The sequence below is a fragment of the Lissotriton helveticus genome, chromosome 8, assembly GCF_964261635.1.
Source record: "Lissotriton helveticus chromosome 8, aLisHel1.1, whole genome shotgun sequence".
Classification (NCBI taxonomy): domain Eukaryota; kingdom Metazoa; phylum Chordata; class Amphibia; order Caudata; family Salamandridae; genus Lissotriton; species Lissotriton helveticus.
In genome coordinates, this window is record NC_136069.1 from 838666436 (window position 1) to 838810614 (window position 144179).

Below are 144179 nucleotides of genomic sequence, written 5' to 3' on the forward strand. Positions count from 1 at the left end.
GTTTAAGCTATTGGCATTGTAAATGACAATGTGTTTTATTTATGTTTCAAAAACCAAAACATAAATAAAAAGCATTTTCATTTACAATACCAATTTCTCAAAATCGCGTAAATGCGAGACCTATTGCATTGCAAATGCTTGTTGTAAGGTGCCTGGCAACCTATTTCTGGTAGCTTGCACACGTCTTGTGTAACTTAATGGAGTCTCCCAAATTGGCACATTGTAATTAGACGTGCCTTTAAGCTTTCAAATATCCCAGAAATGTAGCGCTCCCAGAGCTTCTTGCAATGTACTCCGTCAACTGTGTGATATTTCTTGCTTTGTACAGCTCATGGCACCAAGATTATTAGTCATTTGTGTCCCCGAGATTAGGGCCATATTTTATGAGGTTTTAGGGTCATAAATGCATATTTCTGGGAGATTTTGGACATGTGCATTTCATTGAGATTTTGGAGAATGTATTCAGTTATTGATGTTTGCCATGGCTATGGTCTGTAGGTGTACAAGAGTGTAAAGAATGCAGGCTGGCACAAAATGAAATGCAATAGCTGAAGTGGTATGTTTCCAAATAATCTGGTAAAACCAAGGTTGTCAAACTCCCCTGTTGGGGAGGGGCAGGGCCTGTAGTGGTTAGCTTCCTGAGTCATAAGACGTGCCCACTGACTTACTATGACATCATGGGAAGAGACTTTATTGGAAACGTCACGGAGGTGGTGCTCCGAAAGTCACTGGACTGATGGAAGAGGCTGGGTTAAAGCTTTGGCCACAACTTCCAAAATCTGCTGGTATTTATCGAAGAAAGTATGAAGTACTGAGGCATGCAAGATACATGCACAATTCAATAGATATATGATAGAAATAAAACAACATTCAGACAAAGACTAAAATGATGCACAGTGAGGTAAACGTTTGCAAAGGGCCACACATTTGGCAAAATGAGAAAGCAGTGATTTACATTTAAACCTAGGTTTTTCACTCAGTCTGCAACGCAGCAAGAATGCTTATTCTGCTTCTAGTTTCACAGAAAAAAGTGAAACTTTGTTGGAGAACTAGGAGAACACGATCAATAGGATATAAGTCCTAAATTAAATGTGTGGGGTACTATTTAAAATGTGCAGTGACATCATCAAAAGTGATGTTTTAATAAGAAGCACCTCAGCCCTTTATAACCCACGTGGCTTTAATTGAAATGGGTCTGCTTTTTTGGTCTCCCCTGCGACAACTCATGTGCAGTGGCTTGCAAAGACAGTATGTTAACTTAAAATGGGGCTCAGAGCCTGCCCATTCCTCACTTCATTGTCACTCATTTCCTTTCTTCTCATTTCTAAGTGCTTGCCAGGTTTACTTAGTCTTTGTGCATGTGTCCATTCCGTTGAGCACTGACCAAGCACTGCTTCCTTTCAGCATCCTATTTCCTTCCTCTGCACATGCACGTTTGGAGGTACTTTTTTTTGCAGGCTGTCTCTTCCCAAACCACATCCCTATCACGTGCTATATTTGCCACATAATCCATCATCTGCAGATTTTAAAACAAAAATATATTTTTTTCAGCTCAAACATATCAAACGTTACAAAGAATGTGGCAACAACATGTTAGCACGAAGTGGAAGACCCTTTGCAAATGTTCACTGGTCATCTTTCAGTTGCTTATTTCTGTATTTGGTTGTTAAAAAAGCACTAATGAGATTAAATATCTGCCCAGACAGAATTACCTGTAATGAAGTGGAGATCTACGCAGGGTAAGTATTTAAGGAATCTTTATTGGAGCGCCGGGGCTGTGCTGTGACTCTGCGGTCGGCGCCAGCAACAATCATGGCCGCCTTCCGCTTCCTGCCTAACTGCTTCCTGTTCCTGTGTCGGAACAACTAGAACGCTACCACATATCTCCCCCCTTTATGCACCCAACAATATTTACAAAAAAAAAGTCTTAATTCTAGTCCATTATAAAGTCTTTGAATCTCTCCGGTACCTTGATTCTTCTTCCTACTCGAGTCTCCATTCTCTCGTCCCTTCTCTCTCCTTCCGTAGTCTTGTCTTCTGTTCGCTCTCTAGTACTCTCCACTTCTCTGACCTTCACTCTCCCTTCACTACATTCTTCGCTTCCATTTTTTCCTTCTGTTGACTTCCTCCTTTCTCTCTCTTCACCTTCTGTTCGCCTTTCTGCTCTCTCGACGTTCTCTCCATGTCTCTCTCCACTTCCACCAACGCTCTCTTCTTGCCTTTCTCTTCCTTCACCTTCTCCTTCCTCGATGACCTGCTCCACGCCTTCTTCTGCTTCCTCTTCCCACTTCACTATCTTGCTGCACCTTGCCATTCTGTCCATCGACCACACCTTTCCATCGCTCAGCAGAGCAGACCGGGCATAGGGCTCCACTACCTTGAGGGGTGGTGAAAACTTGCTTTCTCCCTTTCTCTTCCTGATGGCGAGCTTCACCCTCACCCAATCTCCTTTGTCTAATTCTGTACTGCGAGTGTTCCTTCTTTTGTTGTAATGAGCCGTGTAGACATCTTGTGCTCTCTCTAGATTCCTTCTGACCACCGCCGGTGACCATTTGCTCTGTACCACCAACTTCTTCCAGGCTGCGTTGTCCTTGGTGAATGCTTCCCTACCTCTCAAGATCTTGAAGGGGCTGTAGCCAGTGCTCCCTGGTGTGATGCGGTATGCCCAAATCATCTTTTCTAACTCTCTTTCCCAATCCAAGCCGTCCTCGATGGCTGCCTGTATGGTGCCCATTATTACTCGGTTGAAACGTTCCACCTGTCCATTGCCTGCAGGGTGGTAGATGGGGGTGTGCTTCACCTCAATGCCGTTCCTGTCGGTAAATGCGACCCACTTCTCAGACGTGAATTGGGGACCATTGTCGCAGATGATGATTTTTGGGATGCCTTCACTGACGAACGTGGTGCGCAAAAAACGTATTACTGCCTCCGTGTCCACCTGTTCCAAGACTTGTAGCTCCGGCCACTTGGAATACTTATCAATTGCCACCACCACATACTTCGCAGTGCCTTCTTTGTCCAGGACTGGCCCCATTATGTCCACCGACAACATTTCCCATGGACCATCCGGAACCGGGAATCTCCCCAATGGCGGCCTAAGCATGCTCTGGGACTTGTCTGACTTTGCACAGGACTCACATGTGCGCACGTGCCGTTCGACTTGCGCATCAATGGCTGGCCACCAGTAAGCTTGTCTGGCCAAAGCTTTCGTTTTCGTGATCCCTTGGTGCCCTTCATGGAGTAAGGACATCAGCCGCTCCAAGATGCTCTGGGGTGGAACTACCTTGTCTCCGCGGAGTAAGAACACTGGGTTGTCCGCTATTGACAGCTCCTCCCTGACTTCCCAGTACCTTTTCAACTCTTCCTTCAGATGCCTTTTTTCGGGCCAGCCATGGATGACGTATCCTTTCACGGCTTCCAGATCTGTGTCTTCCTTGTAGGCACTCTCCCAGTCTTGGGCACTTATCACTCCCTCGGTGTCCTGGATGGTGGCTACCACGTAGCCTTCCCAATCGTGCCTCTCTTCGTTCTTTGCCTCGTCCATGGCTGCTGCCCTGCTTAGAAAGTCAGCCACTTTGCTCTGTGGCCCCAGAATGTGCTCGACCTCATAGACAAAGTCCAATAGCCGAAGGGTCATCTTGGCAATACGGGGTGTGGCATGATCATGCACGCTCGACGTCAGGACCCGGACCAAGGGCTTGTGATCCGTTTTGACTAGGAACTTGGCTCCCCACAGATATTGCCTGAATTTCTCTACCGCCCAGACCACCGCCAGCATTTCTTTCTCCACCACACTGAACTTCTCTTCATTGGGGGCCAACGAACGAGAGGCAAAACTGACAGTAGACATCTCTCCTGACGCCGCTCTCTGCATCAGAACTGCCCCTAGGCCGCGGTCACTGGCGTCCGTGGTGAGAATGGACTCAGCCGTCGGGTCGAAACCTTTGAGGGGGATAGCCGTGCCCATTTCTTGCTTGAGCGCATCGAATTCTGTCTGTTCTTCCTTTCCCCACTGGAATCTATTTCTTTCCTTGAGCAGCTGCCTAATGAAGTGTGTCTTAGTAGCGAAGTGTGGAATGAATTTGCTGTAATACTCGGCCATTCCTAGGAATGACCGAACATCCTCCTTCTTTTCTGGGGTGGGTGCTTCCATGATGGCTCTCATGTTCGACTTCTTTGGCGTTATTCCCTGCCCACTTACTTCGTGGCCGAGGTATGTAACCGACTGGACTCCTAGGTTGCATTTTGTCCATTCAGCGGTTAGCCCATTGTCTTGCAGTCTTTGTAGCACCTTGTGGAGCTTCACGTTGTGATCTTGCCGTGACTTCCCCATCACCAGGATGTCATCCTGGAAGAAGAGGACGTCCTTCAGATCCTTCAATAGTTTGTGCATGATCTTCTGGAACACAGCCGCGGCCGAAGCAAGGCCGAATGGCATCCTCACAAACTCATAGCACCCGAATGGAGTGATAAACGACGTGAGGTGGGTGCATGAAGGGTGAAGTTTAACTTGATGGTAGGCCGATGATAGGTCCACCGTGGAAAACCACGTGACGTCTTTGGTTTTTGCCAACATTTCACTGATGCGCGGAAGGGGGAATTTATCTATGACAATGTTCTTGTTTAATTCCCTCAGGTCTACGCAGAGACGGACCTTACCGTTGGGCTTTTGAGCAACAACCAGGGGAGACAGCCACTCCGCGCTCTCTATCGCTCTGATGACTCCCTCCCTTTCTAGTCTGTCCAGTTCTATTTGTACCGCCTCTCTGCTGCGGAACGGGATGTTCCTTACTTTGTGCACCACTGGCACCGCTCCGTCTTTGAGCTTGATGAGGTGGGTGTATTTGCTCAATTCACCAATTTGCCCGTTGAAAACCCTAGGATACGTTGTCTGCCACAGCTGCACGTTTTCTTTGACCTCCATGTCCATGAGTAGAATTTTCTCGATGCCTCCTGGGTTGAGCTGAATCCCCAATGCTCCTTGGTCTCTCCAACTCAGTACGGACGGGCCTTTCTCTGCGACATACAGTTTGCACTGCGCGTGACGGCCTCTGAATTCAAACATGAGCGGGCAGTATCCTAACATGGGAATCTTTTGTCCGGTGTACGTTACCGGCCTCACGTCCATGGGGAGCAGAGTTTCTTTGATTCTAGTCGCGAAGTTGTCTTCCCACACTCTCCTCTGAACGATGGATATGGGCGCTCCACTGTCTGCAATCATCTCCAAGGGTACTCCACCTATGTGCATGTCTGACCTGGGTCTATCAGAGCTGGAGCTATCCATCTCCAATATTTGTACATCAATGTATAGGAATTCCTCCTCTCCCACCGTATCCTCCTGGTCGCTGGGGTCATCTCGTTGGTCTTGGTCCACCAACCGCACCATGGCATTTTTGGGCTTCCTGCGACATACCTTCTCATAGTGTCCAAAGATGTTGCAGTAGGAGCATTTGGCTCTGAAGGCGGGGCATGCCTTGTCGTTCCCTAGATGACTGCCGCTGCCACACCGGTAACATTGTGTTTTTCCCCCTTTGTGTGACTTGCTGTCCGTCAGGGGTCTGGCCGCGCACTCAGCTCTACCTCCACCTTGGTTCCTCCGCGATTCGTTCTGTTTCCATCGGTCATTTCTATTTGGCGTCATTACTTTGCATACTGTTTGCGATTCCTGGGCATCTCTCTTCGCTGCCTGAGCGCACCTCTTCGACAGCTTGGCCTTCTTGACCATCGCCCAGATCTCCTTGAGAGGAGCGTCGCCATTAACCCACAACTTCTCCTGTATGTGAGAGCTGGAGGTATGCATAATGATTTGGTCCCTGATGAGTTCATCGTGCAAACCCCCCAAACTTGCACGTGAGGGCCAACTTCTTCAAAGCAACCACGTACTCATCTACCGACTCGCCGTGTTTCTGTTTCCTCTGAAAGAAGTTGAACCTGTCAATGGCGACACACACCACCGGTCTGTAATGCGCGTCCAAATCTTCAATGGCATGATCAAACACTTCAGGGTCCCCCGCATTCCTCTCCCCCTTCACGATGGTGTCATATATCCTGAGCCCTTCTGGGCCTAAATTGTGGAGCAAAATTTTCTTTTTTCTTTTGCTTGTGAATGGGGTGTCACCCTCCTCTTCTAGAGCCTCCAAGTAATTAAGAAAGTACCTCTTCCAGTCTTCCCATTTTCTTTCTGGTTCTCCGCTCTTCGTCAGGAATGGTACCAGCTGGGTGAGAGACGTGCTCTGGCTTGCCATGGCCGGTGTTTTTCTCCTGACTGTAGCTGTGGTTGTTGTCTGTCTGGTCGGACTGCCCGGAGCGTCCTGTTCCTCTCCGCCGTCCTCCTTGTTCTCCTCTTCACTGTCCTCTACTAGGGTGCTCCTAGTGAGGATGGATGTCGCCTGCAGTGCTCCTCCTGTCCCTAGACGCGATGAGCCTGCCGTCTCCGCCAGCTTGTGCTTCTCCGCCCGGTTGCCTGGACACAGTGTGGGGTCCCTCTGGGTTGCACTGGGTGTTGTGCCTGATGTACCCCAGTGGTAGTTCCTCGCTGCCCCTCAATGTCCTCTGCGCAGTATGGGCTTGATTCCTGCTGGACAGGGTGGTTTGTAGGGCTCTGGTGGCTTATTTAGGCTTGGTTAGGCTGGGGGGCGCGATGGGTCTCTTTCGCGCCAAAACGCCGACAGTTTCAGCTCCACTGCCGCGCTCCGGAGATTCTTCTGTCCCTCACGCGTAATGCGGGTATTCGCGCATACGTCGCTTGTAAATCCGGGTCTTCATGTATCCCGACTCGTCGCCATTGTAATGAAGTGGAGATCTACGCAGGGTAAGTATTTAAGGAATCTTTATTGGAGCGCCGGGGCTGTGCTGTGACTCTGCGGTCGGCGCCAGCAACAATCATGGCCGCCTTCCGCTTCCTGCCTAACTGCTTCCTGTTCCTGTGTCGGAACAACTAGAACGCTACCACATTACCATGTGTAACAAGCTTCCTAGCGCTACGCACATAGCTCTGTACTATAGTGCAAAAGTGTATTCATGATGTCTAGCGTATGGTTGGTGCCCTTCCAGTACAACACACTATGCTGAGACCACCTTGAAAACCTTTCCCACATTGTTCGTGTGCTGTACAGTGCAGCACACATACAAAGTTTGAGAAGTTTGGGGAAAAAAAAGTTGTCTTACTTTGCACCTGCCTCCAGGAGGCATCATTTTTTGGCGCAGAGCCCTGTCTACATTTGCTCGTAGATAGGGAGTGTGTCAAAAACAAAGGGTGGCAGCTTGGGAATTCCCATATACCACCCATGGGATACCACCTTTATACGAAGTACTAGAAAGCGCTATTTGACACTTTTAGACACCTTTCCAGAGCTGGAAAGGAAATAGTTTATCAAGCCTTTGTGCTGGTTTGTGTTACTTTTAGAGACCTTGAATTGGTGCAAGGCTTTGATAAAGTCTAACCCAGAGCGTCCACAACACTCCTCAGAGTATGCCTGGTCCTTTAGTATCCCCATTATACAGACACCTTGCACCACCTCCCTATTTTACGACATGACACAGCACTATAAACCAACTTCGAGCTTTACGTTCCTCTCAACTTCTTTCTCGTGTTTGTTTAGGCTCGAGGCTATGTAACGCAGGCTTTGATTGTGCTCTAAACGGAAACACAATGAGTTATGGGAACGATGACCAGATGGGGCGCATTTTAGTAACAATACAATATTTTATGCTGAGCTTCTTACATCTCTTTTATAGTTTCTTAGTCCTACAAATCATAATTACTATTAAAAAATCTAAAAGCACTTATAGTTACTATTAACCATTTTACTTGCACTTATATTTACTATTAACCAATTTACTTGCACTTATAGTTACTATTAACCAATTTGATTCTAGATGAAGTCTTTCTTCTATTTCTATTGCATTGCTCTGTCATTACGTGCAAAAGTTGCGATGGCAGAGAAAGCGGCTGCGCGCGCGCTCTGACAAATTGCGTGACGTCAAAAAGCCGTGCGACAGCAGCGTCCTCCCTTTTGCTCGTGCGTGCCTGAAAGCGCCCTCTCACTGCCGAAGGATTACAACACCCGGCAAGAACAACACGACCACCAGTCGCTTCTTCATCCACCGATAACTATTCCTTCTGATCGTGTGACTGTAGTTGGAGAGCTCGAGAAAAACATCCCACTCTTGCCGACGCAATGCCCAAAAATAAAGGTGAGACGGGGTAGAGGAAAGGAGGCTTGGGTGTCCAGATGTCCGCTCTAGGCCTGTCACGGTTGCCAGTTTGGCAGGCACACGGGCCTTATTCATTCGTGGTCTGTTTATTTTTGTTATTTTAAATCGTGTATGGTTTGTGACTTGCCTGTTTCTTGTTAACCAGATTCAATCTTATCCATTGGCTATTAGCCGTTCCAAAATGCCTATTGAAGCCCTGAGACCCAAAGCCATGTCCGTGTGACGCTTTGCACTTTCATCTCTTATGTGAATTTTATGTCCCTCTGTGTCAAAAATACTTCTTTTCGCTTCAGAGCTCATGCCAATGTTGTCCAAGCAAGGCCAGTATTACTATACCTGCACATGAGCTCCTCGTCCATGATTTGTTTCGGAGTTGCTAGCTATTTCGCTGGCACTATAACATTTAGAAAGATGCCTCTAAGTATAGATGAATTTGTACCTTCACTGATGAAATGCACAAGAACTCTTCTCTGGTGAATTATACACGTTGAATTTTTATAGTCGGTTTTTAATTGAGCTATATATCTATTTTATCATTTATTTTAATATGGTTTTAGGGAAATGTGTATGCTTAAGTTGTATTCACTGTGCATTTATGGTGTTCCATTCGTTTGCTCTAATAATTGCTCCTGGTGTTTTCATCTTGTGTTTTTTTTATGGCTTTTATTAGCCGAATAAAGAATTTTTGACTGACTTGCCCGTAAAGGTTGACTTCGATTTTTGACGTTTCTCTATATTGCTCTATGGTGGCACTCTAGTCATGGCGCTATATAGTACCACCAGCACTTGAAACTGTTTGCCTAATACTGCCTCTATAGTTCATATTGTCAGGCGTGCACAGTTCTTAAATTAGCACTATTTTTGGTGCCTTGCATGCAAGTGCGATGGTGAACACCTGCAAAAAAGTCAATTAGAAACTTCAAGTTTAGGGTTGCTATTAAAAGAACAGAAAAACATTTATGTTCAGAATCAAACTTCAAAATTGCGTAAATATGAATGCTGAATCAAACCTCTCCTATTTGTCCTTAAAGGCTCTTGAGTAACCTCGCCCTCACATCACGCTTAAATGTTTTTTCAGTTTGTAAACCATCTTATTGTGGACTGTTTCTGTGGTGCCTAAAAATCTTGCCTAGACACTGCTCACTGGCTTTATTTTGTACTCTCCCTTGTAGAGAATTCTAAAATGGCTCAAGAGGTTGTGAGGTGGGGACATTTTGGAGCGATTGTCAAAGTCGACCCATGCATAACCTTACCTTAATATCCACGTCTGTATGATAAATTCAGGACCACTAGAATTGTGGCAGCGGAGGAGCAAACTTTGTGATGTGCTTGATAGTGTTCTATTGCAAATATGTGGAATTATGGGTGGCAGTGTTCTATAGTTGGTCATGTTGACACATTGCTGAAAATGCAATCCCAACGCTGTGCCAAACAGAAAGGTTTCTTAAATAAGAGCCTAGCCATACACAGCACACTTGACATTTTAGTCACCCAATAATAACTTTGTGTTTCATGTTAGCACAAGAAAACCTTTGGATGATAACATCCCTTCTAACTGCCAGAATAAAATTGTATAAAATAGAACATTGCATTCAGCAGATTACAACCTATTAAAATGACACATCTAACGATTGCCTCTTTAAATCCTACTTTTCCAGTTTTATAGTACTGGTTGTCCGTCCCGTTACTACTTAGTGTCCACAATCTGCCTTTACTGATCTTTATAGTAAGCACAAGCTTGCAGAAGTTTTTTTTACTTTGCATATGATAATGTGTCTCACTAGTAGTCTCTTTAAGATTGAAGACCGACCATACAAAGGTAAGTAACATGGGTGTTTTCTTTACTGAGTACTCTTGAATTGTCTGCTGTTAGTGTACGTGTTGTAACCTGAATTTAGATAAATAATGCAATCTATTATAAAGAAGCAGTTATTTACTCTAAATTACATTTACGAATGTCAGGGTTTTCATACCTCGTACAAAAATCCCCCCAATAATTGGGAGCATTAATACGGTCTCGAAAGGTTTCACCTCATTGAAACCAAAATGCCTCGGTTCAGCAATCAACATCTGCAAGGTGCCAGTTCATTCTTCGTAAATTATCTGCCCCAGTGATACTCCGCATGTGGTGCATTTTTAGTAACTTATGATCAAGGTGAGCTGGAAACCAATTCTATTTTGTTGAAATTTGCAAATCATGCAGCAGAGGGTGGGATGTGTGGCACATGCACTAGAATGCATGATATGCTGGGTAAAAATAACTAGCTATATGTTTGTAGTCAGATTTTTTTTTTTAACCCGTTCGCTGCTTCTGTCGGCCAGCGGCCATCGCGAGCACTACCTGGCTAGTGCTGCGCATGTCTGTTGGCAGACGAGGCCCCGCCTACTCTTTAAAACAACCAACGTGGCAGAATTTCCACCGCGGTAAAGGGGTTAAGCGTTCACAAGATCGGCACTCTGATCGTGTCAACATTTTAACGTCTGGCTAGAGACAGCTTTATGTTGTGTTTACGAGCTCAATAGAGGGCCACAGCATATCGCAGATTGTAACACTGCCATTGACTTTACATTGTGAGTGATGTGTAATTACGGCTCACAGTTTCATGGTGTTTTTTTTTTAACATTTCCATCCGATTCATATATTTTTATTTTATGTCAATACTATTGGTATTTATCATATTCATTTTGTGTTTTGAGGATTATTTGGAACTGTAAAATGGCATATTTTCACGTTTCTCTTCGACGTGCACCCAAAACATAAACGCCTGTCATGTTTCATTAAATTAAGCAGCCACGTATAACCAAACACTATACTTACAGGTAAATTTTAACGTTATCCTACAAATATGTTAACATGCTTGTGTTTAAAGAAATCTCATCCTATTTTTTAACTCTTCATGCTGTCTATCTGCTCGGCTGTTGCCTGGAATTCATTAAAGACAGCACGGAGAGTCTCACAAGAAGCACCATTTCAGTATTTTTCCGCTTTAAAAAATATATAGACAGGAAACCTTGTTTTCTGTCTTTCTTTAAAAAAAAATAAAAAAAATCATTAAACGTAAAACTGGAAGCAATATGTGTAATGTAGTTTCTGAAGTCATTTTTTATTTTCTTTCCATTGTATAAAGGGCAGGGGTGTGGAATTTAATAAAAAATCTACTTGTCTGCGGGACAGGTTTCTTCATAAATGTACTTGTCCTGTAACAAAATCCACTTGTCCCTTTGGTCCCATGTAGTGCGGCGGCAAATTATGGCAGCAATCTCATTATATAAGAGCTCTGAAATAGCCTCTCTGACAATGTCAGGGCTCATACCATAGTAGTGTTTGAATACTTGCAATCCCCTTATGTTGCCACGTATCCAAAGATCTACATGCTGGGGCTTAAAGTAGTGCTAAGCAATAGCTCCAGGGTTAGAATGCCCTTTCAAGTCGGTGCAAACCTACTATCTAGCATGTTTTCAGGGTTTTCAACAACTCTTCTCTAATCTTTTCCCATACTTAGAAATGTTGGAAATTTACTCCTGACAATGGCAGACGTAAACCTTCTTCTAGAGTTGGGGGAAAAAGTGGTTGGAGGGAAAGTGAACTTATAAACACTCTATTTTTGCATGAGCAAATCTACACATGCACATTTGCTCATGCTAAAACGCAGTTCATAAAGATTTGCATTTAATGCAAGGACATGTATCACGGGTGCACTGTTGAGACTTTCTTTAATAATTAGGCCCCTAATATGGTCTGGCATTGGCCGTGACCTTTTGTGTTTATTAAAATTCTGTCTCTCTGTATCGGCTGGCTTCCCTGTGAGTGACCGCATTCTGCTCTTGCACAAGGAGCATATCGGCACACAAAGTAGTTTTGTTAAGTGCCAGTAACTACTTTGGCAGTGTGTGCTTTTTGAGACCAAAAACAATTTTTGATTTTGCTAATGTTTGTTATAATGGTGAGGGCCCGGCAGCTCCCACACCAATAAGGTTTTGCAAAAAAAAATGCCAAATAAAGTAGCGCATTGACAAAACCAAAAAGCTGACCACAAATTTCAGATCTATTGGCTTTGCCAGTGCTTGTTTATTTTTGTTTCCCATCATCTTTTGAAACTAGTTACGCTGATTTTCCATCATGAAAATGTTTGGGAAATACTAGCATGCATCAACACGTTACTAAATGATGCTGTGAAGAAATGTTAACTGACATTTTCAGTAGTATAGTTTAAATGTTATTTTATTCCTGCTTTCATTTTTTCATAAACCTTTTATTTTGAAAGAAAAGTATAGTCAGTCTTGCTTTCAAGCCTCTGCAAATATTTGCATCAAATCAGAAAGCGTTCTGGGAGCATTATACATAACCTCATATTGCTAAACCTTGAAAACATGTGTATGCATTCTAATACTGGAAACGCAGTCAGAGCTTACAACATTTACTTGGAGTGCGCAGCCTAATAAAGGCTTTCAATTAACCCCTTCCGTGCGGTGCACGTTCAGCTGATGTCGCGTGCACTACCTCGGTAGTGCTGCGCACGTCTGCTGAACGTTCCGGTCCCGCTCGCGCAATAGAACGTTCCGCACCAGCGTGGAACGTTCGGTGCAGCGGAGGGGTTAATGAACCATGAATACAAGTTTGAACAGCATTAACATAAGGATCAACATATTACCTTAACTGCATACAGTGCCCTTCCATGATCCATAATGTGGTACTGAAATCTGGCCACAAAAGGGTTTTTGCTGTAGGGGTTTGGGCCTACTTGTCCGAAGGACAAAATGCACATGAAAACTTGTTGCCTTTTTTTTGGTAGAGTTTTATATAGCGCGAACTAGACCCGAACCGAACCAGGTATCCGAGCGCTTTACATAGCACAAGTTACGTTTTACATGAGAACACACACTTTCATTTTTAGGCACGGGGAGATTAAGTGATTTGCCCAGAGTCACACGAGGTTTTGGCGTCGTTACCGAGACTCGAACCCAGATCCCCAGGTTCGAGGTCGAGCGCCTTAGCCATTAGGCCAACTCCTGCTTTGACCCCAAGCAATATGTCCTGGGCGTTGGGTTATAGGAATTCCACATCCCAGAAAGGGTCACTGTTTACTCCACATTATGCAGGCATACATTGCAATCCAGAAGCATTTTGACATGTTCATTTCAAAATTTGCCCTATGATCCCGGTCTAGTTCCACCAGTACCTGAAATTGACTTGTCACTGAATAGCTTCTAAAAACTCGCTAGCAAAACTGCGATTAACCAGTATTAGCTGTGCCCAAACTTTAGTACTTGGCAATACCTGTAGGCTCACCCTCGAGGAACATTTTGGTTTGACACCCCAGATCCAAAAGGGTAAACTAGAGCATTATACTAGTGGTATCCTGAGAGCCTCTAAGGGGTCCAGCTTGTGCCTAATAACACCCTCATTGCAAATTTACAACTTGGAAGCTCTGGGGAGAGGAGTCTCTATATAGTGGTGAACTCTGGGGGCAAAACAATGTAAATTGTATGGAACTGAAGGAAAATAGTGTTCTCGGAATCCTTACCAATGTAAGTGCCACTCCGATAAGACCTTGGCATTTGACCTCTTGCTCTCGGAGTAAAACTCAGACCTCTGCTCTATTGGAAGAGAGTCTTATCCTCAGCAGACTTTTTGTCCTTTTGGCCGGACCTGGAAGAAATTTTAAAACTTCTTAGGGCTATCCGGATCCCATCGCAGGGGTGTATTAGGCACAGTATTGAAGAGATTGGGTGCAGAAATACGTGGGCCCATGGGTTCAGAAAGACGTGGGCCCATGTAGAAACATTGTGTGATGATACCAAGTCCATACTTAAGGAGCTGCATTACAAGCATGAATATGGTTGATTCCACAGGGCGGCAGGCGGCGAGGGGCAGGGGCGGCAGGCAGGTACCCTGACCTCTGCTTTTTGGGAATTTAAAGACTCGTATTGTCTGAAAGAGTGCTTGGATACAATCGAGCCTCTGGCTGCCAGATCTCTTTGTCAAGTTCTGTGTCCGGTCCTTGCAGCTTCGATCAGTTACTGTGAAGTGGCAACGTCCCCACAACAAGGCTGAACCTGACCAAAGCTGTCCTTTTTGCCATGAGGCTAAGGAAAATGTAGACCATATCCTGTATTTTTGTCCACAGTATCACCCACATGGAAGTAAATGGATCTTGCTGCTGTGCCGCAATGTGAGCATTAGGGACTACAAAATTGCAACTAGAATACTTAAGGCAGACCCCGCTCAACCAATTTTTTCTTGCTTTCTCGCATATATGTGGAGACACAGACAGAGAAGGGCAGCCCTGTTTCTGCTTAATGCCTTGTATCCAGAACCTGTGTGTTGTATTATGCAGTTTCCAGTGATTTTATAAATTGTATGCTGTTTTTTAACAGTATTACAGCATATTTATTTATTATAAGTTTTATATAGCGCTAGCTAGACCCAGGGGTATCAGAGCACTTTACATACACAGGGGAACATAAATTGCATTGCATAGCAGGACCTAGAGATGCATAACTAATATAAGCTAAACATTATAATTATGTATAAAGATATAAGCTAAACATTATAATTAGGGACACGGTGAAGGGTAAGGAGGAAGGTCAAGATGTTGAAACATTCCTATAACCATCTTTCCTAAATGGACAAGTGAGCAGGGGGACAACTAGGCTATTGAAGTCTAGGTTTGTTGACTTGGACGTTAAAGTATTTCTTGAGGAGAAGGAATTTCAGGTCCCTTTTGAAGCATGGGGAGGAGGGGTTGTATCTGAGGTCAATCTGGAGTGAGTTCCATATCCTGAGTACGTTACCAGAAAAGGATCTGGACTGGGTGGTTTTCTTTTTCAATTTCGGAGGGATGAGAAGGAGTGAGTTGGAGCTTCTCAGGGATCTGGATCTTCAATTTTAACCAATTTGCTGTTTAGGTAGTTGGGGGAATGTGAGTGAAGGGTTTTGTGTGTGATTCAACCCAATTTGTAGGTACATCTGCCTTCAAAAGGCAGCCATTTGAGGGAGCGGAGGGTTGGTGTGATGTGTTCAAACCTTTTTACCCCAGTTATGAGTTGAGCTGCCATGGTAAGGACTGAACTTAGTGGGCCTAGGTGAGCTTTCGGCGGCGTCTAGTTTGAAGAGGACTAGGGATTGAACAATAGTCTTGAAATCGTCCTGGGGAATGAAGGGTTTAATTTTCTTCAGGAGTTTTAGTGAGTAAAGTGCACTTTTTGATATCAATAAGCTCTTGTCTAGGATAATGCCTAGTGACTTAACCGAGATGGTTATTTTTTGTAGCGAACAGTATTCCGTTTTGTCCGGGTTCAGTTTTAAGTGGTTTGCGTTAAACCAGGATTGGATCTTGGTTAGTGTGACATGGAGGTGTCGGATGTCACTGAGTGATTTGATTTTGTAGTAGAGTTGGTTGTCGTCTGCATATAGGTGATATTTAACTCCTGCTTGTTTCAGAATGATTGTAAGGGGTTCCATGAAGCGATTGAAGAGGGCTGGGCAGAGGATCGAGCCTTGAGGGACCCCAAGTGTGACTCATGTTAGCTTAGAGCGTCTGGAGTTGATTTTAATAAGTTGCGAGCGGTGCTGAAGGTAGGAAGCAAACTATTTTAGTACTATGCCATTAATACCAGAATGGCCGTTTAAAGTCTCAAGTAAGACTGGATGACTTATTGTGTTGAAAGCAGCAGAAAGGTCAATAAGAATGAGAAGACAGGCTTCACCACCTAAGGCTCCGTGGATATCATCTGAGATATTGAGCATGGCTGTTTCGGTGCTACACCCTTTCCTGAATCCTGATTGAAAGGTGTCTATGAGGTTGAGATCATCAATATGTTGAAGTTGTTGGAGAATGCACTCCAGGGTGTTGGCAAGGAACGGAAGGTTGGAGATAGGTCTTAGGTTGTTGAGATCGCTAGGGTTGGTCCCTGGTTTTTAGGTCTCGCCTAGACGAAAGCAAAAGCGAAAGCTTTTGCTGTCTAGGGCGAGACAACTTATGTAATCACTTTTGGGGGAATGTGGACAGCAGACTGTCACGAGCTTCTCCTGCCGGAGATTTGACCTCGTGAGCGCGCACGCCCAGCCCGGCACCGTGCACGTCCCCTGCCACAGACACACACATGCACACGCAGGCAGGAAGGCCCACATACACACACAGACACGCGCGCCCCCCCCGCCGCACACACGCAGGAGCGCACCTACACGCACACACACACATACAGAGACCCCCCCCGCCGCATACATAGAAGCGCCCCCGGCCGCCGCATAAATGAGGCCTCACGCCCCTCCTCTCTATTCGGGACTCACCGGGTCGGCTGGCGCTCTTCTGCACGGGGCCCCCCGCCATGGCTGGCACGGCATCTCCGGTCTCCCTCACGACTCGGGAGACCGGAGGACAACCGGCAAAGCTTCCGCAAGGCAGTGGGAGCGGACACACCTCTTCCCGGTCCCGCCCACAACCAGGCGGCGGGCCGGACATCTGCTTCCGGTGTTTTCCTCCGGGCTGCGGCGGTGATTGTTCTCTCGTCTTATCTTAGTGGGCGTGTGCACGCACCAGTCCAGCTCTGTGGTTGGGCATGTATTAGAAATCACAATGCCTTCAGGCCGCATTCCCGGGCTTGTTATTGCTTCCTTCATTGACTCTGAACGGCAAGGACTCATGTTGCACAGGCACAAGTCTGACATTACGGCACAAATTGCTCTCTGTTACATAGACTCGGCTCGTTAACATGCGCGCTCATTAAGAGCCAGCGTGACAACTCTTCCACCCCAGCCATTACCGACAGCTGACAGGCTAAGGAATCATTACCGAGAGCGGGAGTCATGGATGGGTCGAGGCCTGTCTGTCTGAACTGGTGCCTCTCACGCACACCCGGCTCGGCCTAGGGTCTCAAGTTATTGCCATTAGCCTGCCCAGCAGTGTTTTTTTCAGTCAGAAATGAGTGCTCTCAGCAAGACGCACCGCGGGAAGCGCAGGCAGGATGGGCATTAATAATGCAGCCTGACTTCGGATCTTCCTCTGATTAGTGATTCACGAGCATGGCCCGCTCGTTGGATTTTGTCCTTCACTTGCCTTGGCCCCATCACGCGTTGTCTTTGTCTGCTAACATTACATTTTGAAACTCGGGACGACGGTAAGTGTTTTGTTTCATTTCACTCCCATCCGCAATGTTCTCTTCATATCTTTGTCCTACACCGCCCCTCTCGCACCCACCCTCTTGCAGCCTTCCCTGTTCTTCTGAGCACAACCAGCCTTGCTCACACCCCTGCCAGCCACCCCACCCCCACTCCTCCCTCAGGTTCCTCCACACCAGTCACAGGGCGGTCTGTGCTGCTCATTACCTTGTAGGGCCGGCACAGGAGCCACACACTCCACACATGCACTGGGGTATCACTGGTGATGGTGAAGTATTGAGAGGGGGGCCTCAAGATGGAGAGTGCGGCGGCAGAGAGGGCCCCCACCCTCTCATCCCTGCCCTTTCTCCTGCTGGATCAGGCCGCGTTGCTATGGCGCCTCTGAGAGGCCCTTCACTGCGCTCCCAGCCCCTCTGTGCATCTCTGGCAGCAGACTCGGGGAGGGGTGCACCTGGCATATTCCCCCCCCCCCTTTACCCCTCCTTCGGCACCACCACGCTTCTGAGAGCCCCCTCCCATCAACGCACATGTTGAGCAGATTAGTCTGGGTCTCTGGGCTCTATATGACTGTCCACCCTGCCCTCGTCTGTGTGTGTGCTTCCGTGAGTGGGGGAAGGGGGATCTGTGTGTGGGGTAGGCGGGGGGTGCGTACGTGTGTGTGCGGGTAGGTGCACGCTTGTGTGTGTTTTGAAGGCCCTAATCAAATGTGGGTATATATGTGAATGGGTGTGTGCTTGCCTGTGTGTGCATAAAGTAGAAGTGCATGTTTCCTTCTACATGTGTCAGTGTTTGCTTCTGTGTGCTTGCACGAGTGAGTGCACGCATGTGTGTGTTTGCTTGCTTGCATGAGTATGTGTGTGCTTGTCTGTGTGTGCGCATAGATATATAAGTGTTTGTTTCCTTCTGCATGTGTCAGTGTTGGCTTGTGGGTTTACTTGTTTTAAAATGTTAATAATAACCTAGCAACTTTACCAGCAAAACCGAGTACGTGTGAAATATGTGGCAGTACTGCGAGCCAACCACCCACTCTCCATGTCCAGCACTGTCTTGACCCCTCCCCTCCACCCCCCACCTCCCTGCACCAACGGTCCGCTGCACTCTGCATTCCCATAATCTCACCCCCCCCCCCCCACCCGATGAGTCAGAATGTGACTCCCATACTCGAGCCCGTGTTGCTCTGTTATCCTGTTAAGGCATGTTTGCCTTCATCACCTGATCTCATCCGTGCATTCCTGAATTTACTGCCTTTAAATAACTATTTTCGTCTGATCAGGGAGGCTAATGGATGAGTCTCCTTCGCATGGCTGGTCCTTTTGCAAGCAGTAAACAAGATCAGAGAACTCTTTTGAACGTATGGCAATCGTAACTGTGTGAGCAATTCAATCTCATTTGTGCAAAGTGTTGTAATGGGCTTATTGGAGAGTTAGAGAAACGTGCTCACAAGTTACATTTTGATGCAAATCATCCGAGTAAATAAATAATAGCATGTTGCCGTTTGCGTCCTTGACTTGATCTGGGTTTTTTATTTTTATTTTGCTATGCTTCTCACAAAGGCTAACGTCTGCCTACTTTAGTAATAAGTGCTATACGCTAACTGAATTGTACCTAGACAATATCCTGTATCTGCTTTGCCACACAATGCAAACTCTGTCATGTATATAATATGACTGAATGTTGTTTGCGTATGTGCAGCGCAAAGTGTTCCATCGGTATGAAGTCACATTCCGTTGACTAGGTGTGACTTTCCAAAACGCTCCGCGTTTTCCGCTGCTGATTGCAAACTGATTAGGCTAAATAAGGTGCTTCAAGTAGTATTTCCCATATTAGGCGAATGTGTCCACTTCTGTGGCAGTGAATGAATGGGTGAATGCAGGGCTTTGAGTGGGATGAAAAAACACCACATCCTCAACCCCATCCACCACCACCACATCCACCACCCCATCCACCACCACCACATCCACCAGATCCACTACCACCACATCCGTGTGTGTGTGGCTGTGTGTGTTTGGCTCTGTGTGTGTGGGTGCAAATGTAATAGGTCTCACATTTGCGAGAGATTAAGCTATTGGCATTGTAAATGACAATGCCATTTATTTATCTGTTCTCAAAACCAACACATAAATACAAAAATTGTCATTTACAATGCCAATAGCTCTAACTTATTCAAAGGCGAGACCGTTGCATTGTAAATGCTTGTTTGAGTTTGGTGTGAATTGTCCTAATTGAAGGGATTCTGGGACACAGCCTGTGTGAGAGAGGAGTTGATGATTTTAGTCCAGGCAGGGGTAATGATGTCGTTGAGTTTTCTACTATTGTGGCTGGGAGAGGGTCCATAGTGTGAAAGGTAGGCTTTAAGCTCGCAATTATATTGAAGACCTTATTTTCCGACACAAGATCAAAGGTCGACCAGTTTGCATAATTTTTCATTTGGTAGCGGACCTGGTTGTCCTTGGTATGAATAAGATTTGCTTGGTCGAGGCGGAGTATAGAGGGGCAGGTTAAGATTGGCGGTGTATTGGAGGTTTGGATGAAGGATTGATCCATTTTTGGGACTGTCTGTGAAGAAGCTAGCAATTTCTTCGCATCCATCCTTGGTCGCTTTTATTTTGTGAGGGGATGTGCCGTTCCTTTACCTTTTTTTTTTTTTTTTTTTTTTTTTTTTTTTTTTTCCAACATCTTTTTTTATTAAGTCTCAGGTTGAGACACACAAAAGAAAAGGGTCACATTGACACAGCGATAAGCCCACAACCCTCATGGGGCCGGCCGCGTAAAAGAACTCAGGGTACAATCGCTGCGTGAATCAATATCTTCAAGCACGTGCGCCGAACTGCACATTAAGATCAAACAAGGTCCCATTAAGTCGCTCCAGAAGGGGGCCCAGAAGCGCCGTCCAGTATACTCCAGTGATACCCCGCCTTGTATATCGTCCCGCAAAGCGGGCAGGTACAAACACATCAAACTGAAACAAATAACCGGCCCAAGGGGCCCAACATTCAACCAGAGGCCTAGTAGAAGGCAGTCAAAAGAGCAGAGCAGAAGTTAGAGGGAACAGAGAGGAAGAGCAAAGGGAGAACAGAGAAAGCTTGGGGGGGGACAGCCCCGGCCACAAGGGCGTTACAGGTTGCGAGGGGTAAAGGGGAGCACCGCATCTTTCACCAATTGCAATGCTCGCAGCGCCGGGGGCATATTCCTAGCATATTCGCTCTTGCAAAGATAAGCCACAAGTGGCTGCCAGACCTTTTCAAAGCGGGTCGTGCGGGACTGTAGCCTAGCCGAGAGCAGCTCCATAGTGATGACTTGCCACAGTCTGCCGAACCACACGGCTAGGGGGGGTGCCTCCACCTTCTTCCAATACAGAGCGATAAGCTGTCTGGCGGCACCCAACATTTGCATCGCTACGGTCCAGTCACTGTGGGTGAGGGCCAGCAAGTCAACAGGTTTGAGTCCCAACAGTATTGTGCTAGCAGCATCAGGCAGAGGAAATCCCAGCACCCCTCGTATGTGGCTCAGCACCTCCTTCCAAAAGATAGCGATCACAGGGCAGGTCCACCAAATGTGCATGAAGTCACCAGGCACATGATGGCATCTCCAGCATCCGGGCGGGACAGAGGGGAACATCCTGTGTAGGCGATGGGGCGTATAATACCACTGCGTCATTATTTTATACGCGTTTTCTTGTTGCGGCACACTGCGATACACCCTAGGAACATCCCTCCACAGGCGGGTCCACTGCGCCAGGTCAATATCAGCACCTAGAGTCTCCTGCCAATGTCGCTGATATGTGTGAGCAGGGGGGGCAAGAGGATGTTGCAGAATCTGATAAATTTTTGATATAAGGCCCTTCGTGCCCGTACCAGAGCGGGCCAGCCGCTCGAACGGGGTGAAGGCCCGAGTGGCCCCAGGGTATATCGCGTCAGACAGGGCCCAGTGACGCAACTGCAGGAACTGCAATTCAGCCTCTGGGGGAAGACGGAACTCCTCTCGACAGTGGGCAAAGGACTTCATGGAGCTTCCGTCAAAGAGATCCGTAAGGACTTTGCAATCCTCACGTGTCCACCTGCGAAAAGCGGGGGTGTGGTTAGCCGGCGGGAACCATGGATTATCCTCTATGGGGGTGTGCGGCGAGGGGAAAGTCGTCAAGCCTTTCCGCACCGCTATCCTGTCCCACACGTCCAGGACCGTTCTCGTGGGGATCGCCAAGTAAGCACTAGGGGACCGTCCCGCCCTATGGGTCCAAGCGAGGTTCCAGATCGTACGACCTGTGACCGCCCGGTCAAGGTGCAGCCACCCCTTCTCGCTCTCCCTAATACCCCACTCAATTACAAACCGCAAGTGAGCGGCCCAATAATAGTCCACAAGATTCGGGCATCCCAGCCCTCCACGATCCCGCGGGGCCATAAGGAGTGTCTGAGAGAAGCGGGGTCTCTTGCCCCCCCAGATGAATTTAGTACAGTCCCTTTGCAAGGCTCTGATCTTCGGCAGAGGGATGGGCGTAGGAAGGCATTGGAACAGGTAGAGTATTTTAGGCAATATAGACATTTTGACCGCGTTCAACCTGCCCAGCCAAGAGGGGATAAGAGGCTTCCACCGCTGTAGATCAGCGAGAACAGACTTGCGACACTCCGCCCAATTGAGCGCCGACCAGCCCTCCAAAGAGGGAGTCAGGGAGAGGCCGAGGTATCGGATATGTTGGTCTGTCCATCGGTAGGGGCACAGCACTTCCAGGGGAGGGACATCGGCCGGGGGGATCGTGAGGTTAAGCACCCACGACTTATCGTGGTTAATTTTCAAGCCAGAGGCGCTTTCGAAGGAGCAGAGCACCTCATGAAGCGCCGGCAGGGATTGTCGCGGTTCCGTTAGCGTGAGAATGAGGTCGTCCGCATACAACGCCACCTTATGATTTTGCCCTCCCATCTGTACGCCGCAAATGTCCGGGTTGCGCCTGATCAGGTCCGCCAACGGTTCAATCGCCAGGGCGAACAGCAATGGCGACAGAGGGCAGCCCTGCCTTGTCCCTCTGCCAATGGCGAATGGTTCCGTCAGCCTCCCATTCACCCTGACCCTTGCCCTCGGTGTCACGTAAGGCGCCATGATCCTGGCAATCATCCGCGGGCCGAGCCCCATCCGGCAAAGGACCGCTTGGAGAAACCCCCAATCCACGCGATCAAACGCTTTCTCAGCGTCTAGCGACAGGAGGCACGCCGGAATGTGCCAGTGGTGCACTTTCCCTACCAAATGTGCCAGTCTCCGCACATTGTCTGCCCCTTGACGGCCCCGAATGAAGCCCACCTGGTCAGGGTCAACTAGGTCCGGCATGTGGGAATCGAGTCTCTTAGCCAGCATCTTCGTGTAAATTTTGAAATCAGTATTAAGTAGCGCAATCGGGCGGTATGACGAGCAAAGCGCCGGATCCTTCCCAGGTTTAGGGACTAGAGCTATTTCCGCCATACCCATGTCCGGCGAGGGACCCTGACCGCCATCGAAGGAGGCGAAGAGTCTGAGGAGATATGGACCTAGCTGTTCCCCGAAAAGGCGGTAAAAGGAAAGCGGTAAGCCGTCCGGGCCTGGTGTCTTCCCCAAGTTCAGATCTTTAATGGCCTCAGACACCTCGGCAAGCGAAAGTGGCTCTTCTAACCTCTCCGCCGCGTCGGGGTGCAAACGCGTCCCGCCATAGTGCTCCAGAATCTCCTCCGGCAGGGTAGCGCCAGTCGGAGCCGCCGTGTATAAGGAGGCGTAATAGTCACGGAACGCCTTCATTTTAGCCTCCATCGCCGTTGCCCGAGACCCGTCCGGTAGTACAACATTCGCTATGTGGGATCTGGCCGCCTTAACCCTCAGTCGTCTCGCCAAGAGCTTCCCTATCTTGTCCCCGCCATCAAAATGCATACGCTTTAGCGCCAAAAGGGATTTCTCCGCCCGATTCGCCCGCAGCATGCGCAATTGCCCTCGCAGGTTCGCCAAACGCCTTCGCGTCTTCAGAGTGGAAGCCTCTAGATTCTGTGCCTCCGCCCCCCGCAAGTCCGCCACCAGTCCTTCCTCCACTACTCTCCGTTCACGCGCTCTCGCAATCTCAAGGGAAGTGATGTGACCCCGGATTGTAGCCTTGAAGGCGTCCCACACCACCGGGAACGGCGTTTCCGGTAGGTCATTGAACTCAAAGTAGGAGGTGATGGCCGTGCGGATGTCGTCAACCGACGCTGCATCTCTGAGTAGGTATGGGGGCAAATGCCATTTCCGTTCCCTAGGGGGACCACTCCGCAGATCTCGGAGGAGTAACTCCACATGCGCATGGTCCGAGATGGAGATGTCGGACATTTCCACATCCATCACATCACAAATCAAGTCGTGCGATATGAACAAATGATCGATGCGGGAATAGGAGCGGTGAGCACTAGAGTAAAAAGAGTAATCTCGTTTGTCGGGGGAGAAGTAGCGCCATGCGTCGAAGAGACCTAAGTCGCCTATCTGTCCGCGCAGTGCCGAGGACATCGCCCCTGCCCCATGAAAGGAGCCTGTACTCCGGTCCAAGGTAGGGCACCACACCAGATTAAAGTCACCCCCCAGAATAATCGAGGGCCCACCTCGAAGGACATGGGTGCGCAAAAGATCCCGAAGGAAGCGATCCTGTGCCAGGTTGGGCGCATACACGTTGCACAGCGTAAGACGGCGGGAGCCCACCTCGACCGAGACCTTAAGGAAGCGACCGTCACCACCCCGGTAGAGCTTGTCAGAACCCCGCCTGATGCCAGCTTTGCACAAAACTGCTACCCCAGCTGTTTTCGTATCTGCTGCAGCCCAGAATTGGAGGGGGTATCTAGGGTGCGCCATACGCTTTGTATCTGCCCGGAGAAGGTGGGTCTCCTGTATGAAAATGATGTCCGGGTCATGACGCAGGAAGTAATGCCAGAGCTGTTGGCGCTTGTTAGGTGAATTAAGGCCTTTAACATTGAGTGATAAAATCTTAAGGGGTCTGGCCATGTCACTCGCCATCTTGGGGGTCCCTAAGGTAAGTACGCAAAGCTTCGCACAGCAGAGCACCCATCAGTTCAGAGCCCCACCCAGAGGGCCCGCCCCCGCTCCCCGCAGTATCCCCCGTCCCCAGCCCCCCACAGCAGGCAGAGAAAGGAAGGAAAAACAGAAAGAAGAGGAAAAGGAAGGTCAGAGGAGAAAGCCAAACATTCAGCAGTCTGGAGGACGGACGGCCTAGGCCGGAAAAACAGGGCCAACTGGGCCAAAGTACACTATCTCCAGAGTAGGGCATCCTACACCCACAGGTTCGAATGTCCATCGGGATGTCACTCCCCAGGAGACAGTCTCGGTGGGACATGACCGGCCGGGAACACCAGAAGGCAAGGAGCCCCCACCAACCTAGGCCCAGCACAAGGAGATCAGGAGTCCAAGCACCTTTCCTCCCGCCCCACAACCATCCCCGCCCTCCGGAGGGGTAGAAGAGAACAGTACCTCGAGGCCAGTGACAGCCATGTGCCGTCCATCTCACGATGTGGAGGACCGTCCCGCAGGGGAGCGGGCAGCACGGTCGATCTCAGTCTCTTCCAGCGCTCTTATGTGGGCGATGACCTCCTGCCTGGCTTGGCTCGTCGTTGGCACGTCAACAGGCGTCGCACGTTGTCTCCTCGGCACCGTGGTCCAGTCTGGGGTGAGCGGCGTCCTCCTGCTCGGAGGGTGTCGTGAGGGGCTCCCCGGGGGAGAGCCTGCAATGTTGAGGAGACGCGCCGCCTCATCGTAGGACCGCAAGGATTTACGCTTACCCTCCCATTGAAAGATAAGTGCAAAGGGGTGTCCCCATTGGTACGAAATGTTCAGGGACCGCAATTTCTCCGTCACTGGGCGGAAAGCGCGTCGCCGCTTCAGGGTGCTGGGCGCCAAATCTTGGAAGATCTGGATCTTGTGGCCCTTATATTGCAGGTCCGGTTTGTCCCGGGCACGTTTCCAAATCTCCTCCTTTTCCACAAAGAAATGCACCCGCGTGATAATGTCCGGGAGAAGTCCCGATCTCCCCGCAGGCGCCGCCACCCGATGAGCACGGTCCAGTGTGGGAGGCGATACATCTTCGTCGCCCCGCACCTCGTGGAGGAGTTGCGCCACAAAGTCCATCACGTCCTCCCCTTCTTCTCCGAGCGGCACGCCCCGGAGGTTGTTCCGCCTGCCCCGATTCTCCAAGTCCTCCTGTTTGATTTGGAGTTCAATGTTCTGTTGTTCCAGGGCCGCTAAGCGCTGCCATAGATGTTCCTGGTCCTCGGTGCGCGTGTCCGCAGTCCTCTCCAGGCTGTCCACACGGTCCCCCAGTTCCGCGACGTCTTTCCGAAGCTCCGTGACACATGAGTGGACCTCCGACCTCAGGGATCCTATCTCCGTCTTAAGTTCGGTCATGAAGGCGGCCATGAACGCTTGTGTGACCGGGGGGGAATCCGCCATCTCCGCAGGTGGGCCACCACTGGCCGCCGGAGTTCCTCCTTTGCCCCACATGGCTGTTACAGGGTTCCCCTTGGGGGCCGGTGCCGGTTCGGCCTTGCTGTTCCTGTTGGTGCGCGTCATTCTCCGCGCGGACCACAGGGTGTCCCCTAGCCTGCGTCAGGGCCCGTGCCCGGCGTAGGGTGCCCGAGAAAAAGCACAAAGCACCAAGGGGGGCGGTGGGGGGCACTGGCGCAAAGTCACAACGCACCGGAAGGGTCCTGGCCTCGCAACGGCCCACCCCTCAGCAGCGAGCAGCCAGCACACACCCCACGTAGCAGATCAGGCAGTCTGGGGATCCCTAGGCCTCAGCGCCGCCACTCACCATGCGCTGCCAGTCCGGGAGATAAGCAGGTCCAACGGGGCCACTAGTCCCTCAGGGGTATCAGCATCAGGGAGTGCCCCACACCATCGCTCCAGGCCAGCACTCACCCCCAAGGAAGAGCCGTTACGAAAACTCGCAGCTTCGCCGTTTCTCCGTGGGCTGGCGCCGTCCGCTCTCGAAAGTGCCCCGGGGGCACCGTCCGTCTCAGCCCTCCGCTCTGGCCGTGCTCACCGCTGTTCACCGCGGCTCCGCAGGGCCGGCTTCTCGGAGCAACCCGCTGGTGGAGGGGGGTCAGCAGCGCCTCCGATCCTCGCTGAGGCCAGAGGTCGGGTCCCGCCGCCTCACAGCTCCACACTGCAGCGCGGGAAGCAGGATGCGCAGGATCAAGAAGCTGCACAGGGGCCCCCTACCAGGCACTTCGCCACACCGCTGCCCCAGGTAAGGGCGTCTCAAGGCTGTCTTGCGGGGAGGGCGGGGGTCGATCTGGCCAGCGGCCGCCGGCAGCTCCAGGGTCCGACAGGGTCCGCCGTACACCGTCTCCCCCGCGGCCGCAAGATGGCGGACGGACCGGGCGGCCCCTCACACTGCAAGCCGGCTGTGCGTTCTCGCCGGGGCTCAGACGGGGCACGGAGGTCCCGCACACAAAACACGCTACACAGGTGGGCAGCGGTCACAGGGAGGTGTGCGGCGGGTCCAGACTCCCGAATCACGCACAAATAGCCAATGATGGGCCCAACGGCGGTGGGAGCTCCGCAGCAACGCGTCTGCTCACATCGCTGGTCAAGCCACCTTCCTTTACCTTTTGACAATGTTGAAGAGTTCTCTAGATCTATTCTTGGCCTGGTCTAGTTGTCTGCGGAAGAATGAGCCTTTTCTCTAAAGATGTGCTTTTTGTATTCTGACCGTGCAGATCTAAGTAGCACTAGCACTTGTCGGTGGGTTTTGTCTCCAAGCCCTTTCCGCAAGTATGAGTTGTCGTCTTTCGGTATTGAGATCCACATTGAACCATGATTTAGATTTGATCGTTCTCATTTGTTTAAGTGGCGCTGCTTGATCTAATACCTCCGTGATAGTTGAGTTAAAGTGAGCTGTGAGGTCATCGGCCGACAAGGAGGTAGGCTGGGACTGTAGATGGGCTTGAATCTCTGATTCAAGTTTGAAAATAGGGACTTCGTTGATGTTCCTGATCCAGTGCTTGGGTTTGTCAGATCGTATTGGATGGTATCTGACATGTGAGTCGATATTAAACAATATGAGGTGGTGGTCAGACTAGTCAATGGGAGAGATCGGTCTCCGAGAAACTAGTTCGTTTTTGGTGAGGAGCGCATCCAGAGTTGCTCTTTGATGTGTGTTGGTTCATTGCAGAGTTGTTTGAGGTTGGTTATTTCTAGCAGGCTGGATAGGTTTTGGGTAGTGGTGTCTTCTGTTATTCCAGTGGATATTAATGTCACCCAGGAACACGTCTTGCATGTCTGTTAGGGCGAAACAAGTGATTAGGTCGGTTAGTTCTTTGGCGAAGAAATTTGATAGGCGTGGTGGCTTTGACTGCAAGTTCAACACTGAGGTACTCCAGAGTGCAGTATTCCGCAGATTTTAATGTGGTAATCTGTATACCTTCTTTGCAGACAATCGCTAGTCCGCCACCTGTTTAGAGCAGTCTGCCCTGTCTAATGATGTTGTATCCTGGCGGGATGAGAGGGGGTAGAATGGTTGTTGAGCCAGGATTCTGTGAGGAATGCTAAGTGTTTCTTCTCCAAGTATCACTTCAGCAAAGTCTGTGGTGTGTTGTACTGCTGATCTACAGTCGAGGAGCATGCAAGAAAGTGGGCAGGAAGTTTTAATGTCTGGGTGTACTGTATGGATATAAGTGTATTGCGCTGGGGGTCTGGGCGAGAGTACTGGCCTAGGGATTCTATTTGTGCCAACTATGACTTAGATTGAGGCGGGAGCTGTATTCTGTCTCGTTGCGAGGTGAGTCTATCTCATCCGCTTCCATTACTTAAATGGGGCGGAGAGCTCGGTTAGGTCGATGAGCCTGTCTCCCCAAAGGAATGGAGGGCCATGGGGGGTCAGGTGGGGCCATGGAAGAGACTGTGTGGGGAGAAGGGGTGTAGCTACCCGGAGGGTATGAGCCAGGTGGCTTAAACGGGTTGGGAGGGTCTAGTTGCAGGCGTAGGATGTCTGCAGCTATGGCGTCGATTTGCTGCTCCATTCTGTTCAGTTGGGTAATTGAGATGAAGGAGTTTTTAGTCCTCGGAGGAAGCAGCGTACGACTAGAGTCTGTAGAAGGAGAGATTACTGGGTTCTGGTATTCAACAGTATCATTGGGGTTAGGCATGGGGATGGATTGAGCGTGGTGAATTGGGTCAATGATGCTTCCAGTCTTGAGGTAAGGGGGAGGTGTTGCGGGTCTTGGGTCCAAGAGAGGGTAGTGAGCAAAGGTAAGGAGGGGGTCAGTGTCCAGGGGATTTGTGAGCTTGGTGGTGGAGACAGTTTGGGCATGTGGTCGTGGGTCAGGGTAAGAAGGGTGAGCAGTGTTTTGAGGAAGGTCGGTGTCCAAGGGATTACCAGTGACGTTGGACCTGGGGATGGTTTGTGCAGATGGAGTAGGGTCAGTTTTGGAGTTGGGGATAGGTTGCAAGAGTGGAGTCGGGTCGGAGGTTAAAGGGGGGTGGCTATGGCGAGTTCAGTAGCAGAGAGACTGCAGTTTGTGTCCGATGTGTCTGGCTCGGGGTCAGACTTGTTGTGTTTGTTAGCATATGTCATAATGCAATTATGTCTAGGCTTCCTGAAATTGACTTTGCCTAGAACAAATTGTTCTGATAAAGCTCTCATATGCTACTAGTTCTTATGTCCGTTTTTTTTTTATACTGTTTTTTCATGATTTTACAGTTTTTAACGATTTTATTGTTTTGCCTAGTTAAATCTGCTTTTATGGCAATTGTCAAAATAGTCTAATAAAGGTAAAAGGTATGGAGATGACTGTAGATTGGTCAGATACTCTGTAATATTTACGTTTAAAATGAATGTCTCAAAGCATTCTAAACCATGAATGCTTTGGGGCATAATGTTTGAGCTCTTCAGTGCTCATTACATGAGGCTCACCCGTATGCAACAAGCTTGACGCTACACAAGAACTTGTCTGACCCAAAAGGAATGGTCCTTTTTTTTTTTTTTTTTAAAGACTTCCCATTCTTACTGTGCGGGTGGGCTAGGTGCTTTATGGCCATCCTGAATCTCCCCAGCCCCAAACACTGGCTAGGCGATGAGTGTACCCATAACCTGCCCCCTTGTTCCCATTTTTTAGAATCAGTCGTTTTTATTGAGCAGGATACCAACACATAACACAGCTCGGCTGCCTACATCCACCAGCCGGCAGAGCACATTCCAGCAATATTAAACACAGCCTTAGGGTCTACACCCCGGGAGGCGACCCGGCATGGACACATGTAATGCCAGGAGGAACAGCCATAACCTTTAGCTTTCACTGCATTTACGAAGAAGAACAGAAACAGCAAAACAAAATAGAAGCCCCACACCCGCCACCACCACCCCATCCCCCTCCCACCTCCCTCCTCCGCATCAGTCTCGTCTACTCCCCTAATACACACCAAGTCCCACCCGCCTCCCAGCACATTCCAGACCCTCCCAACCTATTTGACTGCACCCTGGGGGACCACCGGGATAAGGTGTGGGATCTGCAGGTACTTGGGACATCTTACCTCGCGCAGGTCACAAGATAGAAGGTGGATAAATGGTTCCCATAGCTCAGCATACACCTCTCCCTTGCCTTCCATACACAGAGAGACTCTCTATTTCCAACGAATGCCACAGCCACCGAATCCAGTCCCTCGGGTCAGGGGAATCAGTGGATCGCCATTGTGTAAGGATAACTAAGCGCGCCGCTAGCAAGGCCAGAGCTCTCTGTTTGCCCCTCATAGAGCGCAAAGGGAACGCTTTTGGATGCGGAAGCCCTAACAGCACATTCTCAGGAGCCCTGGGAAATGTGATGTGAAAGGCCTCATCAATATCATCAAGGACCGCCTTCCAGTAATGCTCTAGCTTCGGGCAGTGCCAGAGCAGGTGCGTCAAGGTGCCCGGAGCACCACATCCCCGCCAGCATAGACCTGAGCATTTCGGATCCCAAGCTTTAATCCGCGCTGTGGTATGGTACCAGTATGACACCGCCTTGTAGGCCGATTCAGCGCCTGCAACATTGGCCGCGGTATGCTGCGCGCGATAGAACACCTTTTCCCACTCCTTATGCGACAGCGGGCGGCCCAGCTCCGTCTCCCAACGAACCTGCACCTTAGTACGCGGCGCTTTAGGGCGCGCAATGATCAGGGCGTATAGGTCAGATATAAGTTTGCGGTCATCTTTTTTGCATACCACCCAGCGTTCTAGAGCCGTCGGGGGGCGGGACATATCAGCGGTATTAGGAACTTGAGTGACCCACTTTGCTACCTGCGAATAGGAAAAGGCATCTGATTCGGAGAGGGAAAAGTGGTCCCGGCGGAGCGAGGAGAACGAGATTAAGACATCAAGGTCAAAGAGGTGGCCCACCCTCTTGCAGCCCTCCCCCCTCCAGCGCTGGAAGACCGGGGATGAACAGCCGGGCGTGAAGTCTGGGTTATCGACAATGGGTGTCATGGGTGAGGGGAAAGTGGTCCAGCCCTTACGCTGTGCCAATTGATCCCATGCCTTCATAGTCTGCGATGTCACTGGGGACGAATATTAGCCCCATGCTCTGTTTTCGAGGGAGCCATAACTCGCGCCAAATATTGCGGCCCGCCACCGCCTGATCCATAAATAACCAGTGCTTGCTGGAGTGTGACCTGTTCCATTAGATAATAAAGTGCAGACAAGCCGCCTGGTAATACGCATGCAGTGAGGGAAAGCCCAGCCCATCGTTGGCCCTAGGGGCCGTAATCAACGAGGAGGCAAGCAGTGGACGTTTGTGATTCCATAGAAATTTGGTAAGCAGCCCCTGGAGCTTCTGTATGGTACCTGGCGGGGGGCTTGGAGGCAACATTTGGAAAAGGTATAAAATGCGCAGAAGAATCTTCATTTTAACTGCCGCCAGCCGACCTAACCAGGTAAGTTGTAAACGGGACCAGTCAGACAGCGATTTGGTTGTTTGCTCAACTAAGATCTTGTAATTAAGAGAGACTGTCTGAGCTATAGTGGGGACAAGGCGGATCCCCAGATATGGGATGGTGGAGTGAACCCACTGGAAGGCAAAGTCCTTTTGAAGGTCTTGCACGCCAGTAGCTGGGATCGACACGTTGAGGACCTGGGACTTGGAAAAGTTAACCTTATAACAGGCAACGCCACCGAAGTCGCGCAATTCCATCGACAAGTGCCGCAAGGAGGTGTGGGGGCGCGCAAGTGAGAGGATCACGTCAACTGCGTAGAGGCTTATTTTGTGTTCGTCGGCGCCAAACCGAATCCCCTCAATGCCTCCATTGAACCGCACTCTCTGAGCGAAGGGCTCCATATAGAGTTATAACGTCGTGCAGCCCTCCCTCTTGCAACCACTGCTTCCCCCCCTGGGAGATGGCCCCCACCTGATGCGAACGCGCCGCTGATCTATCTAACACCAGGTCCATTACTACATTCAGATCTCCCCCCACCAACACACACGCATCTGGGGAAGCTAACATCTTCGCAAGCGCCGTCTTCAAAAAGGGTTCCTGGTGGACATTTGGAGCATACAGGGAGCCCACCGTGAAATGTGTTCCCCCCATTGGATCCTAACCGCCAGAAAGCGCCCCTTGATATCCACTACGTGGGACAGGACCTAACAGTGAGCTTTGGTGCTGACCAGGATAGCCACCCCTTGTTAGGTCTCGCCTGTCGATGCGCATGCGCATCGAGCTTGCGAGACTATGGGGGCTTATCCACTCTTTATCCAACTTGCAAGGAATCGTGGCGATTCCTTGCAGTGCACGAGAAATTGAAGCTCAATGCGCATGCGCAATGAGCTTCAAAGCGCGTGCACAAGCCCCCAGCCGCCTGCATTGCCTGCTCTCTCTGTCACAGCCTCCCCCAGCTCCGCCTCCTCACTTTTTGATTGCACGGCCGTTAGGCCGTGCCTCCCCTACTCTACTCCCCCCTCCTTCTCCACTCCCCCTCACGAGTGTCACGACGCACCTCCGGATCCGCCCCTTCCCCATTTTCTCTGCCTGCCAACGCAGTAATCTGAAAATGCTGTACTCCACTCCTTACCCTGTGCTAAAAATACCTGTCGCCAGACCTGTTATTCCGGCTAATATACCTTAACTGTATTAGCCTAAAAATCTACAAGAATACCATAATTATATCCCAAATTTAATTTGCGGTGATAATTGAAATTACGATATAACCGGATGACTCTAATTACTGGCTAGGTAATTTAATTCTAAATCGAACTCGAACGCCGTACTAAAGCGCCCTGGTAACCACGACAACGGGCGTAGGCTTTCTTCCATTGCCCTCGCGGTCACGTGGTGCGTAAGTACCTGTATTGCAATCCCTGCCTAACTTGGACGCCACTCTTTCAAATGTTATGGGAGTTGCAGGATGTCGGGAACGAAGCAGCCTGACCCGCTCCTTTAGGTAAGCGATGCCTGTTTGTCAGTCCAGTTGAGCCCACGAGTATGAGCCTCACCCGACGCGGTCTGATAAGTTCCTCCCTTTCTTTACAGCGACCGAGTCAGGAGGACTAGTACCCGTGCAATGATCGGTGCGCTAAATTTACAGCTATTGGCTTTAACTCCGTTTCCTGCAAATTGTTAACATCCAAGTGGTCAGATTTATAATTAAATATATCCTACTCCTCTTTAGATTGCCTACCCATGAGGAGCCCCGGTCATAGGATTAATGTCGCGTCGCATTTCTCCTCCCCCCTCCCCCCAGCCGCCTGCCTTGCCTACTCTCCCGCCCCCTCACTTCTTGATTGCACGGCCGCTAGGCCGTGCCTCCCCTACTCTCCTCCTCCTACTCTCCTCCCCCCTCCCCTTATCTGGCCTTCCCTCCGTCTGTTCCCTCTCCCCGCTCCGCCCCCTCCCCTGCCCGCAGTCTGTTCGAGACAAGACGAGAATTGAATTCCCTCTCAATAGGTAGGATATTTTACATTATACACCACTACCTGTAAACAAATGTGACAGAAAGGTAAAATAAAGTCACGTTCCAATTAGGAAAAACATTAGCTTAACATTAACATTTTTTTTTTGTAATTCTTTACCATTGGCTACAGGAAACAAAAATGCTAAAGATTTACAAAAAAAACCCATAAACAATTCTAAAAGCACTAACTCTAATGCTGCGAGACCTATTGCATTTCCAATGCTTGTTTTTTTGCTGGGCATGAGGATCACAACTGCACTGGAAAACGCCTGTCTCTCATCCTCTAAGTATCCCTGGAGAGGAGGTGAGTCTCCTGCAACACACACACCCCCTTCCGCACTTTAGCAGTGATAATATGGCTGCAAGCTTAACCGGGATGTTGAGACTCCGAACATTCAAGCTGACCATTTTCAAATTTTTACCCATACTCACTGGCGTCGGAGGTGATGGTTCGCAGAAAGTAATGACTAGTTCTTCTGTGTCCTGGTTCCGCAAGGAGTCCTGTATCAGGAATTGGATGGGTCTACTGGGAGAGCTGTCTGCCTCAGAAGGGGGGGCAGGTCGTTCCAGCCCCAAGATGTCACGAGCCGCTTCTAGGGACCGGACCTGGATGAGCTTGGCCTGCCACTTGAAGATGAGCCGGAATGGGTGCCCCCAGGAGTAGGGAACATTCTGCTCTCTAAGGTAGTTGGTGACAGGTTTGAATTCTCTCTGTTAGACGTGGCATCTGGGACTGGACCTGGGGAGGACGTCTCGGAGACACCCAACCACCCCGATCTACCCCTAAACCCCCCCCGAGAACTGATGTGGAGCCCCCAAAACAACCCCCCCAAAAACCATAGCACAACAGTTCAAGAGAAAGGAACATACGATAGTTCGTAATATAGGTCCAAATGGCAGGGGGACATGGCACCAAACAACCATCCGTCCAATTCCTGATACAGGACTCCTTGCGGAACCAGGACACAGAAGAACTAGTCATTACTTTCTGCGAACCATCACCTCTGACGCCAGCTACTGGCCCTGTTTAGAGCCTGGTATAGAGTCCATACCCTCGAGTGCCTGCTGAAGCCTCTGTTACCTGGGCCACATACTCGCTGTCAAGTCGGGCTTCGCCTTGGGCATAGGTTTACCCACTCTCTGCCATTCGGCGGACCGTCGCCGTTGTCTACTGGGAGAGCCGTCTGCCTCAGAAGGGGGGGCAGGTCGTTCCAGCCCCAAGATGTCACGAGCCGCTTCTAGGGACCGGACCTGGATGAGCTTGGCCTTCCACTTGAAGATGAGCCGGAATGGGTGCCCCCAGGAGTAGGGAACATTCTGCTCTCTAAGGTAGTTGGTGACAGGTTTGAATTCTCTCTGTTTTACCAGTGTAGAGGCCGCTAGGTCCTGAAAGAGCAAAGGACGATGGTCTCTGAACTGAAGGGGGGGCGAAGTCCCTGGCTTTTCTTAGGATCCGTTCTTTGAGTTGGAAGTCGTGCACACATACCAATATGTCAGGAGGAGGGGCCTTAGGTCCCCGCGGGAGACCAACACGATGCACTCGGTCCATTTGGATATCCTTCATGTCCTGCTCATTAAGAATGTGCAGGAAGAGGGGACCCCACATACTCTCGCTGATCCGCTCCCTCGCCCTACCAGGGCACCGCCCTAATCCGAATGTTATTGCGGCGGGACCTATTCTCTAATCTTCAGCGTGGGCTTGCAGGTCTAAGTTTTGTTCTGTGAGGCGGATCACGTCTTGCTGGAGGTGGTGGATGTCCTCCGCTGTCCCTAGATCATGCTCTTCTAGGGTCGCGACCCGCTCGCCCACACCATCGACATCTCGCTGCACCTCACGGAGATCAGACACAAGCTGGGAGCGCAGTTCCACGATGTCTTCCTTGATCGAAGAGAACAGCTCGATAATGAAAGCATTAGTTGCCGGGGCCTCCAAATCTTCTTTCCGCTGGGACTTGTCAGATGCCGGCGCGGCGGCCTGCACCGCCACCTTCGGGGATCCCTCATCGTCTTTTCCCTCCTGATCCTGGCCGTCGCCATGGCTGGGCCCGGTGGGGGGCCTACAAGCAAGCTGGGGGAGCGAAGGGGACCACAGCACTCAAGCTCCAATCGTGTACGTCTCCACAGCCCCCCAGGCAGCTCAACCCACTGAGTTAACGCCCATGTCCCGGGCGAGTCACCTCCAGGCCCTATGTGCTGCTGCGTCTCAGAGGTGTCCGCTGTCGGTTTCGGCGCGGTGCGTGTCTGTAGGGCGCCACGTCCCATTCTAGGCCCCTCTCTGCCTGCTCATGCCCACTCAAGCCTCGTGGGTCCACCACAGATCCCCGGAGGGGCCCCCTCCTGCTCCTCACCTCCAAGGGTCGCCAAGCCACCGCTGAACATCAGGCGTCTCCGGGACCACTCCAGCAAGCGCCTCGACGTCTTCGTCCCCTCCGAGCACACGCTGCCTGTATGGGGCTAGGCCGGGCCGTGTACACAGGCCCAACTCTTCACAGCACATCCAGCTGGCGGCCCTTCTCTAAAGGCGGGCCGGAACCTCCGCGAGTGCGGGTCTCGGTGGCGCAAAGCTGGGCCCAAGTCAGTCGCCCCAGGGCGCGCAATCTCCTTCAGGGCCGTGATGGGGCGGCCGACCGGTTCCAAGACCCCCGGTTCCTCCTCCGGGCACCGCAGCCCAAAGAGGGGCTCCCCACCAGCACCGGGCTGCATCTATCATAATCCCCAGGCCGCCACCGGGGAGTCGCGTAGTCCGTCCGGCCGTCCCCACACCTGACCCATGCGATGTCTTAGCCACCAGGCCCAGACCTGGCTCTCCACGCCCGTGCCGTCTGCTCCGCACCCAAGCAGTCGCCCCCCCCCCCGCTCCACAATCGCCGCCTGCTGCACTGATTTGGGGGCCTCAGTTCCCCTCACAGAGTCCCCCGCGGCTCACCACGGCACTGCAACAGTTCCAGGGCGGGGACCCCACCACCAGCACTGGGCCCTCACCACTCACTGCGCTCCTTGGGCTTGGCGTTATTTACGGCCTGCCACCAGCCGGTAGTGTAGCCGCCTCGGCCGATCTGCTCCCGCTGGGCCCTGGGCACACTCATCGTCTTGCTCCGGGCAGTCACCAGCCCCTCCAGACATCCGCCGGTCCCCGGACCAATTGGCAGGCGGCTCCAGCCGTCCGAGCTCCCGGGTCAGCGCAGCACCGCCGACTGGTGCCAAGGAGCTGCCCAGCCCCCTGCTCTGCTCCACCGGGACAGCCCACACGGCCTCTCACTGCTGGGATCCGGCTGGCCCCTCCCCCACACCAACTCAATGCTCGGGGCACCTCTGTACAATCATTCCAAAACAATAGAGGAAGTGCAGAGGTGTTGACAGAATCACCCTCCAAACTGATATACATAAACAAAGAGATTCTATCAATGTGTGGTGATATATTTTATTTGTTTGTTTTATAGTGATGAGAATGTAGTGAAAATACTCTTAGGGTGGTAAAGATGAGAGCGCAATGTGCTTTTTAAAATACCCCTCACACACTAAAAAAATCCAGTAGTGTCATGCTTCATCATTGGGGTCTTCCCGTCCCTCTACGGGGCGGGGCGTGCTACGACCTGACCGACTACGCGGGAGCACTTAAGTGGTGACAGGACTATGTGATGGTGCAAAGTGGATGGTGTCAGTGAAAGTGTAGGGACCTAACAATGTGTGGGAATACAAAAGTTAAAAATCCTCTGGCTAGTAGACAAAAACGATTTATTCACTTCTCTAGCTGGGGACGTTAAGAAGGGGGTTTTGGGGTTGAGCCGATTGCTACAACCTGGTCTACATGTTTCGTAGGCAGTCCCCTACTGCCTACTCATCAGGACCTTCTACTGGTCCCTACTAAATTAAGCTCAGTTGCTAAGTGTTGTCAGCCTGTCTTCCTAAAAACTAACAGTAAAAATCCACTATTAGTTTGTGCTTCAGGGCATGAGCTGGCCCCCGTGGAAGCAAAAAAATCTCAAAAATTGTGACCTAAATATGGTCTCTGTAAAGAAAAATAGGGAAAAAAAGGGAAAACACAGATATTTACATTTGTAGCTGTGGATTTTGCGCTTTCATAATTGTTTGCGCCACAATTTCACTCATCATGTCCATTCACCCATTGCACAAAGAATAAACTTTAGACTTTATGGACAGAGTGATGGTTCAATCTGCCATCCCCTGACTGTCCGTAAGTAATGCCGAACAGTGGAGGAAAAACACACAGATGTTCATAATGGTAACTGTGGTTTACCTCTGCGCTTTCATTGGTAACCGCGCCACAATTCGTCTTGTTATATTTCATTTGCCCATTGCCTAAAGCCCCTATGCAAGACTTTATGGACAGAGTGATGGTTCAATCTGCCATCCCCTGCCTGTTCGAGACAATCCCCGAACTTTTTCGTGCCCTTTGTAATTAGGGTTGTTTCAATCTCCACACACACACACTCTCATGACTCAATACATACAGCGACATCTCACACGGTTAAAAAAGGAGCCCGATCTCTCATACTAGTCTTAAAGTTGGTTATTGATTCAATAAAAGCCCCCACAAATCGGGACACACCCCTACTTATGAATGATTAACAATACATACTGCTGTGGCAAGCGTGTGATGCCCCATGAGCTGACAATCGGTAGGAATTCACCGCGGCGCTCTGAAAGAAAGAGAGCCACGCCCTTAGCGTTTTGAACCAACACACTGTGCGAGGAGTGAAAATCATATCTCAAAACCCACTTGTTTTGAGACCTTGGGTGAAAGTCTATAACTTACATTGTCCGCAAAGTCCCTAAGTCTTACTTCTACCCGTGTTGCCGCTCTGCTGAATGCTCGCGTGTGGGGAGCGGTGAATCATTTAAGCTACACTGCGCGCTGGTGACGGGTCATCCAAAACACTAGCGCGCTAACTCAAAATGGCCGCCCGTAATGGAACGCGGGAGGGGATATTGCGGAAGTCTTCCTTCTATTTTCATTGATACTCGAATTTTGCCTGCACTTTGCAAATCCTTGAGCAATATAGATTGCTTTTAGTAAATTATGAAAGTGAAGATTCTACACCAATTAATTTGTGTTAAGGCCATAATAGTATGAATAGGTCGATTATTGAGGACCTAAATTGGGATGTTGGTCCGCTTAGCCAAAATGCGGGAAACATATATAATAGGTAGATGGCCTGCAGCTCTGAATATTTATGCAGGTTTTCGCCCAGAGTTGGAGAAAAACACGGTCGGGTGTACAGGCTAAACAGCGGGATTCGCTGATGGCATATGCTCTGGAAGACATAGTTGTTCTGTGGTTTGAGACTAGACCCCTGTGCAGAGATTATGCACAGTAGTCATACCGCAGTTGCGCTGTGTTTCAAAGAGGTTGGTCTCCACATGTCAGTAGTACTCATAACTTGGTGGGACCTATGTTATTAAGTTGGCCACGGATAGGGGTGGTGCCTCAGGGAGTGGGGGGTACGGGGGTTCTATAACTGACCCCATGGAATTTCATCGTTCAACCCATGTTTGTTGGACTGGACACGAAAAACCCATCTCTGTTCCTTTTCAAGGAGATGTTTTTCGTTGTCGATCTGTTCAATTACAGTCCACAGTATGTCTTCAGGTTTGTGACCACTCTCTAGGAAATGGTTTGTTAATTTGGTGCTGGACTTTTTGCACTTGATTGTGCTTTTGTGTTCACCTATTCTCAACTTCACCGCCCTGCTCGTCATGCCAATGTATTCGAGTTTGCAGGGACAAGTGATGAGATACACAACATTGGAACTATTACAGTTACTGAATGTTCTTTGTTCCCATGTTGTCCCGTTGTTAAAGGTCAGTTTCTTGCTTTTCCTGGTCAGACAGCATACCTTGCATCCGCCACACGGGTAGTGCCCTTGTACAAAGTTTGGATTGCCAATGTTGTTCACCCTGTTGGCCTTGGGTCTGGTATGTACCAATATGTCCCTGACACTCTGTGCTCTTTTGTGCGAGAACATAGGTTTTGGAATTTCCAGCCCCCCACTATTAAGGATCTTCCAGTTCTTGTTAATAATTTTGCTCACCTGGTCAGAGTTGGTGTTGTACGTAGTCATACATATTGGTCTCTGCTCTTCCACTTTTTTTACTTTTGCTTCCAGGAGGCTTTCTCTACAATTGTTCCTTGCTCTCTTGTAGGCTTGATCAATGATCCTTGGGGGGTAATTCCTCATTTGCAACTTTTTCCGCAGGTCTTCTGACTGAGTTTTGAAATTGGCAACTTCCGTGCAGTTCCTACGGAGTCGCAAGAACTGGCCGTAGGGAAGGTTATCCCTCAAGTGTCTCGGGTGAAAGCTCTGATACATCAAGAGACAGTTTTTAGAGGTACTCTTAAAATGGGTTGTTGTCATCAATCTGCCATTTTTGGGGAAGATGTTCAGATCCAGGAATACCAGATTGGTTTTTGTTGTAACGCTGGTAAATTTGAGGAATTCATCCTGATAGTTGAGCCATGTCAGGAACTGTTGGGCGCTCCTATCATCACCATCCCAGATGATAAGGATGTCATCAATATACCTCTTCCAGGTCAAGATCTTTTGGCGGAATGGGTTACTGATGTTTAGTATCTTTGTTACCTCCAGGTGGTGAACATAGAGACCAGCTATGCTTGGAGCAAATGTGCTTCCCATGCTGGTCCCATGCTTTTGGAGGTACAGAGTGCCGTTGTACTCAAAGAAGTTCTCCTTGAGGGCCAGGGCACAGCATTCCATCACCACGTTTCGTGGGGTTTGGTACTCCCAATCATCTGCGAAGAGGACATCTTCAATTATTGCCAGTGTTTCGTTGTGAGGCAAGCTCGTATATAAGCTTTCCACATCACAGCTAATTAATAGCTGTGTATTGGGGTCAAATGACACCTCCTCGAGCAGATTAAGCACATCTTTCGTGTCTCTGAGATATGTTGATGTGCTTTGTACCATTGGTCGTAGGAATGCGTCCGCAAACCTAGAGACTGGTTCGAGGACCGACCCGATCCCCGATACAATCGGTCTTCCCGGTGGATTCTCAAGGTCCTTGTGGATCTTGGGTAAGATGTACAGGTAAGGGGTCCTTGGGTTTTTTTGGCACAAAAATTCCCCTTCTTTAGTGGTAATCCAGTCGTGCGACAGTGCCTCCTCTACCATTGTCTTGATCTTGATTGAAATTCTCTCTGTTGGATCGGATGAGAGTATTTCATAGTTTCTTTTGTCCTGTAACAGCCTGGTGCACTCCTTGTCATATTGTTCTATGTTCATTAGTACGGTTGCACCCCCCTTATCCGCTGGTTTTATGACCAATTGTTTGTTGTTGCTTAAGTCACGTAGTGCCCTTCGTTCTTCATTGGAAACATTTTGGAAGACGCGTTTCTGCGTTGGGTCGAGAACTTCCAGATCTTTCATGACAGCTTTTTCGAAGGTCAGGAGCTCTATGGGGAGGGTGTTGTTCATTGGAGTGAAGGTGGATCGAGGCTTGAGTCCGGTATCTCCTTTCTCTTGGGTATCCACTTTGTCTTTGAAAAAGACCTGTAGCTTGAGTCTCCTTATAAATTCCTGTACTTCCTTGCATAGGTGGAATTTATCCATGTTACTAGTGGGGACATATCCTAAGCCTTTCTCCAATATTCTTTTTTGTGGTTCAGATAGTTCGTTGCCCATTAGATTAACAACCAGGCTTATTTCTGGTTCTTTGATGCCCCTGTCATGCTCCTGGTTGATACTCTTGGAGTCCCTTCTTCTTCGTTGCTCCAATGGACCGAGTTGCCTCTCCGATTCCTTCCCTTGGTCTGTCCTCGGCGCGCCCCTAAAAAAGGACCAGAGTTGTCGAAATATCCGTAATCTTGTTGGAATCCCCACGGCGGAAAAGGGGCATTCGGATGTTGGAAGGGCGGTGGACCAAACTGTTGTGGGGGGTACATCATTGGCTGGGGGTAGCTGTTCCATCCCCTCATGCCCCAATTGTTGGGTCGTCGGAAATTCCTTCGTGCACCCTGGTATCTGGGGCTTCTATTGCTGCTCGAGTTGGAGCTGTTGGATCCGGCATCTGATGAACCATCATTAGAAGCATTATCGTTTGATGGTTTGTAGTTCTCCTTTATATAGGGATAGATCTTTTCTTTACTCCACCTGCTAGTATCTTTTTGGAGTTTTTCGTATTTACTGTCTTTGAGAGATATTTCAAAGTCATTCAATGTTTTATTTAGTTCATCAAGATATTTCTTTAAGTTGGCTGGAGACTCATAGCTCTTGAGGCGTACCTCTACTGCTTGTATTTCCACCTTTAGATCACTCGCTAATTTTTTAGGGGCGCGCCGAGGACAGACCAAGGGAAGGAATCGGAGAGGCAACTCGGTCCATTGGAGCAACGAAGACGAAGGGACTCCAAGAGTATCAACCAGGAGCATGACAGGGGCATCAAAGAACCAGAAATAAGCCTGGTTGTTAATCTAATGGGCAACGAACTATCTGAACCACAAAAAAGAATATTGGAGAAAGGCTTAGGATATGTCCCCACTAGTAACATGGATAAATTCCACCTATGCAAGGAAGTACAGGAATTTATAAGGAGACTCAAGCTACAGGTCTTTTTCAAAGACAAAGTGGATAACCAAAAGAAAGGAGATACCGGACTCAAGCCTCGATCCACCTTCACTCCAATGAACAACACCCTCCCCATAGAGCTCCTGACCTTCAAAAAAGCTGTCATGAAAGATCTGGAAGTTCTCGACCCAACGCAGAAACGCGTCTTCCAAAATGTTTCCAATGAAGAACGAAGGGCACTACGTGACTTAAGCAACAACAAACAATTGGTCATAAAACCAGCGGATAAGGGGGGTGCAACCGTACTAATGAACATAGAACAATATGACAAGGAGTGCACCAGGCTGTTACAGGACAAAAGAAACTATGAAATACTCTCATCCGATCCAACAGAGAGAATTTCAATCAAGATCAAGACAATGGTAGAGGAGGCACTGTCGCACGACTGGATTACCACTAAAGAAGGGGAATTTTTGTGCCAAAAACCCAAGGACCCCTTACCTGTACATCTTACCCAAGATCCACAAGGACCTTGAGAATCCACCGGGAAGACCGATTGTATCGGGGATCGGGTCGGTCCTCGAACCAGTCTCTAGGTTTGCGGACGCATTCCTACGACCAATGGTACAAAGCACATCAACATATCTCAGAGACACGTAAGATGTGCTTAATCTGCTCGAGGAGGTGTCATTTGACCCCAATACACAGCTATTAATTAGCTGTGATGTGGAAAGCTTATATACGAGCTTGCCTCACAACGAAACACTGGCAATAATTGAAGATGTCCTCTTCGCAGATGATTGGGAGTACCAAACCCCACGAAACGTGGTGATGGAATGCTGTGCCCTGGCCCTCAAGGAGAACTTCTTTGAGTACAACGGCACTCTGTACCTCCAAAAGCATGGGACCAGCATGGGAAGCACATTTGCTCCAAGCATAGCTGGTCTCTATGTTCACCACCTGGAGGTAACAAAGATACTAAACATCAGTAACCCATTCCGCCAAAAGATCTTGACCTGGAAGAGGTATATTGATGACATCCTTATCATCTGGGATGGTGATGATAGGAGCGCCCAACAGTTCCTGACATGGCTCAACTATCAGGATGAATTCCTCAAATTTACCAGCGTTACAACAAAAACCAATCTGGTATTCCTGGATCTGAACATCTTCCCCAAAAATGGCAGATTGATGACAACAACCCATTTTAAGAGTACCTCTAAAAACTGTCTCTTGATGTATCAGAGCTTTCACCCGAGACACTTGAGGGATAACCTTCCCTACGGCCAGTTCTTGCGACTCCGTAGGAACTGCACGGAAGTTGCCAATTTCAAAACTCAGTCAGAAGACCTGCGGAAAAAGTTGCAAATGAGGAATTACCCCCCAAGGATCATTGATCAAGCCTACAAGAGAGCAAGGAACAATTGTAGAGAAAGCCTCCTGGAAGCAAAAGTAAAAAAAGTGGAAGAGCAGAGACCAATATGTGTGACTACGTACAACACCAACTCTGACCAGGTGAGCAAAATTATTAACAAGAACTGGAAGATCCTTAATAGTGGGGGGCTGGAAATTCCAAAACCTATGTTCTCGCACAAAAGAGCACAGAGTGTCAGGGACATATTGGTACATACCAGACCCAAGGCCAACAGGGTGAACATTGGCAATCCAAACTTTGTACAAGGGCACTACCCGTGTGGCGGATGCAAGGTATGCTGTCTGACCAGGAAAAGCAAGAAACTGACCTTCAACAACGGGACAACATGGGAACAAAGAACATTCAGTAACTGTAATAGTTCCAATGTTGTGTATCTCATCACTTGTCCCTGCAAACTCGAATACATTGGCATGACGAGCAGGGCGGTGAAGTTGAGAATAGGTGAACACAAAAGCACAATCAAGTGCAAAAAGTCCAGCACCAAATTAACAAACCATTTCCTAGAGAGTGGTCACAAACCTGAAGACATACTGTGGACTGTAATTGAACAGATCGACAACGAAAAACATCTCCTTGAAAAGGAACAGAGATGGGTTTTTCGTGTCCAGTCCAACAAACATGGGTTGAACGATGAAATTCCATGGGGTCAGTTATAGAACCCCCGTACCCCCAGGTAACCCCCACTCCCTGAGGCACCACCCCTATCCGTGGCCAACTTAATAACATAGGTCCCACCAAGTTATGAGTACTACTGACATGTGGAGACCAACCTCTTTGAAACACAGCGCAACTGCGGTATGACTACTGTGCATAATCTCTGCACAGGGGTCTAGTCTCAAACCACAGAACAACTATGTCTTCCAGAGCATATGCCATCAGCGAATCCCGCTGTTTAGCCTGTACACCCGACCGTGTTTTTCTCCAACTCTGGGCGAAAACCTGCATAAATATTCAGAGCTGCAGGCCATCTACCTATTATACATGTTCCCCGCATTTTGGCTAAGCGGACCAACATCCCAATTTAGGTCCTCAATAATCGACCTATTCATACTATTATGGCCTTAACACAAATTAATTGGTGTAGAATCTTCACTTTCATAATTTACTAAAAGCAATCTATATTGCTCAAGGATTTGCAAAGTGCAGGCAAAATTCGAGTATCAATGAAAATAGAAGGAAGACTTCCGCAATATCCCCTCCCGCGTTCCATTACGGGCGGCCATTTTGAGTTAGCGCGCTAGTGTTTTGGATGACCCGTCACCAGCGCGCAGTGTAGCTTAAATGATTCACCGCTCCCCACACGCGAGCATTCAGCAGAGCGGCAACACGGGTAGAAGTAAGACTTAGGGACTTTGCGGACAATGTAAGTTATAGACTTTCACCCAAGGTCTCAAAACAAGTGGGTTTTGAGATATGATTTTCACTCCTCGCACAGTGTGTTGGTTCAAAACGCTAAGGGCGTGGCTCTCTTTCTTTCAGAGCGCCGCGGTGAATTCCTACCGATTGTCAGCTCATGGGGCATCACACGCTTGCCACAGCAGTATGTATTGTTAATCATTCATAAGTAGGGGTGTGTCCCGATTTGTGGGGGCTTTTATTGAATCAATAACCAACTCTAAGACTAGTATGAGAGATCGGGCTCCTTTTTTAACCGTGTGAGATGTCGCTGTATGTATTGAGTCATGAGAGTGTGTGTGTGTGGAGATTGAAACAACCCTAATTACAAAGGGCACGAAAAAGTTCGGGGATTGTCTCGAACAGGCAGGGGATGGCAGATTGAACCATCACTCTGTCCATAAAGTCTTGCATAGGGGCTTTAGGCAATGGGCAAATGAAATATAACAAGACTAATTGTGGCGCGGTTACCAATGAAAGCGCAGAGGTAAACCACAGTTACCATTATGAACATCTGTGTGTTTTTCCTCCACTGTTCGGCATTACTTACGGACAGTCAGGGGATGGCAGATTGAACCATCACTCTGTCCATAAAGTCTAAAGTTTATTCTTTGTGCAATGGGTGAATGGACATGAGTGAAATTGTGGCGCAAACAATTATGAAAGCGCAAAATCCACAGCTACAAATGTAAATATCTGTGTTTTCCCTTTTTTTCCCTATTTTTCTTTAGAGACCATATTTAGGTCACAATTTTTGAGATTTTTTTGCTTCCACGGGGGCCAGCTCATGCCCTGAAGCACAAACTAACAGTGGATTTTTACTGTTAGTTTTTAGGAAGACAGGCTGACAACACTTAGCAACTGAGCTTAATTTAGTAGGGACCAGTAGAAGGTCCTGATGAGTAGGCAGTAGGGGACTGCCTACGAAACATGTAGACCAGGTTGTAGCAATCGGCTCAACCCCAAAACCCCCTTCTTAACGTCCCCAGCTAGAGAAGTGAATAAATCGTTTTTTTCTACTAGCCAGAGGATTTTTAACTTTTGTATTCCCACACATTGTTAGGTCCCTACACTTTCACTGACACCATCCACTTTGCACCATCACATAGTCCTGTCACCACTTAAGTGCTCCCGCGTAGTCGGTCAGGTCGTAGCACGCCCCGCCCCGTAGAGGGACGGGAAGACCCCAATGATGAAGCATGACACTACTGGATTTTTTTAGTGTGTGAGGGGTATTTTAAAAAGCACATTGCGCTCTCATCTTTACCACCCTAAGAGTATTTTCACTACATTCTCATCACTATAAAACAAATAAAATATATCACCACACATTGATTGAATCTCTTTGTTTATGTACCTCTGTACAATCCCCAATGTACAGGGAGGCGCCGCTCCTGACTCCGCTGCTCCACTTAGCCCACCGTACCGGGGCCGAGTAGCCACCCCGCTCCGCCAGCCACGAGGCTCTCTCTGTGTGCCACCCGCACCACCGCAGTGCGGCCCAAACTCGGAACAAAGGGCACCAGCTAGTGCCAGACGGAACCCTGCTCTTCAGCACTGCAGGTAGAAGCGTGGATGGGCGCCTAACAGGGCGATAATCAAAGCTTTGCAAAGCCTGGCGCCGGAGGGACTGAAAATGCGTCCTACTCCGCCGACATCTTGGCCACGCCCCCTTGTTCCCATTTTTTAAAATATTTTTTCTGCAACACTGACCGAGTCATAAAATGGTGGCTGCAACATTCTCTTCATGTTGCAGCCAACCAGTTGGATCGCTTGGTTTGAGCTTGCAGTAGTTCCATGGTGGTACTATGTTGCTGTGTAGTCGTTCATCTAAAACTACTGAATGACTTTATTCCAAATCATAAAAGCACACTTTCTTGGTAAATATGTAGCGTTCTGCCAGACTTTTCAGCTGTTTTGGCTGTAGCAATGTCTATGTATGATTCTTTATTGTTTAAGTTAGTTAAAATCATAACAGTATACCAATAAAAATACGTTAAAAAGAATGTGGTATAGATATTAACAGTTTGATTTACCATTAATACAGTAAAAGCAGAGGAGATAGTACATAGTCAATTATACTGCATTTGTCGTTAAGTGCTATTGTGCTTTTCCTATCAATTTGTTTCTGATAAATTTCTCATACAGCAGTATACATTTGACCAGTTTACAGTTAAGCTGTGGGTCATTTGGATAGAGACATTTTAATATTGCTGATCGGCATGTGCAGATGCCCCTTATGTAAAAGGAAAAAAAATAGTAAAAGCAGATAGGATTTTTAAACTGTACATATGCATATTAGATGTGCGAAGTCCTGTTTTGATGCTCCACAAAGGCTGCATGACATTGGTCTGATATATTTTCAACTTGGTTGATCAGCATTGGACGGTAATAAATCAAGATTTATTTCTAATACATTCTTTTTAAGTGTGGGGAGTATGTAATGCCCAAATGTGTTGCAGGTCGCAATTCCGAATACGCTTTCAAAACCATGCATGTTTGTTAAATAAGATTTTGTCTTCGATTAGCGAGTGCCTTTTCTCCACTTAATTCAATGTTTGTCTGCATGACAGTGTGTTGCCAGAGGCTTGTCTCGTTTCTGAGCTTTATAGATGACCGCAGGTACCTGGTATAACCTGACTGGGGGTCATCTTCTTGTGCCTTCCAGAGAGCATAAAGTGGATTTTGACGGTTTATCCAGATTTTGTACCATGTTTTTATTGATACATATCTTCTCTCTTGATATTGCTGCTGCAGTCCGAATTCCAACCGTACCTGCTCTGGAGGTATTCCGTGGTAGACCGAATACAGTTTTATATGTTCTTATTTGATGGGTTTCCCAAATAGTTCAAGTTCAAGTTCAGGAATATATATAGTGCGCTACTCACCCAGAGGGTCTCAAGGCGCTTGAGGGAGGGAAGGTTAATTATTTATCAAAGCCAGGTTTTTAGCTGCTTTCTGAAGGAGAGGTGGTTCTGTGTAAGGCGAAGGTGAGTGGGGCGAGAGTTCCAGGTCTTGGCCGCTAAGTAGGAGAAGGATCTTCCTCCCATGGTGGATCTCTGGATGCGTGGAATCGTGGCGAGGGCTTGATTGGATGATCGTAGTTGGCGGGTGGGTGTGTAGAAGGACAGTCTTGTGTTGAGGCATTCGGGTCCTAGGTCGTAGAGGCCCTTGTGTGCGTGGGTGAGGAGACGGAACGTTATTCTCTTGTTGACGGGGAGCCAGTGGAGGTCTTTCAGGTGACCGGAAATGTGAGCATGACGGGGGATGTCCAGTATGAGTCTGGCTGAGGCGTTTTGGATGTGTTGGAGTTTTTTCTGTAGTTTGGCTGTGGTTCCGGCGTAAAGGGTATTTCCGTCGTCCAGTCGGCTAGTGACCAGAGCGTGGGTGACTGTCTTTCTTGTTTCGGTGGGGATCCAACGGAAGATTTTTTTGAGCATGCGTAGGATGTTGAAGCAGGATGATGAGACTGCGTTGACTTGTCTGGTCATCGAGAGGGAGGAGTCCAGGATGAATCCCAGGTTACGTGCTTGATCTGTAGGTATGGGTGCTGTACCCAGGGCCGGTGGCCACCATGAATCGTCCCAGGCAGAGGTGGATGATCCAAGGATGAGAACTTCCGTTTTGTTTGAGTTTAGTTTTAAGCGGCTGTTCTTCATCCATTCGGCTACTTCTTTTATTCCTTCGTGTAGATTGGTTTTGGCTGTGTTTGGGTCTTTGGTAAGGGAGAGGATCAGCTGGGTGTCGTCTGCGTAAGAAATGTTGAGGTTGTGTTGTCGTGCGATGGAAGCGAGGGGACTCATGTAAACGTTGAAGAGGGTGGGACTGAGTGATGATCCTTGTGGTACGCCGCAGATGACTTTGGTGGCCTCTGATTTGAATGGGGGAGGCGGACTCTCTGGGTTCTCCCAGCGAGGAACGTGATGATCCAGTCCAATGCTTTTCCTTGTATTCCGACGTTGCTGAGGCGTTGTATGAGGGTGCTATGACAGACTGTGTCGAAGGCGACGGAGAGGTCGAGTAAGATGAGGGCGCCTGTCTCTCCGTTGTCCAGTAGTGTTCTGATGTCGTCTGTAGCTGCGATGAGGGCGGTTTCGGTGCTGTGTTTGGCTCGGAAGCCGGACTGAGATGGGTCGAGGGAATTGTTGGATTCAAGGAAGGTGGCGAGCTGACTATTGACTGCTTTCTCAATTACTTTGGCAGGGAATGGGAGGAGTGAGATGGGGCGGTAGTTCTTGAGTTCTGTGGGGTCTGCTGTAGGTTTTTTCAGAAGTGCGCTGAGTTCGGCATGTTTCCAGCTTTCCGGGAAGGTGGCGGATTCGAAGGAGCAGTTGATGACATCGCGGAGATGGGGAGCGATGATCGAGTCTGCTTTGTTGAAAATGTGGTGGGGACAAGGGTCGGTTGGTGATCCAGAGTGGATGGAGTTCATTAGGCGGATGGTGTCTTCAGTAGTGATTGGGTTCCAGGCGCCGAGTTCGCTGGAGTGCTGATTTGGTTCGGGGGTGGGTGTAGTGGGCTGTTCTTCGGATTGGTTTTCAAAGCTGTTATGTATGTCGACGATTTTGTTGTGGAAGAAAGAGGATAGAGAGTCACAGAGGTCTTGAGAGGGAGTGATGTCATTGGTCCCGGCGGTGGGGTTGGTAAATTCTTTGCCGATGTTGAATAATTCCTTACTGTTGTGGGCGTTGTTGTCGAGTCGGTCCTTGAATGCCGATTTCTTGGTGGATCGGATCAGTTGGTGGTGTTTGCGGGTGGCGTCTTTGAAGGTGGTCAGGTTGTCAGTGGTTGGGTATTTTCTCAATTTTTTCTCGAAAGTACGACATTTCTTGGATTTCTTAAGGTCATCGTTGAACCAGGGGGCCTTCTTGTTACCTTGTTTGGTCTGGAGGTTCTTCAAGGGTGCTAATTCGTCAGCGCTGTGGGTGATCCAAAGTGTGAGTTTGGTGGCAGCATGGTTTGAGTTAGATGTGTCAGGGGGGTTTTGGTTGAGCGATGTGAAGAGTTGGTCGGTGGTGATTTTGTTCCAGTTTCTTCGCGGAATAGTTTGTGGGGGGTTGTGGGTCGTGGTCTTTTTGTAGCTGAAGTGAACGCAGCTGTGGTCCGTCCAATGGAGAGCTGTGGTATGATCGAATGAGATGTGTTTGCTGGAGGTGAAGATGGGGTCGAGCGTATGTCCGGCAAGGTGGGTGGGGGTGTCAACAAGTTGTTTGAGACCGAGATTAGCCATGTTGTCCAGAAGGGTGGTGGTGTTGCTGTCGTTTTTCTTTTCCAGATGGAAGTTGAGGTCTCCCAGTAGAATGTAGTTTTCGGATGTGAGGGCATGTGGGCTGATGAAGTCAGTGATGTCTTCGTTGAAATGTGTCCGTGTTCCTGGTGGTCTGTAGATTAGGGTGCCTCTAAATGTGGTCCTGGGGTCGGTGTGGATCTGGAAGTGGAGATGTTCTGCGGTCGCGAGGTTATCGTCGGAGTTGGTGTTGATTCGGATGGTGTTCTTATGGACTATGGCAATGCCTCCTCCTGTTTGGTTGGTGCGGTCTTTTCGGATGATCTGTAGTCGTCCGGAATGGCTATGGCGAGGTCGGGGGCTGATGATGCGTTCATCCAGGTTTCTGTAAGGAAGGCGACATCCGGTGATGTGGTGTCGAGTAGGTTCCAGAGTTCAGTGGCGTGTCTGTGGACTGAGCGGGTGTTCAGCAAGATGCATTTCAGGTGGTTAGAGTGGGAGATGTGTTTGGAGTTCGTGGATTTGGTTAAGGTCTTGACGCAGGCGAATTTGCAGGAGTGGCAGGCGAAGGGTACATGGATGTGTCCAGGGGCAGCCTTGCAGCATTGTGGTTTGCGACTGGGGTTAAGGGCACGGAGAGCAGAGGCATCGTACGTAATGCGGGAGGAGTGCGATTGGCAGGGGCCAAGGGGTCTGGCGCTGGGCGCGGTCCAGGCGCGGTCCAGGCGCGGACGGGCGTAGACGGGCTTACCTTTGGCGCACCTTCGGCGCGCATGGGGCGCGCGGACGCTGCGCGCAAATGCATCTGTCATAAATGGATAGTGGAAGGGGAGGGGCGAGGGAGGGTCAGCTGGGAGGTGGGCTCGGGGTGGAGAGGGCGGGCTCTGAGGCGCAACAACAAGGAAATGGTCGCCGAAGTGAAACCGGAACAGGACGGGGCGCAAAGCGGGGACACTCTGTGGGAAGCGTGAGACACAAACAAAATGAAGGTCTAAATTAAAGCGATGCAGGCCAGGACAGCACAAAATGCGAAATGCAACAAATGGATCAGTGATTAATGAGGCACAGCGCTCTATCTTAAGGCAGGCAGCAGTTCAATAGGCTTAGAGCAGCGAGCGCCGCTTTACGATACCAGTCAGCAGGCAGTAGGTTTGCACGGCGTGAGTCACGGATCACTGCTCAGCTGTAACGCAGGTCAGCAGGGAGCGACCGACACCGAGAGCGTCGGAATGGTCTTTCCGTGCTGGACTTAACTTGCGTAGGCCAAGCTCGACAAAAGTTTTGCTTTAATGACTACTAATAATGGCTCTTTGCTATTGAGCAGAAAGCAAATATTAGGCCATTTCCTTTTTTTATTCGATCCTCATATGTTTGAAAATTAAATCGAGTATCTATGTATAAATCTAGATACTTGTGATTGCGAACTGCTTCCAGGTTTGTGTTGCCAAGCTTCAATGATTGTTTCTGGGCATGACGATTTATGGTCAGGACTTTGGTCTTTGTTGTGTTTATTTCTAGCTTATTTGTTTTGGCGAAGTGTCTGTTTGTTGATCACTCTTTGGAGGCTCACTCTTTTGTAGCTTAACAGAACTATATCGTCGGCATATGATAGATGTGTAACAGGTAGTGTACCCAGGCGTGGATGATGCAAGTTAACTTGATCTAGCTTTGGCGAGAGATGAGCCATATGAAGGTTAAACAAGTGAGGTGTTAAAACAAAGCCTTGTTTTAGTCTTGCTTCTGTATGAATTTTCCTGGTGAGACTCCTGCCATGAGCTATTTTGAATTGCATCCACGTGTTTGTATACAGTTACATTATAGCCCTAAAAGTTGGTAGCATAGAGGACCTCTAACTCGGTCAAAAGCCACCTTAAAGTCTATAAAACAGATGCAAGGTTTTTTTTTGCGCTGCCGCAAGTTCTTGTCTGCCATTAGGCCCATGGCGAGTATGTTTGTGGTAGTACCAGAGCCCCTACGGAATCCTGATTGGTTAATGGGTATTATTTTATTGTTTTTTGACCAGTCTACCAGATCTTGAAGTATCAGTGAAGCGTAGTACCTTGCTTCAAAATCTATTAAGGCGATCACTGTATAATTATCTGGATCTGTTTTGATCACCTCCTTTGTACCCTGGGTTGATTATTGAGCCTCTCCAACTTTCGGGCAAGTGTACTTGTACTGCCCACCTTGTGGAACAATCTGGACATCTGGGCTGCCCAAAAGTCAGGGTCCCATTTGTAAATCGCTTGTGGAATACCATTTGGACCTGGGGCCCGTCAAGTTAGCCTGATCTAAATACTTTAGATATTTTATCTTTGTATTGTATTGAAGGTGGTGCTATTGCAAAGTTCGTACTCTTCGGGGCGCATCCTGATTCTGTACGTATCTTGAGTATTGTATGTGCATATTTGGCCTGTTCTTTTAAACTATCCAGTTCTGAAGGTGTAATATGAGCACTTGGCCATGTTAGGGTTAAGTGTGTTATGCTGTGATTAAGGGATCTCAAAACGTTGTCACTTTTGTGTTCTGCTTTAACGAAAGTGGTGGTTAGGTGGAGTATCCAGGCAACGTTAATCATCTTTGGAGATCTTGTAAGGCATTTATTAGCTCCAAAAAGATCGGGTGTTTGATTGCTGTGCCTTAAACAGAAGTTTGGACCAGAAGTTTGGACCAAAAATCTGTTGGTGTTCTTTTGTCTTCCCAAATTTGCTTTTTGTACTGCTTCTCGAGGCTTTTAATATTTTCCCCCTATATTTTGGACACAACAGTGCCCCTTATAGATCTAATGGTACCTCCTTAATTTTTAGGTCTCGCCTGTCGATGCGCATGCGCATCGAGCATGCGAGACTATTGGGGCTTAAACAGTCTTTAACCAACTTGCAAGGAATCGTGGCGATTCCTTGCAGGGCCCGTGTAATTCAAGCTTAATGCGCATGTGCATTGAGCGTAAAAGCGCGTGCACATGCCCCCAGCTGCCTGCTTGCATGTATTTTCCCTCAGCCGCACTCCTCCCACACCCCCGCTCCGCCCCCTTCCCTGCCTGCCGTGTCGCGTTTCTTCAGTTCCCTTAGCCGCACTCCAGGCCACTGCTGCTTTCACACCCTCATGCCGCTCTCCCCGCTCCGCCCCCTCCCCTGCCCGCCGTGTCGCATTTCTCCTCCCCCCTCCCCACAGCAATGCCCTCCGTCTTGTTTTACCTGTTTCTTCTGTCCCGCGTCCCTTTCTCTCTTTGCCTCGCAGCGTCTTTTTTTTTGCTTCTGATGCCCGTATGTTTCTTTACAGTATCTCAAGCATGCCAAAAGTTCTTTTGATTTAAACATAAAAAACGACCATGTCTAGAACTTAAAGAGCAAGAGATTAGTGCCTTTCGTTTTTAAACTCTGATTTCCTCAAACAAACATGAGCCCGCGTCCCTTTCTCTCTTTGCCTCGCAGCGTCTTTTTTTTTTTTTTGCTTCTGATGCCCGTATTTTTGTGCAGGCAACCGAGGGGTTCATTCATGGCTGGCCGGTGGCCGGCCGTACTTTCAGTTTCCTGCTTCTCCAGCTCCTTCCTCTCTGCTGGAAACAGACAAAAGGCGCCAGTGGTGCACAACATAGACGGAGCCATCCGGCTTAATGATTGCTTTGGAATTCCATGTGTTAACAGTAAACAGACCAGAGGCGCCAGGAGAGCACAAGCCACACAGAGTTGCACCCCCACCTCCCCCTCTCGCCTTAGTCAAACGAGGTGTTTGTAACCAAGGCTGCGTCTTCTTTGGTGCGTATATAATGTACATGGGATGTTTGGGTTCATGCTGGGTAGCGCTGCAGCCATTGACTCTCCCCCAGCCCTACCCTCCTTTGGCTTCTATAACGCACTGTTGTAGTACTGTTAAGGTGGGCTAAAATACAGGCACTTTCTTCTAAACGAAACATATGTTTGTCGTAATCTCTTTGTTTTAAAGTGCAAACAATGTTTTAAAATGCTGCCGCTGTTAGTTACACGAGGTGTTTGTAACCGAGGACGCTTCTCCACATGATCGCCTGCCTCTCGCACACATGTGAGTGCGTTTCAACTATGTTTTATTAGTACCGTGCTGTGTGTTGGCTTTTTCATATGTTGTCATGGGTCTATATTTTTATAATAATGGCAGCGCTTTAGGCAACGCCACCTGCAGATAATTACCCGGACGTCTGCTGAGGCAATCGGCAGCGCTGCTCTCGAAGAATAACACAGGGGTCCATAGCAGTGCCACGCGACCGGTCCGGCGCGCTCTCCTCCCTGCTACCGGGGGCCAAGACAGGCAGGGATATCCTTAAATTGCACAGCCAACGAAACTCCAGGGCAAATGTGGTAAGGGGATAAACAAGGGCACGGCGAAAACATGGCAACAGTCACCGCATGCAAAACTCGATTGCTGTTTAATTTCCTACCCCACCACCATACACACATACAACCACTCGCACATACAGCCACTCGCACATACAGCCACTCGCACATACAGCCACTCGCACATGCAGCCACTCGCACATGCAGCCACTCGCACATGCAGCCACTCGCACATGCAGCCACTCGCACATGCAGCCACTCGCACATGCAGCCACTCGCACATGCAGCCACTCGCACATGCAGCCACTCGCACATGCAGCCACTCGCACATGCAGCCACTCGCACATGCAGCCACTCGCACATGCAGCCACTCGCACATGCAGCCACTCGCACATGCAGCCACTCGCACATGCAGCCACTCGCACATGCAGCCACTCGCACATGCAGCCACTCGCACATGCAGCCACTCGCACATGCAGCCACTCGCACATGCAGCCACTCGCACATGCAGCCACTCGCACATGCAGCCACTCGCACATGCAGCCACTCGCACATGCCGCCACTCGCACATGCCGCCACTCGCACATGCCGCCACTCGCACATGCCGCCACTCGCACATGCCGCCACTCGCACATGCCGCCACTCGCACATGCCGCCACTCGCACATGCCGCCACTCGCACATGCCGCCACTCGCACATGCCGCCACTCGCACATGCCGCCACTCGCACGCGCCGCCACTCGCACGCGCCGCCACTCGCACGCGCCGCCACTCGCACACGCGCCGCCACTCGCACACGCGCCGCCACTCGCACACGCGCCGCCACTCGCACACGCGCCGCCACTCGCACACGCGCCGCCACTCGCACACGCGCCGCCACTCGCACACGCGCCGCCACTCGCACACGCGCCGCCACTCGCACACGCGCCGCCACTCGCACACGCGCCGCCACTCGCACACGCGCCGCCACTCGCACACGCGCCGCCACTCGCACACGCGCCGCCACTCGCACACGCGCCGCCACTCGCACACGCGCCGCCACTCGCACACGCGCCGCCACTCGCACACGCGCAGCCACTCGCACACGCGCCGCCACTCGCACACGCGCCGCCACTCGCACACGCGCCGCCACTCGCACACGCGCCGCCACTCGCACACGCGCCGCCACTCGCACACGCGCCGCCACTCGCACACGCGCCGCCACTCGCACACGCGCCGCCACTCGCACACGCGCCGCCACTCGCACACGCGCCGCCACTCGCACACGCAACGCCACTCGCACACGCAACGCCACTCGCACACGCAACGCCACTCATCCATTTGAAAAACGAAAAATTTCAAACTCTTCTATTGCGAGACCTATTGCATTTTCAATGCTTGTTTTCTTAGTTTCCTGGCTCTCTTGCCCAGATGTTTGAACTGTATGTACCTTGATCTACCAGGTTGATTTACTGTAAGGGCATCTTTTAGTAGATTTGTTAAAAAGGGAGCCAAAGGTCCTACTTGCGAGCCCTCCCTTGAATCATAGTTTATCAATTCCTTTGCCCTATTGGCTATTTTGGGGAGCGAGTTACTTGACCATCTTAGGCGCTTCAAATTGATCGTTGTTGTTTGTCCTACCTCTGGCGCTGTTGTGTGTCCTTGTAGGGAAGTTATTAGTTCAAGACGTTGATACGAATGGTCACTTTTCGTGGTGTATTTGATGGAAAATTCCTTTGTTTGGGCAAGCAGTGGTAGAGTAGGAATTGTGTAGTCTATTTTAGACAGGGAGTACGGGCCATGATATGTGCAGGTCGTAGGTCTATCCTGCAGGTTCTTCCATTTAATACTCATACCAAGATGTTCTAGGTCTGTCACTGATTTCGGTCCACTTAGATCATGTTTTTTCAGAGTTGAATGTTTTTGGGGTTGTATTGCCCATATTGCATTTGCTGTTGACAAGTGATTATCTTCCTCTGGTGTGTATATTACATTTGAATTAAAATCTCCAGTTACAATTGTTTCCCATGTTGTGTTTTAAAACCTTATTTCTATTATTGCAGTTGTCAATTATTGAATAAGACATTTTTGTTCTCTCTTTTGGATGTGCATAGAGATTAATGATGATGATTGTATTACCCGATTCTTTGTGTCCCAGGTCCATTTTTAAAATGTGCATGTCTGTTGAAGTAGGCATTTGGGTAGATTTGATGTTAAGCTCAGTAGACCTGTAGACGGCAAGGTCACCCTTTCATCTGCTGTATCGTTGAGATCTTATTGCTTTCACATGATGGAGAATGTAGCCTGCTACTTGGACTGGGGTGATCAGCCATATTTCTTGAAGGGCTATACATAGTGAACTATTGTGCAGTTGGTGCTTTGCCCCTGCAGTGTTCCACGATAAGAGTTAATGAAGGCTGCTGAACTGTGCTTCTGTTGTAGAGTCAATCTCTTTTGTGGTGCCATCAGGAGTCTGCCATGCTCGAACTGAGTCTTGCCTCGTATATTTGATTGACTAATTGTCTCCCACTGTAGATGCTTTCTAGCCTTCCTGGCACATTTTCTCTGTCTTTTTATTTGATAAAGAGCCAGTGGATTAGCTTGATCTCTTTGGTGGTTTATTAATTACTCAGTTGAGACTGGATTGCTGTCAACAAACGCTAGGTGGCGATGGTGGATTTCCTTTGTTAGGTGTTGTATAGTTTTTACAGGGTTCTTGCACTAGGTTGCCGATCTCTTGCATATTTTCGTTTGGTGATGTTTCTAGAGCTTTTTTTTCCCTCCCGTTTTTAGGTCGAGCCTAGACGAAAGCAAAGCTTTTGCTGTCTAGAGCGAGACAACTTATATTATCACTTTTGGGGGAATGTGGACAGCAGACTGACACGCGCTTCTCCTGCCGGAGATTTGACCTCGTGGGCGCGCTTTGGCGTCTTGGCTGCTTGTAACGTGCATCGCGGTAGGCGCTCTACACTGACGCATGCGCACATACACAGGCACACGCATACACGGACACACACACACTGCATACACACACGCACCCCCCCTTAAACAGACCCACGCGCACACAAAGACACACACACACAGACACACTCGAACACACGGCAACTGTATATATTTAATGCTAAATTTAAGAGTTGCTGTTTTTTTTTTTTTTTAGAAGTAATTATAAAAGTAACCATATTTTGTGCGGAATGTGGCTGACGATGCTCAGTTTGCAGGCAGCACTTCACATTGTATTGTGGCTATCTCGTTCCTGCACTGGCTGGATGCCACGTTTTGGGACACGTCTGACTTCAGACTAGTGAGTTCCGGACCGCTGCCGGTTAAAATAAATACATTTATGTATTTTATTGCGGTTTTATATAGCGCGAACTGGACCCGAAGGTGTTAGAGAGCTATGCATGAGCAACAGTTATGTTACACAAGGCCACATTTATTTTATTTTGGTAGGAGATTGATTTACCTAGAATCACAGGCTGTTGATTGCACAATCCACAAATAATACATGTAGCGATAAAAAAAAACGAATACGTTCTTGCTTTTTAAGTTCGGTCGAGTCGTTTAAAAAGCAATGGTGATAGAAACTATTATTTTTAAAATTAGAGAATTTCTTTTACGTAATTGACACACTCGTGGTACATTATTAATCCCAACGGAAATTGTTTTATTAGTGCGTTCTTAAAACGGAGAAAGTGCCCAGTCCCCCACTTCGTTGACACAGGTCGGTGTTCTAAACGTTCTGTCAATATAGGATTGAACACGACAAGGGTTCCAATTTCCATAAAAAGACAGTGTTGTCCTTTTCTTGTGTGTATTCCCCTCGAAAGTAAACGTGATATTCATATGATGTACGTATCCAATATCAACAGAGCATACTGCTAAAAATATTAAGGTAAACCACCTACTACACCCTTTTCTAAGGAAAGTTGAAATGCTTTTTTCTCGATTGGCCTCCCTGGCCCGACGTAAACTCCTTTGAATGGTTGAGCTTCAGCCAATCCCAGAGGTGAGGGATAATTTCAAAGAGACTAACAGTGAAAACAAACAGAGGCCTGGCACGATCAGCCGCCATCTTTGTAAATGAAACCGAGCCCATGGGTTGAAAGGAAAAATTGTTCAGCTATCAATAGAGCGCGATACCGTACGCTCGTATTGCGCACATCTGAGCCGTCAACCATTATATCAAAAACACATCTTTATATGTGTAGTATATATGAATAATTAACATCATAACATTGCACCAATATTTCACTTCTGTTCTTGGATTTTCGTCACAATAAAATACACTGAACATAATCTTCACAAAAGGTACTTACAAAAATGTCAGCTATTGCCATTATAAATGACAATAACTTTTAAGTATTAATTATGAAAGAAATAAAAGCCATTGTTGGTTGTAATTTCAATACTTCTAAGTCACGTAAGTACAACACATATTGCATTGCAAATGCTATAGGTGTCACATTTTTTCAAAACTGTATTTATTAGAAGGTCAAGCAATCAAGTGTACAGCTCTCCAAGAGCAGGAGAGCACGTCAATATGCAAATTACAGCAGAATATACGTATGGCTCAAACCTATGACTAACCCCTACCCGCCCCATTATCCCCCCCACAACTGCAACAGTCCCAACTACCCACCCCTTATCCCACCCCAACCCGATGCACGTGATCACAATCAGCTGCAGTATACAAGAGGAAACATACTAAGTGTCTTGGAACTTTCCAGGCCCCGAGGTCTCAATCATCGGACAGATCATCATTCGTTTCAGCGGGAGGATCCAATGTCAGGTCTCTGTAGTCCGCCCACCGCTTCCAGATCCTGTAATGTTTCCGAGGGCAGCCCCTGGCTTCAAACACTGGCTTTTCCAGCCCCATGAGGAAGTCTAAGCCCGCCTTCCAAGCGTTAAGCGGGGGGGCGCGGTCACTCTTCCAGGCCCTCGCCAGATCCCTCTTGGCCACAACAAGGCCTAACAGAAGGAGATGGCGCTTATAGATGTTACCACCCACTTGATCCAGGATATGAAGAAGACCCAACCTAGGTGTACGAGGTAGCACCCATCCCAGCACCTCCGACAGGCAGTCCCACACTCCACCCCAGAACCGGACCAGGCCCACACACGACCACACAGTGTGCACCAATGTGCCTCTCTCAGCCCCACAGCGCAAGCAATCAGGGGAAGCAATCAGGCCCGCCCTCCACAGTCTCTCTCTAGTGTAATAGGCCCGATGTAAATATTTATATTGTATGAATCGCAGCCGCACTGCTATAGCTGTGCCCCGGGGGGATTCCAACGCTTCTCTCCAGTCATCCTCATCCAGCGGACCAACATCCACCTCCCAAGAGGCCTTCAGCGACACCAGGGAAGAGGAGCAGTGAGTGACCAGTGTTTGGTAGATTTTCGAGACTTTTTTATCCCCTAGGTCTCCCATGAAAAGCTTAGCCTCCACGGGGCTAAAGTCTGGAAGCTGGTCCAGCTCCACCAGACTCGGCGCCAGAGCGTGACGAAGCTGTAGGTACTTAAAAAACTGGGTCGTAGGCATCGCAAATTCGGCGCTGAGCGCTTCAAAGGATTTAAGGGTAGTCCCGGTAAGTATATTACCAAGTGACGAGATCCCTATGGAATCCCATCCACCAAACCCCTGCAGGGAAGCCAGTGCAGGGAGCTGCCCGTTGTTCCACAGCGGAGTTTCGGCCGTCAGCCGTCCCCACCAGCCCATTCGACGCAGTGCCTGCCTCCATATCAGGAAGACCACTTGAGTCGCATGCGGCAGCGACTTCCGCCGCCTGGCCGAATACAAGAGGGTATGGAGCGTGGCACCTCCCATCAGAAAATGTTCTAGGGCATACGCCGGATCATCACGGCCACCGTACCACCACTCATTTAAGACCAGCAAATGAGAGGCTTGATAGTAGGACAATATGTCTGACGTCGCGAGACCTCCACAGTATGTGGACAAAAAGCAGGTCCGCAGCGCCACCCTAGAAGCACCCCCAGCCCATAGAAACCGGCCCAATAAGGAGTTTACACGCCGGAACCACTGCGGGTCCACTCTGTACGGATGGTTTTGTAGCTGGTATAGCAGTCTAGGGAGGGCCACCATCTTAAAAATAGCAGATCTGCCATAGATATTCAGAGGCATGCGCGACCACGTTTTGACGTCGGATTGAACCCTGTCCCACACCGGTTGTACATTACGCTCCCACGCAATATCAGCAGACTCCGACAGGAAGACTCCGAGATATTTCAGGCCACCGATCGCCACCTGTAGATCCACTGCCCAAGGAGACACATCGCGCCGGCCCCCTAGTATCCAGAGAGTCGATTTACGCGGGTTAAGGTAGAGTCCCGAGACGTCCCCGAAAATGCGCATTATCTCCAATATACGCGGGCCTGAACGATCAAGGTCTGTCAGAAAGAAAAGAACATCATCCGCATACAGTGCGATTCTGTCCGTGAGGCTCGCACTCCATACAAAGCCACGAAGCTGCGCGTCAATGCGCACCCAGGCTGCCAGCGGCTCCATGACTAGCGCAAAGAGATACGGGGACAGGGGGCACCCCTGCCGGGTCCCCCTAGCAATCGGGAATTTCTCCGAAATGGCGCCCGAGACACGTACCGAGGCTGTGACGTCGGTGTACAACAGTTTGACATAAGAGACAAAAACCGGACCTAAGTTGAGGCGCGGTAACAGAGCAAATAGGTACGTCCAGCTGACAGAATCAAACGCTCTGTCGATGTCTGCCAGTAGGAGCGCCGCCCGCTCCCCAGTCGCCCCCATCGCACCCACCGCTACCTGTGCCCGTCTGATATTGTGCCTTGTCGCTCTGCCCGGCATAAATCCCGCCTGATCCGGGTGGACCAGCTCTGCAACATACGGGAGAAGACGATTTGCCAACGCCTTAGCCAACAATTTGGCCTCAAAATTAATAAGGGAAATCGGGCGATACGACTCGTGTCTGTCAGGGGGCCTGCCCGGTTTCAGGAACACCACTATTTCAGCGTGACGCCAGTCATCCGGCAAGCAACCACCTTCCCGCGCCGCCTCCAAAGCCAGCCGATAGTGCGGTCCCAGCTGCAAATGAAATTTCTTGTAGAATTCACTGGGAAAGCCACTCGGTCCAGGCGCCTTGCCCGTGTTAAGTTGTCCCAGCGCGTCGCCCAGTTCCTCCGCCGACAGGGGAAGGTCTAGAGCTGTCTTGGCCTCATCCGATATCACCCGGGGGGGAAGGTCAGCTATGAATTTGTCAATTGCCTCCGGTGGGAGACAATCACGCGAAGCGTATTGTACCCTATAATAGTCGGCAAAACTCGTCGCAAGCGCTGCAGGGTCCGTCATGGCAATCCCCTCCCCGTCGGTAAGGCCCGGCAGAGAGATCGGCTGTAGAGTTTGCTGACATAGTCGGTGGAGCATAGTGCATGATTTGTCGCCCCACTGGTACACCCTACTCCGCGTGGCCAGCCAGGCTTGCCGAGCCTCGTCCAGTAGGATCGAAGCATAGGATCGCTGTGCCTGGAGAAGTAGCCTGAGCGCCACATCTCCTGCATCTCCACTACACTGCCCCTCCAAAGCTCTCACCGCAGCCGCAGCCGCTACAGTGGCCTCCTGACGCTTCCGACGGGCGGCAGCACACCAGGCGATGTCCACGCCCCGCAGCGTGGGTTTCATGGCCTCCCAGACCGTCACGCTGTCCATGTCTTCGGTCAAATTCTCCCGCCAATATTGGGCTATCGCACCGCGCATGTGGGTCGTATATTCCGTCCGTTGGAGATGCCACGAAGACATCCGCCAACGGAACGGCTGATGGGATTTACACAGTGCAATCCGCACTGCGACTGGGGAATGGTCCGACAATCCTCGAGGTTGGATCACGGCCTGCTTCACCCTATCGAGGAAGGCCCCGGGTACAAACACACAGTCCAACCGGGAAAAGGAGCCATGCACCGCCGATACATACGTGTATTCACGTGTCCTGGCATGTAGATGTCGCCATGCATCCACCCAACCTAGCCCATCGCTCATCGCTCTCAGACGCGTAGGGGTAGGCGCCCCCGCGGCCACCTGCATTCTCTGCCTGTCCAGACTCACATCCATCACATCATTCCAGTCACCCCCTATTACAGCCAGGCAGTCCGGGATATCGGCCCACAATTCAAACAGTCGCTCCGCCAGAGACCACTGCAGGGGAGGGGGAGCATACACACTGCCGAACACCACAGGTTCCACACCAATCATGCCCCTGACAAACACAAACCGACCCTGGGGATCAAGCCAACTGCGCTCGTGAGTATAAGACAAGCGTCGATGAATGAGGACAGCCACCCCTCTCGACCCCCTGGTAAAGCCTGCATGGAACACCTGGGTATAACCAAAACGTTGTAGACTCAGTACCTTCGTCCCTAACATATGTGTTTCCTGCAACATGACATCCGCCGAGTCCCTCTTACCCCAGCGCAGTACTGCTCCCCTTTTAATTTTGTCCAGCATTCCCCTGACATTCCAACTAAGAATCCTCATGGAGCCACGAACAGGCGCCGTCTCCGGGGAATCACCCATAGTCTCGGTGGGAGAGCATCTGGAAACCCTCGGACCTAGCCCAAGCACCTTGCAGCACAAAAATCACAGCAGCAAAAATCACGTGCATCCCCACCCAACTACCCTGCACCCCCCCCACCCCGTTCCCCAGCACAACATCCCCAACTACCAAACCCCCGCCTATCCCCCCTCCCCCACCCCTATACCTCATGAAACAGTGAAGTACCTGTCGCGGCATAAAGAGCCCCGGGCCCAAAACAGAGCGCCCAAAGCCCCCAGGCCAATGGATCCCCTCACACACCCCAACTAACAGTACCTCCCCTTAGGGCCCCCCTCGAACACGGGAGGAATAGGCCGCCCATGGGTCAGCACCCCGAACCCCATTACTCACATGTGGCCCACCGCTTAAGCGCAGCGGGACAGAACTACTACAAACATCGCGCCCCCCCCCTGTGTGTCTAGCCACGGCCCAGACCACTCCACACCATGTGCCAGCCCATCAAGCAGTAGTGTCACCCCTATGGCCACCAGCCAAGGCGAGACTCGAATGACGCTCAGGAGACAAGAGGGGGCCCTACGATCCTCAGGTCCCAGTCCCAGACTGAGCAGTGTCCGACTGTGCACCATCCAGCAGGTCACCCCCGGATTGGGAGCGGCGCCGCGACCTAGACTTCCCGCGTCTCCTGCTCCTGCTGGAGGATTCGCCCCTCTCCGGCGATGACCCACGCGATGCTCCAGAGTTCAGGCCCGGCTGGGCATTCGGTCGGATCCTGACTGTCTCATCCGTCCAGTTAAACACCGCCTCCGGGGTGTCAAAGAAGTGGGTCTTGGAATGAAATACAACACGCAGACGAGCAGGGTACAAAAGTGAATACTGAATTTTCAGTCCACGTAACTTGGCTTTCGCATCTTGGAAGGATCGGCGCTGCTGCTGCACCAGCCTGGTATAGTCCGGGAAAATCATAATCCTGTGACCCTCGAACGACAAGTCCTCCTTCGCTCTTGCTTCCCTAAGAATAACGTCCCGGTCATGAAAGTTGAGGATCTTGGCGATGACTGGACGTGGTCGCTCTCCCGCCGGCGGTTTCTGCGCCAGGGCCCTATGGGCGCGTTCCACTACAAAGCAGCGTGATAGAACGTCCGGGGGAAGCCAACTCTCCAACCAGTGCGTCAAGAACACATCCATGGACCCCTTCTCACAATCCTCTGGAAATCCAACAAAGCGCAGATTGTTCCTTCGCGCCCTCCCTTCCGCATCTTCGACCCGGAGTGCCAGCCCCTTTTGAATCCTGGCCATGTCCTCCACCTTTTTCTTTAGGGCCACCACATCATCTTCCACCCCGGTAATCCGAGTCTCGGTTTCGGTGATGCGGGCCACAGCATTGCGGAGATCTTGACGCAGCAGCATGACATCGGCTCCAACCGCGCCTATTTTGGCATCAAGCATGTCCCTGGATTGCGTAATGGCGGCCATTAGGGCCGCATTATCAGGACCTGTGCCCTGGCCACCCCCGGAGGCTCCGGATCCCCCACCGGGTCCCGTGAATTTATCAATCGGCCCATGCTTGGCAGGACCAGTGCCGCCCCCACCTCTCGTCATGGTTAGTGGTAGGGAAGAGGGCCTCTCAGCCACTGCGGTGGGTCCCTCGTCGACAATAATTCAACAGCAGTGTCCACTCCGTGGGCCAAGGAAACACCGTCAGGGCCTGAACTCCGTCCCCAATGAGCACCCCCAGATCACGGGCACCGCAGCCACACTCCGGGCGGCCAGCCTCGGCGGGAACGCAAATAGGACATCCCCGTCACCTGCTCAGGGCCTCCAAGGTCTCTGTTCGGACCGCACCCAGGATCTGCGAGCCAGTATAGTTTCAAGTACAGTTTCAAGACACTGGGGCGTCCTGGCCACCCCACCCCTCACTCGTGACCACAGCAGTAAACGATGCAGGGTAGGTACTCTGGTCGTCAAGCTGGATAGCCCTGAGCACCCCTCAGGCCACACGTCTTGTCGCGGCGCCTTAACGCAGGTCCACCAGGGAGGAGGAGGAGAGGGGGGGGGCACTCACAGTTTGACGCGGACCGTCCGTGGAAGACTTCCAGGCACCACTCGGACAGCAGGCTCGTCCCTCCAGGCGTGTTCGTGAGCCCCACTGAACAGCACTATGCAGCGTCGTCGATGCACCATCCGTCCACCTCACCAGCCAGCACCGTGAAATCTGTCCCAGCACACCAAATTGGACGCGGCGCTCGACCCTCCAGCGCCCCGGTTGCACTTCCGTCTAGAAGCCAGTGAGGATACAGCCCGGCCGGGGGTCGCCAAAGTCCAGGCCACAATGTCCCCAGGGCCAGGCCAGCCACAGTCGCACTCGGATGCCCCAGGTGCCCAAAGCAGGATCCAGCCGGAACTTGCTCCGACGTGCCGCAGATTGCAAGTGGCCTCGGGCCAGGCCAGGGGATGTGTGCCGCAGGGCTTACTGCGTGAGCAAAGTCGAGTCCTCCAGGCAGCCGGGCCCCTGCCACAATCCACCCCCTCCGTGCTCCTCCTGAGGTGTGTGCCCAGTGGTCGTCGGGCGCGGCAACCGCCCCAGCAACATCAGGGGTGGGCTTCAGCAACCCACCGTCATCCGGGTCTGGGCCGGCCCGGGGCCGCGAAAATCGAGGTCCCCGGCTGCCCTGGGTCTGTACAGGCCGCCGCGCCTCTCCGCCGTCACAGGGTCACCCCAAAATATGGGACAGCTCCACTGGGCCCCACAGCAGTGTCCACAAGCTCCGGCGGTGCCGCCTCTGCGCGGGGGATCACCCGACCGGCCCGACCACCGGCCGTCGGCGTCCGACCCTGAAACTCGAGGTCCCGGCTCCACTCGTGTGCACCAGGCCGCACCACGCCGCCGGCAATCCCGGGTCACCGGGACGGCAAGGAGAACGGGTCGGCACACCGGAGGGATCCGGACACCGCCAGGAACACTCTCCACACAGGGAAGGCAATGAGCGGGCTCGGGGGCCAGGATAAAAGAGCAGATTATGATCGGGCCGGCGGGAGCTCCTCTAAGCTGCGACCGCCATCGACGCCCTCCAAGCCACGCCCCCTATAGGTGTCACATTTGCCAAAGTTAAAAATATTGGCATTGTAAATGACAAAGCTATTACTTTAGCTATTTTCAAAACCAACACATAAATAAAAAATGTGTCATTTAAAATACCAATAGCTCAAACTTTCCTAATGCAAGACCTATTGCATTGCAAATGCTTGTTGTAGTTTATTCTACAGTGAACCATATGGCTCAAGTGATGGGTTGCTCTGTTTGCCCTCATTCAATATGCTAATTTAGATGGTTGGAACGTCACATAATTTGTCAACTATTGGTCCACATGCGCAATGGTTTGCTGGTGTAATGGCGGCCGTGTGGTTTTTCTGTGTTATGCGTTCCGCCAATGTTTCAAGTTTTGAATTTATGCCGGTAATATGCCCTGCTATGATGTACATTAAATTAATCTGGATATCCAATTTATCCGACTGCATGTTAAGAACACTATTTGAAGATTGCAAAGTATTTATTAATAAAGTGTACAGGTTTAAAAGATCGTCCACTTTTATATCCGGTTTATCCTTATTTTACTTTGTCACTCTTTGGAGTTCCACTCTTTTGTAGCTTAACAGAACTATATAGTCGGCATGTGATAGATGTGTAACAGATAGTGTACCCAGGCGTGGAGGATGCAAGTGGTCTGTTCCTTTGTGTCACTTATCACCTTTAGTAATCCAGCTCTGTCATGCATACCATTGTAACTGTACGTTTGGGCCTGTTTTTCTCTGATGCAGCACTTTAATTTTTCTATGGGAAATTGAACAAGGAAATATGTTTTTGTAAAATGCCCCCCCTCCCTCCCTCAACTTCCACCAAGCCATCTCAAAATGTTTCACAGAGGAGCTGAGTTTGCAAACTTTTTGTGTGGAAAGTTTCCTGAAGATTCGGCAAACGGCCAAGTTATTAGCATACCAAAATATCTGTTTCCAATGGAAACCTTTTTCTAACTACACAGTGGCAATACACTTATTTATGTATGTATGTCATTTTATATAGTGATCCTTCTCTACCTCACAGATTCTGAAAATACGGAATATTGACCCCTTTCTAGTAGCCACATCACCAGGCTGTGGAGACGGTGGCCACATATAGAGGACTTAGTAATGAGTCTTTAAATGTATTTCTGGTGGGGTATAAACCAGCACTCTACATAGACTATTAAAGTGATTAATTCCAGTGTATCCCTTTCCATACATATTTTCCAGACTAAATCTATCTGAAGTTGGCCTTCTTAATTCCCCTGCGCAGCGTGCTCTAGATATGTGCTGTACCATCCACGCTTTAGGTTTTACACTTGGCGCAGGGATTTTTGGTACTCATGTGATCAGCTCCACAGTCAACAACCCAGGTACTTCATACCTGTAGTCTCCTTAACTTTTTCAGGGCCAAGTCATAACTAAGTAATTCAGTAAAAGTGCCATACACTTGACTGTCTTAATTGCATCGCAGATGACTACTTTAAAATATCCCCAGTGTGTTGTACAATCCTCCACCAGACCTACATTTTCCCTAAAGTTATGATCCATTTTATCCCTGACCATGGTTTTGGAAGCCAGATTGTTCTTAGCCAGAATATAAAGTTTCCAGAAGGGGGTTATCGTAAGGTGTCTACTCCATGACTTTGCCAGTAGTTGGTGGTTGTGAGTGGATATAATCTTGCATAAATATTCTACACTTGTATAACATCCCACCATCACTACTTTTACCAGGAAATAATTGTCATGTGGAGTAAATGAATCCATAGAGGAGTCTTCCTCCCCATTTTACGCAGCCAGAGACGTGATGGCCATTCTTTCATATCTAATTTGGCTTTATCCCCTAGATGTCCGTGGTGTGAGGACCTATTGAGGAATTAGTCTAACATGTAATCCAACTAAAATCAACCCACAGTAATGCTGAGTGGTTTCAATATTCAGCCACTATTCTCATCCTAATATGCAGGAACTCGTACGGGTGAAAATTAGGTGCCTAAATACATATTAACTTGACAGGATACCCATAATCACTTAATACCACATAATGAGCATTCTTGTTTTGTCTAGATTTTCAGAATTTCAAATGGCAAGTCTGGCTTCATGCAAATGAACACCCCCCTGGGCATAGCAAGGGGCGGTAGAGTGTAATTGACTCCTGGAATTCTCTCTCCCCCCCCCCCCCCCCCCCCAAAAGCAATTCATGGGATTTGCTTAATGTCTCTCAAAGTCGGGAACATACGTTGGTTAAGATGGAGCATTGGCACAGTCCATAATATACGTTGAGGGCACCATCGCAGCAATCATACAATTTAAAACCTGCACACCGAATGCAGTTCTTACGCGCTCAGTTATACTAATAAGCGAGAGTACCTAAAAGCTCAATGTCATGAAGTACCACACTATAAAACAAATTAAGAATACCTTACTCTGTTTTCTCATGGATAATATGATCAGAAAGATAATTTGTGTATAACGCAGAGAAAACAGGGGTTCTACCAGCTCAATTCTAAAGCTGCTCTGTCAAACCGAGTCACCAGGATCTCGGGGTGTATATATCACTTAAAGACAGCATATTTCAAAAACGGGTGAAACCACAAGCATAAGAACAACCGGCACAGCATGGATTATTCATACACGGCTGACCAATCCTCATCAGTTAGCAAAGGGTTCCCATCAAATTGACTCAATGATCAGTCCTATCATTTGGCCAAACCCTGGGGCATGTTAGGCTAGTCCCCTGATCATTGGGACAATAAACACCGCACCATTTGTTGCTAGTTGAGGATTTGGTCCACCAACATAAACAAACCGTCCGTGATGGCTGATCTTAGATGGAAGAATAAACAAAAGTGCAACAAAAAATATAGTGACTTTAAAATAGGGTGAAGTGCCCGCCTACTACTAACTTTATTCTACGGACAAGACAAGCCTCCTAATTAAAAACCAGAACAGTGCAAGAGAGACAGTCAACAAATATCTGTCTAGTAACGGGCCAACATGTTTCTGCCTCAGGGGTATTTAATCCAGTGGCATTCGTCAGGGCCTCTGTTCTTTCAATAGTTGCACTCCTAGTAGTGAAACAAGGAAAACACCACCATAACCCAAAGGAAAAAGCAAGAATAAAAGGTTGAATACGGTACGACCTGTTACAACCGAAGACATTAGCCCTCCATATCCATTGGAAAATATGAATTCCTTAATGGTAGGGCAATGGACCTCACCTCACCTGGACCGTGCTCAGGTACTACGAGGCCCCGCTCTATTCGTCGGTGCCTCAAGCTGTCATCCGATGCACCCGGGTTTGGCCAAATGATAGGACTGATCATTGAGTCAATTTGATGGGAGCCCTTTGCTAACTGCTGAGGATTTGTCAGCTGTGTATGAATAATCCATGCTGTGCCGGTTGTTCTTATGCCTGTGGTTTCACCCGTTTTTGAAATACGCTGTCTTTAAGTGATATATACACCCCGAGATCCTGGTGACTCGGTTTGACAGAGCAGCTTTAGAATTGAGCTGGTAGACACCCTGTGTTCTCTGTTATACATGTTGTAGGAGCTGGGGATAAGAATCAGGCACGGGTCTCTAAACCATATATCCCTTGGACCCTCTTTAAACTGTTTTGTTGTTATTCAGAAAGATAATTTGACATTTGCAATAACATCTGAAACATCTAGGGTGAAGTTGTGCATTGCATTTGATGGGAAAGTTACAATTCACATAGCGCCTTTTAGAGCTAATCATAACTTGTGAGCTCCATTGTTTGGAACAAATTGTAACCAAAGCTGTACAATTAAAAAAAAAAAAAAATTGGGGGGGGGGGGGGGGGGGGGTATGTACATTGATAATGCAACAGATTAATTTGTTGAAGACCATGATAAATAAGAGTGGACCCGACAAAGTAGACTAGATTTAAACAACTATTGTCAGTTACATGGAGGTTAATTGGCTGAACTAAAGGTTGGACTGAAAGGCAAACATTCAATCTGGAATGGCTTTTTTTTGTACATTGAGAGACTTGAACCTCCAGAAGTGAGTGTACTCTCTTTCCAATGATAGCTTGTCAGCCATTCTACTAGGTCATCGATTGCACATTGACAGAGCATATCTTTGGTCATCTTGATTGAGTTTTATTTGGGTAAGATGCAGTCTTTCTCTGCCAAATCGGAGGATGGGTGGTGGGGGGAAATGAGACTGAACAATGTTTGCACATGTAGATATTTGGCAAAATGGACCAAACAGAGACTGCAGTTTGTTGGTCACGGAACCGCATGATGTGTTAACTCTGGGCATAAGTCTAAATAGTGACAAGTGTGCAAATATGTACCCCACTGCAATTTGGTAACGGAAGGAGAAACTCTCCATTACCAAGTACAAGAAGAGGTTGAGATTGAAGCATGGGTCAGTTTTGATCTGGACTCCGATTAATGCAGGAAGCACACTTTGCTCAAAGTCACTGATGAGAGGGAGAGGTTCCTTCCGCCCCTTCACTATACTGGAGATTCATTATATGCAGTCTTCAAAAAAAAATGCCAGGTCTCCTGAAACGTAACTAGACTCTCCACCCCAGACACAATGCAGTAAATCAATTTGTTTGCTTTGGTGATTAAGTGGTCAGTTTAGGCACTTGAGTTACAGTTGGCCTGTGTAAAGACAAATGTATTGTCTAAGGCTTTTCAGTCTGGGCCATCTCAGCTGTTGCCATTTAATGAAGCCCTTCTAGATGCCCTTCTGGTTACATGGGCTAAGCTATGCTCATGCCCGTGAGCTAGAGCTATCGTTTGGCAGTATAGGCCAGTGACCAAGGCATCATAACTAAGCACTTTCACTGGTGATTCTGCTTGCTCAAGTCTCAACAAGCAAGGTTGATCTAAATTCCTTCCCAACTAAACTTATGGATCAAAATGAAGGGATGATAAAAAAAAAAATGAATGCTTTCCTTGGCCAGTGTAGCACTTTGGTCTATTAATGCAGTTTACCTTCTGGGGAGGCACAGCACGCTTTGTGCAACAAGACCAGAAACATCTTGCTGGCCTTTCCAGAGGACCTCGGGGCTTCACTAGCGCACACTATACATGATAGTCCAGATTCAGCCATGTATATACTCCGGTCTGGACACTACAGACTGCCTCGGAGTAGCTTTTGGCCCGTTTTTGTGCTCAAGAGGCATGCAAGGATGTGATCAACAATTTTCTGTTGATGTGCAAGCATTCTTGAATGACACTCGTTCAATGACTGGATGTTTGGGGGGAAAAAAGGCTGAGGCAGCGATAGTGATTCATGGATAGTCACACCACAACTCTAGTTTTGGGCCAACTTGATGCTGGGTAACCAATTTCCTTGTTACTGAAAATTAAGGAGTTATTCCAGGGGACTAACATGTAGGCTGCACCAGTTTTCCCCTTCCTGTTTGCAACAACAAGTCCAAGCCTTTCGATGTTGCTGGTGGGCGCCATCAGGAGCCATTCAAACTAGGAAGTATACAATCCTCTAATTCTTCCTCGCCGGCTGCAGCAGATTTCAAGCCGCATTCACTCGCTCATAGCCATTCGGAGTCAGAATTTGGAATTTCTTCCCTGGTTCGATTATACATCATTGTATTACAAGATGTACCCCGGCACTCCTAATATTTCAAGTATATGACAGTTGGGTCCAGAATAATGAAACAAAAGTCTGCTTTAACACAGGAAAACACCAGAGATTACTTATCCAAATGTTATTCCATACAAAGTTCAAAATTGGCTAAAAGCATTTTTTTAACAATATTTAACAGGACTGAGAGCACTTCAGATTCTAACAATTGCAGAATGAGATTCCTTGAATTATGTGATCCAGTCCTTGTAACAGAACACAAGAACAGCCAACACGTGTTTCGTCACATTCGTGACTTCCTCAATGCTGTAAAGGCAATAATATGGACATATACATACTATTAGTTTTTACCTTGCATTACATAACACATCTTGTCTTCACAAGGCCCAGAGATACACAAGTAAGGATTTTTTGGAAAAAATATCCAACATCTGTGCAACAAGATGAAAGTGTTGAATCCAAGTGCAAAAAATCCATACACCCAGCGTTTTTCCACAAGGCAGAGCTATTGTTTCCAGTATTGGTTCTCCCACGAGTGTCCACCCAAGATTCCTCACTGCCCACCCTCCTCACTGTTCTGACCTCTTTGCCATCTAAATAGGTCCCAAGTTAGGAAACAGCATATTAAGTCAGTTTTTCTGTGCTCCATGTCTGAGTGCGCCGACGGAGAAAGACGCTACAAACTGACAACTGTGCACAGGGGTCGTGCTTATATGCTGCTCTACTCAGTCACTTCCATGGCTTTAAGGAGTCCTTGTGGAGCTGCACAGTGCCACCTACTGGCCCTGTGAAAGGGCTGAAAGATTTCTCCGGATACATTCTTGCAGCTGGAGATGTCCTAAAGATGAGGAATCTGTGGTTAAATTATTCACCATAAAAAGCGGTGCAAAAGGTAAGTAACTTGTTCATTTTAACAATCTAGTTCGGACTATATTTTTCTAATTTGAAATTTTTTCATTGGCTGGGAGAAGCATCTTGATGAAAACAATGCTATCTTTTTGTGGAAACAAAATTATGCCAGTATGCATTCTGCAATGGGCCATCAGTACTTAACCTCTTTTGCCACTTATGCCCTGAATTGTGTAGGCATGGAAATTCCAAATCGCCCTCAAAGTCCCTACCCCTATTTCTGATACATGATCACACTGGATACTTTTAGACTTTATGGAGAGCTGCTGCCCATAGCATGTAGGCAGTAATGTATTTGGTATCCGTTTTAACCTCAATAGCGGAACCAAACTGCCATGTTTGAGTTATGACATTTGTTTATAACTGCCAATTCTATAGTGTAATTGTCAAAAAAATATTTTTGCCATTGCATAGCCCCCTAATGAAATGTTTGGTGTGTTTGTTTTGTTTACAGCTGGGGGCCTACATCAACGTTTGAAAACCACTATCTAGTCCTTGTCTTGCATATGGGTATCTTACGTGAAACATTTATTTACCTTTTACCTTTTGGCTTTCACCTCTCTAGGTAAGGGAGGTAAAAACAGGCGACGAGGTAAGAATGAAAATGAGTCTGAGAAGAGAGAACTGGTGTTTAAAGAAGATGGACAAGGTAAGGGTCGCTTTACTGGAATTTTCCTTTACTGTTCTAGATCTCCACTTATGTTGCAACGGTACCAACGCACTTGGAAAGCATTTGTTGTACGAAAATCCGTCACATGTCAGAGTAACAATGTCCTGTATCCCCTGCCCATATGTGGACATCTCAAAAATTGTAATGGGGAGGGCTGTTGTGATTAGTTAATTGTGCCTTCACACAACGTTCCAACTCCCCCCACACTCACTTTTCTCAGTGTATCTATTTCACATTTTAAGCCAGTAGTTTGGACCCAGATATATTGGTATTCAAGACCAGGAATTTACTGTGGATTCTAATTTAGTTTGACATTATTGTAAACTGTTATTTTTGCATTTCCTTGTTATGTGCACAAGGCAATGATAAATCTATTGCAATATCTGCTGTACTGGTACTGTGCAGTTCATATTGGACGTAAAAGAGCCGGTGAGCAGACACTTATATAATTAGCGTCATTCAGAAGTGCATCACAAGTCCAAAATGCTGGGTTAGACTTGCATGTATACCAAATAAAAGGTTTGCATAATTCAAAATGTGTGGCGTATCTTGCTCTGCCCTAACCTTTTTAAAGCGATAGGAAGTGAATAACATCTGTATGTAGTTAAATTAAAAAATCTACAGTTGCTCAGTGTAATGACACGTTGAGTGGAATCTCTGGTGGAAAGGCCTGCTTCCGAGTTAAGCTCTAATGCCACTTGTTAAATCTCCTGAAGCTGGTTGCAAGTATAGAGGAGTGTTCATTTTTTTTAAAAACCTTTATTGCACTTTAACATTTTACACAGCTATAGGCCTACAACCCAGGGGGCCGTCCGCGACATTATTAAAACAAGTATAAATCAACAGGAGAGTGCCGCCTATTGGCCGCCAAGCTTGGTGTTCGGCTAAGTCGCAACGTAATGAAGGTGCAGAAGTCGCAGCAGCATGCTGATCTAGTTCGGTTTTCTGTTTTTATAACATTAAACAACATAACAATGAAGAAACCACATTTAGGTCGTCAGTAAACTAAGTATTTAGCACCAACTGTGTCTGGTAGTGCACCCGTTAAGGAAAGCGGTGTCAACACTCCTAATAACGGCCGAGGCCGCGATGTCTATGCCTGTGTGCGGTCATGTGTGTCTGGTCCTACTGGGGCTTTGCATTGTCTGTCCCATCTACTTTCTACCCGCCGATTCTCAATCCCTCCCTGCCCGTGGCACCTCACTCCCCGCTCCCACTTCTAGGTTCCCTTAATCGTCTTCCTCGTCATCATCTGATGTTAGTGCGTCCTCCTCCGGTAAGAGTTAACAAATCTCCCCCCTGTATACATTCCAAGGGGTCCATATCTTGTTCCATTTCCTTGGACAAGCCCGGCCTGCATATACCGCCCTTTCTGTAATCATCACCCTGTCCATATTCATACACCATTGCGTTTTTGTCGGCACCTCTGTCGCTCCCCATTTTTGCGCTATGTCCCGTTTTGCGATTATCATGCCTAGGGTAACCCATTGATGTCCGTGCCTGAACAAATCGTTGGGTCCCCATACATTTAGTAAGCATTTTCGTGGCTCCGGGACCAACGAGGTCCCCACCGTCTGTGATATCGTGTGCATTATCCGCCTCCAGTATTCGTGAATGCGTGGGCATTCCCATATCGTGTGGAAGAACGTGCCCTCCTCACCACATCCACGAAGACCGTATGGGTGCTGAGCACGGTGTATAAGGTGTAGCGTCGTTCTGGTATAGTACACCCTGTGCAGAATTTTTAATTGTACCAGTCGGAATTTAGCAGAGATGCCGACCTCCTTAGGCGACGCCAGTGCCGCATTCGTCTTTCTCGTCCATAGCTTCTAAGTCTCCCTCCCATTTGTCCTTCAGTGTATGCATGGGGTCTGACAAGTTATTAAGTAACTTGCGGTAGACGAGGGAAGTCGCCCGTTCCGGCATGAAGTCCGTAAGAAGGCGATCCTCAAGTGGAGAAGCCTCTGGGACCTCTGTCTCGGAGGAGGGGGGGCGTAAGTAATGCGTGCCGAATCTGGACATACCGGAACAATTCTCGAGTTCCCAGTTCGTATTGCTCCCTCAGCTGCTCAAAGGGGACCACCGTCCCTCTTTCCCATAAGTCTCCCACCGTAGATATCCCTAAGGTATCCCAATGTGAGAAACCCTTGCTAATTTGCAGGCCTCCCAGTACCCGAGAGTCCCACAGTGAGGTGAGTTTGGTTAATCTTCCTTTCCATCCCAGGGCTGTCTGCGCTGTGTGCCACAGTAATGCAGTAAGTTTCGTGGGACCCACCAGTTTGCGTACCTTTCGTAGGTCGTATAGTGGGGCTATTAAAGTGTTAGTGCCTAACTGCGCCCTGTCTGCTTGGAATGCCGGGTCGCTCTGGGGAGCATGCAGCCACTGATTTATGGGCTTCAACTGCGCCGCCCAGTAATAGTTTCAAATTAGGCAGTGCGATCCCCCCCGTCATACCAGCCCCAATGCATTTTAACCTGTGCTATGCGTGACGGACGATTACTCCACAGAGGACCAGCCACCAACGCTGATACTTTCCTGAAGTATCCTGGTTCCACCGGGTACGGCGTATTTTCTAGCATGTATAAAAAACGGGGCAGCGACATCTTATAGAGTGCTGCTTTACCCAGCATCGTTAGGGGCAGCCCTGCCCAATACGTAACGTCCTGTTTAAGCCGCTCCAAGGGCGGCATCAAATTCTTCCGGGCAAATTCTAACGGATCCATGGTGACATGGACTCCCAAATATTTAAAGGAGGAGCCGACTACCTTCAAGGGGCAGTCTGCGTTTAACGCCGGAATTGGGCCCCTCAAGACATACAGTTCCGATTTAGTCCAATTCAGGGTGTATCCCGAGACTTTCCCGAGTTCATCACAGAGGGCCAATAGCGCTGGAACACTACGCTCCGGTACACCAGCATATCTTCCGTGTATAGTGAGAGGCGGTCTTCCCACCCCTCTGCCCAGGATATCCCTTTCAGCAGTGGAGTGGACCGTATTAGGTTCGCTAAAGGTTCCAAGGCGATTGCGAAGAGCAACGGCGACAGAGGGTAGCCTTGGCGGGTGCCTCTCTTCAACGGGAATGTTCGCGAAATGTGGCCATTTGCTACCACATATGCCACTGGTTTGGCATAGAGCAGCCTGACCCATGCTATGAACTTGGGTCCGAAACCCATACGTGTCAGGACCTCGAATAGATAATTCCATTCCACCAAATCGAAAGCCATCTTCGCATCAAGTGCCAATATGACCGCCGGTTCGGGGATCGATTCCGCCCTTGCCAACACTCTGTGTACTCTGCATAAATTCATTGCCGTGTTTCTATGCGGCATGAACCCGGATTGATCGGGATGTATAAGGTCAGGCAGGTGTGCCATCAACTGGGTAGCTAGGAGTTTGGCCAGTATTTTAACTTCTGCGTTAAGCAGAGAGATAGGGCGGTAGGAAGTGCACTCTTCTGTTGGCTTCCCAGTTTTAGGGATTGCGACGATAGTCACCACTCTTTGGTCATGAGGAAGTTCGCCCTTCCCCAAGCAGTCCGCGTACATAGCAAGTAAGTATTCGCTCAGTCTCTCCGACGTGGCTTGGTACCATTCTATCGGGATACCGTTCGGCCCAAGCGCCTTACCGGGCTTTAACGCTCGTATGGCCCTCTTCCGTAGTTATGTCGGCGTCCAATTCCGCCTACCTCTCCGGCTGTAGTGTTAGCGTTTGGATGGAGTCTAGTGCCGCCCTGGCCATGTCAGCAGATACCCCCCCCGTCTGGTGTATACACCTCCTCGAAGTGGTCCGCAAGTGTCTCCACTATTAGTTCGGGGCTTGTGTGAACCACCCCTCGTCGGTCTTTTACTCGTTGGATACCTCTGGAGCTCCCTCCCTTTTTATCTAGCCAGGCCAGCATCCTACCTGCCTTGTCCCCTATATCGTAGATTCTGTGTTGTCAGTAATTTGTCCCCTCACCTGATGACGTAAATGTTCCGTGTACAGTTGTTGTTGGATGTGTAGGGCATGGGACGTGTCGGGCCCAGGGTGTGCTTCGTGCGCTACTGTCGCATCCCCCAGTGCCAGTTCCAGACCAGCTAGTTCAGTCGCTTTTTCCCTTTTGTGACCCGTGATCGAAACTATGGCCTGGCCCCTAAGCACCGTCTTATATGCCTCCCACAAAATTGCTGCGGAAGGCACCGACGTTGCATTCTCCGCAAAGTAGTGCGTCGTCGCCGTCTTGAGTGCTTTCCTGACCTTGGGGACCTTAAGGTATGCGGCCTGTGTGGGATAAATTCGTCTACGTGATTTTTCTTGGGTGGAGATCGTCAGGGTGACCGGTGAATGGTCCGATATGCCTCTAGGGTGGATGTCTACGGTGTCTACGTGTTGCATGCCATCCCCCAATGCCAGGAAATAGTAAATTCTCGATAAACTGTTGTGTACAGTGGAATGGAAGGTATATTGCTTCTCTTGAGGGTGCGCATGCCGCCACACATCCACCAGACCCATAGCAGTTAGGAATCACTGAAAGCGGGAGGGACCTCCCGTCTGGGTCACCACTGGGAATTTGTCCAGTAGGGTGTCTATTGTGGCGTTGAAGTCTCCCCCAAGTATAACATCTCCCTCTGGTAGGGTTAAAAGGAAATCCCCTAGTGCCGGCAACATGACCGAGTGAAGCGCCGGGGGGACGTATACTGAAACCACATTGATGAGTCGCTCCTCCCACTGTCCCTGCAGTGCTGCAAAGCATCCCTGTCCGTCAACCTTTGTGCCCATTGGTATGAATTGTGAGGATTTCTTAAGTAGAATACCGGTTCCCCTGGACCCAGAGGTGAATTCGGAATGTACTACCATTTTATAACCTCTCCTGTCTAGGGCCTTGGTTGCCCCTCTCAGTAGGTGAGTCTCCTGGAGGAGTGCCAAGGTTGGCCCTTGTCTTTTCAATGCAGTAAGCACCAGTCCGCGCTTTACCTTATCCCCCAGCCCTCTTACGTTCCATGTCAGCATGCGGAGTGGTGCGCCCTGCTTCCTCGGCTCCTCTCCCTCTATGCTACGTACTGTGCAATCGGCCATCGATCATCTTGAGGTGTAATGTAGGAGTGTCTTGCCCTGCGGCACACGCGCACCACCCTTCTCCGCCATTCAAACAGTGCAAATAGCCATTTGCACATTGTGACCCTGTGTTTGGTATTGTCAAGTTTCCGAGTGCGCGCCTGTCGCACCTTTCGGCCCAGGTACATCGTTTCTTCCTGTCTTTCAAGCAGCTCAACGGTAAAGCATTATGTCTAGACCTTACATGTGGATTTCTAACAACTACTAAACACCCCCCCTCTTCCCCCCCCCCCTCCCTGCCTCCCTGCTTAACGGACCTTCAACTGCCCGCCTCCCCAACTGAGCAGAGCGCTTGACCCTTCCCAAAACCAGAGTACTTGCGAGTCGGGGGAGAGCGTCTCCCCAGGCAGGCGGCATCCCTGCCCTCTTCCGGGCGACCCAGTCCAGCGCCCAACCGCGACTGCTATGCAATTAGTACAATTAGGGAATGACAGCGTCCATTATTGCCCCGGGTGTTCCGATTTATTCTCCTCCATCGGCTGCATTTAGTTCTTGTATCGGTGACCTTCCTGCGCCCCCTCTGCCTGATGTCTGCGACCCGGTCTGGCTGCCGTCGCGGTGTCCGTGGTTCGTTCTATGCGTTCTGCGTGGAGGTCCTGTAGTGCGCCACCCCTCGAGCCGGTCCCTGGCGGCATCAGGGGTGTCGAAGAACCAGACTTTTTTATCAGCGACTACCCGAAGTCTGGCTGGAAACAGCATTGAGTAGGGCAGTTCCTTTTTCTCGCAGTGTCTTTTTAACCTCGAGAAACGTTCTCCTTCTCCGTGACACTTCCGCCGTGTAGTCCGGGAAAAAGGATACCTTGGAGTTCTGAATTTGGATGGCCGGCGCCACTCTGGCTGCTTGCAAAATGGTGTCCCGGTCACGATAATTGAAGAGTCTTGCTAGAATTGGCCTCGGTGGGGCCCCCGGCTTCGGCTGTCCTCCTGGTACTCTATGGGCCCTCTCCACAGAGAAGAAGTGTGAGTCCTTTCGGATCAAGCTGTTTTTTGATCAGATCCTCCACGTAGAGGTCCATGGCTCCTGTGGCTTCCGACTCCGGCACTCCCAGTATTCGGACGTTGTTCCGCCGGGACCGCCCTTCCTGATCGTCCAGCTTCTCTCTAAGCGATTTATTGTCAGCCTGCATTTTCTCCATATGGATTTGTAGCTCGGACACATCTTCCACTAAGGATTTAGTGACAACCTGACTTGTTTCACACTTTCATTCATCTTTTGTAGGTCCATGCGTATAAGGGTTACTTCCGTCGCTGTCGCCCCCACCGTCGCCTGCACTTGAGCCAGGGCGCTGAGCACATCTTCCAGCGTGGCTTTCTTTGTCCCGTCCCTCTCCGTCGTTTTCCCCACAGACTTGCGTTGTTCTGACAGAGGGGAGTCTGCTTTTCATAGGCGAATTTATCAAGCTTGGCTTGCGTGGAGTTATGATTTGGCCCTCTGCCCGCCATGGCTATGACCTAGGAGTCTTCTCGCCACTGTTTGGATGCAGTGCTGTTGTCTGGTCCTCGCGAACCCGCCCTTAAGTGGTGGGTGCCAAGCGCAGGTCCAATTGTGCTCGCGTTTTACCAACCGGCACAGCCGCGGGCTATGTCTGTTCTGATTAGGGCCCCTCGAGTGGGTTCCCTTACCGGGGCGACTACTTCCCTGTATGGTGTATGTGCCGTGATGCACCAAGCCCACTGCTCTTCAGCGGTGCCCGTGGAGCTCTAGTTCTGCTGGCTAAAGGAGGATGTGTGAAGGTCCACCACCACTGTGGCCATTGAGTTGCCCACTCAAACAGATGTGTGGGCCAGTCGCTGGAGTCTGTAGACATGCTACTCCGCACCTCCTCTGTAGGCACTATCGGACCTGCCCTACGTGGTATCCCGCGGCCACTTGCCGCCGCCGTTGCCCAGAAAGGGGGGGGGGTTCGTCTGTACTCGCTGTGCGTGCCAGGTATTGCGATGTTCGTTGCGCCCAGGCTATGTTGTGCAGGCGCTGTGACCAGGCATTCAATGGGGGGTATGTATCAGCGTTTTCTCACTAGGTACGTAGCTTGGAGGATTTGTTTCGGATAGTTTCTTCTATCATAGCTTAAAGGTGCCCGGAATACTGACCATGATTCATTTTTCTTGTAGAAACAGTTTTCGGCGATGCGTCTTTACGAGGGTAAGTTCAGTTGTTAGATAGACGCGCTTTGCGGTTGTTTGTTATACAGCCATCTGATACAAGGTTTTGAGAGTTTACGTTTTCTACCACTCAGGTTCCTTCATTCAGTCATAGAAGGAGAGGGTAAGCCCCGCAAAATTTACACACGTGGAGATGGTGGTGGAGCACAATATTTTGTTTTCGTTTTTTTCTTGATTTTAATTCAACAGTGGTCCCCCAAATGTAACGCTGTTTTCTTACGTTCTGTTTAGATTTCAGGCCCCGGAGGAAGAGCCTCATAGGGCTCGAAATGCATCGGGCTTCTTAAATGCTAATTGTTTCATGTGAAAATGATGTGTAACGTTATAAACGCTGTATTGTTCTGAGCTTAAAAAGAACTGTTATGTCTTAAAAACAAACACTGTTACGTTCTCTGTTTATAACTGAGATGTTATGTTGATATAAATTGAAATTTGATAAGGTTTAAAATTTGAAAATAAACTCAATAGAGTTTGCAACTGTGCACATTGGTCGGGTGTTATTCACTCGAGTTAGGTTGGTTTAAGTAGGGCACGTGAGGGCAAACGTGCCACCAATGTTGCACGCATAGATTACTAATACCATAAAAAGGTCTAATAACGGCAAAAATAGGTGTGCTTCTCCTATCCAAATTCAAATTCTCAAGCGCTTAGCCACCATGCCCCACGATCCTCCGCTCTGACCCCCGCAGCGTCACCAATTCAGGTGTCTGGCGTGTGACTTCGAAGGGTATTCTACCCAGGATGTCTCCGGCTTGTAAAATGGCGGCGCCGTCACTTGTGTCGCGGCGTCCGCTCCTGCGCCCCTCCGCCGTCTCACGTAGTGTTGTGCCGCAGCTCGATCTCTCTCAGAGCTCGCTCGTGGTTCGTGAGGCTCCCCAGGCTTTTTGCGATGTTCCCCGATCTTTCCCCTCCCGTCGGCCACTTCCGGTATTTGGTGCCCGCCAAGGCTGCACTTCCGCCCGGGCACCGCTTCTGCTACAGTCCGCTGCTCGCCGGAGGGTACTAGGCCCAGTCAATCGCGCCTTCTCCTAGTTAGTTTCCGGTGCGCCGCTGCTCCCAAATGGCTCCTCCGGTTGCCGCTTGGTCACCAGTCCCGGGCCACTTCTTTCGAGCAGATTATTTTACGGATGTGTGTACGGAGTGGTGCGTGATGCCGCCTTACACCGGGAGCCTCTCTAGGTTGCTGCCGCCATCATCGGCTGTCGGCCACGCCCCTCCAGGAGTGTTCATTTTTGTCTCATTTACATTTTATCAGACTTTGTTCCCATAGCGAATATCTTTTGTCAGGATTTGTTAAAGTTTACAGTTGTTGCAATGCCATGCCTTACTGTGCGCAACCCTTTTCATGTACCATGGTTGGACTTGACGATTCATAGTGTTCCCATCTGCAAACGAGTTTATATGTCCTAAAAACAATAGCTGAGTAATTATTTTGGTGAATGAGTGCTTTTTTGTCGCCTGCATACCATTCCTTTGAGCCATTTGCTCTCCTGGTGCTATTGATTCAATAGTACCAGGAAAGCAAATAGCTCTTGATACACAATGCAGTCAGCAGTTGATGTGCGATAGAAATCTGTCATTTTTCAGATCACTTATGCACTTTCTTCTGTTCATTTAGAGTATGCCCAGGTGATCAAGATGTTGGGAAATGGCAGGTTGGAAGCAATGTGCTTTGATGGTGTCAAGAGGTTATGTCACATCAGAGGGAAATTGCGAAAAAAGGTAAGAATGCGTGACTTGATAAAATGTGTTATAGTAATTGGGAGGGTTGTCTGCTTATTGGTTGCTGCGGACTACGTCCATTTATAAAGTCTGGTGCAACTTTTTTAATATCTAAAGCACCACATTATGTTAAAATGTGAACTCTATAAAAGCGTACATTTTCTGTTTTTTAGTCTTCTACTTTGTGGAGCTTTTACAGGTGCATATAAAGTAAGTCACATAGGTGGAGGAAAAATTCCTTGGAGACTCTAAGCTTTTTGTGCCTCTCCCCAAACATGTTCCTTTCCTCCATATGTGTACACTTCTATCTTCCCGTGGCTTTACACTTCATCTCTTTCATGTCTGCCATTTTCTCAAACCAGAGCCTTTGATTGAAATACTAGCATTCGAGTGAGTCAGGACTGAAATTGCGAGCCTACAACTAGCTTGGCTCTTTGTGACATTTTCTAATTCAAGCATTCTTTAAGTGTTTGGATCGATGTTAATGTTCCAATATGACCTTGTTATACAAAAGTCTGATCTTGTCTAGTCTCTCTCAAATAGCTTAAATGTAAATTATTTTCTGAAGTGAGATACTTGCTGTAAAGAATGTTCCAGTGTATCCATAGAAAGTGAATTTAGAATGCTGTGCTTTAACCTGATGCTTAACATAATAGAAAGGTTCAATATTCTTTCTTTTCCTGATAGGTTTGGATAAACACATCTGATATCATATTGGTTGGTTTGAGAGACTACCAGGTAAATATTTGTTTAGCTTTTTCGATAGGCTGTATATGTTGTGTACAAATAGATTTGCTGACCTGCGCAACCAATCCATTGTCTGTGAATTTCCATCATTTAAGGATTTCAGCCATGTTTTTATGTTGAGAGATTGAACCAACTCTATACATTGAACGTTTCATTTAATATTGCAACCATGTAGTCACTCATGATGACTGTCTTGTGGCATTAACTGAAGTGCTTAAAAATCAATTGGAAGACATTCAATATAAGTCCTTACCAGACTCCACTTTAAATGCAACAACTTTACTCCGTCGTAAACCTCCGCGGCAAATACAGGACACTTCTGTGCACTCGATCATTGGCTCCAGCTTATATGAGCCTCTTCATAAACAACCTAGAGGTCCTTTTATACTTGTAACATCTAGTGTCAAAACCCCTGTGAGGTAAAGATGAACTGATCTATTTCTAACAGTGGAATGCAGGAAAAAGAATTGAAGAAATTCACAACTTGCATTAAACAGTATCAAACTTGCCATTAAATTCACCAGTAGCAATTCTAAGTCGAAGTATAGGCTCCCTTTTAAGTATGCTCCACTCTACAATATTGAGGGGAAAAAACAGATTTGTGTAACAAGCCAGTGAATACTTGTTGGAATTAAAGTTGGACTTGCCATCCACTTTGCACTTAACTCACCATTGTCTATTCCGAAGCGATCAAGTGAGACTCTTCTACAGCAATGAGGGCCCAGGCAAACAAAAAATATTTATAGACATTTGTAAGATCACTTCTGGTGCATTGCTAGTCTTTGCATATAAAACAGCAACAAACTAATACATTGAAGTTGCCCAGAGAAGCAGTTTTTTTTTTTAAACGGAACTGACCGATATTAGCCACCTCTTTCAAAGAAAATGCGCCCGTTCCCACGTTGCAACGGGGCTGATGGTAGCAAAACGGGTTTTGCCAGAATCTCTTGTATGTGTTGTCTCCACCTCTCTGCAAGTGGCCGAAAGGCATGGATTATTGTGCTGCTAATGTACTTTGACTTAGTGTGCCATTGGCCCCTGCCAAACGGGTACCCAGGGCCTATGTTCTTTCCCTAAACGGCATTAAAAATAAAACCTAATTGGCACCCTTTGGCCACAGGTCTGGTACCACAGGTACCAAGGGCACTGTGGCCTGGGAAGGCCTCTATGGGATTTTTTATTTATTTTAAAAGTTTTATATAGCGCAACAAGATCTTTGCAGATAACAGAGCGCTTTACACAGGTATAAATGAGTGGTAGGGTGGGTACACGAGGGAGCATAGTTAGGAAGGTAAGGTAGGTCAATACAGTAGTACAAATAAGAGGGAGAAGAACAATCAGTTAGGTCAATAATACACGTAAAACACATGTGCAAAGGGATCAAACAAATAATATAGCTCGACGCAAAGTCTTAAAAGATCAAGAATAGTAGTTCAAGTGTATTTAGCCATGAGGATAGCTTTAACTTCTTTCTTAAAAAGAAGAGTGGATGAGATGAGCCTGGTTTCAGGAGGGAGTGAGTTCCAGATCCTAGGCGCCATTCCTGAGAAGGAGCGTTTGTACGTTTTTTCCTTCCGGAATCTTCGAGGCTTCAGCAGAAGATTGTTTGTACTTCTGGTGGTTCTGGACCCGCCGGAAATTGTCAACGTTTGAGTGAGGTAGCCGGGTGATTTCAAGTGTATAGCCTTGTGCGTCATGCAGGTGATTTTCATATGTATTTTGGCTTCAAAAGGCAGCCAGTTCAGGGATTTAAAGTCCGGGGAGATATGGGAGTGTTTTTTAGATCCAGTGATGAGTCTAGCTGCCGCGTTTAGCGAAGCTCTTAGGGGTGCAGTTGTAGTTAGGGGGAGACCGCAGAGGGCGATGCTGCCGTAGTCTATGCGAGGGATGACTAGTGCTTGTACTGCAGTTCGAAAGTCCTCGGCTGGGAGGAAGGGTTCAAGTTTCCTCAAGGTATTTATTTGGAAGTTAGCTCCCTTAGTCGCCTTGCTGATATGCTGCTGCATGTTGAGATTGGCGTCAAGTGTTATGCCTAAAGATTTTGCTGAATCCACGATGGTCGGTTGGACATTGAGTGCAGTTAGGTGCTTAAGCCAGGTTTGAGTGGTAGAGATTTTCGCGGGAGGTGAGATCAGAAGGAACTCAGTTTTCATAGCATTGAGTTTGAGGTGGTTATCGGCCAGCCAGGATTGGGTGCTTCTGATCGTTGAGTTCAGACGCATAATGTCTTTGGGGGATTGTAGTTTGAGATATAGTTGAGTGTCATCGGCGTACATGTGAAAATGTACATTGGATGCTTGTAGCAAGGTGGTGAGAGGTTCCATAACTAGGTTGAACAAGGTAGGGGATAGGCAGGATCCTTGGGGGACGCCTAACGATACAGGTATTGGAAAGGACATCAAGTTGTTGCTCTTGAATTTTTGAGATTGGTTGTGTAGAAAGGAGGTGAACCACTGAAGAACAGTTCCAGAGAGACCCATTCTTGTGTTTAGGAGTTCGAGTAAGTTCTCATATTTCACAGTGTCGAATGCTGAAGAGAGATCAAGAAGGATGAGGAGGCAGGTATCATTTTGATCTACAATTTGGAGGGCGTCGTCAATTATGTAAGTCATAGCAGTTTCGGTACTGTGCCCTGCTCGGAAGCCAGATTGATGAGGGTTGAGGAGATCAAACTGTTCTATGTGCTTTGTCAATTGTAGTTGAACGCATTTCTCCAATAGTTTGGCGAGAGTGGGAATGTTGGTAATCGGCCGGTAGTTTAGATCAGTGGGGTCAGCTGTTGGTTTCTTTAGTAAAGGTGTAACTTGTCCAACTTTGAGGGAGTCAGGGATGGTTCCTTGTTGAAGTGAACTATTGATAATTTTATTCCAGAGTGGGAGAAGCAAAGGGGTGGAGTCTTTTACAGCGTTAGCAGGAAGAGGGTCAGTGAGGTGATTGGATGGTTTCAGGGTGCTGAGTAGTCTGTCAATTTCTTCTTCAGAGTAAGTGTCAAAGGATGACCATGTCGCATTGTTTTTTGGTTCATTGGGTGTTATGCGGTGGGGTTTGGAGTAAAGGCTTGCATCAATGAGGAGATCGCTCCTTATGTTGTCAGTTTTTTGGTTAAAGAAAGTAGCGAAATCTTCACAGGAAGGTGTATTGCCCATAGTGTCGACTGCTTGGGGTTGTTCCTTTGATTGTGATCGGATTCGCTGGGGGGGCGGGGCTATTAGACGCCTTCCTTCCGTGTGTAATCACAGCGCGATCCTTCCTGGGACCGCCAAGCCGTGATCTAGCTGAACCACCGCCCAGCTCTTCCACTAAGCACTGCAGCCCAAAGTTGCTCCGCTGCCATTCTTCTTCATTAGCTCCCTGCGGGCAATCCGGTGAGAGGAGGAGGCTAGATGCATCTCAGCCGCGAGCCGCTTAGACCAAGGCTTGGCGCTCCAGCGCAGGGATCAATCCTCCGGGGCCTCTGCAATGCTCGTCCTCCGGGGCCTCTGCAATGCTCGTCGGCACTCTCCGCAGGAGGGTCGGCCCGTCGCTTCGCTCCGTTCTGCGAGCTCCAAGCGACCAACCTGCAACCGGCGCTCACAGGCAGTCACGGCAGGCAGCGCTTCTCCAATGCCCCCAGGCTGCACGGCAGTGACTGCAGCCCCGGCAGGCAGTCTTCAGGCGACCAACCTGCGACCGGCGCTCACAGGCAGTCACGGCAGGCAGCGCTTCTCCAATGCCCCCAGGCTGCACGTCAGTTACTGCAGCCCCGGCGGGCAGTCTCCAGGCGACCAACCTGCGACCGGCGCTCACAGGCAGTCACGGCAGGCAGCGCTTCTCCACTGCCCCCAGGCTGCACGGCAGTGACTGCAGCCCCGGCAGGCAGTCTCCAGGCGACCAACCTGTGACCGGTGCTCACAGGCAGTCACGGCAGGCCACACGGCAAGCAGTCACGTTAGTGTTGGGCCCCAGATTGCATCGCTTCTTCGACGCCCACAGCCTCTCGGTCACTAGCCGCTACCAGCCTCCTCGGCGACCGCAGCATCCACAGCAAGCTCTCCCCCGCCGTCCTGGGCTCCGCCGATGTTTCGGTGAGAGTTGCAGGGGTCCCAGCCGCCAGTGCTGCAGGTACGTGTGATCATTCGATCGATCCAGTTACTTTTGGAATCCAGTTACTTGTGTTTAATCCAGTTACTTGTTTTAAATCCAGTTACTTGTTTTCCTCGCCAGAGATGTGTGCTATCAGGGATAATTCCATGAAAGGGATCCCAAGCACTAGGAGCTCCGGACTAGAGCTCCTACCAGGCGGCCATCTTGGTCCCTAATGGATGCAACACTTATTGTGCCACCTTTAGAGGCCCTGTACCTTTGCACACAAACACACTGTAGTTGAGCTAGCGCCAGGACACCTCAGGGTAATCGTGTGCTCTATAAATATAATTAACATAACATTTGCAGGCTGTGTTCTGGTGCAGAACAAAATGAAGTTGACATGGCACACATCCCTGTGTCCCATGCCTACAACCCACTGCCCGGGCATAGGTCAGCAACCCATCTAGCTTGGTTCCCTATACCAGTGGTGAGGGTACAGGTGCATGAGCCCTTTACCCCTACAATGTCTAAGCCACTTCTTAGACTTTGTAAGTGCAGTAATGCCATTAAGAGTCTATGGTACTGGCAGTTTGTCATTACGAACTCCATAGCATCATAATGGCTTTACTGAAAACTATACTTTGGTATCAAACATCTCCGCACATAAAACCTACACTGACCAGTGTGGGATTTAATGAAAAAATGCACCCAGAGGGCATCTTAGAGATGCCCCCTGAAAAAACCACTTAAGTGTCCTCGCTGAGTGGCTGCCACCACCAGACATGTTTCTGGACCCTGGGTTGCGAGCCTGCTGCTCATAGGGGGGGTCTGAAACAATGCACATTCTGGGACGAGGTGCCAAGCCTCCTCGCCCAGGATGGGCAGGGTCCACGAAGGGGAAGCTCCAAAAGCTTGCTGCTTTTATGAGCTGCCCAAGGCCTTTGCTGCTTCCAGTAACTGGCCCCCACCGGTTCTGACCCCCACTTTGGGCAGGAAAACCAAGTCAGGAAGGGAGGTGTGCCCACCTTTGCCAACACCACCCCTTAGGTGGGGGAGGCAAGGCGAAGCACTTCTGCAAGATGGCAGAGTGAGTATTAAGCCTCCTCCCACTGGAGGGGTGGCATAATAGTAGGTGTACCCACCCCAAGGAAGGGACCCATTGGTCCCAACCTTTACCTACCTGTAACGCCCCTAAATGAAGTATTGAGGGGTAACCCTGAACCTTGCCTCCTCAGACAAGCAGCGGCAAGAAGAGAAGGACTGAAAACCCGTGCTGAAATGAAGAGGACGCCCACTGAGTTGGCCCCAGCTCTACTGGTCTGTCCCCACCTCAAACCTGCTCCTGCGAAATCCCGGTGTGTCCTGCAGCCAGCAACCTCGAACCTCAAGGCCCTGCCTTCCAAGTCAAAGACTTGTCACTCACAACCTGCTCCACTGTAATCAGGTGTTGTAGCACACCCTGATGACGCTAGGTCATTAGGGTGGACCCCGATGATGAAGCATGTCATCACTAGGTGATGAGTGAGGGGTTTCTAACAAAAGGAGACTCTCTCCACTTTGTCTAAACCTTCCACCCCTATAGCAACCTGTGAATTCTTGCTGGTGGTACTCCTTCATTTGTTTTTCTGCAGTTATACCCAGGGGTACAGGAGTACTCCCCGTTCACCTTGGTGAACATAACCCTTGCTCTCCTTCTTGTTCTCCTAAATTTCAATAACCAGGCCAGTGCTGAGACTATTCTGGGATGCTTCTGCTTTGACAAACCAGGGTATTAGACCGCTTCCCCTGGGGTTCTTTTATCCACCAATCAGGCCGTCTAGGCCTGTTGGTATTCCTCAGGTCCCACATCGGGTACATGTCCCCCGTAATAGTCAACAGCCACTAGGACACCAGCCCAACACCACCCCACAATATAGTACCACACAGGGATCAGTCAGGGGGGCGGATGGGGGTCTTGCGGGTAATCCCCCAGTCTCACCACAGCCAGGCATCTATCCTGGATTTAGGTATGTCTAATCGTTTCTCTCCCTTGTTCCCGATGGAGTTGAACGATTGACTACCCTGCGGACCGGGTGAAGAGAGGGTTGAGGCATGCACGTACCCACCCGTATGTAAATTTCTGACATGAAACGTGGCGGGTATTAAATCCAAAGGTACAGACCCGATCTGGTTAGATTTTATTAGGCAGTACGATATCCTTGCCTTCCAGGAAACCTTGGACACTTCATACAGTTTCTCATTGGATGGCTACCTTAGCTTTCGTCCGTGGAACAGTGGGTAGACCTAAAGGGGGCTTGATTGTCCTGTTTTCACTTAATCTGGTAGGGGTTTTTAAACATTTAGACTTTCTAATAATTAGTGGACACTTCCAGACCAGAAGAAATTTTTACTCATTAATTTTTATAACTCCAGGGATGGTTTATCTCAAAATGAGCACCTTAGGGCCCTGGAGCACGATCTGTCAGTCTACAATCCGGAGCAGTCTTCCACCCCAGAGGTGATACTTCTGGGAGATTTTAATATACACCCTTGCTTGTGGGGCTGTTATAGTGGAGAGCACGGCGGGTTACCCGGGGAGGGAGCCCCCCATTTTGAGCATAGCAAAGAGGGGGAGGCCATTAAGGCCCTCCTCTCATACATGAACTTATTTGAACCAGGTACGGGGGCGGGAGAGGAAAGAGCCGCTACCTTTTATAGGGCGAGGCGCAAACTCTGTTATTGATTATATTTTTTTATCCCCTGTGGTTCTGGCTAAATCCTTGACTTGTAGAGTAGTGACCTCAACTTTTAGCGACCACAATCCTGTCCTGCTTGAGGCTGATCTTGGCGTCTTTAGGGCGCAAAGTGAGTCAAGGGGGAAGGCGCCAAGGCCCCTTTCGACCACTGATCAGGGGAGACGAATCAAATGGAACAGGGTTGTCCCTAAAGCCTTTTTTGAGCTTCTTGCCACCAAATGTGAGGCCAAATTGGCCATCTGCTTGGATGGCACTGCCGCAGAGGTCCACGTTGTGGAAGCCTATGTTGCGGTATGCAAGCAGATCGCCAAAGATTTAGAGATGGGCGATACTACACATCCGAGGAAGGCCATTAAATGGTTTGATAACAATTGCACAAAGGCCCACAGCGCCTTACTTAAGGCACTTAAGATTAAGCCAAGGAACAGAGCTTTAATAGCTCCACTCCGTAAGGAGTACAAAATTGCTATTTGTTCGCAAACGCCACATTAATTAGGAGGCCTGGGAAAACCTACAATCCGTGGATGTATTAAGAGACAGTCGTAAATTCTGGGCCATTATCAATCAGCCTTTTTTCTCAGATCAAGAGAACCTAGATACGGACTGCATGATTCCTGCCGACAGTTGGCTCTAACATTTTGAGAGCATTTATGACCTAGATCAGAGGGGATTAACATCGGCCCCCATAGCTGTTGAACGGCATGCCTTACCGTTAAGGTTCGATTCATCGGAGGTTGAAAAAGCAATCCGAGACAACTAGACACAAGGCTCCAGGCCCAGATGGGGTACCAGCGGATTTGTACATCACATATCCCCAGTTTTGGGCTGTAAACTTGGCCAATGTGTAAAATGCGGTTTCCACAGTTGGCTTCCCTCCCTCTTGGTCCTCCTCTTTGATTGTACCGATTTTTAAGAAGGGGAATAGAGGGGACCCCTCCTGTTATAGGCCAATCTCATTGCTTGACTCTGCCGTTAATATCTTGGGCAGGGTCATTCTCCAGAGAGTACATAGGAGTACGATGGACCAATGCCTAAACTTACACCTCCTTATTAGCAAATATACTGTGGCCAGGGAGGGTTTTTTATATTTAGGTTTTATGGACCTTTCCTCTGCATTCGATTTTGTCAACCGCTCAAAATGATGGTCTATTTTAAATGAGGTCGGTTTAGATGCTTCTCAGGTCAATTTACTGAGGGAGCTCCACCAAGACCTTTCAGCCTCTGTTAGGGTTACGAGGGAAGGCCGGTGTACCAGGCAATTTAGTTCTAGAAGGGTGTCAGGCAGGGTTGTATACTGGCCCCTCTTCTTTTTACTATGTATATCAACGCCCTCTAACAATCTTTAGGTACGGCCACACTTGATACTCCGCGTATAAGATTGGGTATCCAGGTCCTCCTGTACGCAGATTTGCTCGGGCACACGAGCATGGGCCTACAGAAGCTGTTGGACCACTTCTGTAGCTTCATGGAAGCCCTGGATTTGAAAGTTAACATCGCTAAATCCCATGTAATGGTTGCCGGCGCACGGAGTAACAAAACAAATGTTAAAACATTCAGGTGCAATGGCAAGGAATTGACGAGGGTGCCTTCCTTCTATCTGGGAGTATTATTTGATGAGAAAGGGAATTGGGGCCCTCAGATGAAGTTGAAAAGTAACGTGGTCACAAGATCCTCAATGGGTCTTTTGAACTTCTCCAAAAGATTGGGAGCTAGACCTATGGAGGCCATGATAAGGATTTATAAGTCCAAGTCCCTGGCGATTGCTTCCTATGGCGCAGCAATTTGGGGCTATGTGGACTCGTACAAAATACAAATTGCGGAAAACAGGTTCCTTAGATCTTTGCTGTCACTACCGCAATCATCCCCTACATTTTCTATTCATGCGGAGGTAGCACTGGGTTACGTCACAGAGCTCCTAAAAATGGCCCCACTGATTTGCTGGGCAAAAACCTGGCTGAATGAAGAGATTACCCTTAACCATTTAATCCTTAAGGACTGTTTGGCCCTAGAGAAGGCAGACGGGTTCCCATGGTTGGCGTATGTTAGAGCGGCATGCGCCAGGTTGGGCCGACCTGATCTGTTTACTTCACCACAGGGCATTATAAAGGAGGACATAGGGTGGATCAAACTTAACTTTCGCAACCTGCTGGAGGCAGAAAGGGAGGCGCAGGAGCGGAGAACCATCGGTGAGATGTATTTATGGTTTATTAACCTCCCCATCCATTGAACCGTATCTTATGTGTCACCAAGCCCTTCCATCGGTTTTTATTGGTCAGATTTCGGTTCAACCTCATTCACTTTATATTAGGTGCTTTTCCAAAATGGGGTAAACCTGAGGATGTAGCGCCATGTTCCTGTGATAACTTTTCCCCACAGGACACACTTCATTTGGTAATGTTCTGTGACCATTACTCAGAGGCGCGAATTTTGTTTTTATATCCAATCTTGCGTGATGCTGGTTTCGCACAAGTCTGGCCCGCTCTCGCATATCTACAAATGCTTGGTTCCGTCCAGGTTACTTTTAGCGTGGCCAGCTTTTTGGCGGCCGCAGCTCGGGTAAACAAAAGAAGACCTCTCTAAATATAATCACTGAGTGGGACTAAAAGGGTTTCAAGGCTTTAATTTGAATTACCCAATTATGCACTTTATACTAGATCTAATAGCCGTTGGCAAAGGGTCTTTTTACATTGTATACTATGTATTTATTGATTTTAGACATTGCACTTATGAAATGTAAAAATTGAATGCTTGTTTTTGTCTTTTTCTTAAATACTTTTAAAGTGTGGAGGCTTATGTTCCCTGTATTGTCTTTTATGATTTTAATTAATCGAAATAAAGATTCTTTGACTGACTGACTGTACCACGATTGGCACAACTTCAGCCATCCCTGTAAGTCCTTAGTAAATGGCACCCTTTTACCTAGGGCTGGGGTATTAGAGGATCCACTGGGGCTGCAGCACAAATTGTGCCACCCCAAGGGCCTCTCACCAAAACTATCCAAACTGCCATTCCAGGCTGCATGTCTTGGTGCAGAGACTACAGACTGCATGAGGATAGGTAACTCACCCCTACTGCAGACTTTACAGCCCTAAGGCAGGATGCAAATTATTACATGTGTGAACATATCTGCATGAACATGTATGAACCTATCAATCGCGTCCATTCTTGGAGTATTTAAGTGCTCAGGGAATCCATAGAGTGTATGGGCTGGATACTTGTCAATATGAGTTATCTAGCTGCATGATGGCTTCACTGAACCCTAAGATGTTTGATACCAAATATCTGATCTTAGTAATTCCTCACTGGTGCCAGTGTTGGATTTATTAATAAATGCACACAGTAGACCTATTTAGAGGGTCCACTGAAAACCAGCCTGCCACCCCAGACCTGTTTCTGACCTCATGGGTTGAGGCTGGAAACTGCTTTCTCTGAGCTTAGGTGCCTCACACCTCCAGGCCGGCAACGGGAAACTTCAATGGTGGTACCGCCTTTGAAAGTGTAACACAGGCTTCCCCCAGATAGTGGGGGATGCCACCCCGCTCCACATTTGGCAGGAGCGAAAATTAGCTAGATGAGGAGTTGCCCACATTCAGCTAGCACCTCCCCTATGGTGTGACAGGCGATGTAGACACTATTGCCTATCGGGTCTAGGTAGTTCTCGCTTCCCATAGGAAGTAGTCACTTGGAGGGTGTAGACACCCTAAAGGTAAGTAGCCGATTTCCTGCGACCTGTCTCCCCCTTTAAAGCCCGTAAATTTAGTATTTCGGTGGCATCCCTGGACCCTGAACTTTAGATTAGACTGACACAAAGAAGAAACTAACTAGGAAGATCTGCTGCCTGAGAACTGAAGCCACGCTGCAGGGAAATTGGCGCCAAACCCGGCCTACAGACTTGAGGATTTAACAATTGTGGTGTGCTGCCATGCCTTACCACTGTGAGTGCTCCAAGAACCCAGATGCACCTCAAGGCTTTGACAAACTGCCTAAGAGCCTCCATTGAAGCAAAAGCTCTGTTCCCATGCGACAGCAGGCACTGAACAGCATACTCCGGTCTCCCCAGCGATTCCACAGCACCCGGGCCAAAAGTGGTACTGCAGTTCCGAATGGTTAAATGTGTCACTCCACCAAGTTTGGGGACACCAGGACCTACTGGAAGCATGTCTCACCAATACAGCGTTATCTGACAACGTGCACTGAGACAAGGAGTCCACACTGGATTCCAGCTGCCCAGGAAGCATGCACTGGTCGAGGGACATCGAGACCCCTGAGACACACTTTGTGAGTCGCCCAGCTGTTCTGAAATCGCCTTTCCAAGCTGCCTGCTCCTGACCACGAGGGCAACTTGACGCTGCCCGGCTGACCTAGCTGCTCTGCGCCTGACTCGCCCAGGTAATGATCCAGCTGCGTTCCCGTAGTCCTGAAGCCCTTTGTCCTGCTCCCTCAAGTGGGCTCCCTCGGAATTACCTGCAAGTTCCCTTGTGCAGTGCATTTTCAACTGGCTCTCTCTCTCAGCGTACTAGCTACTAACTACCCAGCTCCCGGACGAATCTGGGACGCTCCTGAGAATCCACTAGTTGAACATTGGACCGGTCAGTGCTAAATACCAAAGTCCAAGAGGTGAAGCTTGAAAGGTCGATTTCATATGCATTTTTTTCTTTTCAACTTTTGACTTCAATGGTGCCTAATTCCACACAAGTGATCTATTTTACAAACTACAGTCCAACACTGCTTAATGATACAATTGGTTCCATCAATCCAACCGTATCTGCAGCATGACCTGACGCAATTTGAAAAACTTCTTCTCACCCGCTTTAGGTTTAACCTCTTTCACATCATGGTTTTATTCCCCTCCCAGAATGTTTGGACATATAATATGACACCATGCCCCTGTGACTTCCCCTCAGTCCACAATTCATGTAGTTTTCTTTTGTAAATTTTATATGCCACTTCGTAAAAGGTGGATTTTACCAATTTTAAAAGTAATGAAGATTCGAAGATGCCGCCCTGCATATCTGGCGTTGCAGTTTTTGGAAAACAGCTTAGTATCAAAATCTGTGGCACATTACTTAAAGTTGTGCCTTAGGCATCGTATGAACTTATGAAAACTATAGAGATGCCTAAAACATGGACCTTAGTAAATGTTCTGTCCTTTTTTAAGAGTGAATAATTTTAACATACCATGAAATTAATGTTTTACAAATTGTTTCTTTGTGTATACTTGTACTTTTATGGCTTTCTTAATGAAAACCGAATAAAGTTGATTTGATTACAAACTATAAAAATTCATAACTTTAAAAGTACCTACTGTGCAATTAAGTTCTTGGTCTGAAATTACAGAAAATCAATTTTTGAAAATTGGTCTCTAAATGTATTCTTGTCTCATTACCTCAGAGTACAACAAATGCTCAGCATTACCCTCTGCTAAGCCGAACTGCTCGCCCACACTACCACAGATGGAGAGATAGCATTATCTACTTTTGCCTCTGTAAACCAATGAGGAATCCACTGGACTCTGGACTCTGCAGTGTACTTTGTTTTAGTACACAATATAGAGCCAGCGTCCTACAGTAATTTAAACAGACTGAATCACTACGCATCTGAACAGATCTCTGGACTGCATTGGTTCTGAGTTCTGGTTAGAACCTTCAAAGATAGTATTTTCTTCTAGCATTCCATTAAAGCACTGTGAAGTTTTATTCGTTTATTTTAGTTTTTAAATCCAGCACGATCAACTGACCAGTCACTGAGAAAGTAATCCTGTGCTATCTGAAGAAGACAGTAGCAGAAACGTTGCAGTGGAAATTAATATTTTTAGTTGAAGTAATTTATTTCTTGGATACACTAATAAAACAAATGCAACATCAAACTTTCAAAAATAAGCAATCCAATGTCTGACTAGTACACAACTTTGTCCTTGTCACATCATGGAGAGATTAGTTCATTTTGTGACTGGACACACTAATGCACAGGATCACATGCTCACATAGTGCAGGCCAGGCTCTTGCCTCCGTGTTTGGCTCTGAGGCAGGGAAACAATGGAATTCTGAGCGCTTCACCCTTGTTGGGCAGTGGTGTTTTGATACCACCAACTGACTTATTGGCAGAAAGACCTCCCCTTATCACTGCATGGCCCATTGCAATGGTGTCTGGAGCTGCCCCAGTGCCAGGTGATAGTGGTGTTTGTCTCTTTGCCAACATGTTTTCTCATGACCTGCATCGGGTTTGTTGGACTCCACATTCATTTGCGAGTACATCTCAGGTGCTTCAGTGCCACGGTCTGAGTCCGAGTAGGAACTTGGTCATTATTAAGTCCTTTAGACTTTGAGAGCTCATTGTCTGGCTAGACTTGTATGGAAGGGGAAGGGGGCTGTGGTGTCAGTTAGGAAAAGGGGTATGTTTATAAATGAAGATGAGGTAAGTAAATAGGGTGCTGGTCCTCTTCTCCATCCCCCCCTCCCCCCCAAAGTTGCTGTGCGCTCACAGTTCACTGAGTATATGCCTGTTTGATCCGGTCTGATGTGTACTGTCATGCTATCTGCTAGCCTCTTCTATGCACCTCTGAGCATGTCTTGACCTGTACAAATAAATGCACCTTAATATGTTTACTTTTTTGAAGATCTATTGCAGATTTGTTTAAAATTAAAGGAGTGTTAAATAACTTCAGTATGACAAAATGCTCTCTGTTCAGAGGACTTCAACTGTTCACTCTTGCGTAGCTGTTAGAGTCTGCCTGAGATGTACTCTCTTGAGTGCGACGCAAGCAAAGTATGGTTACCAAACTTTTTAGGGAAAATGGACAGTTGTAGCTGTATGAAGGGCACAGACCTGGGACAAACAATGTCTAGTGAAGCCCCTTTCTCCTTAATTTGTCTTTCATGGATAGACCTGCAACTGTGCTGTAGCTACGATTCTACTGGGCACTGTTGAAATGGTTGCGATTTGATGCCCCTACAAAAGGGCTGTGCTATTTGAAAATATCTTTATGAAGTAAATACCTTAGTTTGAATTTTCCACTTCACTGGTAAGAGTGAGCTTCTGGAGGTCCAAGAAACAGCTGTATATCTTTAGTTGTTAAGGCTGGTGAACTGGGGCAGTAAATTTTGGAAAACATTCTCCAATTAAACAAATAGTTTTATTTAGGGTGTAGAGAGCCACTTTTTAGGTCTTGTTTACTAGACGGCACATGTATTTTTTGTTGCTAACCCTCTTAGTTTACAGTGGGCTTAGAGCCTAATGAGTTGGATTGGCAAATAAAGGGGGAAAAAACGCCCACATCATTTTGTTGGCGCACCTCAACAAAGTAACACATTTGGCTTTTCTTCTTATCGAGCCTTACTTTTCAGCATCATGAAAGTTGTACAGTATCGTTAAAACGTTTTGACAAAGCCAGTAGGTCCCAAAGGTGCGCCAGTGCATATTCTGCATAAGGCCTCTTGTTGTAATTATTGGATAATTTAAAAATCAACTGTTAACAATTTGTGGGTATTAGCCAATGCATTTTCAGCCACATACAGATGTGTTCTTCTTTGGCAGGATAATAAGGCTGACGTCATCCTAAAATATAATGCAGATGAAGCCAGAAGCTTGAAAGCATATGGGGAACTTCCAGAACACGGTAACACACTTATCATCTTCAGCACCTAAAGTCACTTGTTATGCTTTACAAGGCATCTTTAAATGTGTTTTTTTTTTTTTAATAGCTAAAATCAATGAGACCGACACGTTTGGTCCAGGTGATGATGATGAAATCCAGTTTGATGATATTGGAGATGATGATGAAGACATTGATGATGTAAGTGATGGACGACTGTTTATCTTTTTATGCACCAACTGTGCGTACAGAAGCTTTAATTTTAAAATGCGTTATCACTTAATCTGTCTCTTGCTATCCATATTGCTTTCCAGTTTTTCGATCTTGCTTTTGTTGCCTCTTTTACTATGTCTCGCATTCTCCATGTCTCAAGCATGTTCATTTCTTGTTCTCTCACTTAAGACCAGGATAAGTAAAATTATGTTGGGCTTATTTTAAATACACACAAAGCAAATTTCTTGAGAACCCAAGATCTCATCCCCGCCCCCCCCCCCCTTCCCAAAATAAGAGGCTGAAAAATCTAGTGAAAAACATGATTTGCTTAGGTTCTGCTTGGAGTCCCAAAACTTAGATGAAATGGCTGCCTAAATCCTATCTCTAGTCTCCTGAAGTATACCCGATTTCTAGTAGGAAACATAGGTCATTTTTAAGCTTCACCTAACCCTCCTTTGACAGTATCCAATTTAGGACCTCAGACCTGTCCGTGTTGGTTGTTAAACTTGTTGCAAGGACAAAAGTTCGATTATAACCTGTACAGGTGTGCCATTCTGCCATTTTTCCTATTGGAGCCTAAGTTTCCCATGTATTTTTCATTTAGCAATAGTTTGCAGGGTCCTTAATCCGTTGGGACCCCTCAAATAACAGATAAGTGCACATCATGGTAACCCCTTTGGCGAATACTGTAAAGGGAGGCTCACCTTAGTTGCAAGAGTGTAAGCTGCCTCAAGTCCATCAGCTTGAAACGTGGGTGGTATCAGGATAGTGAATGCTATTTGGGGTCTCTAGTGGTTTCAAGTGAAGGTGCCTGCTGGCCTTCCTGGGTAAACTGAAGTCTTGCCCTTAGTATTGACAGAATCCGTTTTTAGGTCTCGCCTGAGCCAGCGCGCATGCGCTGCTCTTCAAGGCATTTAGTAAGGGCTTTTAAACTCCAAACGCTTGTGCGTATGCTTTTTTTATCACTTGCTAGTGGGCTTTGCATCTGTCTTTCTAAGAAAGACAGCACGTAATTGGCCTGCCTTCTCTGTTCTCTGGCCTAGGGTGCTCGGGAGCAAGCATCAGCGCCATCTGTTTCTAATTATCACGCACGCTAATTGGAAACAGATGGCATTCAGCCACGATCTGCCTCGTTTAAATATCGCTACTATCACTTTAAACCCAGTGTGATGATTTTCAATATCTCCTTTTTTCTTTTATTTCAGCCTGTTTTTCCAAAACTGGAGCCTCTGGTATCACGAACTACCCATCATTTATTCAGTGTGATCCAGGGCAAATTAATAATGTTACGGTGCCAAAATTGCCACCTATACTAGTCCGAACGCTATGGGATTATGCCTTAAAGTGGCCCAACCATATTTGTAGAGTGGCTATTATTCCCTTTAATGGAACTGGGTTGTGAATGCATTGCAATCCTGTATTTTGTTCAGCAGTTCAGAGCACGCCGCCTCGGGCTGAGTGCTGCAGTAACCCACCCCAGCTGTTGTCTGGCCATACCAGTCCCACTTAATGCGTAATAATGAAGTATACAAAAACGTTTGGCTGGACTGTTCCATTTGAGCCGTGTACTTTAGTGAAAACCATTTATCAGCATTGGTATAGCTCCTCGAACTGCTAGCCTGGGACTTGGCACCCTATCATTTGGTTTCGAATTCCAGGTTCCGGCTGCGTTCGTTGGAAGTGCTTTTGAGATGTCCGTGGCAAGGGCAGGTGCATCAGTGCCCATGTGTGCTTCAGCACTGAAAGAGGTCAGAGGTGGGCGGCAGGGGTACATCTGATTGGTGCAGGTGTGCATCAGTGTATCAGCGTTGTGCTGCATTTTTGTGAGCGAGCATTGAAAGGGGCATCAGGTGGTGGCCGTGTGTGCCCTGAACCCCCTGCCTGATGCATGCTTGAGGGGCTGCAGTGCAGATGCCAACGGCACGATGCTGCCCACATGCACGAGCTGAAAGCATGACTTCTCCTTCCTTGCCCCTGCCTCCCTCACCTTCTCAGTACGGACGCTACGAGAACTGCACGAGCTTGCAGCGCGTAACTCCGTCCTTACTCACTTCCGCAATTACTCACAGCGCCTGACTCAGACCTCCATTAATTGAGAAGGGCCTGCTTACTCGGAGTTCCAGGGACACTTCAGTTACTCAGCCACGCGTTAACCCCCTGTCTGCCGGCCGGCGTTCCTTCCAAAGCTTGAATGGGTCTTGGTGTTGTAGTGGAAAAATACAGCCGCTCTGCTGTGCCTGGGAGACTGTCCGGTCAGACCACGTGCACTTCACTGTAGTGTGGACAATTAAATCTACTGCATATCACAAGGGAATGCAAAGATTTGAATTGCTTTTATTTTTTTGTTGTGCAGCCTTTGTGAAGATGGTAAAGCTTTTCGAACGACCAATTCTCTGTTTAAAGAGATCTGTAGCAGAGCATCACACACAACCTTACTCTGCAGAAGTTACTCTTAGCAATAAAGGTTTCATTTATTTTTGAGGCAAAACTAAATTGTACACAGATATGCTTCCCAACAGGTGAACTTTCGGGGAAAAATCTTTACAAATGTTTTTTGGCTTGATTTATTTAGATTACAGTGAAAAGTATCTTGCCAGGTGGTGAAATGATTTTACAGTGTGGAAAAAAACTTCGATGTGGTAAAGCTGAACAGCGAAATGTAGCGCCATTTATAAAGGGCAGGAGTTGAAAACTTTGCTGCTGGAAAAAACTGCACACCTGCAACTAAATAAAACGATATTTTTTTTGTTGTTTTAAATCCTCATGTTATTTTCAAAGCAGCAAAATGTCACTTATGCCTCTCGAGCGCCGTTTACATTCAGTGTGAATGCTGTACTTTAGTAGCTACTCTGTGCATACGTTTCATTGTGCGTTTGAGAATGTCGTTGGGCACTGGCCTTGCATAACATTCGCTTTTGTAAGAAAGATGTCGTTTTACATTGAGACAAATAGTAAACCGAAAGGTCTGACGTTTTACTACTGAAAAGATTTGTATTGTGATTATAGAACTCTATTTTGTCCCTACGACTCTTAAGATTGTGTTGGAAGTGGATACTTATGTTTTTTTTCTAAGGTATGACGTAAATGAGGGTATAGTTTCAGTCCCCCTCATACCTGCCTAAATGTATAGCTTGCACTCTGCCTTCCCACGTGCACCATCGCAGAAGGCATGACTGTGCAATATAGTCATGACATAAGTGTTAAAAATATTTTTGATATTGCACAATATTTTAAAGAAACTGCAATCCTTGTCAGTTTTTTTTAAGTTGCAAATGTTTTTGGTTATGTGCTTTCAAAATAACACGGACTATCTTTCTTCTATGCTTCTGCATGCTTGTGCGTACTATAAGGGAGTATTCTGCAATCAAATAAATAGCCACAATTTGGTATATTTTGGAAACTTATACACATTTTATATTGGAAACGCTGTCCTTAATGCAAGTTCACCTTATGGCTCTTTCTTCTGTTTCCTATTCGGCTCACCCTGACTTTAAAGGCTTTGTGTTAATGAACTAGATATACCAGTTTAAATTCTTTGCAGCAGACCGTTATTTCCCACAGCCATACAGTGGCACTAAACTGGCAGCCAAACTTGCAGTAGGGGTTTTTAGCTTACTTGTCCTGTGGACAAAATCAACATGCAAATTTGCTCTTGACATCAAACAATATGTCCTGGGAGTCTGTGATGAGAATTCAATGCCCCCTTGCCTTTAGCTGTCAGTGGCCCGCGCTGGCCATGCTGTCTCCATTTACACCGGCCAGCCGGTACAGGATTTGCTCCATGAAAACCACCTACATTTTGTCTTCCCTAGACAGTCTAATTACTAAAGCTCCAATCTGAACTGTCTTTGTAGCCACTCCCCTGGGAGGAAAGAAGTGCCTGAAGCTTTAGGTCCAAAAGAACAACTCCTGGTCCTTTTGGGTGGGCAGCAGATGCACGAGTGAGAGCGATTGAGTATCTCTTTGGTGTCCCAGGATCTGTTGTGCCCAGCCATGCTGGCTTGTCACCAGTCCTCTGACTGTCTCACCAGTACGGGTCTGGAAACAGTGTCCAGTGTTTCCCTTATTGCTCATAGCTGCTCATTGCTCTTTGCACCTGTGTCAATAACTATATGGCAGTGGTCTTTAATTTTTAATGTCTACAGCCCACTTCCCCCTGAGAACTTAATCGTGGGAGCCTATAAAATCAGTTTTTTTGGTTTTCACCCTAACGTTCCAATACATATTGCAGCAGTAGTGCTTTTCAATGTACCAAAATGAATATAAGCAACATAAGTAATTCATACACCTGTTATTTGGGATCTCTAGGTAACCGCATTTTAAGAGTAGTCCAAAAGCGATGTGAAATGTTTGTTTTCTTACAATAAACCCATTTGTGACATTAAAAGGTATTGCTGGTGAAGGCGCTAAAATGTGTGAATGATTTTAGCGCACAAGAAATTAATTAATCCCGCTGGCAGTTGGCTCCATGTCACCTGTGACACAACCGCAGTCTGCTTCTTAGCTGAAGCATTTGTTTTGCTAAGATTTATGAGCCCATACTAACCATGTTAAATGTCAGCTACAAATCTCCAAATGCTATGCACTGGTGGCTTAAATACAGGACAGATTGAAGGTGTTGTGCTAAACAAGACTACTTGACAGCTATAGACATATGGAACATTTTTTACTTTGCACATTTAAAAGGGATAACTGACCAAAAGTGCAAATACAGGATTGCCAACATGAATACATTTCACCATATTCTGTCGACTGTGTGATCCTTTATCAAAATTGGGGTGAGGTGTTTGGGGTCAATTTATAGGCCTTCCTTTGATACCTACTATCAGCTGGAACATGAATGTCAGACGATGTACTGGTTGCACATTAAAGTTCAGCTTACAGCAGCACTGTTTAATCACATTACAGTACTACTTTTTAGCTTCTCTGCATTGTTAGAACAGGTTTAGTGCTACTGTCTGCTAGTACCTGGTGCCCTCCCTGTCCTCTATCAGATTACGCCCCTCTCATCTCCCCACCACTACTATGTCCCTCCCGGAGTGCCTACCCCACAGACTGAAGACCACTGCTATGCGTTGGCACTCTAGGTTCACAGACTACTTCAGCAATTCTTCTGGTTCCCTGTGTGGCGTGCTATTCCACTTTCCATTGACACAAAGTTGCCCCTGGCTACCTCTGCAGTTCTTCTGTTTTCCCCTGTGGCAAAAACAACCAGCCACAAGCTTAGAAAGCTGACTGGATAGCAAGAGGCTGGAGCATTTCTGTCATCCATTCCACGTCCCGAATAAATAGTTTAAAATTAGAACCATTTTGGCTAACTCTTGAAGGGAGTTGCGACTCGTGATGACTTGTGCGTCCCGGTACATTACCTTTGTAGATTGATATATGTACATCTTATGGAAATTTGTGTACATGTCATTGTGATTTATTCAAAATAAAGTTTTTTTTTTTTTTAAATCTCACTGCTGCATACTTTCAGAATGTTCATTTAATGTAGTTGAAGCCTTTTTTCATGTTTTCCCCTTCTCCTTCCACAGATCTAAATCGAGCACATATTCCATTCCAGTGATTCTGCAGTGTTGATTTTTGGCAAAGTCCTCCCCTTGAGAAGACTGCTTTATTGCTCCATAAAAGTCAAGTTTTCAATATTTCTTTTAATGTATTTAAATTTTTTCGAAGAGGCCGGCTCAAACTGGATAACATGAAAGCCAGAACATCTATGAACTATGTTTTTGTTTTTTTTACCGATTAAAAACACTTGCATCGGGATTGGAGTTGTTTTCTGCAGTGTGGATCTTTGAATTTCATGCTCACCCCAATAGATTTCCTGTATGCCGGTGGTTTCGAATAACTTTTTTGCCTAATTATGGAAATCCTTATAAGATGGTGTCTAGCTATAGCCACAGTGTTGCTCCCCCTGCTCAGTTAATTTATATAGTTTTCTTTTTTTATGGTTGACATCTTCACTGACCAACATATGGCGCTGCTATTTTAGTCTTTTGTGGCTATTTTTATACACTTTTGAAAATAAAGTTTCTTTTAAAGGATTACATCTTTTGTTGCGACCTGAAGGACCTTGGTCCCAATTTTGCCTTTATTAAAAGCTAGTACATTTGCTGCTGAACAAGTGCAGTAGATAGTTTTGAGTGGTGCCCAATTTACTGAATATAACCGGTTGTAGATCATTTTTTGTACTACAATCTTGGAGCAGGTTTTGTTTTTAACTGGGTGGGTGAATTTATTTGTTGCCTATTTTTTTGATGTGTTGAACTGAACCTAGAAGGATATTTTTACAGTATACAGAAGTTTAAAATAAATATTACTTTTATAGTACATATAGACTTTGACCCTGGGCAAAATAGAAACACGTTTTTTACTTTGCACCTGTTGCTCACTAACGTGAATTAACACGTAATCTAGATCTTGCGAGCAAGGTAAATCTGCATCTTCATTATTAGTCTCTGGTAACCTCAGCCTCTCGTGCATTTTAACCAAGGCCAAATGTGGACCGCAAAATAACCCTCAGATCTTCACCCTTCCAACTGGCTCCTATGCTGGTAAAATATGCTTGCATTATCTCATGAATAGAGTTTGGAAACCAACTTTGGGAACTGTTCGAAACTTTCTCCAGCAAAGATTCTATTAAAATGTTGATCTATTTGATGCCTGAATAACTAATTTGCTATCCAATCTGAACAGTTTTGTGCTAAAAATAATGGAACTAATTCCAGCGCTATACAGCAGACATGTTTATAATGTTTTTATTTTTATTTGCCCAAAATCTAATGCATGCTGACCATTGCGTTTCAAAATAGGTCTAGCAAGTTACAATTTCACAATGTAATTATAGTCTGGCAGCTAAAAAGCTTGTCTAGATATTTAAGCAGTAACAATTCAACAACCGAAATTTGCTATAGATTCTTACCACGGCCTATTGCTGTATATTGACATAGCTTAAGAACTTGGGGAAGTCTCCTTCATCTTTCCAGTAAAGAGGTGATTTGAAGTGTTGGTGTATGCCTGGTGGTAGTGATTATTACATACTCTGCATGAGCTTGCCACCTACGTTCTTGGGTGAAGGGTTCTTCCAACATATTTGATTCGCTTGTTGCACGCTAGAGAAGACAGAATTGCTCCCGAATACTTTAACTAGGTTGGTATCCTTCTCCACCTTTTTAATGTCTTTATCTAAATTGGTGCACCCTTTTGTCATCCGCTGCAGACCACTTTTATATTGATAAATAACATTAGCCGTAGATCGTAATAAACAGTCCATGTTCAGAAATGAATGATGGACAAAATGCACTTTTTCCTACTGGTCTGCTTAATTCTTTTTACACCATCAGTCAATTAGCTTGATAGAGAACCTGAAGTGTAATGCTACTACTTCTATTTAATGCAGGCAGTCAGAGTCGTTGCAATCTTCATTTAGCTTATTTTAACAACTTCCAAAAATAATTTGTTGTAAAGAATGTAATTCCATGCTTATAAGCTTTGAGGCTCGTAGGCCCCCCCGCCTATGTTGCTGGGCCATGCACCAACCAGTCTTTAACTGCTTCTGAAATTGTGCAGTGGGCCTAGACTTAAGAGAAAGTTTTCAGGATTTACACTGTTAAATAGTGAATAAATACATCGAAATGTAAACTGTGGTTAAGACCTCAATCTAAGATGCATGGTTTAATGTTATGTCCTTCACCCCACGAAACCCTTGAAGGGATATTGTAGTTACTGCGGGTCTTAACATTGAATGTTACTATAAATTGCCAATATCCGCACACTGTTGAAGCGAGAATACTCTTAACTTGGCCCAATAAGTTGATATCCTGGATAATGGGAAAACAAAACAAATCTTTGAATGATTGATGTGACTGCAAAACCTCAAATAAAGACTATTGTCATGTTTATCTATTCAATACAGGCTCTGTTTTGTTCAAGCTTTGTTGCATGAGTGAATTTTTCCTTCATTTATTCTGTTACAGGGTAAAAGGTGTCTAAGAAACTTGGTATTGATTTCAGGTACTAAGTGTGGCGCCCTACTATACACATGCGTTGCCTATTATGACAACCGATTTCTCTTGTTTGGAGCAGATTCACAAGTGAAGTGTGTGTATACCTAAAATTCGTAGAGCTATACTGTTTTTTTGATTCCTTCAATTAGTCCTGTACAGTCCAGGCTACTAATTTCAGCTTCCTGGTGTATGCCTCTGTCCTAATCCCTACTACAGACGGTCAGGTAAAAAAAAAAGTCCTGCTGTACGTTTCATTGACAAATGGGTTATTTTGAAGCGCATTCTGTCCCTCGTTGCATTACTGAAACAGCTGATCAAAGGGCATATGGCAGTCCTAAAAAAATTGCATTCGCAAACTGTAAAAGCATTCTCGCAGACATCTACAGCCCCAAAACACACACCAATGACTTTGTGACCTTGATTCCGCCACTGTTGTGTTTCTATCTAGGACCCTAATTCGATATTCCCGATTTATGCCCTTATGTAGCTATAATAAATAATATCCTTATAAAGGCATAAGAATCATATCCATATTTAGTAATAGCCCATGCAGTCCAAATACGGCAAGGCTACTTCCCTAGACTCCTAGAAAGTACAACGCGTTCTTTAGACAAACCAAACCTCCAGCAACCTGGGAAATCCCCATGCTTCTGTTTTGATTTGTCCTAGAACTCCTGCGAGCACTGAAAGAATGGCCAGTTCTTAGTGACATCTTTATTGACGTCTTATGTCCAACCTTACGTCAAACCCGGCACCTTTCAGGTATAAATATACCAACGTTGCCTTAAGCAAACACACGGTGGTTTGGAGCAGAGCGGCTATCTACTTGCCCGAGAGCCCAGCTGATGCGAGAGCCCACGGACGCCGCCCTTCCCTTTGGACGCACTGAGAAAGACGCTGTCTTTTTCTCCAGCCGAGAAAATCCAGCTCCGGTGTTTCCAGCCGCCCTCGCGGGTTGCTGGGATATCGAGTTCTGAGAAAGAGATACCAGACCTCCTGCTTTCTATTACCCAGGTACGGAGCTGACTAAACCCTTAAAGAGAATTCTTGATTCAGATTCCTTGGCAAAACCAACTTAACTTAAACTGCTACTTACTCCTTCCCACGAATTAGGCTTAGGTCAGGTACACCGGGGTAGGCGTATCTAGAAGCACCAGTTGAGTACGTTAGTCAATGTTTTTATGTGTGAATATATTTTATCCATTTTAAAGTATCATATTGCTAAGAAACCATATCAATGCTTTTACAGTATTTCATAATACTCCTTTTACTGTACTCACTTTACTTTATGATAAGTATTGCAATTATGGCAATTCATTTCTCTTGCATGAGAAAGAAGACTGCTCAATAAATAACACCTTTTATTGAAAACGCCCGTCTCTCTATTTCTCTGCACTCTGGTGAAACTAAGTATGCACAATTGCCTGAGTGAAATAGCGTTCTATTGTTTTCACACGACTCTAGAGATACACTCTTATTCTGAGGGAGCAAAGTTGTCATGTTTTATGGTTGTCAGAAGCTAATCCCTTCTTGTCTATCCAGGGAAGTTAAACTCCTCCTTTACTCGAAAAAGTTTCTAGTGACCTCTGAGCTAGCTGGCAAAACTAATTAAGTCTAATATAGTCAGTAGAGACCTAGTCGACCTCAGTCCTACGTCTACACTGCTGGTTATATTATTCCAATGCGCAGAGCCTATTGGGAATATAGGAACTACACTACACCACTTCCGACAGACTGTTATTGCACAACTACTTTGGGACCAGTCTTAATGCTGGGGCGCACTTCTAGACAACCAAATGGATTGCAATGCCGTGCTAATGCAGGAACTATGCAAATACCATAACACAGCCCTACTTAAAGTAGATGTAAGCTGAGCGGTGCGGTTAGCGAATGGAGAAAAATACATTGGATACACTAAAGTCCTTGCTTTTATTAGTATTGTCCCTGCAACTTCTATCGCACCTGCTTGCCTGCTACAAACATCCGTCTTCAGAAAATCACCCCCACATGGTCCTGGAATTCACCAGCTGCGATTCAGATTGCCATAGCTTTTAGAATTTGCGCTTGTGCTGGGGAGGGGTGTGTGTGTGTGTGTGTGTGTGTATGTATATGTATGTATGTATGTGTATATATATATATATATATATATATATATATATATATATATATATATATACCATTTTTTTGGGGGCATTAGCATGAGCTGCTTGCTCAAACATATTTTGACTCTTAAATTAGTTTGTTCTTTACAATTTCAGTAGTTGAGCAACCTTTTGATCCTGTCCAATTTTTTTTATACACACATATATTTTGTGTATATATATCAACAACACCTTCAACCTTCAAAGAAGTGCACCAACACGTAGCAAAGTTGCGTTTCAAATTTCATTTAATGGTGAGACAGCACGAAGCTGGGCAGTAGTTAATCCCAACGTTTCTGCTCTAATCAAGCCTTGATCACGGGAGGCAGTCTAATTTTCTAAGCAGCCCATGTGATTTCCCATTTTATCTAATTTGCATGTGCTGTATTTTTATTAAGAGCGCGCAAAGGGAAAGTCTTTAAATTGTAAAGGTGCAACAGCGCTGTCTTTCCTTCTTTACAGATGACAAGTTTTGCGCACACTTCTTTATTGAATGGTTTCCCTTGCGCTTGTAAGCCAAATCCACCAGCTCCCACAGTTTGTAATTTTAGTCTCACTCACTGCTCTGAAACACTCCGCCAGCCAGCAGTCCCGGAAAGATTTCCTCTGCTTCCAACTTGCCACACACGGCCAACACTTTAACTGGGGTCAAGCTTCTATTATCCAAGAGCCACCAACTAGCTTTAGACCTACTTCACGTTTATTTATTTTGAAAGTTTTATATAGCGCGGACAAGATCCTTGCAGATATCAGAGCGCTTTACAAAGAGAAGTACATGAGGGAGCATGGTTAAACAGATAAATCAATAGGTCCATGAGTACAAATTGGTGGCGACTAAGCCCAACATGAGTACAAAGTAGTACAACTAGGTGGTTACAAAGCTAAACATGTGAGTAATAGACGGTTAAATACAAATAATCAAAAGGGTCAAACATGTAGTATAGCTCGGTGCAGAGTACTAACAGTGATCAAGATAGTAGTTCAGGTGTATTTAGCCATGAGGATAGCTTTTACTTCATTTTTGGGTTTCGCCTGCCGAAGGCTGCGCTCTGCGCAGCTTTTCGGCGCAGGCGAAATCCTTTGTTAACTATAAGTGCTTCGGGAACGTCCCCCGGCTCCCATTGGCTAGCTCCATAAATGGAGGCTAGCCATTGGGTGCCGGATCTGTTCGTCAAGGCCGGACCAGATTCGGGGGCGTTCCCGAGAATTTTTCTCTTTTGCCCACGTCATGCGGCGGTGGGCGGGGCTTTTTTTTTGGCTGGTTGAGGTTTTTTTTTTGCCATTTGGCGGCCGACCGCCGGCCGAGGAAGTCCAGGATTGATTGACCCCTATGGCCCCACTGCTCCGCACCAGGATTCTCCTATGGAGTATACCCGTCTTGTGGGGTTATGTGTTCAGTCAGATACCTTCTTTATTAAGGCACATTAGTCCGGCGTTTTTCCTTCACCCGGTATAGAGGCAGGCAGTCAGTCATTCTTTAATTTTTTCATTTGATGGAACGATACTGCGCATGCGCAGCGTCTCCTTCACGACTTGCGGCAGCCACTCTGCACTCTCACTGAACACTGCTCACCACTTCCCGATCCCGGAAATGGAGCACACCACACCCGGCGCCATGAGATTTGCGGCATACTTATAGAAGGACGAACACCGTCAATGTAAGGCAGCCGCTGGAAGGGGTAGGTGCAGATGCACGAGCATCCTGCTAGAACCATGAGTAAAACTCCCCCATTAGGGGGACGAATGCGTGGTATCACTGACAGTATCTACCTACAGAGATGCTTGTATGTATGTACCTCGCCGTGTTTATCGATCGGGCGGGGGCTCACTTCGGGGGCCGCTGCTCTAATGATGGTGATTAATCTCCTCAGTTTGTCTCCGGGCACGATCACCCCCACCTCCCCCCTCCGGGGTGAGTCAGACGGGCTGGGAGGAGAGCGTTACAAGGGGATGCCTCGGAGGTTACTTGAATGACGGGGGCGGGAGCGGGTCTAAAGAAGCAGCGGTCATCTGCTTACTCCAGCCCCCAGCCAAATTCAATACTCGTGTTTAATTGCACTGACCTCCTTTCCCCGAGCGCCGAGGGAGGGGGCGGCCTCCTTCCGCTGCACATGGCGTGGGGGGTGTTCATGCAGGGCTCTGGCACACGGGGACGCCCGCCCGCAAATAAAAATTATTCGGCTCCTCAGACGGGAGACAACCGATTTTTAACAAGGTTAGACGGAGGCTAATGGGACGTGCTAATTCCTCCTACTTCTCCAGACCTCTCTGCCGCCTCTCCCCCTCCTTCCCCCAACCCCCCTCTCTCTTCGAGAAGACTGATCGGGAAGTGGTGTAATGGGTCTTAACGCTAGCTCTACATTTTTTCGCTGCTTTCTGAGAGCTCATTTTCCTAAAGTGTTTTTTGGTTTCGCCTGCGTGAACCCTGCCAGCATTATCACCTGCAACATACAAATGACCTGAAATGCGAAGAAAAAAATAATAATAAAAAAATTAACACAACAGAGCCATGATGCAGAAACTGAATGCTGTGCGGCAACGAAGGGCATGGGGTGTTTCTCGTCACCGCCACCCGGGCCAATAGCAGGCAAAGCAGCAGGCGGCGTCAACATACTGTATAGCTCTATGGATGTATATATGTGTATATTCATGACGTAGACGCCGGGGGCGTGGGCGGGAAAGACGAGAGGGCGGGGGTCTGTCATGTATTTACTTTGGCAATACTTGTCTGACTTGTCGTGCCAATAAAGTAGATTGTATCATGTTGTGAAGGATGGGCGGGCAGAGGAGAAAAAAGGGGAGGAGGCAGGGAGGGTAGAGGAGTAGAGAGGGCAGAAAGGGGGCGGCAGGGCAGTGCAGGGGAGGAAAAGAAGGAAGGAGGAGGGCAGAAAGAAGGGGAGAGGCGGCCACGAGAGGGAGACAGACAGGGGAGGTTGGAATGAATTGCTCTTCTTGCCAGCTGGAAGGCTCGGCTCCCTGAAAGTTTTCTCGGTGTCCTTTCGCTTGTCTTCTATCGGAGCGGACCCTCAAGGTGACATCTGGCCCGCCCCACCGGCTCTGCGGCAGTGCACACGCCCCTTAGCCCCGGCACTGACCTGCCAGTCGGGCTCCCCGAATGTGGCTCGAGCGCTGTGCCCGGCTTCCCACCTGCTCTCCCGGGTCCGAAGGCGCCTCAAAGCCTTGTTCATCTAGGCTGCATCACATTGTTGCCAGGCTTCAAACCTCCGATTGGCACAAGTCTTACTGTATTTAACCAGCTTGTCTTGCTTTTGCCCAGTTCTTCTCTTAGATACTTTATTCTCTGCGTGGGTTTATTTCGGGTGACGCGCGCTGCTGCGTATCTCCCCTCGTAGCTTGGACCAGTCCGTGGGTTGCAGGTTATATATTTTTTTAATAGAATTTCTGTTCTGACTGCCACCGACCCTCCGTTTTCTTTAAACTGGATTTATTTCAAAGATTTCCGGTGGAATGCACGTTCGCTAATCGCCACCCTCAGCCCCTGGCACGGAGCGTCCCAGGGAGTGCCCGGACCTCCTCGTCGCTTCAGTGGATATCAGTCTGGGGCGGGAAGGCTGGCTGCAGTGCTATGGAGTGCTAGAGAGTGCCTAGAGAGTGCAGAGGGACTAGTGAGTGCTAGAGAGTGCAGAGTGCTAGGGAGTGCTAGAGAGTGCAGAGTGACTAGTGAGTGCTAGGGAGTGCTAGAGAGAGCAGAGTGACTAGGGAGTGCTAGAGTGTGCAGAGTGACTAGGGAGTGCTAGGGAGTGCTAGAGAATGCAGAGTGACTAGTGAGTGCTAGGGAGTGCTAGGGACTGCAGAGAGACTGCTAGGGAGTGCAGAGTGACTGCAGAATGCTAGGGAGTGCAGAGTGGCTGCCGAGATTAACCTAATGGCAATGTAAATGACAATGCCATTTATTTATCTGTTTTCAAAACCAACACATAAATACAAATTTTGTCATTTACAATGCCAATAGCTCTAACTTTTCCAAAGGCGAAACCATTGCATTGTAAATGCTTGTTAAAGAGTGTGGTGGACGAGATAAGCCTGGTTTCGGTCGGGAGAGAGTTCCAGATCCTAGGCGCCATTCCCGAGAAGGAGCGCTTATATGTTTTTTCCTTCCGGAATCTTCGAGGTTTCAACAGAAGATTGTTTTTGCCTCTGGTGTTTCTAGTTCCTCCAGAGTGTCAGTTTCTGAGCGAGGTATCCGGGTGAGTTTAGATGTACCGCCTTGTGTGTCATGCAGGCGATTTTCAGATGTATTCTAGCTTCAAATGGCAGCCAGTTCAGGGATTTCAGGTCAGGAGTAATATGGGAGTGTTTTTTTGACCCAGTGATGAGTCTCGCTGCAGCGTTTAGAGAGGCTCTTAGGGGTGCGGTTGTAGTTAGGGGGAGTCCGCAGAGGGCGATGCTGCCGTATTCTATTCGAGGGATGACTAGTGCTTGTACTGCCGTTTGGAAGTCTTTGGCTGGGAGGTAGGGTTTAAGTTTCCTCAGAGTGTTGATCTGGAAGTTTGCTCCCTTTGTTGCCTTGCTGATATGTTGCTGCATGTTCAGATTGGTGTCGAGTGTTATGCCTAGGGATTTTGCTGAGTCCACAATGGTGGGTTGGACATTGAGTGCAGTTAGGTCTTTAAGCCAAATTTGAGTGGTGGAGACCTTCGCTGGAGGTGAGATCAGAAGAAACTCTGTTTTCAAGGCATTGAGTTTGAGATGATTGTCGGCCAGCCATGATTGGGTGCTTCTGATCGTTGAGTTCAGGAGCAAGATGTCCTTGGGGGACTGTAATTTGAGATAAAGCTGGGTGTCATCTGCGTACATGTGAAAGTGTACATTGGATGCTTGTAGCAAGGTAGTGAGCGGTTCCATGACTAGGTTGAACAGAGTTGGGGATAGAGAGGATCCTTGGGGGACACCTAGCGTTACGGGTATTGGCGAGGACATCATGTTGTTGCTCTTGAATTTCTGCGACCTGTTGTGAAGAAAGGAGGTGAACCACTTGAGAACAGTTCCAGATAAGCCCATTCTTGTGTTTAGAAGCTCTAGTAGATTCTCATGTTTAACAGTATCAAATGCTGAAGAGAGATCAAGGAGGATGAGGAGGCAGGTGTCGTTTTGGTCTAGCATTTGAAGTGCGTCGTCAATTATGTGAGTCATAGCCGTTTCTGTACTGTGCCCTGCTCGGAAGCCTGACTGGTGCGGGTCGAGGAGATCAAATTGTTCAATGTGTTTAGTCAACTGTAGTTGTGTGCATTTTTCCAGCAGTTTGGCGAGAGTGGGAATATTGGTGATGGGACGGTAATTGTTGAGATCAGAGGGGTCGGCTGTAGGTTTCTTTAGGAGAGGTGTGACCTGACCAACTTTTAGTGAGTCAGGTATGCTTCCTTGTTGGAGAGAGCTGTTGATAATTTTAGTCCAGAGAGGGATAAGCAAGGGTGTAAAGTCTTTTACTGCTGCAGCAGGGAGGGGGTCCGTGAGGTGATTGGATGGTTTCAGGGTGCTGAGCAGTTTGCCATTTATTCCAATGTCAGCAAGAGACGGGGTAGATGTTTTTTTGGAACATAGTGATTAATGAATTTAAAAAGCTAAGTGTCCAATTGAATGAGAGAAGTAAGGAATAAATTTAGCATTGCAAAACATAAGGAATATCCGGCTTAAATAAAAAAATTAAGAAAATAACTATCATGCGGAATGCAGATAAGGGAGGAAATATAGTCCTCTGGGATACGCAGAAGTATTTATTAGAAGCCTACAAACAACTTGATGATAAAAAATGTTATGTAAGGGTGGAAGAAAAACACATGACTGCAAGTAATACTAGCTACAATGTGAAGTTAAAATGTTGGTATGAACAAAGGCTACTCAATCATGATGAATATACATTTCTTGCAATTGATCAAACAGTTACACCTGTTTTCTATCTAATCCCAAAAGTCCATAAAAATATCACAGACCCACCAGGGCGCCTGATTATTTCTGCATTGGGGAGTGGCCTGGAAAATTCTTCTAAGTATGTTGTTCATTTTTAGGTCTTGTATAGGGCAGCTCATGCACTGCCTCTACGAGGCATTGTCATTTGTATGTTGCGAAACTTGCTGGTAGTTTCTCCTTTCACTTGCTATTTAACTCTTGCATTTATTTTGTTAGCGGGCTTTTGGTTGGTTTGTGAGTCGATGTGTCACTTCCGTTTTGCTTCCTTCTTGCAGGAAGCAGCACCGACCAACTACAGTTTTGTTCCGCTGCTCGGCTTTATCTACTGATGTAGGGACTACTTCCTTGTTTATTTTTTTTCCACCGCCGCTCAGCACCAGATGCTGTGCTAACAGTAGACCAACTGCACTGGGCTGGCTATAAATAACTTTGGTTCTTCAACCCTGCCTCCTCCGTGGCCTAGCCGAAAATGCATTAGTGTTCATTTAAAAAAATAAAATGACGTGCCAAGGGTGTTATTTATGTTTATTTTCGCCAATTATATTACATCGCGTTGCAAGCAAACCCCTTACTGCTACTGAATAAATACCCCTGCAGTTGCTATCCCGGACTGCCGCTGCTCCCAGTTCTTCTCCCTATCCCAAGCACCCTCGCGCTGCCCCTCCAGCCCAGACAATGGGAGCAATAGTGATGAGACTGACTAGCAAACGTGTCTGCTCCGTCCGTTTGTGTACTGCTTCTTCTCCCTGTATGCAGCTTATAGCGTCTTCTTCAAGCCCAAAGGCAGAGGAAAGGTATGAAGACTTTTTCCAGTGTCGCAAAACAGAAGTCCTATAAACACCCAGAGAAATATTTACAAAATGCCCGCTTTAAATCTGAAAATTTAAATGTCCTCGGGGCACGCCACTGTTTGTTTACCTAACACGTCCTGTGCACTGCCCTCCCCCTGACACCTCCTCCCGTGGCACTCCACTTTTCATCTTTAATTATGGCAACCCGTGCTGTGACATCCCCTGTCACCATCTCCTACTGCATGACAATCTTTATTTTTAAATACGGCAGCCTGTGGTGCTCTCCCTCCACTGCCACTTCCCATAGAAGGCCAGTGCACTGGGCTGGATATAAATAACTTTGGTTCTTCAACCCCGCCTCCTCCGTGGCCTAGCTATACCTGCTTAGCGTCCATTAAAAAAAAAATGACGCTCCAAGGGTGTTGACGTATTTATTTTCACCAATTCAAGCAAACTCCTTACTGCTGCAGAATAAGTACCGCTGTGGTTGCTATCCCGGACTGCTGCTGCTGGATTAGGCCTTGCACATTTCGATTTTGCATTTCTAGTGTTTTTGTGTAAGCTGCAGGATGTGTTGGCAGCTCTTTGGATGAACGTGCTTTATTTTCCAATTTGGCTTTAGTTCCATGGCTGAAACTGCTTTTATTTTTGGTTTGTGAAAAAAGGGGTGGTTCCGTTGCGAACGGACTATTGTTTTTAGGTCTCGCCTTTTACATTCCGCAGGAATGGATTGGAGAGGAGAGAATTCTAGTGGTCAAAATACTAGTCAAACTATGGTTTTTTCGGTGCGGTTTTCTTCGAGTTCACATGGCCACAGGCACGCGCTTTTGGGCCATAAACTTTTTTTTCACGAGCTTTTGTTGTTTTTCATTGGCTCTTCACTTTGTCCACGCCTCATTGAAGCTGCTCCCTCCGCCCACCTTCTCTCTGTCCTGCGCGTGCCTCTTGCTTATCTCACCGTAGCACGACAACATTCAGACGTGCACTCTTTCCAAGCATACCCCCCTGCATTTCACTCGCGGAAACACGCACACCAAACACAAACAGCCTACAGGGAGCATAAGACCAGCACACGTGGTAGTAATAAACTATACAGAGTCCAGCTGCTGCGCACCAAATTCGATCTTTTGGGACTCGCATGTAGCTTAAGTTACGAGCAAAATGGCTACCGGTGTTCATCCAGCCTATCAGTGCCACGCATCGAAAGCCCCCGTGTTCCTATTACCCAGAAGCCCAGCACCATAGAGAGACACAGGACAGCTGGCACTCTCCTAGATGTCCATGCTCTACAAATCGGGACACTAACGATAAATGTATTTTTGGTCAGAGGTGTTAAAACACCCTTTTGTGTCTGCAAATAAATAATCATTTTGGGACAGAAATAACAAGGAACACCAATCCATGCAGTTATTCAAGGACAGAGGTCTGAGGATAACTAGCACAAAGACCGGTATAGACTGTGACCAGCACAACTGCAAAAATGATTCACGCACGGCAACACGCACACGTCGACAACATTCAGACGTGCACTCTTTCCAAGCATACCCCCCCCCGGCTTTTCACTCGCGGAAACACGCACACCAAACACAAACAGCCCACAGGGAGCATAAGACCAGCACACGTGGTAGTAATAAACTATACAGAGTCCAGCCGCTGCGCACCAAATTCGATCTTTTGGGACTCGCATGTAGCTTACGTTACGAGCAAGATGGCTACCGGCGTTCATCCAGCCTATCAGTGCCACGCATCGAAAGCCCCCGTGTCCCTATTACCCAGAAGCCCAGCACCATAGAGACACAGGACAGCTGGCATTCTCCTAGATGTCCATGCTCTATCCGCACCACCACAAATTCGATCTTTTGGGACTCACATGTAGCTTACGTTACGAGCAAGATGGCTACCAGCGTTCATCCAGCCTAATAGTGCCACGCATCGAAAGCCCCAGTGTCCCTATTACCCAGAAGCCCAGCACCATAGAGAGACACAGGACAGCTGGCACTCTCCTAGTTGTCCATGCTCTATCCGCACCACCACAGCATATACCCATGCAAAAATTAAACCACTATTTATAAAATCTTTGCTCAATGTTTCTAACTTTATTACAAATGCCACAACATTTTTTGAAGATTTCACTTCTAATCTTAGATATTCTTCACCAAAAAAAACACTGAACATAATATTCACAAAAGGTATTTAGGAAAGTTTACAATTTTGCCATTGTACATTATAAATAACTTTTATTTCAATATTATTTAACAAAGACATTTATATTAGTAAGATATATACATCTAAGTCACGTAAATACAAAACATGTGGCATTACAAATGCTATATACATCTAAGTCACGTAAATACAAAACATGTGGCATTACAAATGCTATAAGTGTCACATTTGCTAAAGTTAAAAGTATTGGCATTGTAAATCACAAAACATAAATATAAAATGTCATTTACAAAACCAATAGCTCCAACTTTCCTACTGCGAGACCTATTGGCAACGCCAGTGCTTGTTTTATGTGTAGTTTATGAATTTATTGAAGCTGTTTGATGTTTTTGCAACTCCTTGGATGAAAGCGCTTTTCTGTACAAAACGGATTGTGTTTTTCTCTTGCAAACAAATTGTTTTGTAATTGTGTATTTTACAATGGAAGGTGCTGCAAGGGCCTAGTGACACTGTTCGTCGCCGGCACTAGGGCACTGCATGCTAGGTTGCACTGCTGCCCTGCGTGTGCCTCGAATGCTTATCTCCTCTGTAGGGGTGACAATCGGCTGCAAAAGAAAGCTTCCCAATTATGTTATTCAAAATAACTGCAATAAACTACCTACCCCTCGCTCCCCTCTGTTCCACTGTAAATGTATCCGCTATAACAGCCTGAAAGAGGCTTATGGTTGTACGCCTACAGAAACTTAAGAAAGACAGGCTAGCCAAAGCTTGCAACCATCTTACCATAACGATAATTCAAGGACAACAGTCTAAATGTTTGCCCAGAATATTATCCAAAACAAGGCTTGCACCACACTTCTTTGTTGTCTTTGCACTAATTTAGGTTGTACTCCTACCGTAACCAAAGAAAGACAGACCAACCAAAGCTTGCGGCCGTAACGATATTTCAAGGACCACACTTTCTAGATAGTCCAGAATATTATCCAAAACTAGGCTTGCAATGCACTTCTTTGTTGTCTTTATGCAAATCACCCCTATAGTGTCTCTTTCATGACTGCGCAATTAAGGATGGGCGGGAGTTTTTGAGTTAATGATCACATGCTAAATGTAAAAACTTTCCAGGGAAAATTCCATTCTTCTGGATCTTTTTTACTTATAAGTCATATGTAAACAGGGATTCGGAAACAGCATTTTTGAGCAGATTTGTAGGTAGACTTTCATCTGTGCTTCACCTTTCTGTTCACGTTCTGTAGATGGAAAAGTTTAGATAATGAAGCCTGCTACAACCCAACTTATTTACCCTCGTAGCGCAAACATCAGCTGTCTCCCCAGCTGCCGTGGCATTTGCATTTAAAAAAAAATACAATCTCATTTCTTTTGCTCCTAATAGGTGCATGTTGAATGGCTGATGCTCTGTATAATGAACCTGGGTGTTAAACTGCCATAACTGTCCACCCCTCTGCACAACACCATGAACCTATATGCTCAACTTGGCAGCGCACTGGAATTTTAGTGCCAGAGTGCTGCAAGCAAAATGTCATTTTGCCACACACTCGCTCCCCAAGTGTAGAAGAAAAGTAATTAAGCAGGCCTTTAGCTGTTATTCAGTCACTGTTGTTTTTTAAGTACTGGCCTGAACTTAGGTGTTTGTGTCTCTGGCCTGTCCTCCCATTCTTTCTCTCACACAATCTTTCTATTCCTCTGTCTGGAGTTCTTTCACCACTTCGTGCACAAACTACCTATCCCTCTAACTTCCTATCTATTCTGTGCAGCTCTCACCCCATCTATTCACAATGACGCGCTATTCATACAAATACACTACATAGCACCCAATTCCACAACTGAAAATTCCAATTCAACCCACATAATTCCATTCCAAACCACATACGTCCAAACCAAGACACTTGGGTAAAAGACATTGTCATTTACAAATACAATCGCTCTAAATCTTGCAAATGTGAGACCGATTGCATTGCAAATGCTTGTTAAATCCTCTGGTTCAATCTGTGATTTACCATGGGAAGAGGACTATTCATTGGTAACCATTGCATCAACATTGTACACAAGCATCCGACATAAAGATGGCTTGAGAGCAATCAAGTATTTTTGGGGGATGAGGCCAATTACATTATGGCCTCACACACAAATGCTATTGAGTATGGTTGAGAAGTGTTTGACAAGTAATTATTTTCTGTTCAATGGAGAACTTTTCCATCAGATTTGTGGGACGGCTATGGGCACCTGCTTCGCCCCCAGCTATGCTAATTTGCATATGGGCTGGTGGGAGAAGCAGGTGGTCAGACACAACATCAAAACAATGAAGAACACATGCACTGGAGTCGGTACATTGATGACCTGTTTTTAGTGTGGAGGGGCACTGAAGAGGAGGTAAAATTATTCATCAATGATCTCCAACATAATCTTAATCTGAGTTTCACAAGTGAAATAAGTCGAACTAGCGTGCACTTTTTAGGCTTAACAGTGTATATAGAAGATGGAAAAGTTGAAACCAAACTATAGGAAACCTACTTCCAGTAATACCCTCTTACATGCAAAGAGCTTTCATCCGGTGAATCTAAAAAGAAGCATTCCCTATGTGGAATGTTTGCGCACAAAGCACAATTGCAGTAATGAAAAAGACAAAAGAAATGCAAGTGTTGAAGCAGAGTTTTAACCTGTTCCATGCTCATGACAAGGTCAGCTCGTCATGAGGCACACTGGAGCTGTGCTCATGACCAGGTGAGCTCGTCATGAACAATGGAATTTCATAAATATCAGCACCCAGCGGGAATTGCCTTAGCAGTCAAGGTGTTAAGGAAGGGGGATACCCAGATGAATGGGTGGACAATGCAATATATAGAGCCAATGAAAGAATGAGGAAATTCTGTTTGGTAAGAGGTAAATAAAGATAAAAAACAATTGGATGCCAAAAAACAATGCAGATGATAACAATTTACAGTGCTCAGCATGATAAATTAAGTATGTGTAATAAGCACTGGCATTTAATCGAAAAAGACCCAATCTTAGGCAAAACAATATCCTGTAGGCCGCAAATCGCATTCCGTAGAGCAAGGTCCTTCAAGCAAACACTGGTCAAAAATGTCTTAAAGCCCCAGTCCAAAACTACCTGGATAACAAGGTGCCCTGAAATGCACTAAGTGCAAAGCGTGTACACACAGGGTGAATACAGAAAGTTATAGACCAGGTTTGGGAAAAACATGAGAAAAGTAAGAGGGAAATTATCTTGCAAAACAGATTATGCTTTCTACGTGCTTCAGTGCCCTTGTGGTCTGAGGTACGTGGGCAGTACAATCTTAGAAGTACATAAGCGAATCCTCCAGCACCTGAGAGCTGTGAAAAACTGTGACCGATCATATCCGGTCGCCAGACATTTTGAGAGGTTCCAAAATAAGGATGAAGGGGGATTTACTTACTATGGGATAGACGCTATAGAGAAAAATCCATGGGGTGAAAATAGAGAAAGGAAACTAAGAAAATTGGAGTCACAATACATAGTGGAACTAAATTCAAAACAGCCAGATGGTTTAAATATGGAGGAAGAGCTGTACACCCATTTAGTATGAGTATTCAAAGATTGTGTTTGTTTTCAATGGAGTAATGTAGAAAGTATTTTAAACAAATAGTATTTTAAGACTTGTGAGTTGATATCAAATGTTGTACTGTAACTGTTTATGCCCACTGGGGCAGGAACATTAATAGATCGAAACGCTTTAATCGAACAAATGCCCACTTGGGCATAATCTCAGAACTTTAAATTTAAATGTGTAATATTCAAATTTATATGTTTAACTATATGTATACTTTATACCATATTTATATGATGCATGATTTAAAGATTCATGTTTGTTTGAAGAAAAGCGTCTCTATATATAACGAAAAACGGTCCACAGATAATGAATCGAGTGAAAATACTACAAGTCTTTTTTCACATACACTTAATTTGTAGTTCTACTAGATCACGTGTAGTACACCGTAAAATGGCCGCTAGTTTTACCTCTCAATGTCTGTGAACAAGAGTGCGTTGCCCTCGAAACATGTTTGACAAGTGGCTGAATAAATATTCTAAAAAACCTCTCAAGGCTTTGCTTCCCTTCAGGAGTTTGAGGAGTGTTTGTACAAACTTAAAGGGACCCGCTTTTGCAACGAAGCGACTCTCGTTCAGGAGGAGGCAGATTATTCAGGAAAGGCATTTGGGAATATATATATGTATATTTTTAACACTATTGATTTTATACAGTACCCAAGCAAGCAGTGTGGTGCTTCAGTCTGAGAGGGAGAGAGTCCATTCATGTGTCATAATACATTTAGGGATGGCAATATACACATCTGAATTGCCAGACACACGGAAAGACTTGGGGACAAAAGCACATTGGGGTCAAGTCATCAAACTAAATATACAGTGAACATGCTTGACTGCCATAGTCACACCACCATGGTACAAAGGGCACAAACATCACTCCTCGTCAGAGTCCTACATCGAGCCAGTCATCCTAATCAGCAAATGTATGAAGTACTGACCCCCCCACATGATCGCATTCAAGGCACCCTTATCCATATGGGCAAATCACATATGCATCTCTTCAGTCACCTCTCGATTCAAGGAGATCCCGCTGCAATGAAGACACTAACTGTGCTTGGGTGCCCATCCAACTTATGGCTACCCTTCTTTTGGCCTATAACTGTGCAAGCTGAGCCATGCTATAGTGGATCTTCTGCCCCGTAAGCTTCGCCACCACTCCCAAGAGGCAGGCCTGCGGAATCCGAGGAATCACGTCTATTGCTTCTGCTGTTTTAGGCACCACATCCCTCCAGAAACCTCTCATCTGAGGCATCCTTATGGGCAATGCACATATGCATCTCTTTAGCCACCCCTCCATTTAAGGAGATCCTGCTGCCATGAAGACACTAACTGTGCTTGGGTGCCCATCCAACTGATGGCCACCCTTCTTTTGGCCTATAACAGTGCAAGCTGAGCCATGCTGTAGTGGATCTTCCGCCCCCTAAACTTCGCCACCACTCCCAAGAGGCAGGCCTGCGGAATCCAAGGAATCCCGTCTAATGCTTCTGCTGTTTTAGGCACCACATCCCTCCAGAAACCCTGAACCACAGCACATGCCCAGGCCAAGTGCAGAGAAGTGGCTCCTAATTCCCCACAAATGTGCACATCGCGCCTCCCTCTGTCGATCCTGTTCAAGTGCCTAGGAGTCGCATAGGTACAATGTAGAAAATTAAAATAAAGCAACATGAACCTAAGGTTGCAGGACACCTTCCTCACTAATGCACATATTCGCTTAATCAGAACCTTCACCAAGCTCCCACAGCTCACGCTCCCAGGCCCCTCATGAGGTGGATGGAGCAGGTACTTTCACCCTGGATCACCTTGTAAAATAAGAAAATGAGATGCCTCCCCTCTCCCCATTGAAGCAGGCTGCCCAACATCATGGAGGGCTGAGGGGTGGCAGGGAAACCAGCCCAAACCTCTTGCACAGCTTTTCCAGCTTGGCATAATAGAGGAAGTGGCCCAGTCCCAATTCAAAGGTCTCCCATGCCTCCTGGAATGTGAGGAATTCCTTGCTGAGGTATAGGTCCCCCGCCACCTGGCAGCCCCCACCCTCCCGAGATCATGGAGATCTCCATCAATTACCCTAAACTAGGTTGGGTCCTAAAGACGAAGCGCTGTATCAAAGTGGGCCCTATGTACCATCTTTCCCACCACTTCCTCCCATATCCCCACATGTGCCTCACCATGTCTGGGACCGCACCCTAGAATCAACCTCCTCCCTCGCATCAGCAAAAGCATGTCCAGGAACAATCTCGTCTCCCAGTTATCTGGGTCTGCTAGCCACCTCGCTGCATGCTGTAGCGTGGTCACATAAAAATAGTGCCCTATAGCCGGAACTTGTCGCACAAGTTACTACTTGTGTAACGATATATCTGTAAGAGACATTAGTTAGTATTAGATTCCTTACCTTAGAATATCCCCAGGCGTCAGACTGGATCCGGAAACTTTTGCGTAGCAGTACCCTTGCGCGTCGGTAGGCGTCTGCGGCTCCGCGTCCGTCGTGGGCGCCGTGATGACGTCGTCGGAGTACTTAGACGCCGCCTCCGCGTGCTGACGTCCGTTCTTAGACACAGCTTTTCCGCACCAGAAACGCAGAGCCATGTCAAAAACCAACACTGGTGCCATTGATACTAGGGCCCTGAAAGGGGACAACCCTAACCCTAGATATTGGTTCGCAGAACGGGGAGGATGGGTGGGTCGGTAAGGAATCTAATACTAACTAATGTCTCTTACAGATATAGCGTTACACAAGTAGTAACTTGTGCATCTGAAAGAGACACGTTAGTATTCGATTCCTTACCTTAGAATAGATACCCCAGCAATACCAACCCCGGTGGTGGGTCTGCGAACCAATAAGCACACCAGAAAGTCCTGGAGGACAGAACGGCCAAAGAAGCCATCCCTCTGGACTTGGCTGTCCAGGCAGTAGTGTCTCGCAAACGTGTGCAGCGATGCCCACGTAGCTGCCTGACCGATGTCTTGTAAGGGCACAACCCTGCCCAGGGCAGTGGTAGTCGCCGTGGCTCGGGTGGAATGAGCCCGCAATCCAGCCGGGGGCTCCTTCCTAGCCAAAGAGTAGCATGCCTGGATACACAAGATGATCCACCGGGAGATGGTCCTCTTCTGCACCGCTTTCCCCTTCTTAGCGCCCAAGTAACCAACAAAGAGTTGGTCATCCACCCGGAACTGGCGTGTGCGACTCAAATAAAATGAGAGCGCACGTTTTGGGTCCAGACGGTGGAGCCGCTCCTCCTCTTTAGAGGGATGCGTTGGCGGGAAGAAGGTTGGCAAGGTGATAGACTGCCCAATGTGGAAGGCTGTGACAACCTTGAGCAGGAAAGAAGGTTTGGTACGTAGCACCACTTTGTCCGGATGGACAGAAAGGAAAGGTGGAGTACAAGAGAGAGCCTGGAGCTCACTCACTCTCCTGGCAGAGGTGATGGCAACCAGGAAAGCAGTCTTCAAGGTCAGAAGGCGAAGAGGACAGTTGTGAAGTGGCTCAAAGGGAGCGCACCTCAGAAAGGTAAGAACCAGGTTCAAGTCCCACTGAGGCATCACAAACGGAACAGGAGGAAACGTGTGTGTGATGCCCTTAAGAAATCTGTTTACAATAGGGGACTTGAACAAAGAAGGCTGATCAGGTAGCCTGAGAAAGGCTGAAAGGGCAGAAAGATAGCCCTTGATAGTGCCCAGAGCAGAGCCCTGCTGGGCAAGAGAAAGAAGGAAGAGAAGAACCTCAGAAAGAGGGGCAGCAAGAGGATCCACAGCCTTTGCTGTGCACCATGCCACAAATCTGTTCCACCTGCAGGCGTATACCGACTTTGTGGAGGGACGCCTGGCTGCCAGAATGACGTTACAGACTTCAGGAGGCAAGTCAAATGGCCTCAACTGTCGCCGCTCAATCTCCAAGCATGGAGGTGGAGACTGGACAGGCTCGGGTGGAGGACCGTCCCCTGCTGCTGCGACAGAAGGTCCTCCTGAAGAGGCAGACGAACCGGGGGATCGACTGACGTATTGAGTAGCTCTGGATACCAGTACCTTCTCGCCCAGTCCGGAGCCACAAGGATGACTTGGGGCCCGATCGCGCTTGATCTTCTTCAGCACTCTGGGCAGAAGTGGTATAGGCGGAAAGGCGTACAACAGACCGCAACTCCACTCGCGACGAAAAGTGTCTCCGAGCGAGTGCTGCCTTGGAAATTACAACACGCAGAACTGATGACATTGCGCGTTCTCTTCGGTGGCTAATAGATCTAACCAAGGCTCTCCCCATTGCTGAAAGAGGCCTTGCGCCACGTCCGAGTTCAGACGCCATTCGTGATCCATCATGCACCGACGGCTGAGCTCGTCCGCCCTGGCGTTCAGAGAACCTGCCAGGTGTTGAGCCACCAGGGTCACGCCCTGGCGTTCCAGCCATTGCCAAAGGCGAAGAGCCTCCTGGCAAAGGGTCCACGACCCCACCCCGCCCTGTTTGTTGCAGTACCACATGGCGGTGGTGTTGTCCGTGAACACCTGCACTACACTCCCCCGGACAGAGGGGAGGAATGCCTTCAGTGCTAGACGAATCGCCCGCAACTCCAACAGGTTGATGTGGAGCCGGGCCTCCGCCGGAGACCAGAGGCCTCTGATCTCCGCCTCTCCCATGTGGCCTCCCCAGCCCTGGAGGGACGCGTCCGTCACAACTACGTGCTCCGGTTGGGGAAGGGAGAGGGATCTGCCGCTGACCCAATCGCGGTCTGTGAGCCACCACTGCAGCTGTCTCGCAGTGCCCTCCGAGATCAGGACGTGGTCGGACAGATTGCCCTGATGCTGGGCCCACTGAAACTTCAGGTCCCACTGCAGAGCCCGCATCCGCCACCTGGCGTGATGCACCAGAAGGATGCAGGAGGCCATCCGCCCCAGAAGCCGCAGCGTCAACCTGACCGAGACCCGGGATAATGGCTGAAAGATGGGAATCGGAGCCTGAATATCCCGGACCCGCTGTACGGGTGGATAAACCCGAAACTACGCCGAGTCCAGAACCGCTCCGATGAAGAGGAGCTCCTGAGAGGGACACAGGTGTGACTTTGGCACATTGATGGAAAACCCCAGCTGGTGCAGGAGATCTGCCGTAGTCTGGAGGTGGCTGACGACTGTCAGGGGCGAGCCCGCCTTCAACAGCCAGTTGTCTAGGTAGGGGAAGACTGAAACCCCGAACCTGCGCAGATGAGCTGCGACCACCGCCATCACTTTTGTGAACACCCGTGGGGCGCTGGGAAGGCCGAAGGGGAGCACGGTAAACTGAAAGTGCTCGTGGCCAACCGTGAACCGCAGGTAGCGTTGGTGGGCCGGCAGGACGGGGATGTGGAAATAAGCGTCCTGCAAGTCCAACGCTACCATCCAGTCTCCTGGGTCCAGGGCAGCTAGGACCTGAGCCAGTGTCAGCATCTTGAACTTCTCCTTCCGGAGGAAGCTGTTGACGTACCTTAGGTCCAAGATAGGGCGTAGGCCCCCTTTGCCCTTCTTGGGTACCAGAAAGTAGTGGGAGTAGCAACCACACCCTACTTCTGGCCCAGGAACGCGCTCGATGGCCCCCTTGACCAAGAGGGCCGTAACTTCCTCCTGCAGAAGTCGCAAGTGATCCCCCGATACACGGTGGTTCTGCGGTGGCATGGCTGGAGGAGTCGCCTCGAAGGGGAGGGAATAGCCCCTTCGGAAGATTTGCAGCACCCACCTGTCCGAAGTGACAGTGCGCCAGTGGAGGTGGTGATGGTGAACCCTGCCCCCCACTGGCGTCACATGGGCCTGAAAGCACGGACTAGGAGGGTTTTGAGGCGGATGCTGTGGGGGAAGGTGTGGACTGACCTCGCCGCTGCCCCCGACCGCCCGGACGGCCGTTCCCACGGCTGCCACCGCGTTGAATATTGCCCTGCGGAGCGTGGCTGGCGGCGCATGTGGGCGCACCCCTTCCGTGGCCACGAAAGGAGTGAAAGGCAGCCGATTGCTGGCGCTGGCCCGAGAGGCCCAAGGACTTGGCCGTAGCCCTGGAGTCCTTAAAGCGCTCAAGCGCATGGTCTGCCTTGTTGCCAAAGAGGCGACGGCCATCGAACGGCATGTCCATGAGTGTGCTCTGGACATCAGCCGAGAAGTTGGCGGACCTCAGCCAGGCGTGGCGTCTGACTGCCACCGTCGTTGCCATCGCTCTACCCAGCGAGTCTGTGGTATCCAGCCCACACCCGATGGAATACTTGGCTGCATCCCGGCCCTCCACAAGGGCTTGGCCGAGTTTGGCCCGTACCTCCAACGGGCACTCTGGCAGCACTTACGCGACCTTATCCCACACAGAGTGGGTGTAACGTCCCAAGAGGCAGGCGGTGTTGGAAGACCGCAGGCCTAGACTAAGGGATGAGAAGATCTTCTTCCCATACTGGTCATACCTCTTGGATTCCCTGTCCGGCGGGGCCGACGGGAATGCGGTCTGGGAATTGGAGGCCTGGATGACCAGGCTCTCGGAGGTAGGGTGGGAGGACAGGAAACATGGGTCGCCCGGGGCTGGGCGGTGGCGTCTGGCCACGTTCCTATCTATGGGCGAACCCGTAGCGGGCTTGGACCAAGTGCCCAGAAGAACGTCGGTCAAAGCCTCATTAAAGGGCAGCAGAGGCTCGGCCGAGCTTGACTGCGGTTTAAGGACCTCAGTGAGGAGGTTAGTCCTCACGGCCGCGACGGGGAGCTCAAGGCCCAAGGCCTTGGCAGCCCTCATCAGCACCACACTATAGGAAGCCACGGTAGGAGGGGAGACCAAACCAGTGTCTGGAGATGTGTCCAGGCCACTGGCCTCCCCAAGGTCTCCTGTCCAGTCCTCATGAGACTGACACTCCCTGGTCAGAGGGTCCTCAGACCCCTCCCAGTCCTCTTCATCACCCATCACTTGAAACTCAGGGTTCTCAACTAATGGGGCCTGATCATAAAAGTGAAATTCACCAAACGACGTCTGGAGCGGCGCCCATCGGGGCCGTCCCGACGGCTGAACAGGAATGAAGGCAGGACCGGGGACGGCGCCGCCAGAGGACGGCGCCGGAGGCGACACCTGCGGGTCCGACGCCGGGGAGGTCGTAAGATCCACCTGCGACGAACCAGATCCCGAAGGAGGTCCAGCGGAGTCCTGCGGCGCCGGGCCCGAAGGCGCCGGCGGCGCCGGGACAACTGAACCCCCCCCGGCGCCGGGCCCGAAGGCGCCGGCGGCGTCGGGATAGAAGGGACCTGCGGTGCCGGGCCGAAGGCGGCGTCGGGGCCGAAGCACCCGACGGCGTCGGGGCCGGAGCCGCCGACCCGCTAGGGGCCCCAGACGGGTCCGCTGGGCCCGAAGGCGCCGCGGAGGCCGCCGGAGGAGAGAGTTTCCTCATGGCCATGAGGAAGCGCTCGATCTCCTCCTGCGATGCGTTCAGCCCAGGGACCGGAGGCTGTGGAGCTGCACGCGGCGCCCGCGACTCCGACGGAGCCGCGTGGGTGGTGTCACCCGAACCACCGGCCGCATCGTGCGAGCGTCGGGGGGAGTCCGAAGAGCGATGACGCCGCTTGGACTTCTTGTGCCTCTTACCTGACGACGACTTCGACCCAGAGGAGTGCGGCCTACCCTCGGAACTGTGATGGCTCCGAGCCCGCGACCTGTCCCTCGACCTCCCATGGGATCGGGACCTCTCGCGGCGCGGGACCGACTGCCGGAGTTCGAGTCGCCTGTGGGACCGCTCCCGCCTGGCTTTCGAAGAGAAGGCCCGGCAGTCGGAGCAGGCCTTGTCGTCGTGGTCGACGCCCAGACAAGATAAACCGACGCGGTGAGGATCCGTGAACGACATCAGGCGGTCGCAATCGTCACAGTGCTTGAAGCCGGGCATCCCTACTGCACCGTCCGGAGTCGAGAGACTCGAAATACAATAAAGTGATCAAAAAAGTTAGTCAAAAATTGACTAGGGTTACTGCTTTTTCCAGATCTGCGCTTGCTGGCGCGGAAAAAAGAAGAACTGATGTCAGCACGCGGAGGCGGCGTCTAAGTACTCCGACGACGTCATCACGGCGCCCACGACGCCGACGAAGGACGCGGAGCCGCAGACGACGCCTACCGACGCGCAAGGGTACTGCTACGCAAAAGTTTCCTGATCCAGTCTGACGCCTGGGGATATTTTAAGGTAAGGAATCTAATACTAACGTGTCTCTTTCAGATCTATGATTTTTGCCTACACATATAGTGAAATATATAGATGTAAAGTACTTAAATCTCCTTTCTCTGCACTCCATTATGTCTAGGTTATGATTTTGGTAGGCATTGTCTAGGACTTTCTAACTTCCTTGTCACATGAAAATAAATCCAGTCCAACACTAGTTTACAAATGCATAATAAAAGTGTAATAATTGAACAAAACAGTTAAAGGAAAGCTATGACTGCTTTATTGCCAGCAGTAATGTTTTAAAACTGTCTGTCCTGCAGATTCCAGTGTAATATCACCAAGATCGGACTGGTCTATAAGGCATTCGGGCAGTGCAAATGGGCTGGTCTGACACGTCCGTGTGTGGGCAGTCTTGTTTGTAAGTTTGTTGGCCTGTTTTATAATCTGCTGTGCTGGTTTTTGCGGTTGATTTCACTGGTATTAAAACAAACAGTTCCTGAGAGATGCGTGAGCGTGTGAATCAAGGTGGCCACCCCCTGGTGAGCTCTTCACTGCGTCAGCCCTTATATGACTATTTTGGGAAGCTTATTAACCAGAATTTTATTTAAAAAATACTGGCAGCCATGTTTGGAGGCATTTACTAACATGAGGTGTTTCTCCAGCTCTGCTGAACATCGGAGCTGTACTTCTCCCCTCCTGGTTCTCCTCGATCTCTCCACTTGGGTACAGCCCAGCATTCCAGTCAGAGGGGCGGAGTATTACTCTGGAAAGTGCGAGGCTTCGGCCTAGTCACTCCCGCAGTTAGTTGTACCTGCTGCGCCTCCCTTTATTGAAAGATTTTTCTTCATTATTAACTCTTTCCTGCATATTGATTATATTTGGCTGCTGAAATTTATTATAAGAAATATGGAGAGCAAAAATGTGCAGGCTCAGGATAATGGGAAATAAAATATTTCTCCTCCTGTTAAATCTAAAGTGGTGGAATCTTGTGAACCTTATTTGGCTTTGCTACTTGAGATTCAGGCAATTCGCTCTAGCACTGAGTCTATTGCGTCAGATTAAAAATGTGCGAAAAGATATGGCTAGTATGTCAATGAAAATATCTAACAATGCAATTAAAATTGAAGACAAAATTAAAATGTATACTTTCTCACCGCTTGTGGCAAAAATATCTTCTATGTCTACTCTTCTTGATTTGGAAAATTGTAACCGATTGTATAACCTGCACATTTTTTATTTACCAGAAGATGTAGAACGTAATGATTGCAGGTTATATTTGGAGAATCTTATACCTGGTATTTTACGTATGAAATTCCCTGAGAAATTTGAAATAGATAAAACTCAAAGGATTCCTTATCGTAATACACATCATACTAAGCAGAGACCAATGATCTTTAAAGTTTTAAGTCACCATCATTTAGTCTTGATAAGAAAAGCGGCACAAGAAATTCCTTTCTAAATGGTAATAAAAAATGTATTCACCAAGAGTTTGCTAAAGAAACTTAAGACTCGCAAAGAATTCACTAACATTCATCCACAGTTAAGAAATCTTGGATTTACATATGGTCTTTTTGATCCTTCGACAATGCAAATCTGGAAAGACAGTTTTTCTAAATCTCTTCAGTGCCCTGAAGACCTAGGAATATTTCTGTATCAACATTCACAGCTTTCTATGGATAAACATGAGTCTGCTACTTGAATATTAGTACATTTTTGTTTTCTGGCTAATCTAATTTATTTCCTTAAAGGGCTCCAAAGGTTTGGTCCTGGTTGCAAAGGGTGTGCTTGTGTCAAGATTATTATTGAAAGTTGTCGTTTTCTATGTTCGTATGTCTTTATTTTCCCTTTTTCCCTACTGTCCTTTTCTAGATCTATTTTTCTTTTTTTTGCTTCAAACTTTCTTTGTATTTTTCCTACTTCACTATGGCAAATTTTCATAATATTAAAATTGTTTAATTGAATGTTAAAGGTTTAAGACATCCTGTAAAACGTACACATTTTTTAGAATATTTTTGTTATAAAGCAGATATTTGTTTCATACAAGAGACATATTGAAGATAAGGTTTTGGCTTTTATGAAAAAAAGTGGGATGATTCTATTATATCTTCTCCTGCTATGGGTAAAAAAATGGTGTTCTCCTTTTTGCAAAAAGGTTACATTGTCGAATATTAAGTAAATCTTCGGACACAGAAAGTAGAGATATCTGGCGGTTACATTATCCTCCTGAGAAAATGTTTTTTCAAACTCTCATTACACTTATTCAAGAATAGATTATTAAGTTCTCAACAAATAATTAATTTGGTTGTTCCTCCTAATATCTGTGATATTGATATTTCTGATCATGCTCTGATCTCTATGGTATTACAACTTAGCTCAAATTTGAAAGCTCCATCCAGAAGGCGCATGAAAACTAGCATTATTCTAAACTAGGCCTAATAAACCAAACGTTTTACTTGCACTTCAAGAGTACTTTCAGCTTAACCCAGAAGGCTCTAAATCTATGGTGAATCAATGGGATGCCCTTCAGACCCTATATTAGAGGGACTTCCATTGGTCTTATGGCGCACACAAAAACAAAACCTTTAATTCTTAAATTGGACAATTAAATTGCCAAATTCAAGAGACTTTTTATTACTTCTAATGCCCCTTAATTTTAAATAAAAAACCAAAAGCTGCATTATGAGTTTACCTCGATTTTAAATAAAAGAGCATGTATACAACTTTCTTACTCTAAAGCCAAATTTTGTTTTAATGCACAGATCTGGTCAACTTTTGGCCAACTATTTAAGTTTTAAAAAAGATCAAACTCCAATTAATTCAATTCATGGTCCCAATGGGAAAATTGCATTGTCACAGAAAGATATGGTTAGTGAATTTCTAAATTATTACTCAACCCTATATAATGAACTGCAATCTGATGATCCTTCCCTGATTGATTGTTTTTATATAAATTTGGATTGCCTACAGTTCCAAAGATAAATTAAATTTGCCTATTACTGAAGAAATTCAAATGGCAGTTAAATCTCTTAAACAAAATAAATCTCATGGTCCTGGTGGAATTCCAGCAGAATTTTATAAAGAATTTGATTTGCTACTCATTCCTCTTTTGTTGAAACTTTTTTAGTGCTTCAGCCTCAACTTCCGTGTATTTTTTTTTTTTTTACAGAAGCTTTGATTGTAGTTATACCAACACCTAACAAAGACCCGACACATGTATCAAATTATCGTCCTATTTTCTTAATAAATCAAGTTTGTAAACTGTATGCTAAAATTCTTGCAACCAGACTGACCTCTGTATTGGATTCCCTTATCCATCCTGACCAATCTGGTTTCATGAAAAATAGATATTCTGTCAATAACACAAGAGTTTTGTTACATGCTATTGAACAGGGATCTACTTTATCCTTACCGTCTGGAGCACTTGCATTGGATGCAGAAAAAGCCTTTGACAAAGTTCATTGACAATTTCAATGTAATACTTTAGCAGCATTTAATGTTGGTGATTTATGTATTCGGATGATATCTGCTTACTACTCTAGCCCTTCCGCTCACTTATTATTAGTCAAATTTCAAATCCATGTTTTCTTTTCAGAGGTACTAGACTAGGTTGTCCATTGTCCCCACTGTTTTCTTCTTGTTATCGAATTATTACTTACCTCAAATAGAAAATGTAATAATATCACTGGTATTAATAAAGAGGTCACCATTAAAACAGCATATGCAGATGTACTTTTGCTTATTAGCAATCCTGAATCCTCACTTCCTCCTGTATTAGATAGTATCTCCGCTTATTCTGTGATTTTTGGATATACGTTAAATACCAGTAAAACTGAATTTTTATGTTACCCATCTAAGAAATAATTTGGCAGAGATAAAATACCTTGGCATTTTGTTCTCGAAGTCTATAAAAAAACAATTAGATTAAATTGTGAATATTATAAACTACATTTAAGATAAAGTATCCAAATGGTCTTCACTTCACCTTTCCTGGTGTGGGGGGGAACATGGATTCAATAAAAATAGCTCCTAATTGGTTTCATTTTCCAGCTATGCTTCCTAGTCCATTTCCTATGAAATTTTGTAAAACTATTGATCATATTGTTTCTAAGTTTCTTTGGAGTAATAAATAACCTTGTATTGGTTATAAAAAAACTAAAAATGGCAATAATGTAATGGAGAGTTTGGTATGCCATATTTGTTTATCATTCAGCGTTTAGCTTAAAACCAAGCTCTCTTTGGTTTAGTCATTCCTGCCTTAATAATCCTTCTACATGGCTTCCTATAGAAAAGGGTTTTGTAGCTCAGTTTCCATTGTCTACTTTGCTAACCATGTCTACCAATTCAATGTTAATAAATCTATTATTTTGTAATGCACAAAGTTAATATTAACTGATTTAGACTTTTTCAATCCACAATTTCAATTACTGTAGATATGTAATTTTGGTACAATCCACGACTAAAACTTTCTTGAACTATAACATTTTGGCATTCATGGATTAACACATGTATTTTTTATCTAAAAGATATTTACCATAATACTTTTGTATCGTTTGATGTATTACAGGATACATTTCACTTGCCCTCTTCATATTCTCTTGAATGAGATTTTATGTCATTCTAAGACTCCTTTCCTGATAACATTCCTTCAAATATAAATTCAAATTTAACAATTTATATTCAAGAGGTTTCCTCTTTGTCTCATGCTGTTTCATTAATGTACAAGAAACTGAATACATTTCAAGGTAACAATATCAATGGGATTTCATTGTTTTAGAATAATAAACTTTCTTTCTTTTCATATATATTTGGGAAAAAAGTATGGTTGAATAATATTTCAGGTTGGTTACCTGTATCACTTTATCAAACAAATTCTTATATTCTGTTTAATTACTTATGCTTAAAGTTATTTCAGGCTAAGCTTCTTCCGAGTTCGAATTGTTGGCATTGTAACTCGCATACAGGTTAGTTAAAATATATGCTTTTTTAATGTACTTTTGTTTTTAATTTTTGAAAAGTTTGGGACGTTATACAAAACATTCTCTATCTCTGAAGAACTTTCATTTAATGTTGATATGCAAATCTGTTATTTCTAAAGAAATGTCTGGCTTGGATTGTAAACTTTTTAATTTTTCGTCAGCCGCTCTCAAGTCTATAACAACATGTTGGAAAGATGTGTCCTTACTAGCTGTTCATGCTTGGTGGTCATGGATTGTTTTTACTAGAAGAGGTGCCAATTTATCTTTGTCTGGTATTACTCATAATTGTGACTTATCATTCATTTTGGAAACTGATTGATCGTTATCTTCTTAGCTATATCCACTTTATTTATTGGCCTACATTATAAATTGCACTTGTTTAACTAATAGTAGTAGCTCTACTCAAAACTGTTTTTGCGATAACTGATTGTTTCTTCCCCTTCCTTTTTATTTTATGATTATATTATTACTATATTGTACCTGTTTTATATTTAATTATTTTGAACGGAAAAACAAACCATTTCTGCAGTAAGCTCAAATCAATGCTGCCTCCCAAACCATGCAAATCTTTGTGTCTTTTACAAGTTGAAAACGGCCCTGTTTGCCAACTTGAGACACTTTTTTTAATCTATGCGCGATTGGGGCCCCTTGCGTAAACCTATTTTCCATCCCAGTCGGACCCTGAACATCACAGTCAAGACAGTGGAATGTGAAGTCTACCTGCCCTGGTGTGTCCGGGTGCAGAAGTGCTGGTGGCAAGGGTAGCAATGAATGCTACTGCTGAAGTCGATTGCGAAAACAGCTGCAAGTGGGGACTGAGGGACCAGTTAGGCAAAACCCAAAGGGGAGCTCAGCTCTTGACTGTCTTTGGAGCAAGGGTGCACAGTCGGTAGGCTCATACTTGGGCTGCTGGGCTCTGGTGCCGAGGTGTTTTTTTCCGGCAGAACTCTTGCGTTGGAGGCTCTCCCTTTTTAGCTCGACCTGGAGATGGGGACTAAACAGTGCCACTCGACGATTGCCTCTGCTGACGTCTCACGTTGGTAGGTCTGTCTTGGCAGTGTTGTTGTGTTGGCTGGACACTGAACAAGGGCTCCGGTACCCCTGATATTGGTGCTGGAGAGCTCCTTGAAGGTCTAGCATCTCAATATACGCTGAAGAGACAGTGCTGACCTCTGGGAGCTCTAGGAGCCTTCTACAAGGCTGTCTTTGGATCTGGTGATCTGCAGATTGTTGAACCAGACTTTGCATTTGGTGCCTGCAGGCTGGTGGCTCCTCCACTTCAAGGGAGATGCTGGCTGGTTGGCGAAGCGCTGGCTGTCCCGCAGACTCTGGGAGGATGCACAGCTCCGGGACGAGTTGGGTCTTTGAATTGTTGGGATAGAATCAGGCGGGGTTTGGTTCGAGAGTCCACAGCTAGTCCATCCACAGTTCTCGTGTCTTCGGCTCTTCTTTGTCCTTCTTTCAGGCATACTGATCGGAGTTCCTGTTGTCAGCAGGCCACCTAAATTTGACATTTAGGGGCTTTAAGAGGAGTGAAGGGTAGAAGCCAATGAGCTCCTTACCCCAGGGGTACCTATGCCTCATATATATATGACCATTTCTTGGGGGAATGGGCTTATCCCAGAGTTCCTAATTCCAAGATGGTGAAACCCTTCTTTCGTGAAGCACATCAGGAAGTCCACCTTAGGGGTGTGACTAGCCTGGAGATGCTAAAGTTGTGTATGCATAATTAAATGCGGATACATCCCCTCACGAGGCACTCAAGAAAAAGTTCATCAACGTTGTGTTCAGTTTGTGAATATTTATTATTCAACGTGTATCATCCAGGTTGTATTGATATTACATTCATATCAATCCATAGTTAATCAAGGAATAGACGACATTGGTGACTCCGATGCATTTCGGGCGGAGCCCTTTGTCAAGGAGCACTAGAGAAGAACAGGACAAGGGTAAGGGTGAGGATCAACGGTAAACGAAAGTAAAATAAAGCTCAAGCGGAAACGGACCATGTTGAAAAATTATGTGCCGATCAATAGGTGCTTCGAGTACGAACACGGGGTGTGAATAGTGTGTGAAAAAATGCTCAATGTTAGCGAGGCTAACGGAAAAGTGCACATATTGTTATATGGGCGTGAAGTGAAGTCTGGGCCAAAGAAGGTCGGAGTGGAATCGTTGTGGAAGCTGCCAAGCCACTTACTACTATTCCATTGTAACGGGACGCGTTACTTCGTGGGTCCAGGGTCTGAATGAAGACGCTGATGGAGTGCAAACTAAATGCCGGTGAAGTTAAAACTGGGGGTGATGGAGATAGTAATAGGACTAAAGCGGAGAGTGAAACAGTGAAACGGTGGCCATCTTGGAGTGGTGAAAAAATGGGGCCGAAAAGGGTGAAAGAAAGTGAACAAAAGAAGCAACAAAATTAACAATAAACAATGAACCATAGAGTCAATGCTAGGTCAATTACAGATAACAGCTGTACTCAGTGCGATCATTTAATCCAAAAGGTTTCTGTGTCTGTAAGCGAAACATCCATTCCAGTTCTCTTTTGAGTAGTAGTTTGTTGTTATCGATCCCTTCTCTTTTGATTATTGTTTCCAGGACGATGAACTGCAACTGGGCAATGGTATGGCGTGATTCGTGAAAATGTGTGGCAATGTTAGATTTCTCATTTTTCAGTCGGATATTGGATTTATGTTCATTCAAACGTGTCTTTATTTTTCTTTCAGTTTTTCCGACGTATAGTTTGCCGCAAGGGCATTTCAATGCGTAAATCAAGTTGGTGGAATCACATGTAGCATTGACATGGAGATTGATTGCGTGGCCCTTCATCGGATGGCGGATGGTGTTGCCTTTTATTACAGAGTTGCAGTGGCTACAATTCAAGCAAGGTCGGGTGCCTTTGTGGTGTGTCACATTGATGGTTGGTCTTGCCAATATTTCCTGAATGTTCTTACTCCTAGTGTAGGCGAACAGGGGAGGATTAGAAAACAAATCCCGAAAATCGGGTTCCATTTGGAGGATTCGCCAATGTTTCAATATAATCCTCTTGTAGATCGGGCTAGTTGTGGAATATTTGGAGACAAGGACAATGCGTTGTTGTTCTTTAGTAGGTGTTTTGGTTAGGGCTTTTTGTCTTGTGATGTGTGCCACTCTTGTTTGTGCCTCAGTTAGAATCCTTGCAGGATATCCTCTGTCAAGGAAGCGATCATGCATCTCCTTGGTGCGTGTGTTGAACGTTGACTCATCTGAAACTATACGTTTAACACGTAACATCTGAGAAAATGGTAAATGTCTTTTGAGTGCCATTTGGTGGAAACTACTATAATGTAGTGTGTTACGATCGGTTGTTTTCCAATGGAGGTCGGTAATGAATCCCTTTGGAGTGTTTTTGATGTGTACATCCAAGAACGTGATCTCGGTGTCGCTGATTTGCCATGAGAGTTTAATGCGTTCATCCTTCGAGTTAAGTTCAACGAGAAATTGGTTAAGAGTTTCTTTGGTGTCTGTCCAGACAAAAAACAGGTCGTCAATGTACCTGACGTACATTGTGATTTTTTCATGCACGTTGCTGTTGCCATAGATGTTAATGTTTTCGAAATTCTCCATATATACATTGGCATACGAAGGGGCAGCGCATTTTCCCATCGCCATTCCTGATAGTTGGAGGTACCATTCGTTATCAACTTGGAAGTAGCTATGGTATAGTGTGTATACCATTAGTTCCATTAGAAAGGCTTGCATGTTGGGGTCCACGTCGCTGTTGAGGAGAGCTTGCTCGATGGCTTCGATACCTCCCTGATGGGGGATCGACGTGTATAGTGAAGTTACATCGGCTGTACAAAGTGTGTATTGACTGTTGTCATCAATTCTGACGTTGGCCAGTTTTAGCAGGAACTCAGTGGTGTCTTTAATGTAACTTGCTGCTTTAGTCACGATTGGTTGCATGTATTTATCAATGAATTTCCCTGGTGATTCATGGATGGATCCTTTGGTTGACACTATTGGCCTGAAAGGTGGATTGTTTAGATCCTTATGTATTTTGGGGCACATCTGTATAGTTGGGCTCCTGGGATGTTCCTGTAATAAGAAGTTCTTTGTGCGTTCCTGTATGATGCCATTTTGGAATGCTTTCATGAACAAGTCTTTAAGGATAATTTGAAACTCCTTCGTAGGATTGTGATCTAGAAGCATGTAGGTGGATGTGTCTCGTATGTGTTCCTGGAGCCGTTGATTATACATAGTGGTATCTAAGATAACCAATGCGCCGCCCTTGTCGGCTTTGACGCATTTAATACTGTCATTATTGGCCAATGAGTGGAGGGTGTCGCGGTCTTTGGTAGTAAGATTTTGACTCCTGGGATGTTTCAAGAAGTTGATCTTGGATATTTCATTACGAACCAAGTTTTCGAACAGGTCGATACACTTATGACTACTGGGAGCCTGAAATGTGCTTGATGGCCTTAAGCCTCTAAGTTCATCAGTCTTGGTTGTTGTGGTTGGAGGCAAGACATTTTCAAAAAAATGACGGAACCTGAGTTTTCTGACCAACTTGAACGTGCTGACTTCAAGCTCTAGTTGATTGGTACGTGTAGTGGGAACGAAGGAAGTGCCTTTTTCAAGTAGATTCATTTGGTATCGCGAAATAGGTGTGTTGGAGATGTTGATGACTAGGTGTTTCTCTTTGGTTTCGGGTCCTTTTTCGTGACAGTGCTCCGTGTGTTTGGAGCGGTTGTTTCTTTTTGTTTTGTTCTGACCCCTCCTGGGTCTTCGATGGTTTCTGGGCCCGATTCTAAAAAATGAACCGCAGAGGGTTGATCTTGTGCCATGGTGGAAGTGCTTGCTTGGTCATCAGTAGATTTTGGAGCTGTGGTTCTTCTTGGTGGTCGGGTTAAGCTGTCACTGTCTGAAGAAGAGGTGTCAGTTTGCAAGTTGGATGGTCTGTTGCGACGTCTTTGGGCGTAGATATCGGCCCAGGAGTATACTTCGTCGAGCTTGTAATCAAGCGTGTCTCTTCGAAATTTCCTGATCTTGCGTTCGTTAATTTCTTTTTGATGCTTATCCAATATGGTTTTTAGTTCCTCAAGTGTAGTGATAAGATCCTCCGGTGTTGACATCTCTCTTAATTCTTTGTCAATTTCTTTAATTTCAGACTCTAATTCTTTTAGGATACCAGACAGTTCTTCAACAATGAGAAGAATCAGGTCCAAACTGCATTTGTTGAGTATTCCTTCCCATTTTTCTTTGAAAGTTTAAGAATTTTTACAGAGGGAGGGTTTCAACGCAATCCTTAAGCCTCGAGGGATTCTGAGTGCCCGATGGTATTTAAGTAGCGTGCTCGCATGGAGCTTTTGGTTAATGTGTCGTTTCGATAAGTAGAGTAATTGTCTGTAGCATTGCTCTTTGTTACGTGTGGTAGAAGTTAGGGGAATGTCCTCCTCAATTAGTGAGTCCTCACCCTTGTCCTGTTCTTCTCTCTAGTGCTCCTTGACAAAGGGCTCCGCCCGAAATGCATCGGAGTCACCAATGTCGTCTATTCCTTGATTAACTATGGATTGATATGAATGTAATATCAATACAACCTTGATACACGTTGAATAATAAATATTCACAAACTGAACACAACGTTGATGAACTTTTTCTTGAGTGCCTCGTGAGGGGATGTATCCGCATTTAATTATGCATAGACAACTTTAGCTCAATATACCTGTGTTCTAGACGGGAACACAACCCTACGGGAGCACCCCAAACCTTTATTTTACACCACTGCAAATCGCTTTCAAATTGCTGTGCACCACCCCTATCCTCTTGTATTCATTACCTAGCCTGGAGATGCAACATGCCTACTTCTATAGCTAATTTGCTGCCTGTTCTGGTGCCAGATGGGCCTCTGGGCAGGGGGTGGCATCTTCCTGGTCTGGGGGATGATGGAGTTGCATATCAAAGGCATAAAGCTTTAAAGCCTCTGGCTGGTATGCAGATTCACAAGGAGGTGATAATGCCTTCTCCAGAGCAGGTATTTCTTGACAGAGTGCTGGCTCTCACCTATAGGGGGTCAGAAACTAGTCTGTGGTGGCAGGCTGGACGAGACCAGTCAGCCAGCATACTAGAAGACTAGTAGGATTCTGTGTGCATGTCATAACTCTAGTACTGGTACCAGTACAGATTTAGTAAGACCAGGTGTTTTGATACAAAACACCATAGGTTTCAGTAAAGCCATCCTGTAGCTGGGGAACTCATAATAACCAGTGTCCAGTACTTATACTTATGATGGCTTCCCTGGTCACTTGTACCATCTATCAAGGTGGCGCCGCGGCCAGGGCGACTGACGCTGGAATCTGGGGATCAGGGTTCGATCCCCTGCTCCGGCGGCAGGTTAGCCCAGCACCATGTGACTCTGGGCAATAGCTCGCTTAATCTTCCAGATGGCCCCCAGCGCCTAGAGACCCTTACGGGTGATTGTGCGCTTAACAAATGTGGATTATTATCAATTGGCTATGCCCCTGTGCTCTCTAGTTCAGATATGCCCTCACATGTAAAATAATGCATCGTGTCTTAGGGCTTTAAGGCCTGCTGATGACTTACATATATTAGATATAGTGACATTGGCATGGCACTCTGCTTGTGGCCCATATTGTGTTTTCATTCATGGTTTGCACCAAGACACACAGCCTACAAAATCAACCTGCTTGCAATTTGTTTGGGGGATCCCTTAGGGTGGCATAATACATACTGCTGCCCTTGGGGACCGTCTTTAGTACCCATTCCCTAGGTACCAAGTGTATCATTTACTAGGGACTTGTAGGGGTGCTAAAGGCTTTGCCAATTGAGATACAATTGAACAGTTACTTCATTTTTTAGAGAGAGCAATTGTAATGGAGCCTGGTTAGCAAGCTACAGTGCACTGAGAGTCGAAAACCAGTACCTAGTAGTTCTAATGGGGGCAAAAAGTGGGGGTACAACTGCAACAAAATCTCAGTTTCTTACAGTTCCTTCATATTCTCGTATGGATGTCCTATGCCACTTGTCAGTGTTATATAACTCTGTAATTTAATATTTTCAAAGAAGCAAGATCTGTTCATAAAGGGGTCTTCCTAGGACTTGTTCTGTTTAGGCTGCAATGGGCTGTTTTTTTAAGTCAAGCTGGATCATTGGTGCAACAATACCATGTTATAGGCTCTGCCTTAGGCCTCATGTATTGTAATAGCTTTCATAGCTCTCACTACCCCTATCTGGGGTTGTGAAGGCCTTGTGTATTGTAATAGCGTTGATAGCGCTCACTGTCCCTATGTGTTGTTGTAAAGGGCTTGCCCTCACAGGCAGCATCTTGCGCCATGTAGGGTGTGTGGTTTAAAGGGTGTTGGCCTTACTTTCATCATATGCATGAAGATTTCCATGTTGGCCATGATGGTAACTGAGGCGACAATATTGTATTATGAGATGCATCGATTAGTGGTGTGATGAATGAGGCAGTGTGACATTCACGCATTTTGTGGTTGGTCAGCCTTGATTGCATCTGCAGGTCACTTAGTCGAGTTCTTGTGTCTTACTGTCCACCTAGATGGGTTACTTCATGGGGTTGCCCAATCTAAGGTATTGTGGACACAAGCAGGCATGGATGGGTCGGAAGAGGGTCAGTGTTCTGCCAATACAAACTATATTACTGTGATTTCTATAAGTGACACTAGTTAAGGAGGGATATAGTTTGCGGCTAACTAGGACCCGCAGAGCTGGACTATGTTGAAGTTCTCCAGCAATGAGTAACAGATCTCTTCAGAAACTCCTTACAAGCCAGTCCCTATGGTGGTTAAGAGTGGCTAGATTCCTTGTACTGATTGGTCTTTGATAGTAGGAGAGGCCTTAAGCTTTTCTTGCTAATATTTTGTATAATGCAGCCATGTGGCAAATTGCAATATTATGCAGCCTGTATTACTTTAGCCCTCGTTCGCCAGGGTAAAGAGCACCACTCCCTGCTGCTGCTGTAATGAGCACACCATCACTCTGACTGCCACAGCTAGAATGACCAGACATCCCGGTTTTCCCTGTACCTTCCTGGTTTTTGGTGGACTGTCCAGATACGTCTCTATTTTGAATAAATGTCCTGGTTTTTGGGACAAAGCTCAAGTATTTGCAATTGGAAGGAGAATTGGAAGGCATGCTCGCCTTACACTGGTACTTCAGAGAAATTAAAGTAAGCAATGTATTCTATTTGTTAAGCAGCACAGGAGGAGTTCAGCTGTATGCTCCAGCAGAGGGGAGACTGTGTGGGGAGAATTGCAGGGGACATATGGTGGAGGTCCTGCCATAGATAATGCTAAGTAAATATAGCTCTGTGTGTGTGTGCGCGCGCTTGTGTGCGTGCGTGTGCGCGCGTGTGTCTGTGCGCGCGTGTGTCTGTGCGCGCGCGCGTGTCTGTGCGCGCGCGCGTGTGTCTGTGCGCGCGCGCCTCTGTGCGTGTCTGTGCGCGCGCGTGTGTCTGTGCGCGCGCCTCTGTGCGTGTCTGTGCGCGCGCGCCTCTGTGCGTGTCTGTGCGCGCCTCTGTGCGTGTCTGTGCGCGCCTCTGTGCGTGTCTGTGCGCGCGTGTGTGCGTGTGTGTGCGTGTGTGTGTGTGTGTGTGTGTGTTTGTATATCTATATTTATGAGGACCAGAACATGTTTGCACACCAACGCTATGAGGACCAGTGCGCTATGAGGACCGGAAAGCCGGTCCTCATAACGTTTACAGTGCTTACATACTGAGGAGATCTCTCTCAGCTGTCTGCGTGAAATTTTGGAGAGGGCTTCATAATTCCTATTTTTCAGACAGTGTGTGTGATGAATGCCCTCCTATACACACAAAAATATTCTCTCTCTACACACACAGACAGTGCAGTTGCTAAGGACAGAAAGCAACCAATCAGATCAGGGGTGTGTCTTCCTGGTCCTCATAATATCAATAGAAGTCTTAAAGTGTGTGTGATGTTGCAGGTTCCCATACTGTCAGTAGAAGTCTAGGAGAGTTTGAATATATCCTTCTAACCTTCAGAAAGTGTATTTTAATTTATCACTTTTGCAAAAAAAAAAAACATTTTTATAGCTGGAAACCCAGCTCTAAACATTATAAATCCTAACAGCCAGAGTTTAAAAAGGGGGATTTTTTTGTGTGACATAGGCTCGGAAGAAGAAGGGGTTTTGAAGACTCCAATGATGTGTGTTTTTTATGAAAAGTACTAACATAGGGCCAACCATAAAAAAAAGATATGTATTATAAATAGTCATTTCAACTTCTCAAAATTGGGACTGGGAATGTCCCTCCTACAGTGAGATAGCTGAAGGTGTACACGCTTCAGAATTTCAATTCAAGTGCTATTTTCTCACTGGAAAGCACCTGCCAAACGTTTTGGTGTGTCAAAAACAAAAAATTTGAAAATTAAAAGCACAGGCTCGATTCTGCACACAACAATGTGATGTGGAAACGTCTCAGTGGTTTCACTGTTTTGCTATTCAGTTCCAAGGATGAATTCTGTCCGGCCAGTGCTCACATTCTTTCATCTCCTTACTATAGCGGTGCTCACCTCTGCGCAGCTGTAGAAAGAGAGGAAAGTACTAGAGCTTGACGTGATCTGAAAGTGCTTAGAATTGAGGATAGATCTGGGATGTTCTGTCAGAGACTGGGATGATATGTCAGAGGTAGAAGAGAGCTGTCAGAATTATAACAGTTTATAGATGAGGAGCACAGAAGACAGTAGGAAGGATGTCTATGACAATGATTAGTGTAAGAAGTGGCTGAGAAGTGGCACCTGAGACTCTGGCTCACACACCACATAGACATTCAGTCCATGGACATACAGTAGACCTCCATGTTGTAATAGGCTGACATTTGAGGTGTAGCCATTATTCCAAACCATAAGCAATATAACCCCCAGCAAACCCCCCCCCCCAGTGGATCTGGTGATAACTTGTACGGGGGTAGTCCAGTCTTGTATGCTACCTGTACGTTTGGGACATAAACTGCAAATATATATATCTTTTGTCCTGGTCAGCAGAGTCCAGGAAACTTACAATATGAGTCTCACAATGGTGCAATGACAACATCAATAAAATAGGCTGACTGCAATCCTCAGTAAGGTGTTTTTTATCATGTCACAGCAGAAAATAAGCAACTCAGCTTATATATAACCCATAGCTATTTGGCAAACCAGATACCATAAGCAATCTTGCAGGCAGGAAAGCATCATCATATCATTCAATGCAAACTTGCCCTAGGGTATCAGATATCACTTTGCACTCATTACACATGTCATCACCCATTTGTAATAGTTATGTGTATCATCATCAACTGGACTAAGTACTGATGACAGTGAGCCAGGTAGCAGTAAACGGCGCAATAAACAGTGAGGGGAGTGTTTCAAGTTGAAATCTTTCTTTCCAAATTCATCTCTATCACCAAAGTGCTCGACCTGCAAACTTTTACTTTCAATTACAAATCAGGCTAATTCCAAGTCTCAGTAAACATTTTAATCAAGAATCAAAAAACTCAGACAGAAGCAGAGTCCGGATATGCAATGATTTTGAGGAGGTCTAGACGCAGGGAGAAAATTGTCCTTATGCATTTTCCCCACATATTAATGCTGTAACTAAGCGAAAACAAGCATTGGCATAGCCAATAGGTCTCGTCTTTGGGACCTTATAAGTGTTTAGCCATGCAACAGTTGATGTTGTTGCACCAAGGATATTGTGCTGGATAACTAAACACTTATAAGGTCCCAAAGGCGAGATCTAATGGCTATGCCAAGGGAAGCTAAACCCCCACTGTACACTCATTACACATGTGGCTATTCATTCTATGCCAAAACTGAACATAAACTTCTGTAGCCCAAGGAGAGTCTGGAGAGAGATTTAGAGAGAGAGAGATTTACAGAGAGAGAGATTTAGAGAGTGAGACATTTAGAGAGTGAGATATTTAGAGAGAGAGCAAGATATTTAGAGAGATTTAGAGAGAGATTTAGAGAGCAATTTAGAGAGAGAGAGCAAGAGATTTAGAGAGAGATTTAGAGAGAGAGATTTAGAGAGAGAGATTGAGAAAGATTGAGAGATTTAGAGAGAGAGAGAGAGATTGGGAGAGGACTTGCGGGTTTCAAAGTGCTAGTTGAAAAATAATGTAAGATTCTGGATGAGTTTGAAAGCGAGAAAATGCCGACAGGGGGAGGAAAGATTGAGAAGAGGGGGGAGCAGAGGGGGGGGGAGAGAGA

At 47.4% G+C, this 144179-nt stretch overlaps 1 protein-coding gene across 1 annotated transcript; it reads left to right on the forward strand.

The window, feature by feature from the left end:
- The first annotated feature begins 7947 nt into the window (after window positions 1-7947).
- On the forward strand, window positions 7948-105135 carry LOC144772944 (eukaryotic translation initiation factor 1A, X-chromosomal). Its single transcript, XM_078657646.1, has 7 exons — window positions 7948-8196; window positions 72788-72871; window positions 81768-81871; window positions 82559-82609; window positions 96952-97033; window positions 97119-97210; window positions 102760-105135. The coding sequence occupies exons 1-7, from the start codon at window positions 8181-8183 to the stop codon at window positions 102763-102765; spliced, it is 435 nt and encodes a 144-aa protein (XP_078513772.1). The 5' UTR covers window positions 7948-8180; the 3' UTR covers window positions 102766-105135.
- The last annotated feature ends 39044 nt before the right edge of the window (window positions 105136-144179 follow it).

Coding starts and splice junctions, on each gene's coding strand:
- LOC144772944 (XM_078657646.1), top strand. Junction 81,872..82,558: donor GAGGGAAATTGCGAAAAAAG/GTAAGAATGCGT, acceptor TTTTCCTGATAG/GTTTGGATAAACACATCTGA. Junction 97,034..97,118: donor TGGGGAACTTCCAGAACACG/GTAACACACTTA, acceptor TTTTTTTAATAG/CTAAAATCAATGAGACCGAC.